The sequence below is a fragment of the Haliotis rubra genome, unplaced genomic scaffold (assembly GCF_003918875.1).
Source record: "Haliotis rubra isolate DU_JTF1 unplaced genomic scaffold, ASM391887v1 Scf1277, whole genome shotgun sequence".
Classification (NCBI taxonomy): Eukaryota; Metazoa; Mollusca; class Gastropoda; order Lepetellida; family Haliotidae; genus Haliotis; species Haliotis rubra.
In genome coordinates this window covers 108,161-231,972 of record NW_025765200.1, presented here as the reverse complement: position 1 = coordinate 231,972, position 123,812 = coordinate 108,161, and the positions used below count along the sequence as shown (strand labels likewise).

The following is a 123,812-nucleotide window of genomic DNA, read 5'->3' as shown; positions in this document are numbered from 1 at the left end:
ATCATCATTACATTACACATTTCACATTATCATTAATATCATTATCATTATCATTATCATTAATATCACATCCCATCAATCAACTATGTCCGATCATCGCATTCACCACCCGACGAATGATCATTGATCCATCGCAGATCATGAATCATTACGATCACGAACCGAAGACCGTATGACAGGAATCAATAATGAAGACCATCAACGATCCGATGAATCATGACCCACGACATTAACCAAAAGAAAAATCGATCCAGAGTCATGATCCGACGGATCGATGATAATCATTCAATCATCCGATCCATCCGACAGGAATCGGAAGCGTCATCGCTAGCAGCGTTCGGGCAGACGTGATAAAATCGGTTATGGGGAGCTGTTGTTACCGAAGCGCGTGGAATACGGGGACATACAGGGAAGCCGTTTGTTTAATCGGTATATATTCGGGTGCAGTTCAGCTGCGGACTGGCCGGGGCATACCGCGGTATCGATCGACGTTACCGATCGGTTACAGACATGTAAGGAAGTAAAGTCGTAGCGTGAAATCATTGACGGCGTATCATAGGCGTAGGACTGCAGATTTGTGGAAGGCGTACAGATCATAGTATTCAGCCGGTTCAATCAAAGGTGAAGGCGCGGGGATCATGGAATATGGCAGATCTGGCGTAGGGGTCATCGTCTACGACATATACCGTTGTAAGCCGACAGGTGTACCGCATGGGGACATTCGCAACAGGCGGTGGTATCGAAAGTCGGGCCGTACTTCCATGAACAGTCCCCGCGTCATAACGTTTCACGCCCGCGGGATCATACTCATGTTAAAAGGGTTGTTGTTACCGTTAAATATTGCGTACCTGCTCGGCGTATGAGATACGGAAAAGCTGGTTTATCATCCGTGATCAAAGTTTTTCCGAATTTGATTCATCAAAAGGAAAACGGAAAGATATATATAGTTAGTTGCCTTCATTACCAGTACGTCTGTCACATTGTTCGTTGTAGCGTACAAGTTCATACAGCAGTGTTAGTGATGATGGTCGTAATGCTGTTTAATGTTGTATCATGTTCATGCCGTAGATATGCGAAAAATTTTGTGATTGGTTTCATTACCATACGTCAAAGATACAAAATATTGTAAATGGTTTCATGTTCAGGTCAGCATACAAAATATTGTGCTCGTTCATGTCAGTATATGTGCCGCAACAGCTGTGTTCTCACGTTCACAACAGTATTATTAAAATGGCTCACGTCCGCTGAAACACCGCACGGTTCAATAGCGTAAAGTTGGCGACAACGCATCCAAAATATAGTGCTTCGTTTTAAATGAATGTGTTCGAAACAGTAAGAGTCAATAATAATTACACAAAGGTGTTGATAATGACGACAAAAGCAATGATATTATTAATGGACGACGACAGTTTCAAATTTCGTATCGTAATAGCGTCGTCCTGCTATCCGATACAGTCAGCGTCGTCATTTTCATTCGAAGTATCGATCAATATTTGCAATAAGGCGTTTTCAACATTATTATGTTCCTTCACCGTAGCTTAAAACTAGTGTCAGCAAAAGTCTTTCGAACAATGTCGTTACCAGAATGACGTTTTTGCCAACAGAATCGGGCGATTCCACAAACACCCGGGAAGTCCAAAAGACGATCCCTTCGATTAATATCTACAAGTATAGCCGTTCAAATTGCCGCCCGCCACAGCAGTCCATTACGTGCGCACCATATCAAACACGACGAATCTTCATTTCGTTACCGACAAAACAGCAAAGTTCTTCGTACCGGTTCTGTCTTCGAAAATCACCTATCGTCTTTTGGCATGCTCCGCGCTCGGTGATACTATAAGCTTCAGTAATTGGTTGTATTGAATATCATCCTCGATGCAGACGAATTAGTGGACGATTGTGGTACGTCGGTATATTCCCGCCATCTTTAGATTAAGAAGTCCATTGTACCTAGACAAGTTAAAGTCGTGCATGTCGTTATTCTTCTCCGAGTCTTCCGGCAGAAATAATATTGACAAACTGTCAAGAACCCGTTCAGATGCCTTTGATACAACGAAAGTTGTCTTCTCATCACCGATGACATCCTCCGTGCCAAGTTTCCACCGATGGCCGTCATGTTCATTCAGACAGCCTCGATCATCGCTATGATTCGCATCAGTATCTTCCGCAGCGATCGTCGCCAGAAAACTTCTCCATTCGGTCGAGTAACAAATCCCCGTTTATAACGTCGCAGCCAGCGCCGAGACATCATTCATCAAAGTAGTTCTCGACTATCCCGCCATCATCCGTGCGTCGTACCGGAACGAGATTCATTGAATGTTTCACAAAATTTTGGCGTACTGGCGTTGCCGAACACGTAGACAGGTCAACGTTTTCATATCACCACGCCGGTTCATTGTCGGGCCCGCCTGTCAGCAGTCTATTTGTCGTCGCCGTCTTCCCGTTAGCAGACCAGACGTCTGTGCTTCGAATTTCCGCACTGTCACTTCCTCGAGCCATCCACCTAACCTCTATCTTCAATATTGGTCGCCGCCTTGATCATAGCCATTGCAGTGCCGTCCTCACCGTCGCAGTCCGGTTCCAGAAAGCGTCCAGTTTATGGTTGGTCCTCAGTTGTCGCAGTCTTCGTGTCAACAGTTAATACGATCTGGGGCTCATGCTCCTCGTCGTAATCATACCGTTCGCAAACGTTATGCGGGGAATAGTCGCCCCGGCTTAATAACCGCCTGGACCAACATGAAAGCCGTCGGCGAGACCGACCATCTCGCCCAAAACCCAGTCTCAACACTTCGAGTATTGTCGCTTCGGAAAACGACAAACGTGCCAATATCTTAGTTCGACTGTTCACCATCACCGAACATACAACACACAGTGTTCTGGACAACGGCGACGACGCTCACGATACAAGCGCCTGCTGTCATCCGCTTCAGCTTTGTGCTGGCAGTCCCCCGGTTCTCTTCATTTTCAAAGTAGTCTGGTGAGTGTTCAAAGTGTCTTTCATTTATATTTTCGATAATCTTCTACGTTCAACTCTGTCTTCACGTTTCATTAATTCGAAGCTCGTCACAGAGCCTTCATAAACGACGAAACCGATATAATAGTTCATTCCATAAGTAATCTCCGAGAATGTTAGAGATTTTGAACCAAGATAGTCATCGGTCACCAGTTATTGTTAATGATTCGTCATTATTCAGCGCATTCAATTTTTACCGTAAAGATCTTCGAATATCGATTCCGATGGTATAATCGAAGCGAAGTAGCAATTCGCGCAATCCTTTTCTTCCGAAAGGAATGAAACAGATTAACTGGTGACGATGGCGACCTGGTGATCATATTAAAGTTTTCGATGCCGCTAGTGTCGACGAAGTTTCCAAGCCCGTCATCATATTTTTCAACATTTATCGCCACTTGTGTTTCATTTCATTTTTCGAAGAATATTCGTGCTTCTGGGGGTTACTGATACCTTATAATAACCATAACCAGGTTGTTACCCTCAATAAGATTAGCGAATCATCGTTAATAGTCGTTTCATAAAATTTCATTATCATCGATGCAGTTTGTGCATCCATATAATAATAATGGTGTTCGTCGTAAGAAGAAAGTTCATTTCGTCAATCCCTTGTCACAATGAATTTATTTTCCCTGTTATCAGAAAGACGAATGTATGAGCATTCACCTTCCCCATATACTTCATATCGTTTTCCCATGACTTGCTCACAATCTCTACTGAAGCGAAATGAGTTCGATGTCGGTTTTCGATATCAACTCTCGTTCTTGGTCATTATAATCGGTCGATTTTACGATAAAACATTTCAGCAATTATGCCCGAGTTTTTATACTGCGTAAAGGCGTAACAAAACATAAACAATAACCTGGCGGTGGCGGGCGATTCGATACCGGGTACACGCTTCATTCAACATTGAATTTTGCCGTGCTCATTAAACACTTCGTAACAACCTTATTATTAGCATAGTATAACACGTACCATTCGCGTTTCCACACAATTTGCGCGACTTACCTTTATGTCCACGGAACATCACGCAAAACCTTACGGTCTTCGTTTACGAAGGGCCCTTTACGTACTGGCGACGACATAATACAACCGGTGTCAAGGAAACAAAGGAAAGATAATTTCACCACAATCATTAGCCTGGCGACGTATATACCACGCAGCATGAGTTGCCGTTACATAAAACAAGAAGAAAAGACAGCCAGCGTCAAAGAATCTCGACGAAAACGAATATGGTGAAGCGTCAGTATCACGATCGAGGACAACCGGTTCGGTAAGACAGCACGTTGTTTATTGAAAGCACTACGGTCACTTATTTGTCGGCGCCGATATAACGCAAAGTTAAATAACGAAACAAAAAGGCATTTTCAGCATCTGTTATTCTTTCATTTAGTACGGAAAAGTTTTAATACCCCGTATCATCTGAATATCAGGTTATGCGTAATACGTTCGGTCCGAATAACCGACCGAGTTTGACGCACGCCGCCTTTGACTCAGCAATATTCATTTGCGGAAACGGGGTCAATACTACGTAGATTCGAACTCAACGCTGATGACGATACGCTTCAATCAGTTAAACAAAGACGAAGACCGGCTGATAACACCGCTATGCTGGACCAATAATAAAATTGAGTAGCGAAATGCTTTCTGTCTGACGGAATTAGTTTGAAGACGCAATATTATAAATTCCGTAGGGTGAATCGAGCCCGGCTTCAACATAATAACCGACAGCCAGTTTTGTCCATGCGAAACAAAGAACCCATTTCATTGATGCGTCATATATCGCGCTCAAAGTCTTAGATAAGGGATCAAGCGTACACAGTTGTGGGCATTACTTTCATAATTTACGTTATAGCAGAAGTCGGTATATTCGGTCAACGCCTACGAGGTACAGAGCCGAAAGCGTTCAATATTTATCCGCAATGTATAAACAAAGCCTTCCGTAGCTTGTTACCAAAACACACTGACGTCAGTGCTGAAGTCTCTTAACATGAGTTGGTTCGGTTAACTTCCTGAAACAATAGCCCATCCCCGGAAATTCCATAATACAATTTGCCAGCGTTCTTCAAGAATGCTCCGGTAACGCCAGGAAGTTGTCAGCAGCGCGCAGGAATATTTTCAAAGCTGCGTTCTAGCTTCGACCGCAGCCGAAGTTCATATGCCCTTCAGTAACTGGCAGTTTCAGTCTGGTGTTGATGTCCGTCTTTCATTACTTCAAGATCAAAAGAAGTAGCCTGGTCAAAGGTAACCAGAAGATGCGATCTGCCAGCATCTTCCGACAGACGGTTACCGACAGCGTCTGATCGCAAAGCTCATAGCAACGACACAGAACAGTGCAAATTTACCGGCGAACAATACAACATGTCAAACGGTTGCCGATGAATCTGTTTGCCTTTGCGTACAACACCGTTGGTCAACAAAATCAATATTGGTTGCGCAACAATGCAAGGTCGGTCGAAATGCCCAGTTGAAGCGTTCAAGATGCCCATGAACAATCAACGCACGACATCGTCATCATACCGTCGTTAAACTACCGATGCGTTAACGATTCAATAGCGAAGTCGTTCCGAACAATTGAACTAACGTTAAGTCACTGCGCAGCGTTACGGTGCCGGTAAACCGCACTTCACGAGAACATAAAATGCCTGAAGCCAACGACGATTGGCGTATTGAACCGAGCTGGAAGTCACCGGCGATACGAGCGCATCGATTCAAACAAACAGTTCAAAACAGAACATAAAGAACAGGAAACACGAAAATCGCGACAAAATACACGCTCATCGCAAACGAAGCGTATAATAAAACATTTCTGGCCCGTAAAGAAATAGTAACATCTGGCACAAAGTTAAAATAGGGAACTGGAGTGTCAATATGCTGTCTGTTCCTTCGCTCGGTGACCAAACATTTTCGTGGTTAGAACCAAATGGAGCGAATGAATGATATTGCGCCTTTGTTGAACAGCGGTAGCGTTGGTCTCGCCGTCGTATAGTTATTGGAATAGGCCGAATCACATTGGACGATACCTTCTTTGCTAACAGCGTCATATACTTTTCACCATATTGCTTCGTATACATGATTGGTCAAATATTCAGCACAATGTGTGATACCGACTTTTTCGATTGGTGCCGAGAGTCATCAAAACCGTACTAACGATGTTTAAAGATCGCCACGATTCGCGCATGAAGAATAACGAACTGCCGATCGTAATAGCCTGTAAACAAATGACAGCCGGATTTGGTTCGGCAGCATTCGGTGCTTCGAGTAAAAGCCATCGGTTTCGAAGAAGAATTTCAGTCTCATTGAAGAAATACGAAGTTGGAACCAGCCGCGCAGTCTGCGTATGGAGCTCGTTTATCTGATTCGCAATGATCAACACAATATCATTCAACAGCTTCAACCACCGTATCTCATTGAGCGAACGTAAGATGGGTCTTTCAAATTGAATGGCGATATTTTAGTCGTTAAGGCGAAGTTCACGGCTGGTGACGATTGCGGTTTCGCGCTTCGTATTTCAGCGCCAACAGTTCTGTTTTGCTTATCAAAAGCAGAATGAAGAAGTGTTACTTCGTTTCATTCGCGTCCTCATCGCCGACGGCACCGCCAACGCTTAACTTAAAACCCCACGCCAACGCCGCCCGGTTTCAAATACACTAAAGGTCCAAACGACAAAGCGACCGCAAAAATCGAAAACAGAGTGCTTTATCTTCTGGTTCTTCAAAAATGAATAAAACAGCGAAGGCCAAAGATACGGCCACACCATTGACCGTGGTAATGGCCGTCAGCGGGTGAGATCTCGATGCTGGCAACACGAATAACAGACGCGGTTCGGTCAAGAACATGTTGAGCTCAGAGGTACTTTTCGTTCGCTCACGTATTACCTCTTATCGTATTCATATTTCGATACCGACCCTCGAAGCGATCGTTTCCCGCCTGATTGACCGGAGACAGTTACGGTCAATAAAGGCGGGGAAAATCATTTCCGATCTCCCGCACGGGCAACACGGAAACCGACCACGAGACAGCTCGATATATCTTCAGCCCAGACATGGTTGTCATTGCCAAAGCGAAGTTATCAATAACACGCCGTCAAGTGTTCGGTTTCATTTTCCGCATTTGCCGGATCTTCACGCAGCTGCTCGTCTTCCATCTGCATTCTTCGAAATTTCAAAGCCTCAGGTCGAAAGCTTCCTTTGTTCTGCTCCGTCGTTCTTCTTCAAACGTTCTTCTTTCAAGACGCCAACTGCCTTCCGCCTTCGACAAACCATTCATACTTCGCATTGAAGACGCTGTCTGTAATCACCAGCGCAGTGGCTTTGTCCTCGAATTCTTCGCTCTTCCTCTTCAGTTTGACATCAGTCAATATATCCTTCGCAACATCCACAGGCACCGTCGTCATCAACATGATGCTCGCTCCGGGTAATTTCATCGTCCTTCAGCCAGCCGACATAAAACGAGTTATTCAGCCATAGCAGAACCGCTCGTTTCACCGGGCAACAATATACACCGCCCAGTCAGCTTTCCGTCACAACGACGAATCTTTAGCTTCTTCTTCCAGCATTGCAGCCAGCACGTTCACCTCCCGTCAATTAACGACAGCCTCCAGAGAATAATATCATACCACATACCCGTTCGTTCATGCGACTGCTTGCGTCACGTGTGTCGCCGTAAGTCACCAAAAGCGTAAGCCCAGTGAATGCTTCAGGCCGCCCGCCTGCGAATGCTTGAATATGTTAACTTCCAGTTCCAATATTGATCTTCGTTCTTTCCAAGCAAACATCGAATTTCGTTCAGTAGTGCGCCGTAAGGACTCCGGTGAAGAAGATGATCATGGTTCAATATCAATTGTAAACGAATTAACACAGTTGAAATACGATACCGATCTGGTCCCGGTCAACCGCATTGTGAACGTAGTAGTCGAATGCCAGTTTAAAGCGTTGATTGCGTCAATAATTATTGCGCTCATAACAGTATCTGGTTAACCCAAGATTTCCAATGGCATGATTTTAATGTTTCAGTCATCAGCCAAAATCAACATACGCTGTTTAACGACAATGCCTCGTAGTTAAACGTCTGTGAGTAAATGTCGTCCTCAATGCGAACTAAATGCACCCGAAAACCGACATTGTTAGCTGATCATCATCACGCATCATACCAATGCATTGCGCTGTGTCGCCTGTCAGCGTCATCGCTTAGGCCTTTGTTGTTCGAAATTCGTCCGAAGCTCAACATCAAATCGCCGGAATATCATCGGTTCGTGCCGAAAGTTAACAATATCAAAGCGTTTCGTTCTTCAAAACCACGCACAGACGAGGCATACGGAATATTGCGAACTCAACAGGGTCATGTTTTGCTTCACACAGACGTCGAGAAGAATACGTTTATCATTATCAATATGAATCGTTATTATTTTTACAACATTGCCTTGAAGCTGCCGGCGTATCAAAACGTCAACGATCTTCATAATAACGAGTCATTTATCGCCGGGTTAACAATACGGTATCTCCGTTTGAAACCGCAAATCCCCGAAAACAGCCGTAAAGAACAGGTTCAATATCGATCTTCAGGAAGTCGATGCCAGCCGAAGACCACCAGTTCGCCGATCAGATTCGCCGGCAAATCGCGTAACGTATCACGCCAATATGATCGCACCAATAAGCGCGCCGTTAAATGGGGACAGCATAAGCCGAATATCGATAAACAGCGCATTTCCGAAAGTGTCAGTATCACCATCGGTCAAACAGTTTTGATAATGCCAGATATTTCGTTGAATGCCGATTTTAAGTCATGAATTACGTTCATGACACGTAGACGGTCGTCAAAATATTACGAATGAATATCATTTATCGAAGTCAATATTGCCGACAGGCCTGCCCTCAAAATGGTCAGTAAATCACCGGTGCGTTATAATACGCGTAAAATTTGCCGGTGTACTCAATAAACAAATGTCAACACGAATAACGTCATTTATACCACGTATCCGTAGCCGCCGTCATCACCGTCGATCGTCGAAGAATATCGCAGAAGAACACGCGACGTTTCATCGCCGACAGGCGGAGAGAACAATAAAGCCAGTGCCGCAATTGTTCATCTCAGAAGTGTTCGAAAAGCAAGATGAAATATCTATTGAACAGCCAGTTTATGAAGAAGAATAGTTGTTATATGTTGCGTTCACCGACAGCAACAATGAAGGGATTCAATCTGTCAAAATGTACGTCAAAGTTTATTCATAAGAAATAAAACACGTATAACAGATAAACGAAGAAACGAGTGATATTGGTATCTATCGTATTTATGACTATCGATGGTATTTTGAATGAAAAGCGAAAAGAAGAACCTGAAAGTTATGTCAACGGACGAAACGACCGTTCATTTAGCCCACCGACGACAATGATGAATCAGTTCGGGTCAACGAGAACATTGATTCGACGCGAAAATGAGACGATATGCGTCAACCGCGAGCTCGACGATCAGTCGTTGCCTTCGCTATAAGCTGGCAGTCGAAATATCATCAGGGCAATACATAAACAATTGTCGGGGAAGTATTAACGCAACGTACGATAACAGCGAAGCCGGTCAATATGTTTCGTTAAGCGACTTTTAATCAACAATCACTGAACTTCAAAAGTCCTGAACTTCACCATAAGGTTCACGAATATTTTATATCTTCGAAATTGTCCTCGTTTGATATCGAAATTCAAACCGAACGCACAATAGCCGTTTCGTATCAGACCGACATGCGGCGATCGACGAACGTTAATAGAAGATGCCGAAGTTGATCAACGCAGCAGCACATCGGTAACGACTTTCATATCAACAACTTCACGTTAACGACTATTATTAAGATAGCGGCCCAATGTCGTCATTCAAACTTACTTTTAACAAAGAATACCACCAGATACCGCTGATGATCGTCGAAGCGCCTTTACTCCGCACGCAACACGCTTAGCAACAGGCGAAAGAACGTCAGAAAGGGTGTCAGTTCAGGCAGCATTTGTTCAGCAGCCCGGTGCTCGTATCGCTCGTCGGGCAAATAAGGTAACGATCAATAATCGAGATAATCGGTAAATGGCAACTCAATGTAAATTAAGCCGCAAAATCATAATACAAAAGGAAAAGCCGACGCGTCGCAGTCGATTTCGTCGCCGGCTCAGCACCGTTATTCAGTCGCATGGTGGTGTTCCCGTAAATATCGAGTTCGACCGGTATCGTCCAGTAATCGGAAGTTCACGCAATTTGACAGCCTGGCGATACGTATCGCACCAATCGCAGAGAGTGATCATCGACCTCCGTCACCACGCATAATGCGAAGCGAACTTGGGGAACCCCGCCGGAATACGGTCATGAGTTTGCCCGTATCAGATTATCTCGGTCAACGAAGGTTAGCCAACAATGTATCATTATGACCGCATAGTATAAAGTATCATGATCGGTTTTCGGTTACGAGATCATCGGGCAGATATACTCAACCGTACAGTCCAGTCATGGGTCGAATATTACCGAAAACAATTGCCTTCAAAATTGGCACAGTAATAGCACAGTAGCAAGTAAACGACCGGTACGACGAAAGCTGATGCTGAAAGTATCAACGACGTACGAAAATGTCAGCGATAGGCGGTTCGCAGCGCAGAACGGTATCACGTCAGCGATATCATTAACCGTTCGGTGATCGATTTGTTTGTTATCTTCGCTCGCCTGCGACGACAATGACGACGGTTCAGCGGTGGTCAACGTTCTCGACTTGAATGCAACCGGCAACGCGTGTTTTCGATAATCATTATCGGTACGATCATCAATATGAAAGAGCGATGATACTTTATCACGCGATACATTTGCATTAAACGTAGCGAAAAGGAAGCTGCGTCTAAAGTTCGCCCGTTCGAAATAACGAACAGGTATTAATCAGTATTAACGTTCATTAATATCATCAGAATGGCGAGCGCCACCTGACTCTCCGCGTTCGATCCACTATCGTTATTAACGTTAACATTCACCCGAGTGCTTGGAAGTTCGCTCCCAGATGGAGAAACGGACAACGACTTCACCATTTCAGCCAAGCCTACGCATTTATGTTCACTGAAAACCACGAAAAGAACCGGTGCTTTCTCGACAAATGAAAGCATCGTACCTTTATAAATCAGACAAACTTGGTTCAAATGCGGGAGACTGCTTCATCTGATATGCATCGGCGCAGAGGTTCAACGAATCAATTCTCACAATAAACAAGCGCGTCGTCAGCGCATTTTTCACCGCAACATAAACGCCTATTATACGATCTAATAGATTATGCCCATTGTGGCTTCATTGCCGGGCCGATTTATCACTTCGCCTTCAAAGTCTCAGCGATTGCTAACAGTTTGTTAAAAATAACGTCATGCAAAACAAATCGGAAGCCGAAATATAACGTAAGTAGTTATGCCGGTATTGATGTTTGGCGGCCCAACAAAATGGGCTAATCTATTGTAATAATTACGTACCTTCAAAACAATTATTATTTATGCCGAAGTGGTTTAATACCAAATCACCGTTATCAGAACAGGTATCGCCCAGAGAACCGAAAACGACAATATTAACCAGACCGGTGGCCGTGAGACAAATTATTGCCGCAAAGCAAGGAAAGCCATTCATCAAAGAATATGACATGCCAGCATGCCAGCTTCACTGCTTCGAAGCGACGCTACCAGCCGCCAGGATAACCTGGCATTTTATCACGCCAGTTAGAATCGGTCAAAGCCTTTCAAGCCACACTGGCAGACATGCAACAGCACACAAGTTTCAACAAAGTTGCGTCATTAGAACGCGTAACATGCTTATCACGGTCATGAATGGCAAGAAAGCATGACCATATGAAATCTCCATACGTTACCATTACAACAGAACCAGGAAGAAATGAACAATATGCGTTCTACCATGTGCGGAAGATCGTCGGCAACATTAACGACGCAGGCGCCAGGTATCAGTCAAAATAAGACGTTCGCCCGAAAAGTTGACAGCATCAGTATTGAGCGCATTGGAAACGCCTGCCCCAAATCATTCAGCCCAAAGGAATGTGAGTGTGGTACTGCATACCTGATATTTTAAAGGTCGCCTACCGTTCAGCAAGATTACCGTCGAAAGAAATGAGCCTGAACAAAGGCTACCCTTGTAAATTAGCGGGACTCACGATGATGATGATGAATTCGAAAGCCTCTTACTGGCGGAAAACCGGAAGCAGCGACTGGCGATGCGGGCGTCGGCGTACAAATTTCGTGAGCAACGGAAAAATATCATTCCCCGGCAATAATATTTAGCATTTCGTTACCGATGCGCCAGTAATACGCATAATATGCTGAAGATTAAAACCTCAACTACGGAGGAAATAAAGAATAGCACTATTCATTCATCTGGTCTAGGCCCAGCATGCATCTCCTGGCGATTGAGGGAAATCCAGAAGATAATATCGGGAGTCACGCTGAAGCAGCCGTTCTTTCCGCGGTCGAAGCAATAAAGCCTTTCGGACCTTCGAAATGCCCAACCAACCTTCACCATCGGGTCGTCCAGGTATGCAATGAATGGGACCAGACTATAAGTTCGAAATCAAAGACTATCTCAAGTTGGGGAAGTTTCAACATCAATAACAGTATTATCGAAAGGTGGAAATACGCGTCATATTGACAGCTTCCATAAGTCAAGGCGTATTAACATCATCCGACCCAAGTTGCGCTGACATTTTGGTCGGTAACAGAAGAAATCGTTTCAAGAGCCGCACAGATTATGAAATCGCTTTCCGGTTCGACATCACGTTGCAGACCAGCAGCGATGCCGACATCAAGATGATAAATGTCGAAAGTCTTTGTTCATGCGTTAATTGTCGTAGTATACCGGAAAGTCGACCAACTATTGTCATCGGCGTTCGATCGCGCAATTTCATATTCAAAAGCCGATTATCATATTGAATTCGTTGCTGGTTTATCTCGATTCAAGAAATCACTATAAATTGGCCCAGTGACGACCGCCATTCGTTCATTATCCGTTCGTCCTTTGTCAATTCCTGTTATTATATTCATGTCAGTCATCAGCCCAACGACGGCAATAACGCAGCAGTTGATCGACGATTTGAAAGTTAGTAACCCGATCCTTTACACTTCGAAGAAGCTCATCAATATTCGATTACGACAAATACGAGTCGAAGCGAACACATCTGAAAAGAAGAATTTTATTTGTGGCGATTAAACTCGATAACCGGAATAATCTTTATCGTTGATTAGAGAACCGAAACACCGAGAGTATGGCGATGATTTTGATTATTCGAAAGCCGATGGAATATTCGGTTTAAATTCTGATGATCAATGACGATTTAGATAAACCTGAGGTATTTTAGGTACGTCACGATAAATTTGAAGATTCGAAGCAATCACGGACAACCGCATCTTCGAATAGATACGCCGAAAATCGAATTTCGTCAGCGTTCGGGTCGAAATAGTATGTCGTAGTCGCGCAATAGCCCGGCAGCGTCTCAAGATTGGGGAATGGTTTAATCTTCAGTTAGTGTTATCGGTAATAGTACGCAGTTAATCCTTTGTACTTTCAGATACCAAACGAAATGTGTCGTCAAAAGCCTATCGACAAAATAGGGCGAAAAGTGCAAAGCCATGTCGTCAGTCTTCATCAGGGTATCATTCGATTGGGTAAATAACATAACATCGTCGACGGTACATTTCATCCATTCCAGCGGAGATCATCGCAACGTATTACCCCGAGATTAACGATTGTTAACGATGACGCTCGGTTGATGCCACCGAAAGCCGACGGCGAAGAAGTCAATGTCACAAAGAGATCATGTCGTTCATTATCTGATAACACTCGACCTTCATGATCAATAAATTCGCATCGCATTGTTCAATAAACACGTCCTCCATTAGCCAGTTCCCGCACCGTCAGACGATAATATATCAGCCCGGAACTCGATCAGATCGACGATCGAGAAACAGATATAGCTCGAAGTCAGTTTGTCAATACATATCAGATCAAACCATTCCATTCGATAATAAAGAGAACCGGTTATTATGCACTATCCCTTTCGCCGGAAGTCAATTTGGTCGGTGACAAATACGACTCCATCCTTCGAAATCGTAACAGTATGTTCGTCGAAAGATGCTCATCTAGCGAATTGTCGACGGTCATTATCGTTTCGGTTCCGTGCAGCAAGCCCATTCGGAAAGCTTTCGAAACATTGGTCAGTAATCAATTGTGTCCATCATTTCCATAATACAACATATTTGTCAACAATATCGCCGATAGTTTCGATACCTTTCTGAAATGCCGGTCAAAAATAGCCATTCGGCAAAGATAACACTATCATGTATTGTTCAATCAATTGAACAGAAGAACAATACTTTGAAACCTTCCATAGTCAGCGAGCTCATTTGCTGGTTCTTTCCGTGGAAGATATGGTCGGCCAGCACAAGGCGTAGCAAAATAAATATCATGTTGAAAGTCATCGAAACGAACAAATTCGTTACCAGAAGATAGATCGATATCGCAAGTTCACGACAGTCAGCTTTCGTCGTACTTTCAATATATCATTGTTCACAATCATCATCGACTTTGCTATTGTCGAGATCAGCATCATCTTCACCGGAAGGACTCCGCTGAGCGCAAAGAAACAATCAAGCGAATTAAATGATGGGCGTTGATTCAGTCTGGAATTTTCGCGCAACTCGTCGATGACTTATCCGGATAGCCGTTCGAAGTCAAGGTTTGATTACACCGTGCTGATTTCACCTAGGGATGCCGTTCTATTTAACGTATTACATTGCACCGATCGTACGAAGAAAAGGTCAGATGCCGGCGGAACAGCCATCCGGCACCAAAAAACCGAAGATTCAAGATAATGTCACCAGCAATATCCGTTCATTTCACCACGCACAACCAGTTCGGCAAATTATTTAGTAACAAGGTCGTATGGTTGAAGACCAACGCCTTTGCACCAGCCATAGCGTAATTGAATGGAAAATCATCTACCAAGGGAACAGAAGTTTCATCGATTTTCGTGACAAGCAGTACATCGTTAACGTCGCTGCCGCACCGCACGCGCTCGCCTTCCGTGAAATCATCATCAGTTCGTCACGCCATTTTATCCTTCGTATCAGCGGAGGTTGCAGCCCGAAACTGCCGCGGCCTTTACCGCGCAAGAACGCATCAGCGATAAGTATCGCCATATCTGTTCAAACAAGTAATACGTTCGAGAAGACAGCAATTGCCCCATGCTCAATGGTCGATATCGATGACGAAAGAAAACATGTAATGTACCACTCCACAGCTGGAACCAGGGTCGATATCATGAATATCACGTTTCAAAGCGCAGTATTAGAAGATAATGTTCTGAATGAAGATCAACGCATCGATCGTCGGCCAGCGCAATAAAAAGTCTGAATCACGCATTAAAACTTTCCTCACTTCGTGCCGGATTTACTTCTTCAGAAAGCGCATGTACCGTTCTTCATTCAAGGGCCGCTGATCGGGTCGGTCTTTACGTCGCGAATACTGGTAATGTAGATCCGATCATTCAGCGTAAACAACGTTGTTGAAAGAAGTTATTCTATAAAACCAAAACAGCAGCGAAAAACAAGAAAACCAAACCGCAAAATACCGTACAGTGAAGTTCGGTCGATGGCCCGGTCCTCCATAAACCAATACCAATTTGTCGGGCCCAAACAAGCGCAAAGCCTTCGAGGAAAGTTACGCAAAGCCGTTGCGTTACCTTCGCGTCAGGAAATTCCGCATGCCGCCCGGAATACGGCGCATGCGTTATATAATCGTCGCATTGTGCCAGTATGACGATTTCGTTACGCAGCCGACGCAGATGGCTGCATTGTTAATAACCGGTTACCTGTGTTTGGCTCGATACGCCGACAACTGATATCAACTGAAAACGAATAGATCACTTCAATCAGTAATACAGCGACGCCGTTCTTTAACCGGTCAACTGGTCGAATACAAACAGACCAGCGACAGCAGTCTCGCGTTCATTGGGGTAGAGATATTCGGGCAGTATGGCGTTCACCAGTAAATACGACATCTCTTTGAGTACCGAGTATTCGGCCCGGTGTCAGAAATTGACACGACGACAGCCGTAACACCGAAAAGGTTAATTCTTCGCCTTAGCATTCGATATCATTGGCTGACAATGCCGCGTACGAACGATGGTTCGATGCGCTCAATAATATCGTTAAGGTAAAGGTTACCATGATCGGGTTAGCTTCGACATCGTTGGAAACGCCCAAGACGCAAGCGCCGCCAGATCGGCCAACGAATAGATATTTCCGCACGTATCCTTTCACGCAGAAATGTTCAGGGATCAAACGCATCAATATTGGCGTAACCAACAGCAGTGCCAGCCCGGACAGCCAGCGTCAACGCCGATGGGATCAATTCAAACGTAGACGGTCGCACGTGAAGCCGACTGATGGAGGGCATTTCAACAGAATTTCAGCAGCTTTCCTCACGATTACCGTTCACCAGTAACGTCATGCCGGTTCATGCCCACCAGTCCTCTGTCGCCAATACATACAGTGGCGGAAGATCAAAGGCGAAAATAGACATACTGGGGACAAGTTACGAAACTTCGCAAAGCGCCAGGGGAACATCACAAAACATGCCTTTGGGTGTTCATTGATTTTCCGAAAGTTCAGCACGGTCAACAGAAATGATTCATCTCCAACAAATACGCGACGTTCCACCGGAATAAAAGCAGTACCAGACAGCTCGCGAACGAACATGCGTCTACATTACGGTGGTGCACAACAAATAAAAGCGGGTTACTTACCGACAAGAAACAATGAAGTAGTAAAGTAAAAGATATAATTCATCAACTGGCTCAATGAAAATGTTTTCGGATCAGTCACGCGATATCATTAAATAAACATCTCTCCAAGACTTCAGAAAGTCTTCATCGCGATTTGCAACGAAGTCCGCGTGATTCGCCATACAGCCGCATCTTCGCTTCAGAAACGCGCACATGAGGCATCTCCCGATTTCGGTACTGCCAATGTAACAGTAGTGGCCTTCGATACCTGGTCGAGATGCTGATGGTTTTCGATATTCGGGAATTGCCGACCTCGCCGCATCAAACGGGAAGAGCGAACAGCGTGGCAGCCTGCGATACCGCCGAAAGTTAGCGAGTGAGCGAGCAAAATGCCGCGCCGCCGCGCATCAAAGAATTTCGCTGGCACCTTAATAGCACGATCATAGTAAAAGCGATGAAAGAAGACCGGAACCCCGTCAACTGGTCATAAAGTTGGTAGACGGTATTCAACAGAAGCAGTTCGTGTTATCAGTCCGGTTCGACTTCAAATAGCGAAAATTGGTAACGCCGCAGTTAAAATGCGTTAAAGCGGCGTAGAAATCGTACCACCATTCCGTTAAAAGCGAAAACGACAATTTAAAATCTGTTGATCTTAACATTTTGTAATTTCCTTCAAAATCAAGAAACAGTATTGAAATTCGTTAAGTCAGCAACACGGTAAAGTTTGAACGCAGCGAATCAACGACATTCAAAGTTGACAGTCGTGATGAATATACGATCTTCCCCGAATGTTAATACCGGTCATAATGAGCGTCCGATAACATCTCCGTCTGGCGATTTATCAGCGTGCCGAAAAGAGGTATGGCGTCCGCTCCATTATCGCCGTAAAATTTTCAACCGTTCATAATAAAAATATTTCTTTATTTCTCTAGTTCTACGACGAGTCCGAATATATCGACAGTTCATTGAAAACAATGTTCGTCACTAAAACGGTTAACATGAAACGAAATCGAAAAACAACCATCTTTCAGCAGCAGTACGGAAGCCATCTTCACTTCGTTCACGATTTTGATTGCTATCCAACATTAGTACGGGCACGTAAATATTCAATAACAGTCGTGCGTATCACCGGTAGACACTAATACAGTGAGAGCGGGAAGTTCTCATGACGATAGCGTCTCAGATCAGCAGCCGTAAAGTAGTGCGTCGGCCAGTAATCCGCCAACTTTATAACACCACCAGTGACAGCGTTCCTTCGCCATCTTAACATAGCATATCGTGAAAACGTTCGATCGATGTAAAGTCATACCGTTAGATCTTCATTATCTTTAACACGACCGATATACTTCCGAAAAAACGACAAATAAATGACGTAACATTCAAGTCGATTTGATCGGGTTCACTGAAATCAATACGAAGCCCATATAGCGAGATTATGAAATCGATGCCAGCAGTACCGATCAATAAATCCTCGAATGAAGGACCGGGGATTTAAAATCTGTTGACGATAGAATCCTGACGTTTCTATTAACGCATCGGCAAAGTTCAAGATCATCCGAATGTTTCGGATTATACCGAGGCAGATTTCAACCGAATATAGAATGCTCCATATTTCGTCGTCAACCGACTCACGTCAGATATCGTCGACGAGAACATCATAAGCGGTCATAACGTGGACTTCCATGCCGTCATTTATCAATGAAGAAGCATGAATATTCGCGAAAATTTCATGACAGAATTGCGCAGAATTCAAACCATCGAATTATTCTCCTACATTACTGAATACAATATCTTTGACGCATGAAGCCTTCGCATGCCAGATTTTATCAATATTCGAAATATATAGTTCAGTGTGTCCACGTATCGAATTATCGATAACAATCATCATTTCCAGTTGAACAGCCGTAAAACTGCCGGTTCGGTAAGTGTTTACCATACAACAGCTTCGATCAACACTTCGGTTATTGAAGCTCATTTAGAATCGTTCAATCATCTCGCCAACGGTCGTTTCAGATCATCGGAACAACAACGAGATCACGAACACGACTGTAGACTTCGAAAATAACCGCTTTAAAATGATTACGTGAGTTGCGCGAATGACTTCGTATCACGACGCCTGCTCATACTTCCGATGCCCACTCATCTTTGTCATCAAAATGACTGAACGCCGCGACGTTATATCTTCGAAAGTTTCGCTGCGTATTTGAAGTAACTGAAAGCCGTAAAGATATATGTAAATGATAAGCGAAGACCATGTTTCATCAAACACAAACCGCCATAATCACCATTTCAGTCTTTATATTACGCGTACCGCATGTCAATGGTCGCCCTGATGAGAAACACGTTAGTTCAGTATCTTCGCCGCAAGATGTTATTAAGCTTCCACTTCCGATTTAACATTTAATTCATACATTTTTCGGTGACCATTTGTTACAGTTCAGCCGCCGAAAGTCTAAACTTTAGTCCTCTCGTGGATACGATCATCAAAGCGTTATCAGCCACCAGCCGTTTTGCTTCCAGCACATACCAGTTGCCACGTACGATGCTTAGTTTCAGAACGAAGAAGCTCACGATCCGCATACGACGGGAGTTTGTAGTCTGAGTAGGAAGTACCAGCACCGGTTTCGAAACATTTCATTATCGTTAGTTAGCGGTTAGAGAACCCAATATTAAATATGGAGTTCAAGCGGAATAAGTGGTCGGTGAACCACGGACATGATGTTGGTATTAACAGTCTCCTAGTTTCAGCGACCAATACCGATTCACAGCGATCAAGTTCGGTAATACACAGCCGCCAACAAACAAAACGTAAGTGCTCATACAGCGACGAAGCGTATCCAGCGCCGTCACCAACAATAAACTCAAGCCACCAAGTCGTATTGAACCAACAAAACGAATGGCAAAATATCGGTCAGCTTTATCAATAAAGATGTTCGTGCATGTCTTCATTGTACTGAAGAAGCCGCTGGCAAACTTCGAGGTGACATTTCGGCTACAACGGTAAAACTGAAACTTCGGTCACCATTCATTTCAATACTGGTCACTTGTGCTGAAAGTCAGATCTTTCATTGGCCCGTCTGTTGCTCGCCTGAAACTCGAATCACGTACCAGAATAAGAAATGGAAGACCGTTAGTGATGGAAGCGAATAGCGTACCGGTCACGTTCCGAAATCGAAAGGTGGTGAAGTTATATCGTCGTATACTGGAAAATAAATATCTTCATTGCCAACATGGCCAGGCTTCATATGGATCGAAAATGAAAGCGATAACAAATTCTGGCTATTCTGAGCCTACCGCGCTTAATACGTGAAGCCAACGTGAAGTTACGTTAGCGCCAGCGTCTCCGCACCGTTCATTTCTTCCGACGTTTTCTGTCTTCTTCAGCCCGTCACGAAACAATTGGTAAGAATCATTGCTGGCATAACAATGTTGCTTCATTGGTACCGCCGACACAGCCGATTTTCGTGCCAAGCGCAACAAATGTCGCGGTCAAAGTCCTTTAGCTGTGGGCAGGTTTTCAGATAGGCCCGTGCCTTCATCTTCTCCTCGTTCATTTCGCATAGCTAGAAGACACTCGTATTGGTAAAGCATCTTTCCTTTGCTTAACCGAATTTCGCCGACAAGCCTTCTTCAGCTCGAAAGATCAGTCATTGCCACCATTCGCCAACAAATCATACTTCATAACACGTTCCGTCGTATCTTTCGGTAACTTTCCTTTTCATCCGCACCGTTATCAGCAAAATTTTGTTATCAGTATCGAACCGCCGTCCACCAAGAGTAGTCATCAATGGTAAATAAGCCCAGCCTTTCAAACAGCCTTTGTTCAGTACCGTCGTACGGGGTCTTTTTAGCTTCTTCTTCCGTCGACAGACTTTTCAGCGTATTTTGTCTTCGCGACTCAATGACAAAGAAATAGCGTATCTGCATATTTAATACCTATCACATCTTTCGATGTCTTCGCTGTGTCATTGGTCAGAATTGGCCCAGTTGTAAAGTCGCACCAAAGCGCCTACTTCCTTCGTAACATATTACGTTGCCGAATACAGCTTCGAAGCCAAGTTCAATACAGTTGTTCTTCGTTCAATATTGTCCGATTCAGCGTCATCTTCGATTTCCTCAACATGATTTCGCTAGAATAATCATGGTCATCGTCTTCAAACACCGTTAAACAATAGCGATAGCTGACACCGACTTTGCCCATTTCACCAGCGTTATCAAATACCAGTTTATAAATGCCGTTTCGCCAGCCAATATCGTGCTCAGGAACAGTGACCGACAACCCGGAAAGATTTTACCCATTTATTGGTCGCCCAGCCCACACATGCCGGGGCCACGACGCGAACATCCGAGTCCTGTCCGAGCGACACCGGAACAGTCAATTAGTCGGGTCTGTCACGTTCAAGTGCTTCAGTGAAGAAATTGCAAGGTTCACGCGTACCTTCGTGTTGTACAAGAAATCAAAGATGCCATACACGCTTTCATGCGGTTCAAAGCTCACTCTTTTCATCACTTTATTTCCAGTTTATGGGTTCATAATTTCATGCATTGCGCCGCAAATATAGCTGTTAGTCGGACATGGCAGCACCGTATTGGTAGAGCCGTTCTCAATTTGTGGGTTCAGCTCAATGCCGCTTTCCTTGTACGCTTGATAGGTATTCAGGAGCCATGGTAAAGTCGTCAGTTCGAAAATGAAGAAAATCGGCATAAGCGTAGCTCACAATAGCCAAGCGGTACGCAATAAAGCCAGCTTTTCCTCGTTGGGCATTGCAGCAGGCTTACCCGTGGTGCCGCATATCCGTGACCTCGTATCCTTGCTTCGCTTTCAGCTTCATCGCATAACAGTCAGGGTACAAGGGTCAATCGATTGAACAACTCAGAGGAAACGATAATCAAATACGTCCCGATCTACGTTAGTCGCCTTGACGACGAGATCATCAAAGATCATCGATAACCCGATGACATGTTTATTCGCTTCGAAAAATTTAACCCCTGTCATTAATTTCCACAGCATCTTCCTTCATCATAGTTGTTCGATTTGAGTTGATGATTATCAATTTGAACACAAAATTCCGAATAAACGCAACAGTCATTGATGACACCGACATCATTCCCCAGTTTTAACAATTTATCAAAAGTCGTTTGGTCAAACGATCATCAGTTTGTCAAAACACCGATTTTCGCAGGAAGTCCGACCACGAACATTGCGCGAGGTGGTCGCGAAATCGAATTATCGCACACGCTTCGTTGATTCGGCGTTTCCACCAATCTTTCACGAAATATGTCGTTGATGATAGCGGCCGAATTCGCCCCGACCGTCGCGTCCAGATCCAACAAGATTAAAGGAACCGTAATAGTCTACGCACAGGTATGACCAAAAGCAGCATCATTAATCAAACATTCATCCTCAGTTTTTCCTTTATATCAGTTCATTCACGATCAGTATGTTGGCCCAGATCACCGACATTCAGCGACCAGGATTCCGCTGGTAGATATAGCGGATAACTGTTGGTGGTGTAACACCAAATCGATCGACTTTAAACCAACAATATATAACTCATTATCGTCGGTATCGATCAGGCCGATTCTTTGAAAGCGCCACACGCAAAAATATATGATCGACGAAAACAGGAAGTTCACAATCGCGGGCGTGAATATGCGCAGCGTTTAGATCACCTGTCAGCACGTATTGCGTGACGGCAGTTCCAGTTGAAGTAGCAGTTCAGATACCGATGACGATCACAATCTTTTGATTCGTGAGTTTGACGCTGCTCGAGTGAAGTCGTCACATATCAAAACGACGAACAAACAAATACCTGGTCGATTGAATTCCACCAGATGTCATCATCGCCGAGCGTCCGTCAGGAATCGCTGTGATCAACCGGTGAACCGCAGACCGCATTAAGACGAACAGCGTATCCATCTTTATTCCGTCTGGTAAATCAGCGCCGACGATGGAGACGCGCCGAAGGGAATCGCAAGATAAACAAAGTTCATTATGATTGACTTGGAGTACATCGTTATTTTGAGCATCGTAATCAACGACGTCCAGAAAACCAGTCATAAAACATAGATCACGCATCATCTGATTATTGTTATCGCGTCAATCGGGCCAAACATTAAATTGCCGATTACCACTACAGTTATAAGTTCAGCAGATCAAAGCCAGTTTCGTATCGTTGCCAGCGGTCATCGGTCAAACCCGATGCGCAAAAGTTATTGGTATTCAGGAAGGCCGGTGTCATTGACGAAAGTTCATTGAATGGACAGTCATTGTACCGTTGGTCATACAAACATAAATAATTCGGACGACGAAAACACAATGCGTTGAATATTAAAATCATTGGTTGTTAATTGTGTAATTCAATCAATCGAAATCTCCGTTCACATTGATGTCATGTTAATACGAAGCGAAGTTCGACGTCGTCGTTTCGTATTGAATGTATTACGATATTCTGCGTAGTCTTTAAGTCTTCAGATAGTCATTCGCCGTAGCCGTGCCGATTGTCGTCACCAATAAAAATCAGCACATTAAAGATTGTCATCATTGTTCGTTGAAGAATGCATCTGGTATCGCGAGCAGCGAGCATCATATTGTCTTCGTCGGTGTTGATTGTTGGCTTAAAGGAAATTTTCGAATTCGTTAGTCATCATCTCATTACGTCATTGAGCCTAAGTTAAAGATAGATAGACAATAAGCGGTCATCCGTATTATACCAGCCTGAAATCGATTTAGTCCGTGCGAGTACGGTAGTTCCGGTTCATTCGAAATATTCATCGTTAGTCATTTCAAAAATATCTTTTTCAGTTCGTATCCACAGAACAGTAGCCTTGATGTTGCATTTGTCGAATACTGTACACCCGACGTATATCATTACCGATCAAAAGCGATGGTCAACACTGGCTTCGTATTGCGTACCGATCGAATGAGCCACGATGAAGCCTTAGTACACTACAGTAGATCGTCAATATCGTTCACGTGGGCCAGACAACCTGCCCGGCGAGCCGTCACGCTTTGCCCGATATTGGCTCATCGCTCCCCGTATTGTATGTCAGCAACAACGTCGTTATTGATAGCCCAATTCGACAGCATATCAAAATTTACAATAAACGCTCGCAAATACTACGCGATCTTCGTTACGTTCAGCCAAAGTTCACTTCAGACTCGAAGTGACAGACTTCGCATGTAAGCCAGCGTATTCCTCATTGAAATTCAACGACGTCCGGTTCGGTTTATCGGGTCAGACACCATTGGCAGCGGACTTCGAGCGAATTGTTTCATCGTTACGCATCACGTTACGACCGCATCTCATCCAAACGCATTTCATCCACAACGAGCACCGTCCGCAACCCGACCTGCGCTTATGACGGTCACGCCGTAAACCGGGGAAGCCCATACAAAGGGCCGTCACAGCAAGATGTTGTCCGCGACATAGCATAAAGTCGTTAGTGTAATCAACCACATGGGCATTGTTTCGCCCCGGGAGTCAGGAACATAAATACCAGGCGGAAGCCGGTTGAACAAGCAGTGCTCAACATATTGAAGTTTTCACCAGTCGTAATAAAATAAGATGTTCGCGCGATTGAGCATTGAAATAATCAGGTTGTTATTGTCGAGCTGCGGGATCATACTGGAGCTTCAACCAGCCGCCGCCTGAAGTTTACGTGATCATATGTCGGATTTCACACCGTGCTCGGCCGGACCGAAGATCTCGTGCAAATTATACCTCCGGTTAAACAAAACTTCTGTTATCTTTGAGCAACGTTCGCCGAACTGGAACAACAGGGAAAGTCATGTCTGTTACCGCAACTCGCCGGTCTAACAGGATGTTAACGCGACGGTTAACATCATAACGCCGCCAACATAACAGCGCAGCCAACCGAAAATCGAAAAGTTCATGGCTGCCGTTACGATGCCGTTCAGCAAAGCCAGGATAGCGAAATGGAAACAGTTCCCGACGAAGAGTTATGTCGACGCCGTTTCCGTATATAAGCCATTCGGTAATGTTGCAAAGTGATTTTAAAGTTCCGACAAACAACACGCAGGATCGCGGGAACAACAGCAAGTTGCCGATCCTCGTTTCATGGGCGGAAGTTTCGCTGCGCCAGTGGGGACACCCGGCAGCAGATCAGCAGTTTGCGATCGCGCGCGATGAACGACGTTCGGCGCAAAGACGTAACATTTCGGCATTACGTTCATCGACATCGTCAAATCATTATTTGCTTCGATACTCAGCAGGATGCGTGATGTATCAATACGTTACCTCGAAGATGGTACCAGCATAAATGAAAATACAAGATAAACGCAGTCAAAAGATCGTCGAAAGCAACCAACGGTTGAGTGGTTTCGGTACAAAAACGAACAACATATGCAGGAAATCCCGCCTTCGTGTCTATCGTGAACTTTATCATTCGTCGAAATGGGTCAGATCTTTATCATTTATCATGGGGAAGAGCGCTGTTGCATCTGACCGATTTCGACCGTTATTCATTGTCGATGTTACAAAACGCAAATATCAGGAATTTTAGTTATCGTACAGAAGCGCCCATAAATTCAACATTTATTTCAACCATTGGCCGTAAAGTTTGTGTTTTAGATTGCACTGCTGAAGTTAGGCCCATAATAATGAAACAAATTAAAAGCGGCATTTCCCGAAAGACAGAGCATCGATTATTACGAACTGCGCGGTTTCCAAATATTTATCCTTGTTCAAAAAATCAACATTAGTCACTATTGTGGAAGGCGATCAAATTAATTAAAGTCAGCGACTCATGAAGCTTTAACAGCTGAATTTCAAAACGCCCGCGTGATACGTTCCACCATTCATTATTGGCTCATGCGCTGCGAATACATCAACCGCATATCGTTCGTTCAACCAATACCAACGGGTTTCATTCGCAACAACATTCATTGCTGACGTTGATTCCTCGCAATGATAAACCACCTGCACCGTTCGTCAGATTAGAGGTTAACGTAATCTTCCATTACCCTCGGCAAGCGTCTCTTTGGCTTATCACGCCAACCATGGCCGTGCCAAAAGAGCAGTTCAAACGTTGCTTCTTGGCCCACGATAACGTAGTCCACCTGCGTTTGGCGCAAACAGGTGACAGTTCATTAAAAGCTTCGTGACAGCAACCACGTCATCTCTGCACCGTATTTGAAAACGCCAAACATACCGGTAAGCAAATACGAGAAGCACGCCTGGACACCAGAATGCAGACGGCAGAAAGTTATACCAGAATACGGGCCCACTATAAAACTTCCCTGGTTAGTATCGACGCAGGCTGTGAAGTGATGAATACTTCCAGAGTATGAATGTATAAGTCTGGCGCCATCGCTGTATCCTGCGCGAGAACCGAAAGAAGTAGCGGCAAAATCAAAACATTTTCAGTCTGGAAACATCATCTTCCACTTCCGAAATTTTGTCATCATCTTCCTCCAAAATCGGTACCTTTGAAATCATCATCTTTTCATGCCATCCTTCCGTCCTTCGAATTTTCTGCCTTCCTTTCCGATACTTTCCTCAGCTTCCCGAGTCAGTCAACTTCATGCCATTCATTAACGTAAACTTCATACATGGCCCAGCGTTCATCAGATCTCGGCAACTTCCTTCATCCGTCCTCCGAACATCAGCAAAGGTACCATCAACAGAAATACCAGCGTCCGTTGATCATCTCCGAAGATATCAACGAACACTTTCAAATCACCTTATCCAGTAACAATAATATTCATCGTATCAGCAGAACTTTTCCGCTATCAGAACTCAATTTAAAAGGTTCGACGACATCGACAATATCACGATCTTTTCGATGTCAGCGACAAGTCAGCCAGTCGAATTCAATCAAAACAGTGGTCGTACCAAAGCCTTTCAGTAACAGACATATCCCGCTTCGTTCCGAATTTCCAGTCTTCGTTCGATAATTCGTTCATTGTTTGGTTCAGTTCAGTATCAACATACTTCCGCGAATAATCACTTCAACATAAACAACAGCCATAGCCGACAATCGACTTCGATTCATCATTAAAGATCAAACACCGTTTATAAACGTTGACCGTCATCATCATCGCGCTAAGAAGCATCATCAACCCAAGATTAACGACAATAATGTTCGTCATCGTTATCAGAATCATCCGAGTCCCATCCATACCGATCAATCGGTATCATCGACGAATCATCAACAACCAGGTTTGCGAAGAAGGTAATATAACTCATCATCATTTCATTAAATTGCGTCGAAATCAAAGATGCCGTTATTGTTAACGTATTTTATCGCACCCGACAGAGCCTACAGTCTTCACCTTTGTTCACTATCGTTTGGCGACGGCCTGGTATACGCAAATAGCGATTACGGCGAAAACCGTGGAAATATAGAATATTGTCGTTCAATCTGTTAAATCGGCTTCAGCCAACCAACGTTTCCGGGATTAGAAAATACCAGAAACATGCAATAGGTATCGCCTGAACAACCGAATGAAATAGTATCAAGCGTGCACTGACGAATCGGTCAATCGGCGTCGAGCCGCAACAGTTTTCCTCGTTACCGCGTTTTTCATTCGTATTTACGAAACGCATGAACCGGTGTCCGTATTGCTTCAGTCATCGTGACATTGTATATGTAACAATCGAAAGTTTGAATCAAATCGTCTGAAGATGGAACAATCAATGTCCGACGATAGCCGTCGAGACGGACCGAAATATAACCCGGAGTAAAGACGAGCGAATACGCTTAAGAATGTTCGGTACGTTCAGGAATCCATCATTACCTCCATTGAAGTATCTTCCTTCACCAGTTTCAGCCTGACCATTTGAGCCGACGACGTCATTTGAACTATCGCAACCTGATAGTCAACAAACAACCGTGCGACAAATCGAACAGACAATCAACACCGCCGACTTCAATCCCCTTATTTTGGGATCGACCGAAGGTGCCGTTTAATAAACGATCATTGACTTTGTCGTCACTTTCTTCGATTGATTTTCAGGGATGCTCCGACTTCTGCCGGTAGCAACATGCGCGAGAAAATGCGTTCGATCGTTATCATCGCCAGTTGATCAATCACCGTCTGGTACGCGAAATTGGTACAGCGATGATAAGTACGTTTCGTCTCAATACCGCAACCAGCATTAACCACAATACGCATTGCAACATACGAAGCCGTTCGCACAGCCCATGAAAAAAGGTTAGCAACCCCTGCGCGCAGAATAATCGTTCCTCATCCAAGTTCGTCTATATCAGTTCAATCTGCATTATCATATAACGACACCGACATTTAAGCGAAATTTTCTGGTTCCGGTGGGGATTCGTGGGGATTCAGCAAAGCGGGATAATCTGCCTGCGTATAAGAAAATAATCAACACCGACACTTTTAAAACCGGTCGATAAATATATAATCACGACAGCCGGCGGGCCGAAGGTAAGCCGATTTTCGCCATGTCGCTATCGGCGCAGAAGTTTGAGCATGGTCTGGAAATGACGGTACCAGAACAATAAATCGCGTAAAGAGTGAAAGAAATGAATGGTCGCGCGCGCAGCAAAAGCCAGATCTTTGTGCATCGCACGCGTAGCTGCGCCGGTAAGTTCGGGGAAGTCTTCAGATCGAAAGTCGCCAGAGTCGTTACCTTTGAAATTCTATTTCGATATCAAAAGTCATATCTGAAATAGACCATTCGTTTGTTATCAGCGTATCGTAAATATTAAAATTATGAAAGTCGATTTCTGGAGGGTTTAATCAATTCCAGCAGTTTGAAAGAATGGACCAACGAACAATGTTCCAGCAAATCTTTGCCCGTCCAGCCAGAAGTCATATCACGCATTGGTCTACTATTAAGCGATTATTAATATCGTATCGTTCGTTCCGGTCACTTCGCCGATGATAGTTTCGACCTCGAAATAAAGCCAGCGTATTCGTAAAAGAAGTTAAAGCGTTTCGCAATACGCGATCATTGAAAACTTTGATTAAAAGCGTTGGAAGTTGTACTGAAGGCCGGTTCACTGTTATCATCGCTGAATGGAACAGTCGTTTCACCGTTTATCATAAGCGGATTGGCAAAACCAATTCTTCCGATGACGGTATGTCATACGCAGTGTCCACGATCGTTACGGAAATAAATCATTAATACACTTCCGTATAATCTCGGTCAATTATACCGTCTGATAGCATTTGATGTCAGTTCGTCGTATATGGAAGTGCCACATCGTCGTCATCTCAGCCGAATGCAAAGACGATAGCCCTGTAAACAGCCTGTCTTTCTACAACGCCAATGCGCCGAAGCCGTCATCATTAAAGGTAAGATCAGCTGTTCAAAGTTGAAGAACGTATCTTAAAATGTAAAGGTATGAGCATCGTTAATACCAGCCGGTGCGATTGCCGTTTTAAAAGCGAAGTCTCTTTGCAGTTACCGAAAGTCAAATGCCGAAATATCTCAATTACATCATTATACTAAGCAAACATTATACGATAGACAATCAGTTGCGGTCATCCGTGAAACTGGATGACGCAGTCAAAAGAGTACCTGCGGATTTCAGTCGCATTAGTCGACGTCAATTCGGTTTATCGTCAATAATTATCAAGCAGCGGCAAACGCAGAACAGTTTAGCCGCACGCAGTTAAGATCGGAATTATTCGCTAACGGGCTTTGTTCGGTCGTGAGCGTATCATTGTTCGGGAACTGATCGGGTCAGGCAGGGGATCATACGTGGGGTTCACGGGCGTCGTCACAGGTAAAGATGTTGAAACTACAAGCATGCGTCGTTAGTGTACTGGAACTGCTATTAAAAGTTTAGATACCTGGCGCTGTCCCGGCCTCGATTAAATCGATAATGTTTCAGTAAGCCCGGGTAGCCTGCGGTGACATATTGAAGCCTTCACCGTAGCCAAGCGCCATGATTGGTGAGCCAAAAGTGGACCATATTGAAAGCTTTACATCAGGTTAAAGTTAAGCTGGCGTGGGATACCGAGAAAGCTGCGCGGAATTGCGAGCCGTTTCAACCAGCCGGGTACAGCCTGGAGTTTATTATGGAACTGGAGCCACACCAAAGAAGCCTGACGATATCTGCGGTTCATACCGGATAACAGTGAAGTCAAAACCGGTTGAAGCCCACCAGCCGTTGCGCAAAATATTTAAATCGCCTCGTTAACTGAAATAAAACTTCCGGGTAACAGATGTTAACGACGTTGCCAATTGCTCTGCGATCGCCGTGCCAACAGCGGGAAGCCAACTGCGTCGCATGTTCGCCGCCAGTTCAGCAGCAGGATAGGGTGGTCAGATCGGTTTCGTGGAAATTTCCGACGAAAGAAGCGAAGCGAATACGCCACGATTTGGGAGCAGTAGCCTGCTGGCTTTGAATATTGCAAGCAGATTGGTGTTCTCATTTACCGTGGAACAACGCGTTAAAAGCTGACCCTTCGGTGCCAGTAAAGCGGGAAGTTGCATCGATACCAAAGACGTAACATCGGATGCGGAGGTGGTTGAATTTTTAAGCGCCAGCACTCGAGAAATCCCGCATACACGCATAAACGTAAGCCGCGATCACAGCAAACACCTTTCACCCGAACAGCCAGCGGTGCCTGGCGCTCAAAAATGAACATTGCGCATCAACCGTCTCTGCCTTCAGTTTATGCCGTGTACCCTCATCTTTGAAACTGGCCGCAGAGCCTATCATTTAACATGGGGAGAGTAAACGTTCAATCGATTTTGGACCAAAAGAAAGCCCATTGCCGAGCTGGCACGCATTGACAGCATATCAGATGAAGCGTCATAAAATGTATACCCAACATGACGTTTTCGTTCACACGTAGCCGAAGTTTTTAGATTATTCATAGTCGGTAATAATGAACAAATTGTAAGTGTATATTTCCCGAGATAGAAACAGATTGATTGTTGAATTTTTCATGGGGTCCGGTTCATAACTATTAGTTTCTGAATACCCAGAGCAGTGAATTAGAGGTTTCCAGAAATTCATTTAATTTTAGATAAGTTAAATAATTTCTGGTAGAGAAACCACTACACAAGTTCATATCACAGATGATTCCAGAGACAAATAGTTTATGAGATTCTAGTTTATGAAAAGCATTAAATTCCAAACAAGTCAATCTGTTCTCTAATGCTCGGGAATTATTACCACTTACAATTTGTTTCATTATTGCCATTTATATATATGAATGCAAATCTAAAAACTTTCAGCTACATTGTGAATAACAGAAAAAAAAACAGTCGAAAGTATTTAGATACATTTTATAGGCGCTTCATATACATGTGCTAAAAATTGTAATATTGCGTTTTGCCAACATCTATTAATGAACTCTTTGAGTCAAATCAGTTAGATTGTTTAACAAACCACTCTCCCATATTAAATGATAAAATCTACTGGCCAGTTTCGACAAAATGATAAAAAAGTTCTACAATAAATTTTAAAGTAGGATTGGCTTTGATTTCACATATAATGTTCGATTTTGAAACACCAAGGGAAGCCACTCTAATTGTTCAAGCTGAAAGGAGGTGTTTACCTTCGTGATCGCACACAGCCTGCACGTTTATGCTGTGATATCCTTTCCGGTTTCATATGCAGGTTCATCTCGGAAGGTGCTTGTATAAGAATATGTGTCCCATCTACACATCCAATTACTTGGGGAAACCTCCAAGCACGAAGAAGCCATCTTCAATTTGGCGAATGTGTCGATTGTCAGTGGGCCATGAAATGTAAAATGTTACGTCTTGCCACCAGGGCATCGGTCACATCACGCACGATCCTAGAGACAGTACCTTTGTCTATACCCAGGTGTCCCCACAACTTGTAAAACTCCCACTTTGCATATAGAAGGAAGGGTCAATAACACTTGTTGTTCCACAGTCAGTGCGTGGCCCCCTGTTTGTCGGACGCTGCAAATCACCTTTGCAAAATATTACAAAGGTAAGCTATAGATACTCTCCCAAATCGGTAGCGTGTTCGTAACTCTTCGTCAGAATAATTTCCAATTTGGAAAGCCAGTCCACGATACACCCTATCCTTTCTTTGCTGAACTGGCATCATGAAAGCAGCGTTAGCCATGAACGCCATTTTTCGAGTTAACCACACTGTTAAATAGTTAGCGAAGTGAATCTTTAGGTGTGTTAACTTAACGTCACGTTAACATCCTGTTAAAAGTTAACAGAGTTTTGAACAACAAGATAACCTGATGTTATTAGTTAACAGGCGGTTAAATGTACTTAACGGCTGGTTAAAAGATAAATTCTGAGTTTTGAAACAACCGGGCCCTGGTGTAAAAATCCAGTATAGACCCACACAAAGATCTCAATCCAGACAGCCCTAAAACCTAGTGTAAAACTCCAATATAGTCCCACATAAACCTCCAAATCCACATAGCCCTACAGCCTAGTTGAAAACTCCAATATAGTCCCACACAAAGCTCTCAATCCACATAGCCCTAACAACCTGGTGTAAAACTCCAATATAGTCCCACACAAACCTCTTAATCCACATAGCTCCTTTACATAACCTGGTGGAAAAACTCCAATATAGTCCAACTGCAAACCACTTGATTCAACCAGCCCTCCACACAGAACAATATGTTCCCTATAATCCCAGGAAAACCTCTTGACCCACCCAGGACCAACACCAAGGTCTAAATACCCCATGTAGTTCCAAATTTTACCTCTTGACGTATGCTACATATCTCACTTGGACCAACATGTACCTCTTGACGGCCCTTTGTAAGACCCCCTGAACACAGCCATGACCATCCCCTCACCCTGGCCAGTCAAGTTACAGACAATGATGCACTCACATTATGGATAAAAATACATTCTTGACGAGAATGAATACAGTCATAATAATTGATCGCATGCGAGTAAAAAACCAATTCCTCGAATGAAGTTTATACGCCCATGCCAATAGTGTAGTATTGTCGTAAAGGTGGTTGTCGGGTAAAATGTGGCCTATTGACCTAAATGTCTACCAACATGTACTCTTTGAGCCTGAAAGAAATTTATTTCGTTTTCATAAAAATCCAAATTTCGAAACAAGTATAATACGAGATGACCACAACTGGTTATCTATATCAATATATCTTTGCTTTAAAATAATGATATGAAAGTAGAGATATTTCCAACATTTTTGACTGGCCCAGAACATTGCCAAAACCATAACTGTACAAAAGAGATTTCACTTTAAAAGCCCAACAATCTATACCTTTTCAGCAAGACAATACTGATACTCATATACCTTTATTTAAGATTACATTCTCAACTTGAGACAGGAGGCGAACCCAATATTTAACAATCTTAATGTACTGATTTACCTTTAATGAATGACAACCAATCTCAGCACGAGCTGCAATATTTGGCGTGTATCTAGAAAGACCCAAAACCTGTTTACAGAACCTATCATGTACATTCAATACAGATGGCGACGGGTGGAAACCCCAGACTTCACTTCCGTATAGTAACAACGGCCAAACCTTGACATCAAATATATGGAGCAGAACATTAATTGGTAGATTATACAAATTCTTAACCAATGATTTGAAAATATTCAACACCTTCCGTGCTTTGGTCAGCAAAAGTTTTCTGTGTAACATACCATCATCCAGAGGAAGAGAGTGAACACCCAAGTATTTATATGATGCAACAATTTTAAGCAACTGTCCATTCAAATGGAACTTTTCGTTATTTTCAATGTCCACTTGTAACGATACGAAACTAGCTTGTCTAGCCTCTTTTACAGACCTATAACTGTAAAGTCAAAAGCGCAATATCATCAGCAAACAATAGGATGAACAGCATTGACGCGTGTATGTGAATCACTTAATAGTAAATTAATGCATGACATTCTATGACCCCTCTATTTAACTGGACAGGTTAAGTTAGATTTTCCTGGACGATGATCATTTGAGATTGTCTCAAAATGCTGGTCAAGCAAATGACCTCCAAATCAATCGGCCTCACGAACATAACACCCTTGCGATACACTGGCGTGTCTCTCCGGATCCATCGTAAACGCTGAGCACACTAAGACGAGTCAAGATAGGTCCTATATTTCGTCACAAAGCACGGATACCTGCAGTTCGCAGTGGATGCCCCTTGGTCTGAGTGGACGCTCAACGTATGAGCATCAACTACTAGTAGAATTTGCAGCCACAAATCAGTTGTAACCCGATTTGTACGTCATTTTGATGTGACGACACACGCAGCGCCTCGGACCTAGGGCGATCTGCAGCGGTGCCCGTCAGAAGCTCACAGGTCCAAAGATTGTAATCTGTCTAACGACTTCAATCCTGGGCTGCTGCATTTCTGCTAGCTTTAAGACTACCCATCACATAATACACGTGCAATCACAAAGGTGATCTAAGAGCTTGCTGCACGCGATTGTTGTCTTTCACGCTCTTTGCACGATTTGTGACTACAATTTTTCACGTCAGTCGCCAAGACCATGCTCAAACTTCCTGCATGTCATTGTCGCGCGTATGGCACAAGAAACTCAAAAGAATCAACCCTTACAATTATTACCAACAATGTGGGTGCCATATTTATGTTGAGTTTTAAAAAAGTGTCAGTGTTTACTGAGTGGTACACCTTATACCTTCTACTGCAAGCAGGTTATCCCGCTGCTTATCCTACCACAGGAATCCCACAGGAATCCCTGGGATTAAGAAGAATTTCGTCACTTTAGAATGTCAATTGTCATTGTATATAATCGTAGGTGGACTGATATAAAGACTTAAAACTGAGATGAATGACAGTTAAAATATTCTGCGCACAGTTACCTGTACTTTTTCATAGACTGTACAGAGCAACTTCATGGTACCACTTTAATCTGTATTGTAGTTAATATAGTTGCGGTGGTTTGGTGGGGCAGAACCGGTACTTATCATAGCTGTACCAATTTCACACGTACAAGAGGTGAGGTGAGGTGAGCACCCAGGTAATCAACAAGCGTGTGCAGTGAAATTTCAATTTCACACGTACACCTCGCACATGGCTGTTCTACCAGCAAGTGGGCCTCCCTCGTAAGAAATATCGAAAAGTGACAACAAAATAATGATCGTTTATTAAACAACTTTTTATTCGGGTGTCCAAAATAAGGAGACAAATTATCAGTGTTGGTCTGTCATGTGACTGTGCACAGTTTGATTTTGTTGCATTTATTAGATTTTGTGTTCGTGAGCAAATCATCAACTCAAATGAAGTCAAACAAACTATAGTGAGAAGATATAATGGAAATTAATGATAAGGATTCCCTAAGTATTTTTTCAAAACAATTCTTAAACATGTCACTCGTAAACATCCGGGTTATAATTGGTCTTTGACAAACCGTCTCAGTCATTAAGGGCGACTAACATGATCGGACGTATTTGGTTGATATCATCGTTTCCATCTGGGTTGTTTGGTTCAAACTCGATTATTTACATATACCCTGAAAAATGCTGATTGTCACATTAAACAACAAGCAAAGGATACAGATCACGGATATGCGTTTCGTAAATACAGATAGAAAATACCTGCAGAAAGTATACTAACGGGGAAAAAGTAACTGTGCATACCATAACAGCTATTTATACATTGACCATTCAGATGAGAATACGCACACTTGTCTTGATACTACATTTTCTTCATTTCAGACTGTTCAAACGGCCTACCTATTGCCATGGCTCACAAAGGTATTTTCCTATCCAAACATTGGTTGTACAAGAAAGCAGCATTGAACAGTGAGCCGGTTACACATAAATTGAAACAACAATGTATTCCTATAGCCTACGGATTATTTACCACCCATGTCCATTCTTTGTATATTTACACGTACCACAAATGCATAAATTATGAACCCATTATAAACAAATAAAGTGATAAAAAGAAGTAAGAAACTGTAAATTCAAAATGTCAGGAACCACGTAAAATACATTATATGCCCAACACTCTTGGTTTCTGTACAACACACAAAGAATTTATGAAAATAGTGATGGGTGCTGCCCATAGAGCGAACCATGGCTACCTTCTTCGCAAACACCTGGGGACATGTTGAATTGTATTCATTGATATTTTCAATTGAGATGATTGATCAGATAGTTAGGACTCGGATGGTTCCTTGTCATTAGCTTGGCATGTAGTCAGAGCTGAGTAAAACGAGAGCATTACAATCATGTCATTAAATCTTTAGGTTGTGGTCATATTTATGAGCACAATAATTAGTAGCTTGAAAATCAACATTTATAAACTAGTATTTGATCTTATCGCTTTCTAATGGTAGATGGTTAAAAGTCAATTGTCAATATAATGTGATATAATTGTTTAGAAGAGTGTGTGAGACCATGATTATTCTCCTTCGCAGGAAATCCTACACGTTCTATGGTGAGGGAAATTCAATGGTACTTGTTGGAAAGACTGGAGTAGTTAAATGTGAAACAGGGAATACAATATGTGGAGCAGGAAAGCAGGAAAACATATTCGGAGCAAGCGCAAGGGCAATGTCTGTTACAAAGGAAAGTAAAGAGCATAGCATTAAACGCTTTGGGTACGACTTGCAACTTGTTGAATTCCCCGACTATTGTGACACAAGCAGATCACCCGAAGACATCAAGAAAAAGGTCATGAAATGTGTCGGTATGTCATCTCCTGGAGTACACGCCTTTCTTTTCATCATAAGAATTGGAAGGTTCACTGAAGAAGACAAAAATACACTGGAAAAGTTCCTGCAATGCATTGGAGAAGAAGCTAAAAGATTTGTGATTGTTGTATTTACTGGATAAGACGATTTGGAAAAGGCAGATGACACCATTGACAACTATCTTGGAGATATTCCAACGAGACTGAAGCAGTTTCTGTTTGATACAAGTCTTCGTTTTTACTGCTGTCAACAACAGAGGGACGGATGAAGAAAAGGAAAAATTTACCAAAGATCTGATAGACATGTTATAGAATATGGTTGTTGAAAACGGGGGGCGAGTGCTACCCAAATGAGATGTATGAGAGTTGTGAAGCTGATCTTCAGGAAGCTGAGAAGGAAAATATCGACGAAAGGAGGCAGAAGGAATTCGAGGACAAACTTAAAGAAGAAGTCGCTGCCTTCACTAGAAAAAAATGGTGATTTCCAAAATTTCCAATTTGGAAAGATGATATTTCCAAAAATTTCCAAAATTGAAAGATGATATTTCCAAGGCTTGGAAATCTTTGGAAATTTAGGAAGGATTTTACCACTACTTCTTTCAGTTTCTCCTTTCCCAAGGATCCCCGTGAGTGTATAGACTGTGTATTCGTCCTCCTAGGAGTGTATTCGTCCTCCCATGCGATCAACTATAACCAGGAGACTATAAGATGTTGTAGATTATTCCTGGTATAACTTCTCTCGTCTGCATCCTTGTTGTTCTAGGTGTCAAAAATTGGCATTAACTGTCATATTTGCCCTGATATGGCTAGCATTTTCCAAAAATACAGTTTAAGTGTATGGTTTTACTTATTATCCACAAAAAGCGCAAATAGTTTTGACCTGTCACGGTTTGCATAAACACAAATTACATAGACCTACGTTACATCATTGATTAAATAACAGTTTACCGGACCCACTGACTGACTGGCCATAGTTTATTACATGTCATAAAAGTGAACCCTTGCCAGGGAATAATAGGCTTATTGTAGTAGAATACATTCTTTAATGGTACCCCTCTAATTAACATCTGACACAAGGGACGGACCGTTTAGGTGGTTTATCATTGCGAAATCAACAGTCAACAGACCATGAAATGTTGTTTTAAGACTGTGAGCGAATAGAGAGCAACCCGTTTGGGTTTGTGGTTAGAGACGGTGTTATGCAGTTGGTGTATTCACGAAATATCATGAACTTAATAATAGATAATTGGTTATATTGTCCACACACAGGCGGACTGGGGCAAAAAGAACCCAAATGAATCCCTTCTTAAAAACTTCATAGTGTAACTAATTAATTTGGTCATATACAATAAAAGGTGACTAAATGTTTAATTTTAGATAAGTTAAATAATTTCTAGAGAAACCACTACACAAGTTCATATCACAGATGATTCCAGAGACAAATAGTTTATGAGATTCTAGTTTATGAAAAGCATTAAATTCCAAACAAGTCAATCTGTTCTCTAATGCTCGGGAATTATTACCACTTACAATTTGTTTCATTATTGCCATTTATATATATATGAATGCAAATCTAAAACTTTCAGCTACATTGTGAACAGAAAAAAACAGTCGAAAGTATTTAGATACATTTTATAGGCGCTTCATATACATGTGCTAAAATTGTAATATTGCGTTTTGCCAACATCTATTAATGAACTCTTTGAGTCAAATCAGTTAGATTGTTTAACAAACCACTCTCCCATATTAAATGATAAAATCTACTGGCCAGTTTCGACAAAATGATAAAAGTTCGACAATAAAGTTTAAAGTAGGATTGGTTTGATTTCACATATAATGTTCGATTTTTGAAACACCAAGGGAAGCCACTCTAATTGTTCAAGTTGAAGGAGGTGTTTACCTTCGTGATCGCACACAGCCTGCACGTTTATGCTGTGATATCCTTTCCGGTTTACATATGCAGGTTCATCTCGGGAAGGTGCTTGTATACGAATATGTGTCCCATCTACACATCCAATTACTTTGGGAAAACCTCCAAGCACGAAGAAGCCATCTTCAATTTGGCGAATGTGTCGATTGTCAGTGGGCCATGAAATGTAAATGTTACGTCTTGCCACCAGGGCATCGGTCACATCACGCACGATCCTAGAGACAGTACTCTTGTCTATACCCAGGGTGTCCCCAACAACTTGTAAAAAACTCCCACTTGCATAGAAGCGAAGGGCCACTAACACTTGTTGTTCCACAGTCAGTGCGTGGCCCCTGTTTGTCGGACGCTGCAAATCACCTTGCAAAATATTACAAAGGTAAGCTATAGATACTCTCCCAAATCGGTAGCATGTTCGTAACTCTTCGTCAGAATAATTTCCAATTTGGAAAGCCAGTCCACGATACACCCTATCCTTTCTTTGCTGAACTGGCATCATGAAAGCAGCGTTAGCCATGAACGCCATTTTTCGAGTTAACCACACTGTTAAATAGTTAGCGGCGGTCCTTAGGTGTGTTAACTTAACGTCACGTTAACATCCTGTTAAAAGTTAACAGAGTTTTGAACAACAAGATAACCCGATGTTATTAGTTAACAGGCGGTTAAATGTACTTAACGGCTGGTTAAAAGATAACCGAGTTTTGAACAACCGGGCCCTGGTGTAAAAATCCAGTATAGACCCACACAAAGATCTCAATCCAGACAGCCCTAAAAACCTAGTGTAAAACTCCAATATAGTCCCACATAAACCTCCAAATCCACATAGCCCTTACAGCCTAGTTGAAAACTCCAATATAGTCCCACACAAAGCTCTCAATCCACATAGCCCTAACAACCTGGTGTAAAACTCCAATATAGTCCCACACAAACCTCTTAATCCACATAGCCCTTACAACCTGGTGGAAAACTCCAATATAGTCCACCGCAAACCACTTGATTCAACCAGCCCCTCCACACAGAACAATATGTTCCCTATAATCCCAGGAAAACCTCTTGACCCACCCAGGACCAACACCAAGGTCTAAATACCCCATGTAGTTCCAAATTTACCTCTTGACGTATGCTACATATCTCACTTGGACCAACATGTACCTCTTGACGGCCCTTGTAAGACCCCTGAACACAGCCATGACCATCCCTCACCCTGGCCAGTCAAGTTACAGACAATGATGCACTCACATTATGGATAAAAATACATTCTTGGAGAATGAATACAGTCATAACATTGATCGCATGCGAGTAAAACCAATTCCTCGGAATGCAGTTTATACGCTGCCAATAGTGTAGTATTGTCGTAAAGGTGGTTGTCGGGTAACCTATTGACAAAGACTGTGAAAACACATCGAGAGGGAATACCGTAACTATACATGCAGGTTCGTATCACACTCAGGTCTAAAGTGAACTTTAACAAGACATGTAAAGGTCACATGTTATTTTATGAGCGATTTTAGTTAATGCCAATTTTGGTATACTGCGTGTCAGATTAGATACTTAACCAAATCAATAACTTGACATTGTTACACTGACTTATACAATACAGGGCAGTGGGGTAGCCTAATGGTTAAAGCGTTGGCTCGTCACGCCGAAGACCCGGGTTCGAATCCCAACATGGGTACAATGTGTGAAGCCCATTTCTGGTGTCCCCTGGATTTTGCTGGAATATTGCTAAGAGCGGCGTAAAACCAAACTCAGTCAGTCAGTCAGTACACAATACAAGTAGTGTGTGCATCACTTAATGGTGAGAGAGCTTTTATTCAGTAATGTGGCCACAGGCCCATTATACATCAGGTGTACAGAATATTCAATTATTAGAACACCGTACAACATCATGAGAGCTGCACAGTTATACATTTGTGGTTACGAAGACTGAAAGAAATTTATTTCGTTTTTCATGGCTAAAAAGATATTTTGCAAGACAGTTTATAATATAAGTATTCTTTGATGTAAACAACTGGGCTAATTTCACTTCAGATGGATATAAGACCTAAATGTCTACCGTACTCTTTGAGCCTGCGATAAAAATCCAATTTCGAAACAAGTATAATACGAGATGACCACAACTGGTTATCTATATCAATATATCTTTGCTTAAATAATGATATGAAAGTAGAGATATTTCCAACATTTTGACTGGCCCAGAACATTGCCAAAACCATAACTGTACAAAGAGATTTCACTTTAAAAAGCCCAACAATCTATACCTTTTCAGCAAGACAATAGTGATACTCATATACCTTATTTAAGATTACATTCTCAACTTGAGACAGGAGGCGAACCCAATATTTAACAATCTTAATGTACTGATTTACCTTTAATGAATGACAACCAATCTCAGCACGAGCTGCAATATTTGGCGTGTATCTAGAAAGACCCAAAACCTGTTTACAGAACCTATCATGTACATTCAATACAGATGGCGACGGGTGGAAACCCCAGACTTCACTTCCGTATAAGTAACAACGGCCAAACCTTGACATCAAATATATGGAGCAGAACATTAATTGGTAGATTATACAAAATTCTTAACCAATGATTTGAAAATATTCAACACCTTCCATGCTTGGTCAGCAAAAGTTTTCTGTGTAACATACCATCATCCAGAGGAAGAGAAGTGAACACCCAAGTATTTATATGATGCAACAATTTCAAAGCAACTGTCCATTCAAATGGAACTTTTCGTAATGTCTTAGTCGACCAGCCTTCCTGAATACAATAACTTTTACTTTTATCAAGATTTATTTTCAATGTCCACTTGTAACGATACGAAACTAGCTTGTCTAGCCTCTTTACAGACCTATAACTGTAAAGTCAAAAGCGCAATATCATCAGCAAACAATAGGATGAACAGCATTGTCGCGTGTATGTGCATCACTTAATAGTAAATTAATGCATGACATTCTATGACCCCCTATTTAACTGGACAGGTTAAGTTAGATTTTCCTGGACGATGATCATTTGAGATTGTCTCAAAATGCTGGTGAACAAATGCCCTCCAAATCAATCGGCCTCATGAACACAACACTCTTGCGATACACTGGCGCGTCTCCGATCCATCGTAACGCTGAGCACACTAAGACGAGTCAAGATAGGTCCTATATTTCGTCACAAAGCACGGATACCTGCAGTTCGCAGTTGATGCCCCTTGGTCTGAGTGGACGCTCAACGTATGAGCATCAACTACTAGTAGAATTTGCAGCCACAAATCAGTTGTAACCCGATTTGTACGTCATTTTGATGTGACGACACACGCAGCGCCTCGGACCTAGGGCGATCTGCAGCTGAAGCTCACAGGTCCACAGATTGTAATCTGTCTAACGACTACAATCCAGGGCTGCTGTATTTCCCAGCCTTAAGACTACCCATCACATAATACACGTGCAATCACAAAGGTGATCTAAGAGCTTGCTGCACGCGATTGTTGTCTTTCACGCTCTTTGCACGATTTGTGACTACAATTTTTCACGTCAGTCGCCAAGACCATGCTCAAACTTCCTGCATGTCATTGTCGCGCGTATGGCACAAGAAACTCAAAAGAATCAACCCTTACAATTATTACCAACAATGTGGGTGCCATATTTATGTTGAGTTTTAAAAGTGTCAGTGTTTACTGAGTGGTACAATCCTTATACCTTCTACTGCAAGCAGGTTATCCCGCTGCTTATCCTACCACAGGAATCCCACAGGAATCTCCTGGGATTAAGAAGAATTTCGTCACTTTAGAATGTCAATTGTCATTGTATATAATCGTAGGTGGACTGATATAAAGACTTAAAACTGAGATGAATGACAGTTAAAATATTCTGCGCACAGTTACCTGTACTTTTCATAGACTGTACAGAGCAACTTCATGGTACCACTTTAATCTGTATTGTAGTTAATATAGTTGCGGTGGTTTGGTGGGGCAGAACCGGTACTTATCATAGCTGTACCAATTTCACACGTACAAGAGGTGAGATGAGGTGAGCACCCAGGTAATCAACAAGCGTGTGCAGTGAAATTTCAATTTCACACGTACACCTCGCACACCTGGCTGTTCTACCAGCAAGTGGGCCTCCCTCGTAAGAAATAGCGAAAAGTGACAACAAAATAATGATCGTTTATTAAACAACTTTTTATTCAGGTGTCCAAAATAAGGAGACAAATTATCAGTGTTGGTCTGTCATGTGACTGTGCACAGTTTGATTTTGTTGCATTTATTAGATTTTGTGTTCGTGAGCAAATCATCGGTCTCAAATGAAGTCAAACAAACTATAGTGAGAACATATAATGGAAATTAATGATAAGGATTCCTAAGTATTTTTTTTCAAAACAATTCTTAAACATGTCACTCGTAAACATCCGGGTTATAATTGGTCTTTGACAAACCGTCTCTCAGTCATTAGGGCGACTAACATGATCGGACGTATTTGGTTGATATCATCGTTTCCATCTGGGTTGTTTGGTTCAAAACTCGATTATTTACATATACCCTGAAAAATGCTGATTGTCACATCAAACAACAAGCAAAGGATACAGATCACGGATATGCGTTTCGTAAATACAGATAGAAAATACCTGCAGAAAGTAGTATACTAACGGGGAAAAGTAACTGTGCATACCATAACAGCTATTTATACATTGACCATTCGATGAGAATACGCACACTTGTCTTGATACTACATTTTCTTCATTTCAGACTGTTCAAACGGCCTACCCTATTGCCATGGCTGACAAAGGTATTTTCCTATCCAAACATTGGTTGTACAAAGAAAGCAGCATTGAACAGTGAGCCGGTTACACATAAATTGAAACAACAATGTATTCCTATAGCCTACGGATTATTTACCACCCATGTCCATTCTTTGTATATTTACATGTACCACAAATGCATAAATTATGTACCCATTATAAACAAATAAAGTGATAAAAAAGAAGTAAGAAACTGTAAGCCAAATGTCAGGAACCACGTAAAATATACATTATATGCCCAACACTTTTGGTTTCTGTACAACACACAAAGAATTTATGAAAATAGTGATGGGTGCTGCCCATAGAGCGAACCATGGCTACCTTCTTCGCAAACACCTGGGGACATGTTGAATTGTATTCATTGATATTTTCAATTGAGATGATTGATCAGATAGTTAGGACTCGGATGGTTCCATTGTCATTAGCTTGGCATGTAGTCAGAGCTGAGTAAAACGAGAGCATTACAATCATGTCATTAAAATCTTTAGGTTGTGGTCATATTTATGAGCACAATAATTAGTAACGAAAATCAACATTTATAAACTAGTATTTGATCTTATCGCTTTCTAATGGTAGATGGTTAAAAGTCAATTGTCAATATAATGTGATATAATTGTTTAGAAGAGTGTGTGAGACCATGATTATTCTCCTTCGCAGGAAATCCTACACGTTCTATGGTGAGGGAAATTCGAATGGTACTTGTTGGAAAGACTGGAGTAGTTAAATGTGAAACAGGGAATACAATATGTGGAGCAGGAAAGCAGGAAAACATATTCGAGCAAGCGCAAGGGCAATGTCTGTTACAAAGGAAAGTAAAGAGCATAGCATTAAACGCTTTGAGTACGACTTGCAACTTGTTGAATTCCCCGACTATTGTGACACAAGCAGATCACCCGAAGACATCAAGAAAAAGGTCATGAAATGTGTCGGTATGTCATCTCCTGGAGTACACGCCTTTCTTTTCATCATAAGAATTGGCAGGTTCACTGAAGAAGACAAAAATACACTGGAAAAGTTCCTGCAAATGCATTGGAGAAGAAGCTAAAAGATTTGTGATTGTTGTATTTACTGGATAAGACGATTTGGAAAAGGCAGATGACACCATTGACAACTATCTTGGAGATATTCCAACGAGACTGAAGCAGTTTCTGTTTGATACAAGTCTTCGTTTTACTGCTGTCAACAACAGAGGGACGGATGAAGAAAAGGAAAAATTCTACCAAAGATCTGATAGACATGTTATAGAATATGGTTGTTGAAAACGGGGGCGAGTGCTACCCAAATGAGATGTATGAGAGTTGTGAAGCTGATCTTCAGGAAGCTGAGAAGGAAAAAAATCGACGAAAGGGAGGCAGAAGGAATTCGAGGACAAACTTAAAGAAGAAGTCGCTGCCTTTGAAAAACAGCTACAGAGTCATCTTCTAAAAATGCAAGAAATGGAGAAACAACTTGAAAGGGGAGAGATGAAGAAGAAGATCGGCTGAATGAACATCTGAAAGCCTTACAACTGATACTAAAGGACTGACTTACTGACTGAGTTTAGTTTTACGCCGCTTTTAGAAAAAAAATCAGCAATATCACGGCGGGGACACCAGAAATGGGCTTAACACATTGTGCCCATGTGGGGATTCGAACCTGGGTCTTTCGGCGTGACGAGCCAACGCTTTGGGAACCACTAGGCTACCCCACCACCCCGATACTAAAGGAAGAAGATAGAAAGAAAACGTCAGAGAGAAGAAAAGAAATGACAGGCAGAACAGGTTATTGCTTGGCACTAGCCAAAGAATTACGTAACTTCACGTTGGGAATCGCAGCAGCAACCTAAAAGCTGTATTAGATAGAATGTAGAATTTAGTATCACTCATTTTCAGTGACTTATCCACCTATGAATGGCCATATTTTTTAGCCCAATGGAATGTATTTGTACAGATACTCCTGACTGACTATGCTCTACCTTTTACCTTTTCAATTTCAACGGAACATTTGTTTGTATGACTTATTTATATTCCGCTCCATCCTTCTTTAGTCTTCCGTTTCATATTATTCTGGGTACGAGTGATTCTTTGGTAGGTTTCAAACTGGGCCCAACAAAAGTTGTTCAATGAAGAATCTGACTTTCAAAGCCTCACAAATTGTTAAATGGTAGAAATGAATAGTGAGTAAGTTTCAGTTTTACACCACGTTTAGCCTTAGCCAGAAATATCACCTCGGGGACACCAGAAACGGACTTCGCCCCAGTAGAAATAAGGAAGACCTTTGAAGGATCTGTGATAAAACCGGTGTGTGCTGCCATTCCTTGTTTTGATTTGGACCTGAAATTCCTGACTTAACGGGTGAAATATTGTCTTGCACTGGCTTGGGTTTGTGACAAGTGTCAGCGCTGGGACATGATTTGCTCATCGCTATAATGAACACCTTTTTACTTGTTTGTTTGTTTAACTCGGCAATATTGCCAGATGATATTGTAGCCTGTGAATAATCGAGTGTGGACCATACAATTCGGAGACTGACACCAAAGTACCAATATACATAAACATACATGAACCATGTCAGCGGCCACCCGATCCACTTAGTCATCCCTATAACAATAATGGGTTGACATTGACATCACTGGTTTCTCTCTCTTTCTCACTTTCTTTCTTTCTTTGATGTAAAAGGCTATGTTTCAGAAAACTATTCGAATCATACCAACCAATATCTTTCGTGGCTACTCCTATAGACTACCATCCGTCATGTACTTGGATCATGAAATATTTGTTCTGAAACTAAACATCATGCATTGTAGCTTGGTATGTATAAAATAAACAGCTAAAAATCTAAATGAACTTTTTACGTGTTCTGGCACTGTTCCAAGGTTCCATTGAATCATATATCTACAGAGGACTAAAAAGTACAAGATTGTTTTGAATAGATTCTTTTTTGGAAAAGAACTTTTTCAGCTACAGCTATAGAACCTGAATTTATGTAAATGAATCTGAGAAATATATAAGGTCAGTGTTAAATCAAATTCCAAACTAATAACATCTTGCGGCAAGGCATCTTAGGGCGTCCGTATTTAATTCTGTGTTTCTCATCGCCTGACTGTTCCAAGAATGGGGCGGCCATTGATATGTGTTATAATAAGACTAAATGGTAATTATAGCTTTAGTTTGTGGTATTAAAGGCTATAATTTTCCTTATCAACACATACTATCATCTTGCAACTTTATAATTTACTTAAATACATATAGCAAAAGCATAGATATCCTTTTATCATAATGTTCAATGAAAGTCATTTTGATGATAAATATGAGTAAAACATCAAGAGTATGAGCAAAACATCATGAGTACAAAGTCACATTCACAATGCTTAACTCACATAATCGGTACAAAACAGTTATTTTCAGAAGAATACTATTTAGTCAATGTTCATGATGATCTCGATGATGATTGTGATCTACACATTGTTGTAGATAATTGACAATTCTAAATAGGCTTCAAAATGTAAAGTGTTGTCTCAAGTAACACAATATGTGAATAAACACTACAGATTGTAGTGTTACATCCCTGTTCAAGCAAGTGGCGATTCATGGCTATTTTAATCCCATCAGTGGATTCATTACATTGGTTTTTACTGAACTATATATTTCCGGAATATTGAAGTAAATCTAAGCATGCAGAAAACTATGCCAAAAAGGAAGGAATGACAGGTCCGTATTACAGCAATATTATGCCAGGAGATTTTCAACCAAAGTGAACAGATTCTGCACAATTTTGTTATAAGTACTTCACGCAATATTCATACGCTTCATTGTGGAATTACAAGCATGGGACAAATACCACCACATTATACTTGACCACTTATGATGTTCTAGTCAACATTGTCCTGACATGGTACAGTTGAGCGACGAAATATGAAAATTTTATATTCAGTTTAAATCACCTCGAATTATAGCTTCAAACATTCAGATGATCTTTAGACACCACAGATACATTAATAGAAACGTCAAATTCCTATTCATTAACAAGATTTTAGAAATTGTGTCCCGTCTATTCCATTTTGGGATTGTGAATTATCTGTGACCAAGAATGAATTTTTATGTTACATCAATTTCATAATCACAAATTTCTGTCACTATAGAGCTACGAGTATTCTATGTGTCTTCTTTTCGCTGATTAAACAGCACATGCTTCAGTGGGCCAATCAGATAAACCCAATCAGAATGGTGACTTTGAATGCTACAATAATTTATTTAATCATTTTTTTTCAAATATATCAATTCATTATAAAAAAAATATGAAAATCCTAACAATTTATGACTTTACATGATTATCAAGCGTTTTCAGAGTAATATAGTTACATTCGTTCCTGAAGGAACATAGCATTGAGGTAAACGTGGAATTAATTCCCTTATAAAGTTGTTTTGGACGCCTACAGGACATTTATTGTACCTTACCCTCGCCTTGCAGATGCTATAATCACAAAGACTCTGTCAGAAATCATAAAGACTCCACTCTCACTGTAACCAAGTATCCTACCAGTGATACACGATATTGTGAACTCCTAACATTGCCGGATCGTAAATATTAGTGGATGCCAATCAAAATCGTGACATGGGAGTAAAGATGAAAGATTTGCTTCCATTTTAATACCTGCTGAAGATTCGTTTTTCGTTTTCGTTTTTCGATGAAATTTAATACATTTTAAACTGTTTTTTTTTCTTGTGGCGAAACATTTGTTTTCAATGGGCGGTGTTCAAATTGAGACTCGTCGGCGCAAAGTTTAGAAATAAAAATATTTTTTTATTGTATGGGCGGTTGGGAATTTTACGGGCGGCGGGAGATGAGAAACACAGAATTAAAGACGGACGCCCTTATGTACGTCAGTCACATCTCTTTCAACACACTGATCTAAATCGCCAAGATTAAGTGGTGATTCGGAAGTGTTATATGGGACACTCTAATTTATGGCCATTCATTCTTATTCAAGGGAGAGGATCCTCCTCAATATGTCACAGTCCTTTGACTGTCAAGCACCTTTGTTGGAATGTGTTGAATTACCTCTCATCCGGCTACCGTGTTATACCCTTCAAACTATCGGAACTTTTCAATACCGTTTCTAATAATGTAATTTTAGAAGGAAATTAAACTATATGATAAGATGTAGATTTTAAATTCTGAATGTCGGTTTTTACCTTTAACAGAATGAGTGAGTACGGTTCTACGCCAATTTTAGCAACATTTTAGCAATATCACGGCGGGGGACACCAGACACTGATTTTACCCATGTGGGAATCAAACCCGGTTCTTCAGCGTGAATAGCGAACGCTTTAACCATTAGGCTACCCCACCGTCCCTTGCCTTTAACTATGATAGTTGACTGACGTTTTAGTGATCTTCTTCATCACTTTTATTCTGTAATCGTTTCTTTATTAAAATAGTTGTTTTCTAGCCGCGAAAAGCTGCAAATTTGCTGATGCAGCTAAACGCAACATTTACTCACTCCCTCACTCTTTCTCAACAGTATCACCAGGTAACCACAATGACATCTTGACTGATACTGACATCTGGAGTCCAGCAAATTCCAGATATCAGAAAAAGAAACCATCAACATCTCATTAGATTACCTCGAGATATTACTGTTTGATTATACAATTGTAGTTTTAGTTTAAATCGGGAGATGCCTCATGTGCACGCATTTCTGAAGCAAGTGCAAGCTAAAATATTGTCAGCAGAGTCACACGGACTTTCATTTGCAAATCATCTCAACTTCTATGCACATCGCTCTGTAACATCAATTGGAACTGTTAAAGGAGACTTCAGAGTCACAGAGATGGATGTTTGACAAAATGATATCACGTGACTGATCAAAACAGTATTTGTTTCATTAATTGGATGATGAATTTTATCTTTTACTACTACTTGTTATATTTTTTGATGAAAGTATTAGAAATAGCCCTTTGAACGACAACACCCCAAAATATGTTTTATCATGATGTTCCTTAGCACTATGCAAGGTTTTCTGCTTTAATCCAGCGGTGAAAGTCACATGGTGTTGGAATTGGAAATCTTACATTTTGGGAGGCCATCTTGGATTTTTTCGGAAAATGGGCCCAAAAAATCGGGCGCACCCAAATATATGTTTTATCATGATATTCCCTAGCACTTTGTAAAGTTTCATGCTTTAGTCCGCCAAAGTATCTATTTTCACCTTTGGCCACTGCACTATAATATGTAACTGCTGAAAGACAGAAGGACTGGGGTCAAAACATGAACCAACATGGCAGTTAGTTTTCGTGAACGACAATCATTTGAAATGCTGGAAAATTCTGGCTAAACAAATGCCCTCCAAATCAGTCAACCTCACGAGTGCAGCCATCCTGCGACAGATCCTGGCGTATCTCCTGATCCAACATCAACGTTGAGCGCACTAAACTTAGTCAAGATAACTACTATATTGGGTCTTCAAGCTCAGATACCTGTAGTTACCATAATGTGGTCTGACAGTCTACCTCTGAACAACAACTGTCTGCTTGTGAAGGATGCAGTCACGAATCTATTCGTTTGTTTGGTGTGACTCACAAGCGGCACTCCACGTCTTGGGTGATCTCCAACGATGTCAGAAGCTAACCGGTCCATAGATTGTGTGCTGCCTACACTATATGCACGATATTGTGGGCACACTTTTCACGCCAGACGCCAAGACTATGTTCAAATATCCTACATGCCACTGCTGTGCGCATTGTGTATGGTATCAAGATACTAAAAGCTAAAGAGAATTAACCTTTTCAATTGTCACCAACAATGTCGGTGTCAAGTTTCTAATTTTGTTGAATATAATTATAAAAGTGTCAATGCTTACTGGTGGGTACCTTATACCTTCTACTATTTTCCCGAAGCTTCTCCTACCCCAATAGTCCACTGGGGTTTGCGTCACTTTAGAATGTAAACTGTGAATTCATAATGATAGTTGGCATGATATGAACACTTATTTACGAGTTTTATTAACTTTTTAGAGTCTTAAAGAACAACGTCACTGGTATCATTATTTACTGATTAGAGTGATCACTTTGTTTTAGTTAATATAGTTATGTCAGGCATACCAAATTAAAACACAAATTAACCAGTTAATTGCTGGCTCACAACCATCTGCACCAACATGTAAAGTCATCATACTGCTTTCATACGGATGGTTATATACTTCTTTCTTACTGTGCTATACACCACAATGATCCAGGCGAAGCATGCAAATTCCTAGTACAGGAAGATAACTAGCAAGCTGCATGGCTTTTCCCTCAAAACTTACACTTTGTTTAATTTGATAAATTAGTGTGGACATGGAGGTTGTTTATGTTGAACTTCATATATGCAGGTAATTAAGTTTGGTTTGGTTTTCTTTGTTTTTCCATATGTTTTGGTTTTATAGAATCTTTCTTGCTTTTTCTTCTTGTTGTTTACTAAAGCTGCACTCGGGATGATCTGAGATCTGCAGATACCCGAGTATTGCACGGGCAATAAAGTTATTGACGTCTTGAGTACTGATTTACCCAAATTGGAAAACGAGAACATGCCTTTTCTAGCCTTATGGAAATTAAATCAACAACAAGTAAGGAAAGTTTTAATAACGTGATTCGTTTTACTTATTGTGTGCACTGACCGACGATCAATCGCCGTTGATGAAACATTTTGTTCATTTCAGAACCACATTGTATCTTCTAAAAATACCACGCTTTTTGTGTAAAACGTGATGAGCTCATGATGTCAGAAGCCATAGTTTTACTCGTTGATTTGCATAACAATGGAATGGTACATTATGTCTGTGTATCGGTGTCTATTATTGAAAACATAGAACGGAATATAATGGATTTCTCAAGTATGTATTACTTGTTTTGAAGATAGATATAACTTTGTCTTACTATCACTGAATGCGATCTTAAAATATCACATTATTAAAAAACTTGCAACATATAGTGCCGATACCTGGTTTCGAACCCGCAACCCTTCGCTTACTACTCCACTAGGCTACAAGAAGGATCGCACAGTGAAGAATGATAGATTGTTTGTCGGTATGAACCGTGTGTTTTCCTCACAAGACTGGAAGAGCGGGAAGCGCACGTGCAGGACACAGCTAGCACGTGATTATTCTTTGATATACTGCTATCTGAAAATGTTAAACTTCATATTTGCCAAAAGTAAAATATTTTCGGTGAGGTAATTCCAATTCTATATGAAACAGACAAAACGTTGAATATGGCTTCCTTGTTCTTGATACTAAATAATTTATACTTTTAGACAAGTTTATTGCATGGGTAAACAAAAGACCAAGATATTTATAGTGACTATTAATCTTAAGATGTAGTTTTTTGGGTACCCACTTTTAATTTATGGATAACGACCCGCCCTCGCCCCTATACTGTTAACATGTTTAGTATTAACCTTTTTCTTCATACAGTCGGACAAAAGCGTATGTACAAATTCATCGATAGCACCATCTAAGTCAAAATCAAGCATTGTAAGTAAACCTTGACTACAAGACAACATTTTATCAGATAAATTATCGGCAAAGTATTTACACAGAGAATCATTCCAAACAAGTTTTCTTTATCATAACACCCATCGGCTAGTTCATTTTGATTGTCTGCATATAGAAATTTACAAGTCAACTCCAATGGGAAATGGTCTGAGTCAATGCATTCTCCAATGCTAAAAATCTCAATAGAATGAACAAAACCCTGTGAACAAATTATATTGTCGTTCACGCTCGAGACCTGATTACTACAAAAGTATATTCTCTTAGCCTGTCTCCAAAAGCTCTGTCGTTGAAAATAGATATTTGAAGTGCATAGTACATATCTAGTAAAGTACGACCAATACTATTTACAACTTTGTCATGAGATTTGAGGTCATCGAGTGGGGTATCCCCTTCTTCACTATATTTTAGATGTTTACTTCCGATATCACCATCATAACTAACGTAATGGTTATTTTGCTCACCTGTGCGAGCATTCATATCTCCACAGAAAATAGTAAATGAATCACTGATTTCTGGAAGGGTTTCTATAAGAAACTGTTCGATTTGTTCAGTGTTACATTCATGATCTCTGTTAGAATAGTGGGTGGGATATAAGTACATATTAAGTTGATATCTTTTGCAAATGAAAATAGTTTTATTGGCAGTTTCAAGAAAATCAAACTGTCAACTGATGGTGACAGTAAAATGCACATATTGCTTATAGAATTGTGGATACAGACAATTACACCACCAGAAAGTCTAACAAAACCAGATAGATTTACTGCAGGGCTGTAGAAAACGTCATAACCGTCCAGCCAATTCATATTTGACAAATGTCTCAACAAGACATACTATTTTGAATTTCCGAAGATATAATAAAATTCACAGTCGTTTATTTTGTCCCTCAACCCGTTAACGTTCCAGCAGAAAAGGGATAGAGTGGTGTTGTCAGTCACGAGATCACTCTCAGAGTCAGTACTTGCGATGTCATTGACAATAGATTCTTGTGACATAATAACCAGGCCTCGGACGCTACCCTATGGGCGTGCTGAACGAGAAGGCGTCTTGCGCCTGTTACGTGAAGAGTCGGTCGCCGGTTGCCGCTTACGTTGACGTGTTTGAATCTGACTATGTGTGGCGTATTAGAATAACCTGGGCTTGTATCTGTTTCTCAGTCGTGTCGTCAAACTCCCAAGTCCAAGTTCTCCTGAGAACTGGTCTCAATTTCAGTGCTCGAATCTTATCATCTGACAGTGCGAGTTTCACAATAATGGGACGTGGTTTAGTTGTATGTTGACGTTTAGGGCCAATGCGGTGTGCGCGAATCACGTCAGACGATTGCCATGTCATAAAGGCTCAAGTATTTATCAAATGTAGACAACAGAATCTCTTTACATGACATTGACTTCTCACCGTCAGCTTCCGGAATAACATGTAGGGGATGTTGTCACGTCGACCAACATCCTCGTTAATCTCCAGGGTATACGTTACGATAAATCTCCACTAAACCATGGATGCATCTTCGGCTCGGCCCGATGATTATATTACCTCCCGTGGCTGGAGTTTTACCCAATCAGGTGTCTACAATGGGGAAGCTGAGCGTACCAATCACAACACACTTTCGCTTCTTTTACCTAATCGATTAAACTTGGCAACACGATTGTTGTTTAGGTACTCTGAAAGAGGTACAAGGAGTTCTTGCATATATTTTATTAGGTTTCACACCTGTAAGTTTGTCTGTACGATTTTCCCCAAATCTGAGACGCACTGCGAACAAACCTTCGCGACTGCGACTGCTTTCTTTGTTGACACTGGCAAGTTCGGTTGCAACGGCGGCTTATCTGATCGGTTACTGTGAGAATGCGGGGACGGCAAAGGGATGTAATAAAATTATCGGGCCATGCCATAGAGGCATCCATGGTATAGTGTAAATTTATCGTAACGTATACCCTAAATACCTCTAAGTTTATCTAAATCGTCGTCAATTTTGGTCATAAGTTCGTAAATGTTATCAACCTTTTTCCGAAATGGCATCAAAATCCGTATACATACTCTCGGTGTTTTTTCCGGTTCTCTCTATCCAATTTGATAAGGTTAACAGTTTTATCAAGTTTATCACACCTAGAAGGAATCGACTTCACGTCTTCTTTCAAAGATGTGATTTGTTCACTCGGCTCGGACTTGTCTTCTAATTTGGCCATAATGGAATATTATTAAACTTCTTCAAGTGTAAAGAGTCCCGGGTTTAACTCCACATCGTCAGAGCACAATAAGATCTTCTCACGTTGTACCTGTGTTGGGTAACATTGGCTTTCCCAATGACACATGAATGCTATAATAATAGGAAGAATGATAAGGACACTGATATGACGAGGAACTAATGAACAAATGGCAGTCATTATCAATGATTATTACTAGGCCAGATTTATAAGTAGTCAAGGCAAGGGCACACCTGAGGTCAAGGGGAACAGAGCTCCATAGCACAGTAGCAGGTGTAAGTAGTAATCAGCTTTAAAGTGCAGAAATTTACTTTGATCGGAGCACTGCATTATTAATGGATGGATCAGCTTTCCCTGATTTATATACAACAGAATTAGCACATGAAGAACTAAAAGACTCGACATTTTATCATCTTAATGTCAGCATCAGCTGTAACAGATCTACACAGCACAATGACAGAATGTGTTAGGAAAAGCGATTTTCACTAATCTAATCTGGTATCTTTAAAGCGACATAACACATGTAATTCTGTATCTGTTGCAGCCAAATGTCTATGTATAATAGGTCAGATGAGTGTTAATACATATAGCTTATAAAATATCCAATATGTGAACGCGCCCGTTTCCAGATTTGCGTTTTCTTCAATGTCTGTTGTGGCCACCATGTGCCCCAAAAACTGCTCTGCACCGTCTTGGAATGGACTGAATAAGTCTTTGATTTCGAACTTATGGAATTCTGGTCCATTCCTGTTGCAATGCCTGGGACAGTTGATGGAGTAGAGATTGCTTGATGGAGTTGAGATTGGGCGATTTCGAAGGTCAAGGAAACACTGTACTGTTATTCTGAAGATGCTGAAGAGTGGCATGTGCTGTGTGTGTGGCATTATCTTGCTGGATCAACTCCCTCAATCATAGGGATCATGCTAGATAGATAGATAGATAGATAGATATTCTTTATTTCCTCCATAGTTTGAAGGTTACAAATGTATATGTATATTATACAGTCATATTACTGGCACATGATACAACAGAAATGCTCATGAAATAATTTATACAGGGTGGTAAGGTGAAATACAACAGTTATAAATATTTTTCCATTTACATACAGAATTTGAGACACATATTATAACATTTGCCCACACATCATAGTTTAGCTGGTCCTTTACATCTTCCGGTTTTCCGCCAAGTAGAAATTTCAGGAATTCATCATCATCATCGTAGGTCCATAATTTTACAAAGATATTAACATCAAGTAAGTCACAAATTTGTTCAAATAAGTCATTTCTTTCAGCAATATTAATCTTACAAGACATTAAAACGTGCTTTTAAAATATCGTGCGCCACAGTACCACACCTCACATTCCTTTGACTGAATGGGTGGGAACAGAACCCAGTTTTATAAGAAAACCAATACGTTTATAGTACCTTGGTCTGTCAAGCGCCAGTTGCCATAGTCGATTTACACCGTCCGATCTTATTGACTGATACCGTATCAATGATAGCCTTGACTGCATGGCATACTCTGCTGCTTTTCTATCACATTGTAAGACCTTTTCCGTACCCATTCTTGATCATTTCCTTTTACATAAAAATTTAGAACACACTACATATTGTTTCATTTCTTCCTGGATACCATATTTAGCTAATAATTCCAACATATGAAATATAGGAGATTTCATATCTCGTTTATGCTTTCTGCCATTCATAATTTCATTGTCATATTGCGAGATTCTATGTAAACACAACTGTTTAAAAGAAAACTTAATAGTGCTGTTGCATAATCTGCCAAGTAGCAACAGAGAGCGTTGATCTATATAAAGCTTGTAATGATAAAATACCAAGGTTATCCACAACAACTTCATTAGGCATATACCTATCAAAACCTTGTATTCTTTTAGTGAAATAACGCTGTGTGGTTTCCAACATATCATATTCTTTATTAGATAGCTTTCCCCATACACTGCATCCATATAGGCAGCATGGCAATATAACTCTGTCCCATATACGAATTGCAGCAATAGGATTTTAATCCTCCATAATGCAACCCTGAGTCATGGTTAATATTAATCATTTTTCTCAGTTTCTCACAAACATTACCTGTTCTATTAACAGATGATTTGGAGGTAGTAAATTACACTTCAGCATAAATAATGAATTGTTTTAGAGGTACATGGATATTACAAAAAAAAGGTCATTAAGCGATACATTTTGTTGTTACCAAACATCAATACAGCACTCTTACTTACATTATATTTCAGCTTCCATTTGTTTGCATAACATTCAGTTACGCCTAACAAACATTGTAATCCCTTGGGGTTGGAGCTGGTAAGGGTTGTGTCATCAGCTAACAATAAGCCGGGACATTTTCCCAATGGGAGGCATAATCCACAACTTGTTCTATTAAGATCATATAATAAATCATTTATGTACAGTGAAAAAGTCACGCTGATATAACACGGCCTTGCCCGACACCTTGTTTAACATGAAATTGGTCTGATTTGAACCCTGCAAACCAACATACGAGTGCATAGACATATCAGATAAACGAAGGAGTCTCCACATTTTACCAGATATGCCAAGTTTGTCTAATTTATAAAATAGACCATCAAGCTACACACGATCAAATGCTTTCTCATTGTCGAGAAAGCACAGTATACTGGTGAGTTCTTTTCATTGTAATATGCAATGGTTTCAGTAAAGTGTAAGCGCTGCCATCTCAGCTGCGTGTTTCTGAAGCCAAACTGGAAATGGTGGGGAAGGAAGTGTTATTATCTGTCCATTTCAATTCTATCTAGGAGCAGACGTTCCAAGAGCTTACTCAGGGTAGATGTTAACGTTATGCCACGATAATTAGATGGATCAATTTTGCTTTTGCCTTTACCTTTGTGTATTGGGAGAATTTCACCAAGATTATACATAAGTGGCACGTACTCATATCTGATGATGGCATTAAACAAGGCGACAATATGAGTGATTAATGATCTCCCTGCGTATTTTATATGTTCATTGCTCAGACAATCTGGGCCCGGGGCTTTGTTGTTTTTTAACCCTTTCACTGCATTTAGTACCTCTCTAAATGTAATATCACATGATAAGGGGAGGTAGTATCATCTGCTGTGTGTGTGGCATTATCTTGCTGGATCAACTCCCTCAATGATAGGGATCATGGGAATCCTTAAGATTTCGTCTCCGTACCGAATAGCAGTTAAATTGTCCTGAGGGCGTACAAAGTTAGATTTGTGCATGATTCGTCATAAAGCATACACGTTGCCAGTTTTGTACATTCCAGAATCGAACGTTATTGCACCACTGGACCCGTCGACGTCGATTGTGTCGTCGCAGTACAAGGCCGAAACAGGGTCTCCTCGTAATCGATCACGAACGGATTGAGATGACTGCAGTGGTAATCCGGCCTTAAATAGGCAATGTCCTCGCTCACGGTTCCTCAGAACTGCGCGTGCATATTGCGAACCACTTTTTCCATGACATTTTCATGCATGTTGATACTTTCAAACGTAAGCGTGCATTAAAATTACCGAAGATCCGTTTTGCTCTGTGTGCGTTGGTTCATGTACACAAACCAGCATTGTAATGGCGAACAATCAAACACCAATTTTGAAAAATAATTGACATTTCAATTATCAATATTGTATTTGCGTTTCTTTTTGGTTAGAGTATATCTGTACCCGTGATCTCGTAAGCAAAGTGATCATGGTACTGCTACCTATGCGAGTCATAAGCTACACAATTCTGATATTTAAGCTAACTTTCTTGTTGAACCAGGTCATCTGGCCCTGGGTGTAAAGCTCACTAACCAGCAATATCACGGCGGGGACACCACAAATTTGTTTCACACATTGTACCTATGCATGAGTGACAAGGATCGCGTGGTCACTCGCCGATTTGGTTGATACATATCACCGTATCCAAATTGCGTAGACCAATATTCGTGTTGTTGATTACTGGATTGTCTGGTCCAGACTCGATTATTTACAGGAAGCCGCCATACAGCTGAATATAGCTGAGTGCGGCTTTAAACAACAAACCAACGACAAGGAGCATTTGTAACGACGCGAAGGTTTGTATCAACGCCTTTGTAGTATGTTTGCAGCTTAGTTACGTTAGGTTCTTACATTTGCCAGTTATCTCAGTGTGATGTGTCAGGCTGCACCTGTAGTAATGTACCCGACAAACAACTACAAGCAGAGCCTTGGAACTAAATATACCTTCAAACTGACACGCAAAGAACAACTACTCTATTGACGATCAGTGTCTTCTTTCACCCTGTTTATAAAGCGTGTACAATCGATCACATGCGGGTAAAACCCATTCTTCGGTGATCAAGTGATAAGCTGAAATCTGAGAATATGTATGCTATACACCGTGTTATTGCGTGTCTGATAATAGTTAGTGTGGTATTCTACGAGACGCTAAAGCCGCTTCGTTTGAATCATGAACGGTATTCTGAGGCCGCTATCATAATAATAAATCATTAACATCAAAGTTGATTGTGCGAGGATCTGTGTTGACACCATTGGTATATACTGCGTGTTAGATAATAACTGCATGTCAGCGTCTTCCTATTAATAGCGTTCTACATCAGTCACGCTATGTCGAGGTCTTATTCTACCCAAGCAACTGTATGCGTTCGAACTGAATTGAGTTTGCTATATGTAAACAGGAATAATTTCAAAATATAAAATAATTCATGAACACTTATAGATGAGTTAAAGGACTTTTAAGTTCCTGTGTTGACAGTTAAAGTCACTTGGCAAAAGAGCACTATTAACAGTAACTTCACTGGTATCAGTACGATCATATTTTACGTGCTGCTATTACTTTCCCAACAATTGTTTATATGGCATATTACCCCTGATAATCCGGTTTAGAATTGGTCTTCAGCTGCCAAGCTTGTCGCGAGAGGCGAACAACTGGTCGTCAGGCTCATGGATTTGGTTGGCACATGTCATCGTATCTCAGCTGCGTAGATCAATGTTCATGTTGTTGACTATTTAAACAGTTCATACATCGGTATGATTGTCTGGTGACTAATGGTGAATACATTTTCTACGTGTTATTTCTCTTCAGTTCTCTTTCCACTTTATTCCCGTATATTGCTATGTCGTCTATAAATGCTGTCGATATAATATCTCTGATGTGTTTATCTGAACTTGTCATTCATATGACTATACGGTGTTTGAGTTTCTTATAGGTCGCTTGGCAGCACATTTTATGTTTGGCAGATTGAATATATTTGCTGTGTGTGACACAACACTAAAATAATCTTCTTCTTCTTCTCCTCCTTCTTCTTCTTCGTCTTCATCTGCTTTTCGAGACACCTCATTTTGCTAAGTGAGACCATGAATGAACACGGCTGCCATTTCTTTCTTTGTGATTTTCTCTCCACCTGTCGGCAGTAAACGTCACGTGTTCTCCCACGTGTTTGTTTGACTGCACAGACATTCGACGACGATCTCACCTGACCCAGGTGGTGTGTTTTATTGAGCTGGCCACGTGACTAACTGTACCTGAGATGCATGAGTATAAAACCAGCGACAGCCGTGATATTTTACATTACAGCCACGACCTGACTGGTGGAGGGTGAGCACACAGCTGGTAGGGCGAGCACACAGCGGGTGAGTACTGCTGATACTTTTAGTGTTGATTTACTGATACATGTTTGGGCAAGATGTCAGCTACATGTTAACCGATGCATGTGTATTCATTCATGTCTTTGACATTACGTCTACATGTATCATGAGACATAATTCAACTTATTATGACTTAAATCAGCGAATTTCTAGCAAATATCTAGCATTATCAAAACTGTTTGGCCCGTGGGCGATACTATTTTCAAATGCATAGTATCGTGGCATACTATTCAACATACTTTATCCCCATTTAACTTATTTTAGCACGCTTGAACAGACAGTCACATAATTGGCATGATACGCATCGATCTACGCGGTTGCGATACTATGGCAGGCATCTCCTTGTCAGCGAACCTGAGTTCCTGATCCTGTTAGTCGCCTCCAACGACAAGCATGGCTTCCTGAAGATCAATATTAGACCTGTTCTTACATGTTTTCAAGTTGCGAGTTTCGTAGAGGTAACAGATACCATGTGTGCCCAGCTTGATAAACAATCGTGTGCTGCTAAGAGATCATTGACGTTTTGACACATAACTGTAAAATAATGTTATAAAATATGCTGATTCATGTGTCATGATACCTCGTTTACTAAACATGTCTCTGTTTTGACGTCTATTATTGAAAACAAAATGTATAATTTACTGTTGGGGTTCATAATCAATTCAATATGCCTCGTCCTGTAAAACACAAACTCATTGAACAGAAAGATGTAACAAGAAGAAAACGCTTGATGTGTGCTTTCAACAGACCGACATTGTCTATTTCAACATTGACAGGAATGTACACGGTGGTGTTGAAACGAGTTTTTTCATTTCAGACTGTATAAAGTGCAAAACCCTTCGCAATGGCTGGCAAAGGTATTTTTACTTCATCGTAAACTGAGTTCAAGTTGCACGAGAAAAAATTGCATTGAAATTGCGTTGAAATTGCGCGGAAGTGTGTCAAACTGTAATACATATCGGACTTCAGGTTGAACCGAGTCTATGCACACATTTGGTTCACATTTGAGACGACTGTTACCTACAGGCGTTTAACCTGAGCTGATTGACCAGATAGTTAGGTGATTCATTGTCATTAGCTTAGCATGTTGTTACAACTGAGTGAAACAGAAGCATTAAAATCATGCCATTAAATCTTAAGGTTGTGGATCATATTTATGAGCACAATAATTAGTAGCCTGGAAATCAACACTTACAAATCTAGCATTCGACCCTTACCACATCTCTAATGGCAGTTGGTTAAAGGTTAAGTCAGTATCATGTGCTGTGATAATTGTTTATGGTGTGTGAGACCATGATTATCTTCTTCACAGGAAATCCTTACAGCTTTCTGGACAAGGAAATTCGAATGGTACTTTGCTGGAAAGAGTGGAGCTGGTAAAGCGGAAACAGGGGAATACAATAATTGAACTGGAAAGTTGGCAAAGATATTCAAAGCATTCTGCAAGGGCAATGTCTGTTACAAAGACATGCAAACAGCATTCCTTTAAACGCTTTGGGTACGACTTGCAACTTGTTGACGTCCCAGGATTTTGTGACACAAGCAGATCACATGAAGACATCAGGGCAAGAGGTCATGAAATGTGTGGCGATGTCTTCTCCTGGAATACACGCCATTCTTTCATCGTTAGAATTGGTAGGGATGGGTGAAGACGACAGAAATACACTGAAAAGGTTCCTGCAATGCTTTGGAGAAGAAGCTAAAAAAGATTCGTCATTGTTGTATTTACTGGAAAAGATGACTTGGAAGAGGACGGTGAAACCATATTGACCACTACTTATGTGGATTGCCCAGTGAAACTGAAGCAGTTTCTATATGAAACAAGTCTTCGTTTTATGGCTGTCAACAACAGAGGGACGAATGAAGAAAAGGAGAAATTTACCTAAGATTTAATAGACAAGGGCAGACGCATGGTTGATGAAAATGGCGGCCAGTGCTACACAAATGAGATGTACGAGAGATGTGAAGCTGATCTCCAAGAAGCTGAGAAAAAGGAAATACTTGAAGGGAAGAGGCAGAAGGAATTCGAGGATAAACTTAAACAAGAAGCCACTGCCTTGGAAGAGCAGTTACAGAGACAGCGTCTTCAAATGCAAGAAATGGAGAAAAAAATTGAAATGTCAAGAAAGAACATCAAGGGAAGAAAAAAAGATGATGAGTAGTTGAAAGAACGTCTTAAAGCCGTAGAACTGAGGCAAAAGGAAGACGAGGAAAAGAAACGTTTGGAAGAAGAAAAGAAACGACAGGCAGAACAAAGGAAGCTCAGGAAAACCTGAGAAGAGAGCTTGAGAGAATGAAAGATTTCCAGAGAATACAGATGGAAGACTTTGAGCGAAGGGAAAGAAGAACTGCGTCATGAAGAGATCCGTAAACAGATGCGAGAGAATGTGAAGAAGGCAAGATGGGTTTCATAATACGAACTACTTGGCAATCAGTAAAGAATGTTGTGTCTTCACTTTGGTAATGACAGCCATGTCTGAAAGAACAGGAAGATATATCAGGTATCTCATTGGTCAATTTCCACGTGCGTGCGATTATTGCGGGAGATATGAAAAATGAGTTTTCCTGCCTTGGTGGAAATTGACCCACATGAGCTTCGTCTCCGAGTCAATCAGAGAATTACGGAAACTGTCGATGTTTACCGAGGAGTCACCAGACGTTTGGTCAAAGCAAAGGGTAGTGCTAATTCGAGGGTCAGTTGTCAAACATGAAATGCAATCAGACAAATTGAATACGATGAGCAGAAAGGCAAAAGAATTACCTCTAGGCTCAACACACGTGTTCTTGTGAAACGTAAGGTTTGATTGAACCGCACGTTAAGATAGTCGGGCTGTTGATCATTGTTTTAGCATCGAGAGCTCGACCCCTTTGTGTATGCAATTAATGAGTGTAGCGGTAGAATTTCCTAAAAATCTTTATTTTCTTCACTGATTTTGTTCAGTTTGGAATTAGAAGATAGTTATTTTGTTTCACCTTTAGAGAGTCTTTATTCGTGCTGATTTAAGACCGCTAAATGTAATTTAAAACCGAACGCGTTAGCGTGAGGTTTTAAATTAAACATTTAGCGGTCTTAAATCAACGATAAAGGACCGCAAAATTGAAAACAGAGTAGCTTTATCTTCATTCTAGCACGACTGATAAGCGTTTTAAAACCGAACTGTTTGGCGCAAGAACACAAGGCGCGAAGGGGCCTTTTCCCTGAAATCGCTTTGAATCGCTTCCAAATGCAAGCCGTGAACTCGCTAAGTTTAGTCGCCTTAACTTTATTCACGGAAATAATTGTTGATAACCACCCTACTATTCCCAATTTGGAAAAGACCTGACATGCTACGTTTTATGTGGGATACATGGACAGTGGAAGTGGAAGACTGGGCATTACGGCCGGGACGGAAGCGGTCAGGTTAGGATGTGTGGAGCCGACGTGTGTGTCGACGTCTACCACACGTAGATCTGGAGTCGCTTTGAATATACTGCCGTTTTTTGCGCTGCTGACGGATTTTCCAGCTTCGTAGTTTCTTCAATGGGATAAGGGTTTAAAAAATTCTTCTTCAAACCATTCGCTTTTACTCAAAAAACACCAAAGATGCTGCCGAGATAGAAATTGCCGATGTCCGACATGTTTGTTTACAAACAATACGGTCAACGAGTTCGTTGTATTCATACGCGGTGAATCGGTCACTTTAATTAGCGGTCCTTAAACTGTCATTTAAGTACGGTTTTGATGAGCTCTCAGCCAATCAGAATCGAGTATCACACATTGTCGTGCTAGAATGTATATTAATCATAACATATACAAGCAATATATGAGTGGAAAAGTATATATTTGTATTATAAAGAAATTATCGTCCAAACAGTGATCTCGAACCCCTGTGCTGTCTTTTCTCTGACGGTAGTTAACCTTTCCTATTGTTCAACAAAACAATATCGGTTCATTCGCTCCATTTTACCATTTTAGGGTCTGAAGCTGCAGGAAATGTTTAGTCGCAGAAATGAGGAAACAGAGTTGAAACATAAGTGACTGCTCCAGTTCCCCTATTTTAACTTGTACCAGATATTACTGTCTTTACAGGTTAAAGTGTTTTAGCCTTTGCTTGTGTTTGCGGGACTGGAGCATTGTGATACAGAATTTTGCTCACGGTTTTCGTGAACACATGTTCTTGTGTATTTGTATGTTTTGTTTGTTTGTGTATTGTCGCACTCGGTAATATCACCAGGTGATTATAGGATGTACATAATTGTGTTAAACCAGACATTTTATGTCTACATCATGAAGCAGTGAAGATCCGGGTTAGAGTTGGTTTAGCAACCCATGCTTGCTGCACGAGCTGACTAACTGACAAGCTCAATGACTGGGATGACGCATATTGAGTAGATCGTTGCGCATGTTAGTTGCTGTGTGTGTGTGTGTGTGTGTGTGTGTGTGTGTGTGTGTGTGTTTGTGCGTGTGTGTTTGTGAATTATCTGGGTATAGCTGGGCGTTTCATTGTCCTGAAAGACCTTGCATTTGTTTAGTACTTGGCCAATGTGAATTTTGTGTAGCTTGGTGTACACAAAACCGTCAGGAGGAGACAGGTGTCGTTATCAATAACCGTTTGACATGTTCTGCAACTGTTCCTTGGTAAAATTTACTTTTTTCGTCTGTGTCGTCTGCCTTTTAGCCCTTTTGCCAAGGCTTTGCATTAGACGTAGCTCAGTTGTAGCTAGATCTGTAGAAGATCTGTAGATATACTATCTTCTGGATTTTTGTGTCTCAAGATAGCCTCTTGTCTTAGAAACAATATGAGAAAGAGACGGACATAACACTACAGGCTAGAAACTCACCGGATTACCCGTGGAAGATTTACGGGGCATATGAGACTTCAGCCGGTCAGACTCGGTGTGCAACTGAAAGAAAATAATCTCCTGCGCACTCAAAACTGTGCTTTTTTTCTCTTTTTCCCTGTGATTACAGAGCATTCTTGGAGACATGACAAACTAAAATTAACAATATAAATTTCCAGGATCGATGTGAAACCAGGAAGTGTGACCAACTCATGACAAGGATAACACTGGTAATAGTGTGACACGAATAGCAAAAACACAAAGAAGAACTTGTGTTTGTATTGCGGACCTAAATGTGAACACTCAATACGGATTTACCTCATGGAAGCGTTGGTAAATATACCAACTTTCTACTCTCTTTGTAAATTATGAAAATAATGCCTAACTGTGTACGCCCAGACCAGTCAGTATATCTCTAAGACTTTTAGGCTGCAATGTACATCACTATTTTATCTAATAGAAATGGGTTCTTTGTTATACTATGGATAAAACAGTATCAGTTTATTGTATGATACAAGCCAGATGTTTCGTCAATTCATAACCCTACAAATTTATATGTACGTCTTAAAACTAATTCCGTGGACAAGAAGCTTTATTCCTCTCGATTTTATTATTAAGTTAGCACCATATGATGATATCAATAGTGTATAAAGTAGTCTCATGCTGTTTAATACAGACCGGGGCGGTGGGGTAGCCTAATGGTTAAAGCGTTGGCTCGTCACGCCGAAGACCCGGGTTCGAATCCCCATTATGGGCACAATGTGTGAAGCCCATTTCTGGTGTCCCCGCCGTGATATTGCTGGAATATTGCTAAAGGCGGCGTAAAACCAAACTCAGTCAGTTTAATACAGACCAAAGGCAATGTGCTACACCAGCCTGATGTTCAGATGATGCAGGGTAACTAAAACTTTCCATACCTCGTAAAGAATCCTTTCGTCGCTGGGAAATATTACCTTTTGTTTCATTATTTAGCTTGCATTATATCAGCGCACCATTAGAGTATAAAGTGGCTTCATAGTGCTCAATAAATACTTGATGCACTGTCTTACACAGGCCAGACGATACATCGATCCATGATACAACCTTCTATGTCGTTTCGTAAAGGAATTCCCTGTTGCTAAGAAACATCTTTCTCTTGGCTATATAGCGCGGCTTCATAATGCGTAGTATATACATCACCAAACTAATGGTGTAGTTAAGAAGTATTATCTCCCTTGTTTCATGACACAGTTTGTATTATATCATGCTACCAACAGTGCATAAAGTTGCTTCATGCCGTGTAAATCAGACCATAGGTTTTTGCATGGTAATAAGCCAGATATTCCGTTGACGTATAAAAATTAGAATCCTGTATAAATTGTGTAAGCCTAATTCAGTGGATAGGCAGTATTGCTATACCACAGTACTAATTCTATGTAAGGTTGTTACAAAGTGTTTAATAGAGGCTGTAAAACTATCTTTGAAAAATGTTGAATGCAAGAGCGTGAGTAACACTCCAGTATGGAGGAAATCGCCCACCACCTTTTTTCAGTTGTATTGTTTATGTTTTTGTTACACCTTTACACAGCTATACAAAAACCTCAGACACAAGGGTACTTGAAAATTATTTTTATCGTAAAATGTTAAATTATAATAGTAAGTCTCAAAGTTGCAAAATGAGATCCAGAATTGACATAGTATTTGCTAATTGCAGAGGTCTAGCTGACAAAATGAAAAGTAAGGAAGTCATGAGTACAGAAAAGAATGATGTAAATTCTATGGGGAATGAATGGGGAACAAAAATATTATCGCTCCTTACACATCAAATGTTCGTGCAGTAGCTATTCTTTTTAATAACAAAGTAGAAATAGAAATTCATTGTGATAAAGTTGACAAAAATGGAAACTTATCGTAACCGACTGTACGATTGACACCATAAGGACAACAATTGCTAATATATATGGTCCTAACCATGATGATATAAAATTTTATGAAAACTTGTTTACTGATATAGATAACTTTGAAAATGATTCCTTGATCTTATGTGGAGAATGGAACCTTGATCCTAACCTGGACCTGGAAAACTATAAGAATATCAATAACCCCAAAGCACGGAAGTATGTCTTAGAAAAAATATAAAAATATAACCTAAGTGATGCTTCGCGGCAAATACATGGTAAGAAAAATATGTACATGGTAGCGGAAGAACCTTAGACAACAGGCTTGTCTCGATTTTTTCTTAGCATCAGAAAATAACTTTAATATAAGTCTGGAGTCTATTATCATCCCTGGATACAAATCTGACCATTCCGCCAGAGGAAAAGGATACTGGAAATTTAATACTTCGCTGTTATACCATAAGGAATTTATGTCCAATGTTCAGAAGATCTTTCGAGAAACAAAAATTGAATACGCAGATAATGACCAAATCGACAACAATGCTGAAGGTATTGATGACTTGGATCTTAAGTTAAAAATCTCTAACGGTTTATTCTCAGAGACATTACTTATGGAAATATGAGGCTACTGTATATCAGTTTCATCATTTATGAAACAAAATAAATGTAACAAACTCCAGAACCTAGAAAACAAAGCAGCTGAAATTTAAGTTGACATTAGAAAAGATTATCAAAATATAAATGAAAAGACACTTTGAGACCTCTCAAGACTTAAAAAAGAATTTGAAAATATGAAAGAAGAAGAAACCAGGGGACACCTTGCTTACCAAAAGCTAATAGAGATAGACAATACTTAAAACACCCTTTAATATCGCCAAGCGATGTATCACCGATAAGATTAGAAACCTGTATGACATAATATATGAGCTGGTAAATGAGGATAGACCAGGCTTGTTAATTCCGTGTAAAAACATTTGATAGTGTTTCAAAACATTTCATACTCAAAGTGTTAAAGAAATTCGGTTTTGGACCAAAAATGACAAAATGGATTAGAATCCTCACCAACAACGTTAACTCATGTGTAATTCAAAACGGACGAGTTTGTCGCCAGGGCGACCCAGTGTCCCCATATCTCTTTCTTTTTGTTGCAGAGGTACTCGGAATTATGATTACAAATAGTGTCCACATACAAGGAATAGAAATAAATAACAAAGAACATAAACTAGATCAATATGCTGACGACACAGAACCTTTTCTCGATGGAACTTAGAAATGCTTAAAGAGTGCTCTACATAAACTGGACACTTTTCACAAAATTTCTGGACTTCACGTGAATATTGAGAAGACCAACGCAATATGGCTATGATCCAAAGCAGACTCGAAGGTAACATTATGTGAAGATAGAAATTTAAATTGGATAAACTTCGAAGTATTGGGAATTACTTTAAATTCAAAGCTGGGCAATCTCTGGGTCATAAATACTAGGAAAAGACTAGCAACAATAAATAAACTACTGGCAAACTGGAGGAGAAGAAAGCTGACCTTAATAGGTAACATTATTGTTATAAAAGCATTGATACTATCTACATTAGATCATATATTCTCAGCCTTGCCAAATCCACCAAAGGGGAGTAAACAATATCAATAAGATCCTGTTCAATTTTATTTTGGATGGTTAGCAGGATAAAATCAAGAGAACTACTTTGATAAGAGACTATGAGGATGGAGGATTAAGGATGGTAGACATTACTAACTATATCTCAGCACTAACAATATCATTTTTGCGACGATATATAAAAACAGAGAATAGACCTATTCTCAGTAGGTGCTAATATCGAGAAAGTTTTTCTAACTGACAATCCTTTCTGGAAAGATACTTGTTCAGCTTGGAAACACTATTATTTGCAAAATCATAGTACCCCGTACGATATCCAGAATATCCTGAATGAACCTCTATGGCTTAACCATCAGAACAAAACCCAAAAAGATTTTGGGATGTATGTGGTAATGAAGGCTTTCTTTCATTTAATATCATTAAAAAAGCGCACAACATTAAAGGTAGGTTTCTTGACTTTGAAAGTTTAATCAATAATATTTCTGCAGAATGGAGAGGGAAAATAAAAAATAGCAACATACTATTCTACAACCTAAGCTTATCTAAACCTTTAATGGACTTGCTCTCTGAATCTAAAAGATGTAGAATATATTACGACAACCTGCACAAAAATGTCGATCCACCTCATTCTCGTCTAAAATGAGTTTGATAATGTATGAATTGCAAACTTATAAATACACAAACACGGAGCTGTACCAAAAACAGTAAATTGTGTGATTTTCAAGATAAATTGTTACAAAGATCAATGTACTCAAGAAAAGAACTGCTGTTTTTGTGAAGTAGCAAATGAAGATATTCATCATGTTTATTATGAAAGTACACACATGTTAATAGTTTCTGTAAGCAGGTAGCAGAATTTATGAACAGAAGATGCACTAGCAGATGTGAACTATCAAAGGAGATTGTCTTTTTTGGACTTCCCAGATGTTTTGTATTACAAAATCACTTGATTCTGATTGTAAAAACATCATTCACAATAACAGTATTAATTCAAAAAACTTTGCTTTGACTCGTTTGTAAATACAGTGAAGGACATAATGAATATTGAAAAACATATTGCAAATATTAATCCGAAAGCCGATACTTTCAATAAGAAATGGCAACCTTTGATAAATATGGATATATAGGACAGCACTGAACTTACGATACATATTTAAAGTATTTTACTCACTAATATCATTATTAATAATATCATTACAAGTATACTTTGTCCATCAGTATAGCTACCTTGTATGAATTGTATGAACTTATATGCTACTGTATGAACACATTCTTTATTTAAAGCAAACACTATATTTTGTTCATTAATATAACTACACTGTATGAACCGTACGAACTTGTATGGTACTGTATGGACATGAAACCATTTAAAATATTTTGCTTTATATACTGTTGCATGAACATGAAACAATTTACAATATTTTGCTTTATATACTGTTGTATGAACATGAAACTTTTCACAATATTTTGCTTTATATACTGTTGTATGAACATGAAACCATTTACAATATTTTGCTTTATATACTGTTGTATGAACATGAAACCAATCACAAAATTTTGCTTTATATACTGTTGTATGAACATGTTCTTTATTAAAGCAAACATTACACTCTGGCCATCAATGTAACTACTCTGTATGAACTTGTACGCTACTGTACGAACATGTAACCCTGGTGTATTGAAATAAAAATGGAAAAAATAATATATATATATATATATATATATCTTTCCGTTTTTCCTTTGATGAATAAATTCGGAAAAAAACTGATCACGGTTTATTCTTGTCTGGCTTCCAACTTCCACGTAGTATCTCAAATATACCTTAGTCTACCAAACCCGTACATCAAGGTACAATATTCGCACAAGCAACCCTTGACCCACACAGCTCCAACACTTGGGGCTTCGTGTCCCATGTAGTCCCACACGGGGCGGAGGGGGTAGCCCAATGGTTAAAGCGATCTCTCTTCACGCCAAACACTAGGGTTCGATTCCCCACATGGGTACAATATGTGAAGCCCATTTCAGGTGTCGCCACGCCATGATATTGCGGGAATGTCCCATGCAGTTCCACACCTTCCCTTTGATCTATCCAGCCCTACAAGCGGGTATATATGTCCCATGTAGTCACACACTTTCCCCTTGATCTACCCAGCCCTACACCAAGGTCTATATGTCCCATGTAGTCCCACACCTTCACCTTGATTGAACCAGCCCTACACCCAGGTCTATATGTCCTATGTAGTCCCACACCTTTCCCCTTCATCTACCTAGTCCTACACCTATGTCTATAATGTCCCAATGTAGTCTCACACCTTCCCCCTTGACCTACCTAGTCCCACACCCATGTCTATATGTCCAATGTAGTCTTACACCTTCCCTTTGATCGATCCAGCCCTACACCCCGGGTCTATATGCCCCATGTAGTCCACACCTTCCCATTGATCTACCCAGCCCTACACCCAGGTCTATATCTCCCATGTAGTCACTCACCTTCCAGTTGATCGACCCAGCCCTACACCCAAGTCTATATGTCCCATGTATTCCCACACCTTCCCCTTGATGTACCCAGCCCCCTACACCCAGGTCTATATATCCCATGTAGTCCCACACCTTCCGTTTTATCTACCCAGTCCTACACCCAGGTATATATGCCCCATTTAGTCCCACACCTTCCCTCGATCTACCCAGCCTACTACACCCAGGTCTATAAGCTTACCTCCCATGTAGTCCTGACTCACCTTATACCTTCCAATTGATCACTCCAGCCCTAAACCCAAGTATATATGTCCCATGTAGTCCCACACCTTCCCCTTGATCTACCCAGCTCTACCCAGCCCTATACCCAGGTCTGTATGTCCCATGTAGTCCACACCTTCCCCTTTATCCTACCCAGCCCTACACCCAGGTCTATATGTCCCATGTAGTCCCACACCTTCCCCTTGATCTACCCAGCCTTATACCCAAGTCTGTATGTCCCATGTAGTCCACTACCTTCCCCTTGACCTACCAAGCCCTACACCCAGGTCTATATATCCCATGTAGTCCCACACCTTCCCCTTGATCTACCCAGCCCCAGAGCCAGGTTTCTTTGTCACATGTAGTCCCACACCTTCCCCTGATCTACCAAGCCCCACATCCAGGTAGTAGAAGTACAAGGATGGTTTTGCCGCACATGCAGCTTATAGATTTATTGATGTCTGAATGCTGTCCTATGGTAGGGGTGAAAATGGGTGGATGGGTTGTGTGAGCATCAGGGGATGCGTCCTCGTTTTCATGTAGTCGTAATATTCAGCAACGATTTTATGGATGTGGTCTGCCATAAACTCGTTGAAGTAGGCTACGGAGTAGGTCGAGTTCAGGGCGGGGCGATCTCATGTTTCGAGTCAATAATCGACTAAAGTATCCATAAGAAGTTGTAACCGTTCGTGCCCTAAACTATCGCACAGGGTGGTGAATTTCCTTCGACTTATTTCTCAACGTATGGCTGAGTAAAATATCGAGTCCACTGACGTCAACCCCGATTCGCCTGAACAACCGTTTCTCGATCAATGTCCACATGATGATACCTATAAATAGATGATACTTAATAAGGGGTTAATACCGAGGGCAATTTGCAATTCCTCTCGCATGAATCCCTACCTGGTCCGTCTTTCAAGTGGTTACGAATGGGGTTCATCTTCTTTGATATCCACCCGATCGATAAGATACGTTTTAACGGACCATACAGGGTCTGTGGCAAAACGTTTATCCCCTCCTTTGAGTTCACCAGGGCTGGTACAGATACCTCACGACGACCCGGTCCGGTAGTTTTTCTTTTTCCGTTACGCGATGGTGCAGCTGATTCGGTCGTTACAGATTTCATTTTAATGGCTTCAACAGGTCGTTTATGTATGAGTCTAGTGACTTCGTTGTTGATTGCCGACACCACTCGCGATATGCACACGACCCATTCCGTATTTCTGCTTCTGGGGTTTACCATGTCTTGGGCATACTGATGTCCAGACAAACGCTCAGCTAAAGTCTTGTTAAACCTTTCGACGATGGCTTGGCTTCGGTGAGCTTCGGCCACGCCTTGTCTCACCTGAAATTCATGCTTTCGATAACAGCTGTGATACAGCTCCCATGAACTCGTGTCCTGGATCGGCTTGTAATTCGGTCGTCCAGATCAAGCGACTGAGTTTATAGATACTTATACTCTTTGTTTATACTCTTTGTTTCTAACCCTATAACAGGATGTCGGCTTGACGGATATGATATGGTATTGCAATGTCAAACTTTCTTCTCGGGATGTATCAGGGAGCCGGCAGGTAAACTTGCCAGAAAGCTTGTTTTTAAGCCAAGCTTTGGTGGTATCCTCGGAGACTCGAGCGGCTTTGGCTAACTTCGGGATGGCGCCCGTGCCTTTCCAGTTACCCTGTAGGGCTTATGTAGATGCTATTGTCCGTTTAATTGTTGTTGTTTTTCACTAGGGACATAATACACTGTCTAGGCCTCAACGTGCCTAGTGAAGTTTCTTTTATAGGTGGTATTAGAAACTCCCACCTAGTCGAGGTCTAGACAGACTGTTGATATCCATAGCCATAAGTGTGGATACCATCGTTTGAAATCCATCGTTTGGTATCCATGTGCGACAGAGACATCTTGCTGATATCTTGTCCGTATATCCTGTGCCCGTCGCTTCTCAACATGTTCAACGTTTGATTCTTGAGGAGAGCCTGTTTGAAGAGGGTGTGTTTGATGTGCTGAGTCACGAGGTAGTTTTTCACCCCCTAAGCCTTTCGGATTTCATCGTGGTCGGCTTTCTTGATGGAATACATCTTAGGTCTTAACCCAACGTATTCTGCGATGGGTGTCCCAGCACATTCGTCTTTCATCTTGCTGAGCACTTTTTGTTGACTTGGCTGTGTAAAGGATGCTCTTTCGGATCATCGCTCGTATCGTACAGGTTGATGTCTTTCGGCCATGTCCTCGAAAACGTCTTCGGTACGAATTTCCATTAACAGGGAATCCGTGTGGGTGTAGAGCACATCGCACATGTCACCGTATTGTGTCTTAAGTTTATTTTATAATAAAAGTCATACATCAAGTGTTTGGATAAGTCGAGAATGCTCATCCCCACGTAGACGGGTCGATTGAGTTTGATATGGCTATTTGTCATATGTAGCGTCGGCCAGCAGCAGTACGTCCGTTTTCAAGTAGAGATTGTGATAATCGCCTAAATGTTGACAGTTCAGTTAGTCTCCACACGTTCTGGGCGTGATCGTAATCTTTCTGGGAGATGGTCGAGTCGGTTAAGCCACTGTAAAAGCAGTCCATGGGCGGTAATCATGTCTCCTCGAACTTAGATTAATCGTGAATGTACTCGTATGGGTACAAACCCTTTTTAACAGCAGAGGCCGAATCGCCACGTTGGTGCATGGCGAAGGTATCGTTGGCCCTTACCAAACTGTTGAGGGAGAAACTGAGCGCTATCAATGAATCTCAGACCGTTGAGCGAGAAGGCAATGTATTTTTCCATGTTGTTGGGGGTGCATGTTAACTTCCTCCTCAATCTTCGAGATGGCCTGCATGATCAGGTGGGCATCATAACCTCTCCAAATTGTGAAACACCATGTGGATTGTGATGGTTTTGGGATCCATTCTAAGTTACACATTTGTGAGCGGCGCCTCGGTATCGTTACAATGATTTTTCACAGTCCCCGTTCAGGAGTTGGTTACACGTAGCAGCGGCGCCTCGGTATCCATAGGGGCACTGATTTTTCTCTCTTCGTTGTTTCATGCACCTCGATTCATGGGAGCATTCGTTTGTCTGTCGCATTGGACGACCATATACCTGAAACTTTGTTCCTGGATGTTTTTTTTCTGTTGTTTTAGGCGTGGTGTGTTCAATCTGTTTGATGAGAGCTTCGAAGTCAGCATAGATGACGTAGGGCACGGACATTTGATGTTTGTGGTTGATGAATTTTAAGATGTTCTCATTTTCCTCAGGGATGTCGATTCTGATCGCGGTCTCCCCAAACCTCTACAGTCTTCCTTATGCGCTTCCAGCAAGTCTTCTCGACTGTAGCCATGCTGACATAGAACAAAATGTTTCTTTCTGGCGTGATTGGTTTGGTCGTACAACAGTTGGCTCAAACTTTTCATCCATGTGTATTGATACTGGTCGCCTTTTTTGATTAGGAATAAATTCACTCTGCACACATCATCGGACTGGTAGCTGATACGGTGCACAATGGGTTTATTTCCTTCGTGGCCAAACACGTTGATGGCTAAATGGTTTTGTTTTCATTATTCTATAATATGCACAATTTGAGAGATGGGTGTGGTGCGTCTATACACTCAAAGTTAAGCTAATCGTCTGTGGGATAGCTCGAAGGTCTGTTCACAATTTTAGAATCAACAGGAAATAAGGTCTCAGATCTCATCTTAAGCAGTTATCGTCGTTGTTTTAACGTTAACGATGGCTTTTTATTCTTTTAATACAAAGGCAAGTCTACGTATGATCCACGTTTGAATGGCCTGTAGTTCACTATAGATGGTATCGATACTCCCCAACACACCTATATGAGTCAATTGTTCCATCGTTTCCTGTATCTGTTGGAATGATGCATCGATTGATGTTTCAATAGAGTCGACTTGAAATATGACTTCTTGTTTGCCTCTGAAATAAGGCTTGATGTACTCGGTAGTGTGATTCGACTGGGGTTTTGGACCGTTATCTTAATCGTGAGCTTGTATTTGATACTTTTTCAAATCATTCAACTCCTCATCGACTTTGTCCGTGAGATCAGGGTTTGATGCTGTTGACGTCAATGTCAGACTGTACAGTCATTTTCCATCCTCTCAGATACTTACACACAGCTTTCTCTGTCGGCACAAATCCCAGTTTGACCAGCTCGGTGTCTTCCAGCAATACCACCAGTTGGGCTTCCCTCAGGTCTGAATAACCCTTCAACCCACGTTCTTTAGCTCGAACTTTGAGTTCTCGTAAAGTAGGGGGCTTGACATATTTCATGTCGAGCAAGGTTAGCAGTTCGTCGCCTGAAAACCAGAGTGTTTCAAGTTCACTTTTGACAAATTTAGAGTTAGTGTGCTCAGGGTAGGTTTTCGAGCATAATTTATTACTCTAGCAACTTTTTACAGTGCTATCTAGCTTTGAAACTGGTTTTTCAAACACAAACTTTGTTCTATCTCCATGAAAAATCACATGCTGTTAAATTTCGAGTGTTCTAAGTTGTCAATCGACCAATTAGCAAGCACAATTTGATCACGTTACATTGAGATTTACCAATTTTGAAACGATTGTCATCATGGAAATGGAACATTTTAACTCTGTTTCTATTTCTGCTGTATTTAATTAAATGTAGTCCTCATGAAAGTAAAACAGCTTTAAACGACAAAATACAACCTGGTAATACAGAAATAACAATCAAATATCGATATAATAATAATTAAGCTGAGTTTCAGCTGTGTTTTTTGACACCTAGAACACTTTGAGAAAAATCACGATTTTCTTCGCTCAAGTGTTCTATCTCAAATCATTGTGCGTGTGTTTCTTATTTACTTCAAGAGTTTCAGTATGTAATTTCATATTTTGTGATACTGTTTAACATGTGACATGCATGTGCAAAATTTGAAAGAATTTGATTGAAAAGTTTAGAAGATATTGTTGTTCTAAACTTCAAGATCGAATTACTCGAAAATAGGTTTTTGTGACTAAGTACATTCTGGTTTTCAGGCGACGAGTTGGGCTTTCCTCATGCGAGAATAACCACCCAATCCACATTCTTTCGCAATAGCTTTGAGTTCGCTGATGGTTGTCATGATTGCTATATCCACTTGCAAAGTCAAATGTCTAATTGATATGCTATATCCACATGCAAAGACAAATGTCTCATAGGCTCAAAATTTTCTTTTTTCCTTTTTTTTATTCTGAGTAGTCGGTTACATTCGTTGAGATAATCTTTTTTTCTTCTCATAAATCAGTTGGTTTCGGACCACGTCTGCTCCGTGGACTTTGCCAAAACCATAATGAGATTTCACTCCAATACCACATACCGAGCATGTGTAATTCAGAAAACCTTTTCTGATAGACATTGTGTATGCCGCTGTACTCGTCTGTCCTACATTTCTTGCCGCAAGTCTCAGCCTTTCCCAGAAGCACGCACTGACAACGACACCGAGCGGGTCTCATCTCCGCTATATGCACTTAGATATACGTTAGTCTAATTGATGAACAATCAACACAGTCACAGCTAAACCGAGTGCAACGAAGACCAGCTCCCTGTCTTTCTGCCTGTCTTTCTGTTCCGGAGAAAGTGTGTAATACTCAGAAAGGGTGGGTTGCTCGTTGAGAGGTTCGAGCGGTTTGCTGATGACGAGATAATACACGTGCATGGCTTCGTCCACATCCTTAAACGTACAAGCAGCGTGACTTTCTCGCTGGAGTTGGTCATGGATAAAACAAATTCTCTGCATGCATTTTTTTACGTAGTAGGCTTGTGAGGCTTGTAATTTTCCGATGGCTAAATCGTGACATTTCCTTCCGCTTCGATTTCGGCCGCGTTCGATATTTGTAGGTAAGAAAAAAGGTAATTGCTCCCCGAAAAAGCCAGGGCGTTGACTAATGCCCCACCAACCATCAAGGCAATCGAAGCCATTTTATATATTTTTTATACTTTCTTACTTCCTTTCTTTTCCGAAACGTATCTAGTTTTCGTCTGTATGCCATCGTCTATATTGAAAGTATGTTTTTATATCTTTAACATAACAGAACCTTGGCTGAAGGTGGTAAAGAAAGTCCCATGGACGATTAGTGGGGTAAGAGAACACAATTGCTCAATGATGATGACGCGAGTGAAAGCATAGGCGGTACCATATTACATACAGCCACAGACGATTATTATGATGCCCTAGGGGAATAGGAAAATATTGCTCCTCTTTATTGCAATCATTCAAACTTCGAAATTGATGATCAAGGGATACTACAGTTGAAAGAGGCTCCAGACATCGATCTCATGCATGCCTGTACAAGAAAACCTCTCACTTTTTCTATGCTGGCCGGTCGCCGCGGTGCCCACTTTGTCCTCGAACAATTAAATATAATGAGCTATTGACAAAATATGAGCGGGAAGTTTGCCAAGACTTTACGAGAAGCGAACACTAAGCATGATGCCTTGGCAAGTGCGATCTGTCAGGATGATTTGAGAGATGTTCCACAATGCATGCAAGAAACATCAAATAACATCGGAAAAATATTGGCCACATACATGAACGAACCCTTGCCTGGCTTAGAATTTCCCCTTCAGGAACTGTGAAGGCTCGACAAGGGCTTGCGAACCATTCGTCGATCGCCCATGGTCAACATGGCCAAAGTGAAAGTACTCAACGATCGTATCGCTTACGAGCAAACAAAACTCGAACAAGCAGAGGATGACATCATCCAACACGGGGTCAAGGCAAGGGTTCGTCACTTGCAAGACGGTACATAGCCCGATTAGAAGCGGTGGCGTACAACCGAGAAACCCAGATCAGTTGCATTCGCGAAACCATCGACCAAGTGCTCTATGAAGACACCACGTTAGACGCTATTCAGAGAACAAAGGTTCACTGTCGCCAACATTCTGACGATTTGGGGCTTTATTATATCGACCCTGGTCGTCTCGCTGACGGTTAGTTAAGGTGGAGGCAGTCGAGGCACACCACCACCTAGCCCAACCCCAATAGGCGGCAGCAGCAACGTCAGAGTCTGGATTAAAAAACATTTGAAGTCACTCAGGGAAGCCTTGGCTAAACTGGCCGGCAGAGCTTCAGAGGCTTTGCCATCCAGTTTAGCCAAGGCTTCCCCGAGTGATTTCAAATGTCTTTTAATCCAGTCTCTGACGTCGCTGCTGCCGCCTATTGGGGTTGGACTTGGTGGTGGTGTGCTTCGACTTGGTGGTGGTGTGCTTTCTTTACCACCTCAAATGGGCATCTTGGGTAGCATCGTTTCCTGGTTTTTAGGCCTCTTGTCAAAAATGGTCACGATGTTCGGTCAAAACGATTGGGCGTTCGTCGTCGCTGTGGTCGGTCTGGTAAAGAATTTTTAATCCGATAAGACACAGTCCGTCCGCGATTCCACCGACCATGAGCGCTGTTTTACTATTGATGTGTTGCTGATTTTCATCAATTTCTCGTACCGATGGGTGTAGTTCGGTTTGAACGCTGGGCACCTTAGATGGTGGTGACGTCACGATCCCCATTTCACCGCTACTCGTTGGCGGTATGACGTGACTCATGTTAACATCGGGGTTGACGCCCAGCTTTTCGTTATTGTAGCCAACCACTTTGTGGATCTTCAGTTGCATGTCGCTCGGAGCCATAACTTTCGACAGGTTGGAAGGCGTATAAGCTATTTATAGCTTTAATGAACTCATACCAGCAGGGCCAGTCTGCCGGTGAAAAGGGGACACGCTAGACGTTGATTACTGAGTTTGGGCGTTCAATTCTATCCCATTCCTGAAGAAAACACTTTTTTTTCAAAAAATACTTTAAAACAAGGACGCATCCCCCGATGCTCAAACAACCCATCCACCCATTTTTACCCTACCGTAGGACAGCAATCAGAATTCAATAAACATATAACCTGCATGTGAGGCAGAACCATTATTGTACTACGACTCAGGTATACATGTCACATGTAGTCCCACACTTTCCCCTTGAAGTACCCAGCCCTACATCCAGGTCTATATGTCCCATGTAGTCACACACCATCCACTTGATCTAACCAGCCCTACAACCAGGCGTATATGTCCCATGTAGTCCCACACCTTGATCTACCCAGCCCTACATCCTGGTATATATGTCCCATGTAATCCCATAGCTTTACCTTGATCTACCCAGCCCTATATCCAGGTCTATATGTCCCATGTAGTCCCACACCCTCCCTTGATCGACCCAGCCCTACACCCAGATCTATATGTCCCATGTAGTCCCACACCTTCCACTTGATCAACCCGGCCATATGCCCAGGTTTATGTGTCCCACTTACGTAAGAAGTACTGCACAAGAAAGGAAGGATGAGACATAATGTTGTAAGTTGAAATGTCCGTTCATTACAATGTAGTTTCATGAATGGCATAAGGACGGGAGTCAAGACATAATCCCGTTATTGTATGGCGGTCCGATTCCGGCATCTATTCTGTTGGGGTTAAACACTTTAGAATGTGAATTGTTATTTCACAATGATAGGTGACATGTGATGAAAACTTATAGACGAGTATATAAGTGAAGAATGATGACATTTTTATTGATATACAACTTCCTTTATTGATAATTATAATACATTTGTAAAGCGTCTAATATCCACTGATGCTCAGTGGCTCTAATACAGTGATAAAACTTGAACATATATGCAAAGGTAAAGCCTTTATGTACCCAGCCCTACATCCAGGTCTATATGTCCCATGTAATCCCACACCTTTACCTTGATCTACCCATCCCCACATCCAGGTCTATATGTCCCATTTAATCCCACACCTTAACCTTTATCTACTCAGCCCTACATCCAGGTCTATATGTCCCATTTAATCCCACACCTTAACCTTGATCTACCCAGCCCTACATCCAGGTCTATATGTCCCATGTAATCCCACACCTTTACCTTGATCTACTCAGCCCTACATCCAGGTCTATATGTCCCATGTAATCCCACACCTTAACCTTGATCTACCCAGCCCTACATCCAGGTCTATATGTCCCATGTAATCCCACACCTTTACCTCGATCTACTCAGCCCTACATCCATGTCTATATGTCCCATTTAATCCCACACCTTAACCTTTATCCACTCAGCCCTACATCCAGGTCTATATGTCCCATGTAATCCCACACCTTAACCTTGATCTACCCAGCCCTACATCCAGGTCTATATGTCCCATGTAATCCCACACCTTTACCTTGATCTACTCAGCCCTACATCCAGGTCTATATGTCCCATGTAATCCCACACCTTAACCTTGATCTACCCAGCCCTACATCCAGGTCTATATGTCCCATGTAATCCCACACCTTTACCTCGATCTACTCAGCCCTACATCCATGTCTATATGTCCCATGTAGTCCCACACCTGTACCTTGATCTACCCAGCCTTACATCCAGGTCTATATGTCCCATGTAATCCCACACCTTTACCTTGATCTACCCAGCCCTACATCCAGGTCTATATGTCCCATGTAGTCCCACACCTTTACCTTGATCTACCCAGACCTACATCCAGGTCTATATGTCCCATGTAGTCCCACACCTTGATCTACCCAGCACTACATCCAGGTCTATATGTCCTATGTAGTCCCACACCTTGATCTACCCAGCCCTACAGCCAAGTCTATATGTCCCATGTAGTTCCACACCTTGATCTACTCAGCACTACACCCAGGTCTGTATGTCTCACTTAGTCCCACAACTTTACCTTGATCTACCAAGCCCTTCACCCAGGTTTATATGTCCAATGTAGTCCCACAACTTCCCCTTGATCTACCCAGCCCTACATCCGGCTTGTATGTCCTATGTAGTCCCACGCCTTCAACTTGATCAACCCAGCCCTACACCCAGGTATACATGTCACATGTAGTGACACATCGTTACCTTGATCTACCCAGCCCTAGAGCAAGGTCAATAGGCTTCATTTTGTCCTCCACTTGATGTCCCCAGCCATACAGACACGTCTACATATCTGACGTTGTTCCCCACCTTCTCACTAATCGATCCAGCGTTATTGACTGTTCGATCACAGTCGTGCATTGTTCTTTGCGAGGTCATGTTAACCTTTTGACTGGACATAACAAACACTTTCGAAACACTCTTTAAACACTAGGCTATCCCACAACACATTCTTAACGTCTGAACAACAGCTGTCAGCTAGTGGAAAATGCAGCCAGAAATCTTTTGTAACCTATTTGTACGTCATGTTGGTGTGACGATACGCCTAGTGCCTCGGGCCTAGGGTGATCTGCAACAATGCCCGTTGGGAACTTACAGGTCTCCAGAATAAGTTCTAAAACCAGGGCTGCCGCAAAGGATTTTTCAGCCTTCAGCCTATCCATCACCCACTTACCTTGATAATGTGTGGATGACGGCAAACTCGCTTTTTTATTCAACTTGCAGTTTCAAAGCAAATGCAATTCCAATACAGGTGCAATCACAATGGTGATCTAGTAAGACGCTGCACGTGATTGTTGTGTTTCACGCTTTTAGCACGATTTGTGATCACAGTTTTCACGTGAGTCGCCAAGACTATGTTCCAACATCCTACATGTCATTGTCCTGTGTATGGCACAAGAAACTAAAAAGAATAATAGAAGCTACAAAAACCTTTTCCACTTTCATAAAAATATCTGCCAAAGGCAGAGTCGATTGTACGATATCGATATTTGTTTCAGCAGCATTACAGCTGTATGATGTTGTTTGTAAACCAATCAGGTCTGAACCAGACATTCCAGTGATTGTCATTATGCGATGCGATGACAGAGCATGTGTTTATGAATCACTTTGATATACGGATGATACCAGGTGTTCGCGAAAAGGTCAGTGTATCCTGCCCCACCGGTGGCACCAGTCATAAACATATGTTGAGTCTAGTTAACTGTTCACCTGAAATAATTCGGGAACGTATGGTATAAGTCAAAATACGGAAATACTTCGGCCATCATTTTTGTCACTGATGCATCAAATTTAGAAACTTCCTCCACATGTCCAGCATTAATCTTGTTGACAGCTCTACTGAGGCCACGAATGTTGTAACCTTGATCAAACAACTCCTGAGCAAGACTGACATGACGACCTTTGAAATCCTGATAAAAAGAGCACGCTCGATTGTATATCCAAAATTGTGAAATTTAAACAACAAAGGCTGGGGCTGTTCTAATACTGCTCGACATGAAAGGAAAGCTGACTATTAGAAAGCTGAACGATCCCGTTTGTCATATATCCTTGTGGAGAGTGGGGTTTTTATTGTCACTCTGAATCTCTAAGCATAGAGTGAGTGAGCTTAGTTTTACGCCGCACTCAGCAATGTTCTAGCTATATGGTGGCTGTTTGTAAATAATCGAGTCTGGTACAGACAATCCAGTGATCAACAACATGAGCATCGATTTGCGCAATTGGGAACCGATGACATGTGGCAACCAAGTCAGCGTGCCTGTCCACCCGATCCCGTTAGTCGCGTCTTACGACAAGCATGGGATACTGAAGGCACATTCTCACCCGGACCTTCACGGGAACTTTATGCATAGATCTAAATATGAAACAGTTGAGACAGACTCACTTGTCACCTTAATTTGAAGTTCAGGTGGGTAAATCAGTGGAAGGCAATTGGCGATTTGATGGTTATTGAACGATATTAAATCACTGAAATAACTGAATCTTAAGTTAAACTTCTTGGTTAAATAGCTTTGTTTTGATTTTACCAACCCAAGCAGAAATTCTGATGCATAAAGAAACAGATCCGAAAGGAGGGGAGCACAATTGGTGCCCATGGGGATGCCTAATTCTTGTCGAAATGTTTTACTCCTAAATTTTAATGAGAAAGTGCAGCATTTCACATACTGTTTTCTTTGTAAATTTCAAATGACATTTGTTTTTTTTGCAAACTCAGATATGTAGGTGCATCTTTGTTTGACGTGTGTTACAACAACATAAAGTGAGTGACATGTACCTTTCTTAACGAACCTGAACCAAGGTCTGCTTGAGGTTAGATGTATCAGTCATATATATACAAACACGTATATGTACAAAAGTGTTTTTTCTTCAAGTCCTATTTTGTTTTTCTTTGCATCACGTTTCTTTTTATCTAGTTTGGCGTAGTCGGACCCACAGCACATGACACCCAGGTCTATATGTCCTATGTACTCCCATCGGTTCCACAGGATGAAGTTTAAACGGGAAACCGTTCAGCTTCAGTACAAAGACATTTCTCAAGAAATGAGTTGGTTGCAACACAACGACGTACTCATTTTATCGAGGGAATATAACATTCGTCGAGAATGAATACAGTCATAAAATCGATCAAGCGTGTGTATTACCAGTTCCACGGGAATCCAGTTGATTGCATCATTATTAGTGCGGTATTCTGCCTACCGTGTTTGTCAGGTTGCCTATAAGCGCGACGTAAACAATGACTTTCAAAACACATCGAGAGGCGATACATTAACTATGCATGCTCTTTCAAATCACACTGAGGTCAAAGTGACCTGTAACAAAAAGATCTAAAAGGCTCGAATGTCCTTGCGCGACTGATTTTGGTTAACGCCATTTTGTGTATTCCATGTTAGATTATAGGGTACCGGGTCCGAACCCACCTGTGACCGGGTGTAAAAACCTATGAGTATTCCTTGTGTGCAGAATCTTTCAGTGCTGTCACAACCCCTATAGTGTACAGTACACAACCCTGTGCACTTAAAAGAACCCACGAATCCGTTGGTAAATGACCATATGGTGGCCACATGAATACGTGCAAATACCTAGTTGGGGATCAGCAACGTGCAGTAAACTTGAACAATATACTGTGACCGTGTGTCCCAGTCCACCCAGCTGTGAATGGGTACATCGAAAGGATGGGAAAGTCACATTAACTCGGTGAGCCAGGGAGTTGAGATCGATAATATGACGTGCCGCTGAGACTGACACCCAATGATCGAGGAAAAAACAAGGAGCGCTTTGAGCATGCATATGGGATGGATATAGCCTATATAAATACCCATTATATATGAATTCTGTCCTATAATGAATGTATTATAGTGCATTATTATGAAAGTAGATGTGTATCATATCGTTATTGTGAAATTAACAATACAGACGAGGAGAAGTGGACTAAGGTATCGTTTTATCAGAAACATAATGCGCGACCTTTCAAATTAACACCAGTAAGAGTGAGTGAGTGAGCTGGGTTTTACGCCGCTTTTGGCAATATTCCAGCAATATCACTGCGGGAGACACCAGAAATGGGTTTCACACATTATACCCATGTGGGGAATCGAACCCATGTCTTCGGCGTGACAAGCGAACGCTTTAACCACTGGGCTACCCCAACACAAGTAAGACAGCTGAAACAGAACAAATCAGTTTTAGTTTCGATTATGACGTCTGTGTCGGCACAACACCGTCTCCTCATGAAATGGACGTCGTCGCCGTTGGCCAAAGAGTATTTGGTCAACTTCGTGCAAGTTGTTGACGCGACGTGAGCAAAAACTTTCAAGGGCAAGGATAGGGATTAAAGTAACTATGCATACAGGGTCAAATCAGTCTAAAATCGATCACACGTGAGTAATACCCATTCCTCGGGAATTCAGGTTACAGTAATACCGACTGTTTGATGGCAGTAGTGCAGATAACCTTGCAAGGATTTTGTTATGTTAATCTGTCGGATGTGACCAAAGACTTTCAAAACACATGGAGAGGGAATATAGTTACAATAAATGAAGGTTCAAATCACACTCGGGTCAAAGTGTCCCACGTAGTCCCAAACCTTCCCCTTGATTGGCCCAGCCCAACACCCAGGTCTATATGTCCAATGTAGTCCCAAACCATCCCCTTGAATAACGCAGCCCTACACCCAGATCTATATGTCCCATGTAGTCACATACCTCCCCCCTTCATGGACCACGCGCTACACCCAGGTCTGTATCTCAAATGTAGTCCCGAAACTTCCCCTTGGTCGACCCAGCCCTACACGAAGGTCTTTTTGTCCTACGTAGTCCCAAACCTTCCCCTTGATTGACCAGCCCTACACCCAGATCTGTATGTCCCATGTAGTCCCAAACCTTCCCCTTGATCGACCCAGACCCTCTCCCAGGTCTATATGTCCCAAGTAGTCCTACACCTCCCCCTTGATCGACCCAGCCCCAATCCCAGGTCTGTATATCCTATTTAGTCCTACACCTTCCCCTTGGTCGACCAAGACCCACACACAGCTCTGTATGTCCTATGTAGCCTCACACCTTCCCCTTGATCGACCCAGCCTCACACCCAGCTCTGTATATCCCATGTAGTCGCAAAACTTCCCCTTGTTCGACCCAACCCCACACAGATCTATATGCCCCACGTAGTCTCAAACCTTCCCATTGATTGGCCCAGCCCTTGACCCTGGTCTGTATATCCCACGTAGTCTCAAACCTCCCCCTTGATTGACGCAGCCTTACACCCCGGTCTGTATGTCCCATGTAGTTCCAAAACTTCCCCTTGGTTGACCCAGCCCCACACGCAGGTCAGTGTGTCCCGCATAGTCCCAAAACTTCCCCACAGCCCCACAGCGAGGTCTATATGTCCCATCTACCCCCAACATTCCGTTTGAATGACACAGCCCTATATGCAGGTCTGTATGTCTCGTGCAGTCATACACCTTCCCATTGATCGACCCAGCCCTACACCCAGGTCTATTTGTCTCGTGTAGTCATACCCCTTCCCCTTGATCGTCCCAGCCCCAAACCCAGGTCTATATGTCCAATGTAGTCCCAAACCTTCTCCATGATTGACCCAGCCCTACACCCAGGTCGATATGCCCCACGTAGTCCCAAACCTTCCCCTTGATTGGCTCAGCCTTACACCCTGGTCTGTATGTCCCATGTAGTCTCAAACCTTCCCCTTGATTGACCCAGCCTTACACCCCGGTCTGTATGTCCCATGTAGTCACACCTTCCCCTTGATCAGCCCAGCCCCACACAGATCTATATGTCCCACATAGGCCCAAATCTTCCCCTTGATTGACCCAGCCCAACACCCAGGTCTATATGTCCCTTGTAGTCACACACCTTCCCCTTGGTCGAACAAGCCCTACACCCAGGTCTTGTCCCACGTAGTCCCAAACCTCCCCCTTGATTGACCCAGCCGTACACCCAGGTCTCTATCTTCCAAGTAGTTCCAAACCTTCCCCTTCATCAGCCCAGCCCCACACAGATCTGTATGACCCAAATAGTCCCAAACCTTTCCTTTGATTGACCCAGCCCTTACACCCAGGTCTGTATGTCCCATGTAGTCACATACCTTATCCTTGATTGACCCAGCAGAACACGCAGGTCTGTATGTGCCATGTAGTCATACACTTTCGCCTTGAACGACCCAGCCCTACACCCAGGTCTATATGTCCCATGTAGTCACAAAACCTTACCCTTGATTGACCCAGCACAACACGCAGGTCTGTATGTCCCATGTAGCCACACACCTCCCCCTTGATCGACCCAGTCCTACACTTAGGTCTATATGTCCCATGTAGTCCCACACCTTCCCTTGATTTACCTAGTCCTACACCCAGCTCTGTATGTCCTATGTAGTCTCTCATCGACCCAGCCCTACACCCTTCTGTATCGACAACCCGGCCATATGCTTTATGTGTCCCACTTACGTAAGAAGTACTGCACAAGAAAGGAAGGATGAGACTGTTGTCCGTTCATTACAATGTAGTTTCATGAATGGCCTAAGGACGGGAGTCAAGACATAATCCCGTTATTGTATGGCGGTCCGATTCCGGCATCTATTCTGTTGGGGTTAAACACTTTAGAATGTGAATTGTTATTTCACAATGATAGGTGACATGTGATGAAAACTTATAGACGAGTATATAAGTGAAGAATGATGACATTTTTATTGATATACAACTTCCTTTATTGATAATTATAATACATTTGTAAAGCGTCTAATATCCACTGATGCTCAGTGGCTCTAATACAGTGATAAAACTTGAACATATATGCATGAAACAGGGAATGATTATCTACTGGTACACAGATAGAAATTGGCGAGTCTTAAGTTCTGATTTAAAGGTGTCTTAAGTAGCAACTGTTGTATTTCTGAGGTGTCGGGGAAGTGAATTCCTGAGTTGTAGGCTGACGAAAGAGAAGGAGAGTTAAAAAATGCCATTCAGTGATTTTGGTTGAGTCAAGAGAGAGTCACTGGAAGATGTGATATTCCTCTGAGGTGAGTAAGGGGAGATAAGTTCTTTGATAGGATGGAAAGATATCTTTTTATTCTGTGAAAAGCGTCATTTCCCATTTTCAAGATAGATTTTACTGTCGTTGTCAAGCAAGTGATACTTTATCAAGTGAAGGTAGGCATTAGGAATGTAATATCCTTTATCTCTGTTGAGGTCGGGGTCTATCTTCTTCATATGCACTGCTTACAAAAGTTTTGTAGTCCGACTGGTTCCTTTCTATGGTCTTGGTGTTGTCCCAGTTGATATTGTGGTTAGGGTGGACTTTGATGTGGTCGGTAATGGCTGATTTAGAATCGTTCTTCCCAACTGAAGCTTGGCGTTTCTTGATCCTGAGGGTGAGTGGTCTTGATGTTTCTCCAACATAGGAGTCACCGCAGTCACATTCTATGTGGTAGACCACACCTGAGGGGTCTTGCTTCTGGGACGACCTAGGTCTTCCTGTGGCTTGGACTTACTTGACAACGACATTGGAATCTATGACGAAACGTCACCTTTCACAGAATAACAGAAGTTGTTTGTCCATAAAAATTGTCATCATTCTTCAACAACTCAGCTTCTAAAATGCCCATCAAAGAAGTATATATACGACTAACCTTAACTTAGTAATAGACTGTAAATAGTAACTTCATTGGTAGCATCATATTGTTCTGATTAAAGTACTGCATCAGAAGGGCAGTGTTGGAGATGGCATTGTCATGTTGAAATGTTAGTATAGAACAATGTAGCTTCTGGAGTCAAAATATGATCCCGATATCGTATGGCGGTCCGATTCCATCATCTATTCGCTTGTGGTTAAACACTTTAGAATGTGAATTGTTACTTCATAATGATAGGTATAAGTGTTTCCTTGACTTATCAATAAACTGTAAAGAGTAACGCCATTGGTATCGTTACAGTCATTATTGCATTCCCACTTACACCCGTGTCTTACGTAATACCGTTGCGTAAGTCTCAATATCTCCACAAACTATATATCATGTTGTACAGCAAGATATAACATATTAATAAATCATTCATGAAAATGCCATGCTTTTGATCTAGGTGCTCCTTAAGTTTTTCTTCTCAGGCTGCTTTGATGAATAAATTCGGAAAAAATGCATAATGTTTCTCTTTGTTTGGTGTCCCTCAAATGCACAATGACCCACAAAACCCCTAAACCAAAGTAGATATTATTTTCCTGCAAATACCCCTTGATCCACACAATCCCCACGCCCAGATCTACACGTCCCACATACTCCCACACATGCCTGATAATCCAAACAACTCCCCACACCCAGGTCTACATGCCCCATGTTGTCCCACATAAACCTTTTGACCCACCAAAGACTAACACCCAGGTCAAAATATCACATGTAGTCCCACATAAGCTTCTTAATCTACATAGCCCTTACAACGTGGTGTAAAAAGCCCAATGTTGTTCCACACAAACCTAGCGATCCAACCACCCCCTCCACACAGGACTACATGTTCCCTATAACTCCAGAAATACCTCTTGATCAAAACAGGACCAACACCAAGGTCTAAATATCCATTGTAAGAACACAATCACTCTCACACACGCACACGCACACACGCACGCACCGTGCACATCCGGCCAGTCATATCATAGTCAATGATGCTCTCACGTTATTAATCGAATGCTTTTTTTTCGAGAACTTAGCGTTGTCATGTTGAAATGGCAGTCCAGAAAACTGGAACTGCATGAATGTCAGACAGACTGGGGTCAAAACATGGTCCCGATAGTTAGATTTTCCAGGACGACAATAATTTGAGATTGCCTCAAAATGATGGTCAAACAAATGCCCTCCAAATCAGTCAACCTCACGAACACAACACTCTTGCGACACACCCTAGCGGGACTCCGGATACATCGTAAACGCTGAGCACACTACAATGAGTCAAGATCCTTTAGCTGGTCGGATACATGCAGTTAGCAATCGATCCTTCATGGTATGAGCTAACGATCAACGAGTGAGTGAGTGAGTGAGTGAGTAAGTGAGTGAGTTAGTGAGTATGGTTTGGCGCTGCTCTAAAGTTCTAAAACCAGGGCTGCCGCAAAGGATTTTTCAGCCTTCAGCCTATCCATCACCCTCTTACGTTGCTAATGTGTGGATGAAGGCAAACTCGCTTTTTTATTCAACTTGCAGTTTCAATGCAAGTGCAATTCCAATATTGGTGCAATCACAAAGGTGATCTAGTAAGGCGCTGCCCATGGTTGTTGTGGTTCACGCTTGTAGCACGATTTGTGACCACATTTTTCTCGACAGTCGCCAAGACTATGTTCCAACATCATACATGTCATTGTCGTGTATATGGCACAAGAAACTAAAAAGAACAACAGAAGCAACAAAAACCATTTCCACATTCATATTAAGAAATCTCGCGATTGTACAATTGTTACGATATTTGTTTCAGCATGATTACAGCTGTATGATGTTGTTTGTAAACAAATCAGGTCTGAACCAGACAATCCAGTGATTGTCACCATGCGATATGATGACAAAGCATGTGTTTATGAATCACTATGAAATACCGATGATACCAGGTGTTCGCGAAAAGGTGAGCGCATCCTGCCCCACCGGTGGCACCCGTCATGAACATTCGGTAACCTATGGTATAAGTCAAAATAGAGAATTTCATCGGACACGCACACATTTTTGTAATTGATGCATCGATTTTAGAAATTTCCGCCATAAAACGTCTTGAAAGCTTTACTGAGGCCTTGAATGTTGTAACCTTGATCAAACAAGACTGACATGACGCCCTGATAGAAAGGCACGCTCGATTACAGATCCAAAGTTGTGAAATGTAAACACCAAAGGATGGAAATATTGGATTCCGTTTGTCATCTATCCTTGTGGAGGACGGGGTTTTTTTTGTCACAATGACTTTTTATGCATAGAGTGAGTGAATTTTGTTTTATGCCGCACTCAGCAATGTTCCAGCTATATGGCGGTGGTCTGTAAATAATGGAGTCTGGACCAGACAATCCATTGATCAACAGCATGAGCATCGATCTGCGCAATTGGGAACTGATGACATGTGTCAACCAAGTCAGCGAGACTGACCACCCGAACCCATTAGTCGCCTCTTACGACAAGCATTGGTTACTAAAGACCAATTCTAATCCGGACCTTCTCGGCATCTTTATGCATAGATCTAAATATGATTGAAACAGTTGAGGCAGACTCACTTGTCTGCTTAATTTGAAGTTCAGGTGGGCAAATCAGTGGAAGGCAATTGTCGATTTGATGGTGATTGAACAATATTATATCATTGAAATAACTGGAGCTTAAGTTAAACTTCTTGGTCAAATCGCTTTGTTTTGATTTTGCCAACCCAAGCAGAAATTCTGATGCATAAAGAAAAAGATCCGCAAAGAGGGGAGCACAACTTGTGCCCATGTGGATGCCTAATTCTTGTCGAAATGTTTTACCCCTAAATTTTACAAAGACGTTATCACATACTGTTTTCTTTGTAAATTCTCCGAGAATGAAAACAGTAATAAAATCGATCGAATGTGTGGAATACCAATTCCTCGGGAAACCAGTCTATTTCGTCATTATTTGTTCGACGACAGTAATGCGGTATTCTTCCTACCGTGTTTGTCAGATAGCCTATCAGCGCAACGTAAATAATGATTTTCAAAACACATCAAGAGGCGATACAGTAACTATACATGCTGGTTAAAATCCCACTGAACTCAAAGACAAGTTTAACAACAAGATCTAGGTTCGCATGTCTTTGTTCGAATGATTTTGGTTAACGCCATATTGTATAATGCATGTTAGATTATAGGGTTTACCATATCAAAAGGTTGACAATTGTTAAATTGTGTCCTACAATGACTGTAGCGAGTGCATTATTATGAAAGTAGAGCATACCGCTATTATGAGGGTAACCTTACAAACGAGGAAAAGTGGGCTGAAACTTCATTTTGTCAGAAACATAAAGCACTAGTAAAATGGTTGAGTGAGTGACTGCGTGAGTGAGTTGAGTTTTACGCCGCCTTTAGCAATATTCCAGCAATTCCACGGTGGGGGACACCTGAAATTGGCTTCACACATTATCCCCATATGGAGAATCGTACCCTGTCTTCGGCGTGACAAGCGAACGCTTTACCCACTGGGCTACCCCACCGCCTAGCACAAGTAAGACAGCTGAAACAGCTGATGCAGCTTAAAGCAACATTTATTCACTCACTCACTTTTGTTCAACAGTATGCCTTGGTACACTGACATCTTGATTGATACTGACATCTGAGTCCACCAAACTCCAGATTGTAGAAACAGACAACAAGAGTATATCAACATTTCATTAGATTACTTGTGAGATATTACTGTTTGATTAAACAATTGTAATTTTGTTGTTTAAATCGGGAGATCGTCCATGTGCACGCATTTCTGAAGCAAGTGCAACTAAAAGTGTGGCAGCAAACTCAGGTCACAAGGACATACAGACAATGAATACATTCGTAAACTCGATCCAATTCTGTTTATGTGCAGTTGTCCCCGCAAGGTGTTTGTTATGTTAAGTTGTTGACGCAACGTGAACATAGAGACCATCGAAGCACAACGATGGGTAGCTATGCCTACAGAGTCAAATCAATCGTAAAATCGATCATAGGTGAGTAATTCCCATTCCTCGGGAATTCACTTTACAGCAATACTGACTGTTCGATGGCAGTAGTGCAGTCATCCCTGCAGGCGTTTGTTATGTTAATGTGTTGGACGTGAACAAAGACTTTCAAAACACATGGAGAGGGAATACAGTAACTAAGCATGCAGGTTCAAGTCACACTCAGGTCAAACTGAACTTTATCAACAAGACTATACAAGACAAATCTTACGGATAACAACTTCTTGATGTATTTTTCACAACGTTTCTTGGCTAGTTCTTGCCCCTTCTTCAGGTGGATGATGGTGATATGTAAATTGAGTATATACAAGAGAAGAAGGAGGTATAATTAAGTATGTACAAACAATGGAGTGAGATCAAAGAGCAGAATACAATGATAGGGTATGTTTTTACAATAAGGGCAAGAGTGTGTTTACATAGCAGAGTGGTTAAAGCAGATTGAGTTGAGAGTCTATGATTTCTGGGTAGTATTGCTGATATATATACCGTACTGTTCACTATCACCATTATCCACCTGGGGAAGGGACAAGAACTAGAAACCAGAAACGTTGTGAAAAATAAATCAAGAAGTTGTTATCCGTAAGATTTGCCTTGTATTGCCATAATGTTAATATATCCTGGTTATAAACATTCAGGAAACCAAGGAGGACTGTGCAGATAATGAAAACAAACTTGAAGTGTCTTGGCAAACATTATGCAAGCCGAAATGAAAAGTATTTCAACTAATTATTTGGACCCAATTCCTTGTCTACATACGCGCATTATGATTGGCTCGGGTAATATTTCTCCTGGACATGGCTACGAGAGGGATAGGAGTCTTCTTTAAGGTTACGGAAAGGGACGAGTAGTTACGAATGAGCTCACTGTACGACAAAGCACGCTGCACCTCGTGTTTGCAAGGATTAGAAGGAGCGTAGTGATGCGAGTGATATACGAGTGATTAGATGCATCAAATAATACTGATTAATATTCATATATCCAGTTGAATGAGTTGGTCTCTAAATTCTGGACTGGATATTGCACAATGTTGCGCAATAGGACGGAACCCAGTCAGCAGAAAACGAGACTGTTGTGTTATCAATGCTTAGACTTGTTTGTTACAACTTCCATTTCAACAGTGAAGTGTATTGAATTGTATGTGCTTGTGTGTGTGTGTGTGAGAGAGAGAGAGAGAGAGAGAGAGAGAGAGAGAGAGCTGTGTGTGTGAGACAGAGATGTGTGTGTTTGTATCTGAGTGTGCATGCGTGTGTCTGTGTGTGGATTTGTGTGTGTGTGTTGTGTTTGTGTACGCGCATGTGTGTTTGTGTTTGTGATTGTGTGTGAGTGTATCTGACTGCTCATGCGTGTGTGTATGTGAGGGTGGTTTTGTGTGTTGTGTCTGTGTACGGGCGCACGCCTGTGTGAGAGTGTTTGTGTTTGTATGTGTGCCTGTGCGTATGTGTGTGTGTGACTGCTTGTACTCGTCCGGGTTGATGTTGGTATTGTGGTGCTAGCCTCGGACAAACAGACACAGCATACTACCTTTGTGCTAATCAATGCACGTTTTATAATCTAACTAGCGCCTGGAAGGGAAACAGCTTCTGGTTCGATGCAGCCTTGGGATCGAACCTCCGACCTTCTTCTCTACTGGCAGGCACTCTATCCACCGGACTAAGGAATAACATGTGACACATATGTCGTCTCTCTTCCTTTCTATCTAAGAGACATATTTGTTGATAGCTTGTTTTCTGAAAGTAACACGGTATAAATCAAGAATAACAGCGTACAGTCAATCCTTAATTCACGAAAGATGTCACTTTAGGTTATTACGAGGCAAGAGTGAAATATTATATATTTATGTGCTCAGAAATACTTATAGATTTCTATTTTATAAGCATGGTCATTGAGTATCTCTTTGAAAGTTACACAGACACGACAGTCGTCGATGCACCGTGGAAAACTACTCAAAGCCAAGTTAAACTCAACTCACTCACTCTCTCATTCAGTACTCGTGAAAGCTTTACATTAGTTACACCTAAAACGTTAGGTTCATCAAAGTTCTGGCATTGGCAGTAATTCCGTCATTCTGACTGCTCAAAACGCCCTCTGTTTCCACGCAGTGGGTTCAAATTTACCCACCCGATTCGGGTGCTGCTGATTATTTTGAATATTTTAGGTGCGCACACATGAGCTGCTTCAGAGGTTGGCCAATCAGAATGAAGTATGTCAAATGTCGTCGTTCCACGCAGTGTTTTCAAATTTACCCACCCGATTAGGCATCTGCGAAATATTGTGAGATTTTACGTGCGCACACTGAGCTGCTTCGGAGGTTGGCCAGTCAAAAGTTGACATTGTGACTTCAGACTCCCAGTTAGAATAAAGTTTGTCAAATATCGTTGTAGAATAAGTCACAGTGCCAACCTGTCACACCACTTCTATACTGGGCAGACAAAAACAGTGGTAAAGTGATGTACAAATATTGTATGTCAAATATCGTTGTAGAATAAGTCACAGTGCTAACCTGTCACACCACTCCTATACTGGGCAGACAATAACAGTGGTAAAGTGATGTACAAATAAAGTATGTCAAATATCGTTGTAGAATAAGTCACAGTGCTAACCTGTCACACCACTCCTATACTGGTCAGACAATAACAGTGGTAAAGTGATGTACAAATATAGTATGTCAAATATCGTTGTAGAATAAGTCACAGTGCTAGCCTGTCACACCACTCCTATACTGGGCAGACAATAACAGTGGTAAAGTGATGTACAAATAAAGTATGTCAAATATCGTTGTAGAATAAGTCACAGTGCTAACCTGTCACACCACTCCTATACTGGGCAGACAATAACAGTGGTAAAGTGATGTACAAATAAAGTATGTCAAATATCGTTGTAGAATAAGTCACAGTGCTAACCTGTCACACCACTCCTATACTGGGCAGACAATAACAGTGGTAAAGTGATGTACAAATAAAATGTATGTCAAATATCGTTGTAGAATAAGTCACAGTGCTAACCTGTCACACCACTCCTATACTTGGCAGACAATAACAGTGGTAAAGTGATGTACAAATAAAGTATGTCAAATATCGTTGTAGAATAAGTCACAGTGCTAACCTGTCACACCACTCCTATACTGGGCAGACAATAACAGTGGTAAAGTGATGTACAAATAAAGTATGTCAAATATCGTTGTAGAATAAGTCACAGTGCCAACCTGTCACACCACTCCCTATACTGGGTCAGACAATAACACAATAACAGTGGTAAAGTGATGTACAAATAAAGTATGTCAAATATCGTTGTAGAATAAGTCACAGTGCTAACCTGTCACACCACTCCTATACTGGGCAGACAATAACAGTGGTAAAGTGATGTACAAATAAAGTATGTCAAATATCGTTGTAGAATAAGTCACAGTGCTAACCTGTCACACCACTCCTATACTGGGCAGACAATAACAGTGGTAAGTGATGTACAAATAAAGTATGTCAAATATCGTTGTAGAATAAGTCACAGTGCCAACCTGTGTCACACCACTCCTATACTGGGCAGACAATAACAGTGGTAAAGTGATGTACAAATAAAGTATGTCAAATATCGTTGTAGAATAAGTCACAGTGCCAACCTGTCACACCACTCCTATACTGGGCAGACAATAACAGTGGTAAAGTGATGTACAAATAAAGTATGTCAAATATCGTTGTAGAATAAGTCACAGTGCTAACCTGTCACACCACTCCTATACTGGGCAGACAATAACAGTGGTAAAGTGATGTACAAATAAAGTATGTCAAATATCGTTGTAGAATAAGTCACAGTGCCAACCTGTCACACCACTCCTATACTGGGCAGACAATAACAGTGGTAAAGTGATGTACAAATAAAGTATGTCAAATATCGTTGTAGAATAAGTCACAGTGCTAACCTGTCACACCACTCCTATACTGGTCAGACAATAACAGTGGTAAAGTGATGTACAAATAAAGTATGTCAAATATCGTTGTAGAATAAGTCACAGTGCTAACCTGTCACACCACTCCTATACTGGGCAGACAATAACAGTGGTAAAGTGATGTACAAATATAGTATGTCAAATATCGTTGTAGAATAAGTCACAGTGCTAGCCTGTCACACCACTCCTATACTGGGCAGACAATAACAGTGGTAAAGTGATGTACAAATAAAGTATGTCAAATATCGTTGTAGAATAAGTCACAGTGCTAACCTGTCACACCACTCCTATACTGGGCAGACAATAACAGTGGTAAAGTGATGTACAAATATAGTATGTCAAATATCGTTGTAGAATAAGTCACAGTGCTAGCCTGTCACACCACTCCTATACTGGGCAGACAATAACAGTGGTAAAGTGATGTACAAATAAAGTATGTCAAATATCGTTGTAGAATAACTCACAGTGCTAACCTGTCACACCACTCCTATACTGGGCAGACAATAACAGTGGTAAAGTGATGCACAAATATAGTATGTCAAATATCGTTGTTGAATAAGGCACAGTGCTAGCCTGTCACACCACTCCTATACTGGGCAGACAATAACAGTGGTAAAGTGATGTACAAATAAAGTATGTCAAATATCGTTGTAGAATAAGTCACAGTGCTAGCCTGTCACACCACTCCTATACTGGGCAGACAATAAAAGTGGTAAAATGATGTACAAATAAAGTATGTCAAATATCGTTGTAGAATAACTCACAGTGCTAGCCTGTCACACCACTCCTATACTGGGCTGACAATAACAGTGGTAAAGTGATGTACAAATAAAGTATGTCAAATATCGTTGTAGAATAAGGCACAGTGCCAATCTGTCACACCACTCCTATACTGGGCAGACAATAACAGTGGTAAAGTGATGTACAAATAAAGTATGTCAAATATCGTTGTAGAATAAGGCACAGTGCTAACCTGTCACACCACAGTGGTAAAGTGATGTACGAAAAATATACATTAAAATGAAACATTTCAGGTATACTGTACTCTAAATCTTTTTTTTTCTACTTTAATAATGTATCTCTGAAATAATACACTGCTACAATGATGTATCTCTACAATACTCCAGTGCTACAATAATGTATCTCTGCAATAATACACTGCTACAATAATGTATCTGTGCAATACTCCAGTGCTACAATAATATATCTCTGCAATAATACACTGCTACAATAATGTATCTCTGCAATACTACACTGCTACAATATGTATCTCTGCAATACCCCAGTGCCACAATAATACATCTCTGCAATACTACACTGCTACAATAATGCATCTCTGCAGTACTACATTGCTGCAATAATACATTTCTGCAATACCACACTGCTACAATAATACATCTCTGCAGTACTACACTGCTACAATAATACATCTCTGCAATAATATATTGCTATAATAATGTATCGGACCGCTGCATTATTAATAGATGGATCAGCGAGCCCCGATTTATATACAATAGAAGCAGCAGATGAGGCCATAAAAGACTCGACATTTTACCATCTTAATGTCAGCATCAACTGTTACATAACTACACAGTACAACTACAAAAGAAGACATTGTGTAATTTTCATTTGTAACGATTGAGTCAGTGAGTGAGTGAGTTTGGTTTTACGCCGCTTTTGACGACATTCCAGCAATATCGCGGCGGGGAACACCAGACATGGGCTGCACACATTGTGTTCATGTGAGGAATCGACGCCGGGTCTTCGGCGTGACGAGCGAACGCTTTAACCACTAGGCTGCCCCATCACCCCTTTTCAGTTGTAATACATTTAAACGAGGGGACATTAATCAAGAGTAATTTATGTTGATCGCAAGAGGCGACTTGACCGGAAACAGCACTCCAACTGTCAAACCCTGATCACTGACGCATGATGCAATCTGCTGGCTGACGCAAAACCCAGGGCCCCGTTTCACAAAACTATCATAGCGCTACGACTGTCGTACCTCCTACACTGTAACATAGACTTACGACAGTCGAAGCACTACGTCAGCTCTTTGACACGGGACCCATGGATATTGTCTGGAAATACAATTTGAGGTAATATCAAAACACATAAACTCTCCCAAAGAGAAACACAAAGGTGTATTTTCACGAATTTAATCTGCTAACTTTAAAGTCGGAAAACACATGTAATTCTGTATAAGCTGCGACCAAATGTCAACTTATAAAACACAAATGTCTGTTAACACGTCTAGTTTACAAAGTTCAATAAGTGAAGGCGTCCGTTCCCAGTTATGCATTTTCTTAATATCTGTTGTGGCTACCATGTGCCCCAAAAACTGATCTGCACCGTCTTGGAATAGACTGAATAAGTCTTTGAATTCGAATTCTGACCCATTCCTCTTGCAGTGCCTGCGACAGCTGATCTAACGTGTGCTCGAAGGGTGCAGGTTGGGCGATTTGAAAGTCCAAGGAAGCACTGTAAGGTTGTCATTCTGAAGATGCTGAACAGTGGCATGTGTTGTGTGTATGGCATTATCCTGCTGAAACACCTCCCCTCAGTGATCGGAACCATGTGATTCCTTAAGATTGCGTCTCTGTACGTCTCTGACTGTTGTACTGTCCCGAAGGCGCACAAGTAGATTGTAGAATATGGTTCCCCATATCGTGACACTACCACCACCATATCGGTCAACCTCGTGGACACACTTCCGGGTAAACCGTATGACATGTACTCTTCCGGCATAGAAAGCATACACGTTGTGTAGATTCCAGAAGCGAAAGTTATTGTACCACTGGACCCGTCGACGACAACATAGTCGCCGCAGCACAGGGTCGAAATAGGGTCTTCTGTCTCGAAGTCCAGCTTCTTACAAACGATTACGATAGGTTTGCGATAACTGCAGTGGTAATGCGGTCTTTTTACCCGCAATGTCCCGCTCACGGTTCCTCAGAACTGCACGTGCACATTGCGAACCACATTTTCCCATGACATATCCGTGCAAGTTGACACTTTCAACCATAAACGAACATTAAAGTTACCAAAGATGCTATATTTCGCGTTGTGCATTCGTTCCAGGTACACAAACCAGCGTTATAATGGCGAACAATCAAACACTAATTTTGAAAAATAATTGACATTTCATTGATCAATATCGTATTTGCGTTTCTTTTTGATTAGAGTATATCTGTACCCGTGATCCCGTAAGTAAACTGATCATGGTATTGTTGCCTATGCGAGTCATATGGTACACAATTCTGATATTTAAGCTAACTTTCATGTTTACCAGGTCATCTGACCCTGGGTGTAAAGCTCACTCACCAGCAACATCACGGCGGGGACACCACAAATTTGCTTCACACATTGTACCCATCTAGCGACAGCAGTGTAGGTACTGTTGTCGAAGCAACATGTTAAAAGTCTGAAAGGTAAGAGATATATATTTTACCCATGTTGCTTTATCCACTGTCAGTGTTTATAAAGTACTGGTAATAGATCGGCCTTTCACATACAACATGTGGCATGTACGGACCATGAGTGACAAGGATCGGGTTGTCAGACTCGCCGATTTGGTTGATTACATATCACCGTATGCCAGTTGCGTAGATCGATGCTCATGTTGTTCATCACTGGATTGTCTGCTCCATACTCGATAATTTAAATACCACCGTCATATAGCTGGAATATTGCTGAGTGCGGCGTTAAACAACAACCAACGACTGGGAGTATATGTCAGAACACGACTGTTTGTATCAACGTCTTTTGTAGTATTTTTGCAGATCAGATACATAAGGTTCTTTCATTTGCCAGTTACCTCAGGGTGGTCAGGCTGCACCTGTGGTAATGTACCAGACAAACAACTACAAGCAGAGCCTTGGTACTAAAAATACCTTCAAACCGTCACGCTAAAGACAACTACTCTATTGACGATTAGTCTACTTTCAACCTGTTTATAAAGTGTGCACAGTCGATCACATGCGGGTAAAACCCATTCCTCGGGAACCCAGGGATCAGTTGAAATATGATAAACGAAGACCTGTGCAATGCACTGTGTTAACCAATCGCAAGCATTATGGCATGTTCCAGCATATGTAGCGTGGCGTTCTTACGAGAGTCTAAAGCTGCAACGTTTGCTATGTCAAAATACAACATTAACATAAAAGTTGATTATGCGAGGGATCCTAGTAACCGCCAGTTTGGGATATACTGCGTGTTAGATAATAACAGCATGACAGTGTCTACTACTATAAGCGTTCTTCATCAGTTACGCTATTCCGAGGCCTTTTTTCTACACTACCAACTGTATGCGCTGAAACTGAATTGCGTTACTATATGTAAACAGTGACAATTTCTAAATATATAGCAATTCATGAACACTTATAGATGAGTTAAAAGACACTTAAGTTCATTTGTAGACAGTTCAATTAACTTGGCAAAAAGACTATTCTATTAACAGTAACATCACTAGTATCATTACTAGTATCATGGCTGATATTACTTCCCTGCAAATGTTCATAATGACATATTGTGTCACATAATGGGATATTCCCCTGTGATAATCAGGGTTAGAATTGATCTTCAGTAACCCATTCGCTTAAACAGTTCATAAATGTGTATGATAGTCTGGTGACTTTGATGGTCAGTTCATTTTCTGCGAGTCGTGTTCTTTCAGTTCTCTTTCCACTTGGGTATTTGCATTGATACATGAAATTGGTCAGCCAGAATTATATGAATTAATATTGTTAATATTTGGATGTTCTTCCTTAATTAACCTGTGTTCCCATATATTACTATGTCGTCTATATATATTGTAGATATAATATCTCTTATATGTTTATCTGAACTTTTCATTGATATGTATATGGTGTTTGAATGTCTCATTGGCCGCTTTGCAGAACACTGTATGTTTTACAGATTGAATATCTCTACTGTCACCTTTATATGTGACACAATACTAAAATAATGATCACCTCCTCCCCCTCTTTGCCTAGTGGGACTATAAATCAATATGGCTGCCGTTTTCTTCTTTAAACAAAGCCGTTAACGTTCTCTCTACCTGCCACCAGTAGAACGTCACGTGTTGTCCCAGGTGTGTCTCTTTGACTGCACAGACATTTGACAAGACTCTCACCTGACCCCGGTGGTGTGTTGGTTGAACTGGTTGGGTCATGTGACTAACTGCACCTGAAATGTATGAGTATAAAACCAGGCACGGTCGTGAGGGGCTGCATTACAGCTGGAACCTGACTGGGGTGCAGTGAGCACACAGTGGGTGAGTATTTCTGATACTTTAAGCGCTGATTCTGGACAAGATTCAGCAACATGTTAAACGATGCATGCGCATTCATTCATGTCTTTAAAATTGTGTCTGCAGGTATCATGGCACATAATTCAACCTTTTCTATCTTCATTCAACAATTATAGTGTAAACAGCTTGAACAGACAATCAAACGATTGGCATAATGTGCATCGATTTGCGCAGTTGGGATACTATGGCATGCATCAACATGTCAGCGAAACTGAGCACATGATCCCCTGATCTCCTACGACAAGCAGGACCAATTCTAGACCGGCTCTTTTCGGGTTTTCGAGTTCCGAGTTTCGTAGGTATAATGGATACCATGCTTACCCAGATTAGTAAACAATCGGGTGCAAAAGACGTGCTAAACGAGCACTGACGTTTTAAAATAGTCCCGTTGTCCTGTAAAGGAATGTTTTAAAATATGCTGAATCATGTGTCTCGATACCTGAAGACACAAGAAAAGTAATCTCGTCAATTTCAACATTGGACAGGAATCTGCACAGTGGTGATGATACTATTTTCTTTTCATTACAGACTGGAAAAGACTGCAAAGGGCAAAGCACTTCGCAATGGCTGGCAAAGGTATTTATTCAATATTCAGAAATGTATTCAAGGTGTACGAGAAAACCGCTTTGAACTGTGGCAAACTGTAATATACGCCCGCCATTCTTTTAATGTTGTACAACACACAAAGAAATGCTTACATTTTATGAAAATAGTGATGAGTGCCACTCGCAGAGCAGCCATGGTTACCTTCGTCGCAAACACCTGGTATCATGTTAGATTTTCAGTGATGTTATTCCTGTTCGGACTTAAGGCCGTACGGAATCTGTCTTGGTGCACATTTGAGACGAATTATTCTCTGGTATTCGTTGATGTTTTAAATGGAGCTGATTGTTGACATAGTTAGGACTCTGGTGAATCCTTGTCAGTAACTAAGCATGTAGTCAGACCTGTGTAAACAGGAGCATTAGAATCATGTCAATAAAGCTTTAGATTGTGATCAAATTAATGCGCAGAAAGATTGGTAAGGTGAATCAACATGGCAGTTGGTTAAAAGTAAAGAGTCAATATAATGTGATGTAATTGTTTTAAATAGTGTGTAAGACGATGATTATTCTCATTCACAGGAACTCGTACATGTTTTCTGGACAGGGAAATTCGAATGGTACTTGTTGGAAAGACTGGAGTAGGTAAAAGTGACACAGGGAATACAATATGTGGAGCCGGAAAGAAGGAAAAGGTGTTCGAATCAAAGGCTAGGGCAAAGTCTGTTACAACAAAATGTAAAGAGCATGGCTTTAACCGCTTTGGGTACGACTTGCAACTTGTTGATGTCCCAGGCTTTTGTGACACAAGCAGATCAGACGACGACATCAAGCAAGAGGTCATGAAATGTGTAATGATGTCATCTCCTGGAATACACGCTATTCTTTTCATCGTACGGATAGGAAGATTCACTGACGAAGACAAAAATACTCTGGAAAGGTTTCTGCAATGCTTTGGAAAAGAAGCTAAAAGATTCGTGATTGTTGTTTTTTACTGGAAAAGATGACTTGGAAGATGAGGATGACACTATTGACAACTACATAGGCGAATGCCCAGTAAAACTGAAGACGTTTTTAATTGATTCAAGTCATCGCTTTATTTCTGTCAACAACAAAGGGTCGCCTGAAGAGAAGGAGAAATTTGCCAAAGACCTGATAGACATGGTAAATGACATGGTTGTTGAAAATGGAGGCGAGTGCTACACAAATGAGATGTATGAGCGATGTGAAGCTGATCTTCGAGAAGCTGTGAAGAATGAAAAACTTGACGGGAAGAGGCAGAAGCAACTCGAAGAGAAACTTAAACAAGAAACTGCTGCCTTTGAAGAACAGATACAAAACCAGCGTATTAAAATGCAAGAAATGGAGAAACAACTTGAAAAAGAACGACAATCAAGGGAAAAAGCCGAAGAACTGAGACAAAAGGATGATGATGAAAAGAAACGACAGGCAGAGCAAAAAGAGATAGAGGAAAACTTGAGAAAGGTCGAGAGAATGACAGAAGAATTTGAGCGTAGGAAAGTAGAAATGCGACTTGAAGAGGCTCGTAAACAGATACGAGAGAAGGTTGAACAAGAGGACCCTGGTTTCCTGGGAAGAGCATGGAATTGGTGGACTTCGTGGTTTAAAGGATAATTTATCAAACAAACCTTCAAAGACAGAAAATGTCTCATTTCTTCATCTGAAGCAACTTTTGGTAGACTCGGGAAACGTTTCCATTCAATGACTGAAATAGTTGCCTGCTGCTATTATCCTATTTTGACGTGTACCAGATATTCCTCAATCTTCAATGGTTACAACTGTCTTGCCTTGCTCACACAAGTGTTTGTGACTGGAGCCATTATATGACAGAGTTTGCTCTCCGTTCTCGTGAACACCCGTTCTTGTTTATTTGTATGTGTTTTGTTTGTTTGTGTAATATAGCTAATATTATCAGGTGATTGTGGTATGTAAATAATCCAGTTTAGACCAGACATTTCACGTCTACATCAACAGACATGAAACCATTGATGATCCGGGTTAGAATTGGTCTTCAGTAACCAATGCTTGCTGAAAAGGCGACTCATGGGATCGGGTGAGCAGCCTCGCTGACTCGGTTGATACATGTCATCGTATATCAATTGTGTAGATGGAATTGCGAAGATGATGTCAGTCACAATCCGCCGTCATATAACTGGACTGCACTATTCCGAAGTAATGTTGTTTTTGTGGAGTTACCCACAGTTTAACATGTATACCGTATACTGTAAAAGTTCCAACAGGTCTTCTTTCATAATTTGTAAATGCCGAGCGTCATGCAGGAGAACAACGTTTTGTATGATGCAGCAATGGGGTCGAGCCACAGACCTTCCGTTCATCTGGCACTCCAGCCCTTCACCACAGAAGTACATTTTTCAACCCACACGTCAGTACATTTTTTAGAAATGTCGGTTGATAGATTGGTTTCTAGAGGTTGCACCAACTATGCTGGAGAAGTAGTGTAATGTCAATCCTCAGGGTATAGCTGGGCGATTCAGTGTCTCAAAATACCTTACAACTGTTTTGTATTTGGCTAATGTGAATTGCGTTTTGAAATAACCAGTCAAGCTTTGTGGCTTGGTGTGTATACGAAAAACGTCTGGTGGAGCCAGATGTTGTTATCAATAACAGTTTGACTTGATCAGCAACTGTTCCAAGGCAAATGTTACCCTTTCGTCTGTGCGGTCTGCCCTATAGTCCTTTTGCCTTGGTTTGCATTAGACGTAGCTCAGTTGTAGCAAGATCTGCTGCGGGATAGATGCGTGATGTAATCTTTTCTATGTGTCCCATGCTAGACTTTTGTCATAGAAACATTATATATAGTGACCGTTGTTTACCTTTTCAGTTAACTGGTATATTTGAGATGGTTAGCATGAATAGCTTGAATCACATATCGCAATTAGCTCCAGAAACAAAGAAATGTGAAACATCTTTCCATTTTTGCTTCAGTGAATAAATCAGGAAAATTTGTTTATACTTTCTTCTTGTCTAGCTTACAATTTCCATGAAGTACCTGAAATACACCAAGATCCACAAAACCCCTCCACCAAGGTGCGTTCTATATCCACACAGTCACTACACTCGGGCCTTCATATCCCATGTAGTCCCACATATACCATCTATCCACACAGCCCTTATACGTAATATGTCCCATGTAGACGCAGACCTTTCCCTTGATGAACCCAGCAATAGGCACATGTCGATATGCCCTATGTAGTCACACACCTTTCCCTTCGTCAACTCCACAGAACACTTCACTCGGGCCTATATGTCCCACGAAGTTCCACATGTACCTCTTCATGCACACTGACCCTGTACCTAAGTCTATATGTCCCATGGTGCACCGCACCTCCCCCTTGATCGACCCCGCCCAACACCCAGGTCTATATGTCCTATATAGTCCCAAACCTTCCCCTTGATCTCCCCAGCCCTACGCCCACGTCTACATGTCCCATGTAGTCTCACACCTTCCCCCTGATTGACCCAGCCCTACACCCAGGTCTATACGTCCCATGTTGTCCGACACCTTCAATCACATTCCGGAATCCACTTTACAGCGTTATTGATTTTTCGATCACACTCGTGCAGTATTCTGTACAAGGTTATCTTAACCTTTTATAATATGGAAACATAAAAAAGACCTTCAAAACACATACAATCACTATGCATGCAATTTCAAATCACACTCAGGTGAATATAGTCCCGCATAAACTTTTAAATCCACATAGCCCTTTCAGCCTGGTGTAAAAGTCCAATATAGTACCACACAAACCTCTTGATTCAGCCAGCCCCTCCACACAAAACAACCCTATAATTCAAGAAATACCTCTTGACCTTCCCAGGACCAACAATAAGGTCTAAGTATCCCATGTAGTTCCAAATGTAGCTCTTGACAAACCCAGCTGCTACCTAACCCGGGATCTGGGGTCTACATATCATGTCTTTTGCCACTGATACCCCTCAAGCCACATAGGCCTAACAACCTGGTGTAAAAGTCCTATATAATCCCACATATAGCTCTTGATACAACCAGCCACATGTTCGCAATGGAGGATAACAACGTTTTGTGTGACGCGGCATGGGACCGAACCACTAACTTCCTCTCCTTGGGCGAGCGCTCTGTCCACTTGACCACAGAAGACTATGTGACCCATGCCTGAAGCAAGTGCTTGCTTCAAATATACTGAACAGCAAAAGAAACGCAACTAGCTTTTTGTCATGTTTTTGCAAAGAGGACATAAACACGAAAGCGTACTTTATGAGATTTCATTTTTTCGAAACTTCTTTTGCTGTTCAGTATATATTTCTTCTCAGAAAATCAATCTTCAGATAATGATGCACTCATGTTATTGGTGGTGAAGTATTTTTCGATAGTAGGATGTTATGCTTACCTAGAGATGCGTAAACAATGTCTTTCAAAACATATTAACTATGCATTCTGGTTAAAATGACACGCAAATACCTTGTTAATGTAGATAGCGACTGCAGCTATAGCTTAAGATATTTCCACGAATAATAGTGAATGAGATCGTTGTGTCCAAGTGGTTTGGACAGAAGCTGTAAGACTTTCCCTCACAACTTACAATATAAGTTGTTCACTAGTCACAAGGGGGTCATGGGTTGATGTACCCTCGATGCTTGTTTACGGTCTCTAAGCCCGAACACCAAGGCATGGGCCCCGAGGGACCAGTGAACAACGTATTTCTCTTACCAAACACCTCAATGTTAATTATGAATTGTTTGAAGCACGGGTACAAATCTTTTTGTGACGACGAGAAAAACAAATTTATCTCCCTTCCATCGATTCGCATTCGCAAAACATCCGTACTTTCCGTACATCATACGTGATTCAATGTTATTCGAGATAAAAAAAATACTACCATGAAGTGCCAAATGAGTTCCAAGCGGGGTACATAGCAATGTGACTCGTTTGTAAGTGGGATACATTGAAACTAATAGAAGAGCTAATCAGAAAACGACATTTATGTGTGAGGTAAGATTATGAAATATGTACTGCACATAGGCGTGGTTTATATTAATAAAATTAGGTAATAAAGTTTGGTTTCTGGTTTGATTTGAATTTTTTTTCTAAAGCCGCACACAGCAGTATTAATGTTCTATGACAGTGATCGAGTATTGCCCAGGCAATACAGTTATTTACGTCATTGCATCGATCTGTGCAGTTGCAGTACCATACCCAGAGGGTATTCATACGCCCCAGTTGATTGGAATCAAAATGTGATCAATAGCCAAGATATTACATATTCGCATAAATTATTACATGGACACGCCCGGTCTTGCCATGTGACTAATTGTATATTAGTTGCATCAGTATAAAACCGGGCATTGGCGTCATAGAGTGGTGCATTACAGCTGGAAACTTGACAAGGACAAGGGGAGCAGACTGCTGGTGAGTATTGCTGACGCCTTTCCTGCTAATGTACTATTACACAAGATGGTTAATCACGCTATGCGATGTTTCCTATCACCTGACTATGTTTTTCATACATATCCATTGCGATGGAACTGATAAAATAGGAGGGAAAAATTATACAAGACTCAAAACAAGTTTAAGGTACCATAGAGACATTTCTATTCATGTAACATGTAACGGTATTGGTCTTTTCATTTTCTTTTAATTTTACAAAAAACTGATACCCGCTACGTCTCTCGTATTCCTGCTCGACTTTAATACCGCAAAAGTGCCCCGACTGGTCGTTTCATTATTGTCCGTTGTTCAAAAAATGCATTGATGTACTTTCTCACTGGTTCGGAACACAATTTTCACCATATATGTTTAAGATTGCCTTTTCAAGCCATATGGAAATGAAATCAACGATAAGTTATAAATACGATATGTTGGATGTGATGCAATATACAGCAGGAAAGATCAGATGTGGCCCTATATACAATATAATATGTCGGATATGGTGTTATATACAACATGACAGGTCGTATGATATGCTATGTACAATACGATATAATCGGATACTTATTATGGATGTTGCGCAATATACAACATTTGTTGGATGTGACCCCATATACAATATGCTATGTCTGATCTGACCCTAAAATACAAAAACTGTATGCTGCATGTTGCGCTATATAAAACATGATATGTTGGATGTGACACCACATACAACACCGTGTACACCCTGATACTTCATTGATCTAACTATGTTACACCCTGGTATGTTGGATATCTGATTATGTTCATGTGTTTGTATATGTCATTATGCAATGACCGTTTATGATGGAAGACTTCGGTTTTATGACAAAAAGAAAAATTCGAGTTCGATTCCCGATTATATATGGGTACATTGAGCAATACAATTTAAGAGTTCAAAAGAGAAAATAAATAAAGTTATAAAAACGTGACTCGTTTTACTTATTGTGTGCAGTGACCGTCGAGCAATCGCCGTTGACTTCGAAAATGACGACTTTCTTCCTTTAGCACCACATTGGATAGGCTAAAAATAAAAATGCTTTTGTGAAATACGTGATGAGCTCATTATGTCAGAGACCATAGTTTCACTCGTTGATTTGCATGATATATTGACTAGCACATCATGTCCCTGTATATTATTGAGAAAGAATAATGGAATATAATGATAAGGATTTCCAAAGTATATGTACAAAACAATTCTTAAACATGTCACTCGTGAACATTAGGGTTATAACTGGTCTTCAAAAAACGATGTTAGTCATTAAAGGCGACTAATAGGATAGGACGGATTTGGTTGATGTCAGTGTTTCTGGGTTGTCTGGTCCAAACTCGATTATTTCCAGATCTCCCCAATGTACACTGAAATTGTATGTGTGTCACAGTGGTATGGGGCCAGCATATTTCCGAGGTGACGCAATATGACACGACCTCGAAAATGTGCTGACCCTCCTGATGACGTCACAAACAAAATGGCTGTCATATGGGATTTTGGGGATGGGGGATGGGGGATGGTCGCGATTTTGGCGCTCGTGTGCACGTGTGCGTGTGTTGCGAATGTGTAATGACGCGTGATATCTCGGTGACGTGGGACATGTAGTCGTCATTCTAATGGTTATCATACAATTTTGCCAATGGGTAACATCGCGAAATGACCGACAGAACGGGTGCGTGGTGGGCGAGCTGTCTAAGGCGCCAGGATAATGATCCAGTGAGCTCGAAGTGACGGGATCGAGCCCACCTGTGACCCGGTGTAAAATCCTTGGAGTCAACTTTGTGTTTAGACTCTTTCCGTGTCACAACCTCTAGTGTACAGTTCACAGCCCTGTGCACTTTAAAGAACCCACGAATCCGTTTGTAAATGACCAGATGGTGGCCACATGAATACATGCAAACACCTAGTTGAGGCTACAGCAACGTGCAGTGAACTTGGATAAAGTACTGTACTATGTGTTCCAGTCCACCCAGCTGTGAATGGGTACCTCGTAAGGATGGGAAAGGCACATGAACTCGGTGCGCCTAGTGGCTGCAAGAGTTGTATGATCCCCAGGAGTTGAGATTGATAGTACGATATGCCTTTGAGATTCACATCCAGTGATCGAGAGAAAAACAAAGCGCCTTTGAGCAGCTGAGCTGGATACCGGCGCTACACAAATGTTAGTATGATGATGATTACAGAACCTGACATGGATTTGTGGGTTGTATGGTTGTGTCTGACATATCACTTCGTTGTTGTTCCGATATCGTAAATGGGATTTACAATCTCTCATTTGTTTCATAAGGTCGACGCAAATCAGACAGCTTCCTGTAGTGGTATAGGAAAACGAACGGAAATATTTCAACATGCAGGACAAGCTTCTAAAGTATTGTCGGCAAGACGTGGCCATCTTAAGACGGGGTTGTGCGAAATTCATAGACAGGTTCCTGTCTCTGAACAACGTCAACCCCTTTTAGGAGTGCCTGACTTTGCCCCATGCCTGTATGTTGACGTTTAGACGAAAGTACCTGAAACCCCACAGCATAAAAACATAAAATATGTGCCAAATGGTCGGCATCCCGTGAGCAAAACTGGGGTGTACGGCTGGATCCCTCCAGAATACATTTTATGTAGAATGTCACCAACTGTCTAGTATTGTAGAGAGCTTTACATAGGCGGGAGAGTGTGTGATTACGAGTGTCTCGAACGATCGCCTTGCGGTCTAGTATTGTAGAGAGCTTTACGTAGACAGCATGGCATCTACTAGCCTCCTTCCGTTTCAGCACTTGCCGATTCTGCATTTGTGAGGTACAAACGCATCTGAGAGCATTTGAGTATACTACCCTAGATGAACAGATACAACCAGACCACCCAAACACGCATACACCTTTGTCTTGATACTACATTCTCTTCGTTTAAGATTGTTCTTACTCTTCTAACGGCTTACCTACTGCCGAGTTTCATGGCGATTACGGACACCATGCATGGATGGTAAACAATCAAGTGCTTACGACATTCTAAACAGCATTGACGTTCTGAAATAAACCTGTAAACGATGGCATGAACGCCCCCTTGTGTCCACACATGTGCAGTGAGTGAACTGAATTAATGCTGACAATGACAACAATACATATGTTCAGCCATGTACCGCCGTGCCTCTTAGCATGTCTCTGTTTTGGCGTCTATTATTGAAAACAAAATGTACAATGCAATATAGGGTTCACAATCCATTCAGTATGCTTCGTCCTGTAAACACAAACTCCTAGAAGCAGAAAGACCTAAAAAGACGAAATGCTTGATGTGTGTTGAATAAATATACGTTTACAAAGTTGAAGAACACCCGTTCTGCTTTCAACAGATCAACAATGTCTACAATGTCTACAATGTCTACATTGGACAGAAATGTGCACAATGGTGTTGATACTATTATGTTTTCATTACAGACTGGGGAAAACTGCAAAGGGCAAAACACTTCGCAATGGCTGGCAAAGGTATTTGTTTACCATCAGAAAATGCATTCAAGTAAAACGAGAAAAACTGCTTTGAAGCTGCATCAGTACATGTGTGGAACAGGGTCAACCTGTGATATATGCCCACCATTCTTTTAATGTTGTACAACACACAACGAAACACATAAAATAGTGATGGGTGGTAATCGTAGAGCAGACCTTTGTTACCTTCTTCATAAACACCTGGTGTCCTGTTAGATTGTTAGTGATGTTATTCCTGTTCGGACTTTAAGGCCGTACGGAATCTGTTTTGTTGCACATTTGAGACAAATTGTTCTCTGGTATTCGTTGATATTTTAAAATGAGCTCATTGATCAGAGAGATTCGGGTGGTTCCTTTAGCCTAGCATGTAGTCAGAACTCAATAAAGTAGGAGCATCACAGAGATCATGTCAGAGATCTTATAGTTCTAGGTTGTCTTTAGGTTGTGATCATCTTTATGCGCTCAATAATTAGTAAGCTGAAAATAAACACTTAAATACTAGTATTTGATCTTACCACTTTGTAATGGCAGTTAGTGAAAAGGAAAATGCCAGTATAATGTGATATAATTGTTTAAAAGAGTGTGAGACGATGATTATTCTCCCACACAGGAAATTGTGCACGTTTTCTGGTGAGGGAAATTCGAATGGTACTTGGAAAGACTAGAGTAGGTAAAAGTGCCACAGGGAATACAATAATTGGAGCCAGAAAGGAGGAAAAGGTATTCAAATCATATTCAACGGCACAGTCTGTTACGACCAACTGTAAACAGCATTGCTTTAACCGCTTTGGGTACGATTTGCAACTTATTGATGCCCCAGGTTTTTGTGACACAAGCAGATCACATAAAGAAATCCAGAAAGAGGTCATCAAATGTGTGGGGATGTCATCCCCTGGAATACACGCCATTCTTTTCATCGTGCAGGTTGGCGGGTTCACTGATGAAGACAAAACTACACTGGAAAAGTTCCTGCAATGCTTTGGAAAAGAAGCTAAAAGATTCGTGATTGTTGTATTTACTGGAAAAGATAACTTGAAGAGGAAAGGTAAAACTCTTGACAACTACATAAACAGTTGCCCAGTGAAGCTGAAGACGTTTTTATTAGATACAAGTCGTCGATTTATTTCTGTCAACAACAGAGGAACGGATGAAGACAAGGAGAAATTTACCAAAGATCTGCTAGACATGGTAAAACACATGGTTGATGAAAATGGTGGTCATTGCTACACAAATGAGATGTATGAGCAATGTGAAGCTGATCTGCGAGAAGCTGAGAAGAAGGAAAAACTCGAAGTGAAGAGATAGAAGCAACTCGAGGAGAAACTTAAACAAGAAACTGCTGCCTTTGAAGAACAGTAACAGAGCCAGTGTCTTAAGATGCAAGAAATGGAGAAACAAAATGAAAAAGAACGAAAAGAAAGGGAAAAAGATCGAGAAGATCAACGGAAGGAACAGGAAAAAAAACATGTGGAAGAAGAAAAGAAACGACAGGCAGTTCAAAAGGAGGCAGCGGAAAACATGAAAAGAGAGTATGAGAAAATGAAAGAATTTCAGAAAATGCAGATGGAAGAATTTGAGCGTAGGAAAGAAGAACTGAAAGAATTGGAGATTCGTAAACAGATACGAGAGAAGATTGAAGAAGGCAAAGTTGGCATCATACGAACTGTATTTCGAACTATGAAGGGGTTTTTTGTTTCACTTTGGTAATGTCAGTCTCGTTTGAAAGAACTGCAAACGATAGAATATAGAATATCTAGCATCACTTATTTTCTGTGATTCAATCATACATGAGTCACTTTTTATGGCCAATGGAATCTGATTGGGAAGATACTACAGACTGACTTCTCTCTGGTGTTAACCTTTCACATTTTTCAACAAACCTGTTTCGTCGGTTCATTCGTTCCATTTCACAATTTTTGGGATAAAATTATCTCTTCGTCTGAAGCAACTTTAGAGGCCACAGGAAATGCTTAATTTTAGACATCCTTGTTGTAAGAGGCAACTAACGAGATCAGGTGGTCAGGCTCGCTGACATGGTTGACACATGTCTTCGTATCCCAATTGGGAAGCTTGTGGTGTTAATCACTGGGTTGTCTGGTCCAGGCTCAATTATTTACAGTTCGACGTCATAAAATTCGAAAATGTATCAGTGCGGTGTTAACAACCAACAAAAGAGCAAATAGATCCCGTTTGTCATCTCCAACAACAGTAATGTCAGTCATCACTATTTTATAGTGATTTATATACACCTGCTTATGAGTGAGTGAGTAATGTGAGTGAGTTTAGTTTACGCCGCTTTTTAGCAATATTCCAGCTATACCAGTGCGGGGGACTCCAGAAATGGGCTTCAGACATTGTATCCATGTGGGGAATCGAACCTGCGTCTTCGGCGTGACAAGCGAACCCTAAAGCTACACCACCCACCCACCAACCTATGAGTGAATTGTACATTGGGTTTAACGTCATAGCCAAGTGACCCAAGATCGCTGCAAGTAGCAAAGTGCATGTACGTTTGTGTTTCAGTGTAGGTTTTACTAAGTGTTTCTGTGGTGCTCGTCACAGTTTAACATGGATACCCTACTAGACCCAGTATACTGACAGACCCAGCAGAAGTTCCAACCAGTCCTTTTTCATAATCCGTAAATGCCGAGCGTCAGGCAGGGTGACAACGTTTGGTGTAATGGAGTCTTGGGATCGAACAACTTCCTTTCACCGTCCGCTCCACTTACCTGCTGAAGAACATGTAACCCATGTTTTAACCCACGTCCTTTTTTTGTATATTTTTTTTAAATGTCTGTTGATAGATTGGTTTTCAGAGGCAGTACCCTACATGCTGAAGAAGTAGTGTAATGTCAATCCTCTGGGTATAGCTGGGGGTTTCATTTTGTTCTAAAAGACCTTGCAATTGTTGAGTATTTGTGCACACAAAAACTTCCGCAGGAGCTAGATGTTGTTATCAATAACCGTTTGACATGTTCTGCAACTGTCACTTGGCACAATCTGCCCTTTCGTCTGTGTCGTCTGCCCTATAGCCCTTTTGCCTTGGTTTGCATTAGACGTGGCTGAGTTGTAGCAAGATCCGCTGCGGGATAGATGTGTGATGTCATCTTTTCTTTGTGTCTAATGATAGACTTTTGTCTGAGAAACATTGTATATAGTGACTGTTATTTACCTTTTCAGTTAACTGGTATATTTGAGATGTTTAGCATGAATAGCTTGAATCACATATCGCAATTAGCTCCCAGAAACAAAGACATGTGAAACATCTTTCCATTTTGGCTTCAATGAATAAATCAGGAAAATTTCTTTATAGTTTCTTCTTGTCTGGTTTACAATTTCCATGAAGTACCTGAAATACACCAAGATCCACAAAACCCATATATATACCAAGGTCCGTTCTATATCCACACAAGTACCCTTTGACCTACACAGCCCCTACACTCTGATCCTCATTTCCATGTAGTCCCACATATACCATTCACACAGCCCTTATACCTAGTATGGCCCATGTAGACCCAGACCTGTCCCTTGATCAACTCCGCAATAGGATCATGTCTCTATGCCCTATGTGGTCACACACCTTTCCCTTCGTCAACTCCAAACAACACTTCACTGTGTGTCTATATGACCCATGAAATTACATACACCTCTTCGTCCACACTGGCCCTGTAACGAACACCTAGGTATATATGTCTCTTGTCGTCCCAAAACTTTTCCTTGATCTACTCAGCCCTACACCCAGATCTGTATGCCCCATGTAGTCCAACACCTTCCCCTTGAATGACCCAGCCCTACACCCAGGACAATATGTCCCATGTAGTCCCACACAGTCCCCTTGATTGACCCAGCCCTACACACAGGTGTATATGTCCCATGTAGTCCCCCACCGTTCCTTTCATCGACCCAGCCCTACACCCAGGTCTATGTCCCATGTAGTCCCACACTGTCTCTTCCATCGACCCAGACCTACACCCAGGTCTGTTTCTCCCATATAGTTCCACACCTTCCCCATGATCGACCCAGCCGTACACCCAGGTCTATTGGTCACGTGAAATCCCACACCTTCCCCTTGATCGACCCAGCCTTACACCCAGGTCTATATGTCCCTTGTATTCACACACCTTCCCCTTTATTGACCAAGCCCTACACCCAGGTCTATATGTCCCATGTAGTCAAACACCTTCCCATTGATCGACGAAGCCATACACCCAGGCCTATAAGTCCCATGTACTCCCACACCTTCCCCTTGATCTACCCAGCCCTACACCCAGGTCTATATGTCCCATGTAGTCACAAACCTTCCCCTTGATTGACCCAGCCCTACACCCAGGTCTATATGTCCCATGTAGTCAAACACCTTCCCATTGATCGACGCAGCCGTACACCCAGGTGTTTATGTCCCTTGTAGTCAAACACCTTCCCATTGATCGACCCAGCCGTGCAACCAGTTCTATATGTCCCATGTAGTCCCCCACCGTTCCTTTCATTGACCCAGCCTAACACGCAGGTCTATATGTCCCACAATGTCCCCTTCATCCACCCAACCCTACACCCAGGTCTATATGTCCTATGTAGTCTCTCACTTTCCCCTTGATCGACCCAGCCCTACATCCAGGTCTATATGTTCTATGTAGTCTCACACCTTCCCCTTTATTGATCAAGCCCTACACCGAGGTCTAAATGTACCATATAGTTAAACACCTTCCCTTTGATCGACGCAGCCGTACACCCAGGTGTTTATGTCCCTTGTAGTCAAACACCTTCCCATTGATCGACGCAGCCGTACACCCAGACCTATAAGTCCCATGTAGTCCCACACCTTCCCCTTGATCTACCCAGCCCTACACCCAGGTCTATATGTCCCATGTAGTCACACACCGTCCCCTTGATCGACCCAGCCCTACACCCAGGTCTAGATGTCCCATGTAGTCACACACCGTCCCCTAGATCGACTCAGCCCTGCACCCAGGTCTATATGTCCCATGTAGCCACACACCGTTCCTTTCATCTACCCAGCCCTACACTCAGGTCTATATGTCCCACGTAGTCCAAAACCTTCCCCGTGATCGACCCAGCCCTACAGCCAGATCTGTATATCCGATGATCTCCTACACCTTCCCTTGATCGACCCAACCCTAGACCATGGTCTATATGTCCCACAATGTCCCCTTCATCCACCCAACCCTACACCCAGGTCTATATATCCCAAGTAGTCCTACACCATCCCCTTGATTGACCCAGCCCTACACCCAGGTCTATATGTCCCATGTAGTCCCACACCGTCCCCTTGATCGACCCAGCCGTGCAACCAGTTCTATATGTCCCATGTAGTCCCCCACCGTTCCTTTCATCGACCCAGCCTTACACGCAGGTCTATATGTCCCACAATGTCCCCTTCATCCACCCAACCCTACACCCAGGTCTATATGTCCTATGTAGTCTCACACCTTCCCCTTGATCGACCCAGCCCTACACCCAGGCCTATATGTCCCATGTAGTCAAACACCTTCCCATTGATCGACGCAGCCGTACACCCAGGTGTTTATGTCCCTTGTAGTCAAACACCTTCCCATTGATCGACGCAGCCCTACACCTAGACCTATAAGTCCCATGTAGTCCCACACCTTCCCCTTGATCTACCCAGCCCTACACCCAGGTCTATATGTCCCATGTAGTCACACACCGTCCCCTTGATCGACTCAGCCCTGCACCCAGGTCTATATGTCCCATGTAGCCACACACCGTCCCCTTGATTGACTCAACCCTACACCCAGGTGTTTATGTCCCATGTAGTCCCCCACCGTTCCTTTCATCTACCCAGCCCTACACCCAGGTTTATATGTCCCACGTAGTCCAAAACCTTCCCCGTGATCGACCCAGCCCTACAGCCAGATCTGTATATCCGATGATCTCCTACACCTTCCCTTGATCGACAAAACCCTAGACCATGGTCTATATGTCCCACAATGTCCCCTTCATCCACCCAACCCTACACCCAGGTCTGTATATCCCAAGTAGTCCTACACTATCCCCTTGATCGACCCAGCCCTACACCCAGGTCTATATGTCCCATGTAGTCCTCACACCTTCCCCTTGAATGACCAAGCCCTACACCCAGGTCTATATGTCCCGTGAAGTCCCACTCCTTCCCCTTGATCGACCCAGCCTTACACCCAGGTCTATATGTCCCATGTAGTCAAACACCTTCCCCTTTATTCACCCAGCCCTACACCGAGGTCTATATGTCCCATGTAGTCAAACACCTTACCCTAGGAAGACCCAGCATTACAACCACGTCTATATGTCCCTTGAAGTCACACACCATCCCCTTGACAGAAGAAGCCCTATAATAAGGTGTGTATGTCCAATGTAGTCACACACCTTCCCCTTGATTCACCCAGCCCTACACCCAGGTCTATATGTCCTACGAAGTCTTACACCTTCCCCTTGATCGACCCAGCCCTAGACCATTGTCTATATGTCCCATGTAGTCAAACACCGCCCCCTTGACAGACGAAGCCCTATAACCAGGTTTTGTATGTCCAATGTAGTCTCAAACCTTCCCCTTGATTGACCCAGCCCTACACCCAGGTCTATATGTCCTATGTAGTCTCACACCTTCCATTTGATCGACCCAGCCCTACACTCAGGTCCATAGGTCCCATGAAGTCACACACCCTCCCCTTGATTGCCCAGCCCTACACCCAGGTGTATATGTACCATGTAGTCCCCCACCGTTCTTTTCATCGACCCAGCCCTACACCCAGGTCTATGTCCCATGTAGTCCCACACTGTCTCTTCCATCGACCCAGACCTACACCCAGGTCTGTTTCTCCCATATAGTTCCACACCTTCCCCATGATCGACCCAGCCGTACACCCAGGTCTATTGGTCACGTGAAATCCCACACCTTCCCCTAGATCGACCCAGCCTTACACCCAGGTCTATGTGTCCCTTGTATTCACACACCTTCCCCTTTATTGACCAAGCCCTACACCCAGGTCTATATGTCCCATGTTGTCAAACACCTTCCCATTGATCGACGAAGCCGTACACCCAGGACTATAAGTCCCATATACTCCCACACCTTCCCTCTTGATCTACCCAGCCCTACACCCAGGTCTATATGTCCCATGTAGTCACAAACCTTCCCCTTGATTGACCCAGCCCTACACCCAGGTCTATAGGTCCCATGTAGTCAAACACCTTCCCATTGATCGACGCAGCCGTACACCCAGGTGTTTATGTCCCTTGTAGTCAAACACCTTCCCATTGATCGACCCAGCCGTGCAACCAGTTCTATATGTCCCATGTAGTCCCCCACCGTTCCTTTCATCGACCCAGCCCTAACACGCAGGTCTATGTCCCACAATGTCCCCTTCATCCGCAACCCTACACCCAGGTCTATATGTCCTATGTAGTCTCTCACTTTCCCCTTGATCGACCCAGCCCTACTTCCAGGTCTATATGTTCTATGTAGTCTCACACCTTCCCCTTTATTGATCAAGCCCTACACCGAGGTCTATATGTCCCATATAGTTAAACACCTTCCCTTTGATCGACCCAGCTCTACACCCAGGTCTATATGTCCCATGTAGTCACAAACCTTCCCCTTGATTGACTCAGCTGTACACCCAGGTGTTTATGTCCCTTGTAGTCAAACACCTTCCCATTGATCGACCCAGCCGTGCAACCAGTTCTATATGTCCCATGTAGTCCCCCACCGTTCCTTTCATCGACCCAGCCTAACGCGCAGGTCTATATGTCGAACAATGTCCCCTTCATCCACCCAACCCTACACCCAGGTCTATATGTCCTATGTAGTCTCTCACTTTCCCCTTGATCGACCCAGCCCTACATCCAGGTCTATATGTTCTATGTAGTTTCACACCTTCCTTTATTGATCAGAGCCCTACACCGGGTCTATATGTCCCATATAGTTAAACACCTTCCCCTTTGATCGACGTAGCTGTACACCCAGGTGTTTATGTCCCTTAATGTAGTCAAACATCTTCCCATTGATCGACGCAGCCCTACACCCAGACCTATAAGTCCCATGTAGTCCCACACCTTCCCCTTGATCTACCCAGCCCTACACCCAGGTCTATATGTCCCATGTAGTCACACACCGTCCCCTTGATTGACCCAGCCCTACACCCAGGTCTAGATGTCCCATGTAGTCACACACCGTCCCTAGATCGACTCAGCCCTGCTGGGTCTATATGTCCCATGTAGCCACACACCATCCCCTTGATTGACCCAACCCTACACCCAGGTGTTTATGTCCCATGTAGTCCCCCACCGTTCCTTTCATCTACCCAACCCTACACCCAGGTCTATATGTCCCACGTAGTCCAAAACCTTCCCCGTGATCCACCCAGCCCTACAGCCAGATCTGTATATCCGATGATCTCCTACACTTTCCTTGTCGACCCAACCTAGACCATGGTCTGCTGTATTCCGACAATGTCCCCTTCATCCACCCAACCCTACACCCAGGTCTGCATATCCCAAGTAGTCCTACACCATCCCCTTGATCGACCCAGCCCTACACCCAGGTCTATATGTCCCATGGAGTCCCACACCGTCCCCTTGATTGACCCAGCCGTGCAACCAGTTCTATATGTCCCATGGAGTCCCCCACCGTTCCTTTCATCCACCCAGCCTTACACGCAGGTCTATATGTCCCACAATGTCCCCTTCATCCACCCAACCCTACACCCAGGGTCTCATATGTCCTGGAGTCTCACACCTTCCCCTTGATCGACCCAGCCCTACATCCAGGTCTATATGTCCCATGTAGTCAAACACCTTCCCATTGATCGACGCAGCCGTACACCCAGGTCTATATGACCTATGTAGTCACTCACCGTCCCCTTGATCGACCCAGCCCTACACCCAGGTCTATATGTCCCATGTAGTCACACACCGTCCTCTTGATCGACCCAGCCCTACAACCAGGTCTAGATGTCCCATGTAGTCACACACCGTCCCCTTGATCGACTCAGCCCTGCACCCAGGTCTATATGTCCCATGTAGCCACACACCGTCCCCTTGATTGACTCAACCCTACACCCAGGTGTTTATGTCCCATGATGTCCCCCACCGTTCCTTTCATCTACCCAGCCCTACACCCAGGTCTATATGTCCCACGTCGTCCAAAACCTTCCCCGTGATCGACCCAGCCCTACAGCCAGATCTGTATATCCGATGATCTCCTACACCTTCCCTTGATCGACCCAACCCTAGACCATGGTCTATATGTCCCATAATGTCCCCTTCATGCACCCAACCCTACACCCAGGTCTATATGTCCTATGTAGTATCACACCTTCCCCTTGATCGACCCAGCCCTACATCCAGGTCTTTATGTTCTATGTAGTCTCACACCTTCCCCTTTATTGATAAAGCCCTACACCGAGCTCTATATGTCCCATGTAGTCAAACACCTTCCCATTGATCGACGCAGCCGTACACCCAGGTGTTTATGTCCCTTGTAGTCAAATACCTTCCCATTGATCGACGCAGCCCTACACCCAGACCTATAAGTCCCATGTAGTCCAACACCTTCCCCTTGATCTACCCAGCCCTACACCCAGGTCTAGATGTCCCATGTAGTCACACACCGTCCCCTTGATCGACTCAGCCCTGCACCCAGGTCTATATGTCCCATGTAGCCACACCGTCCCCTTGATTGACTCAACCCTACACCCAGGTGTTTATGTCCCATGTAGTCCCCCACCGTTCCTTTCATCTACCCAGCCCTACACCCAGGTCTATATGTCCCACGTAGTCCAAAACCTTCCCCGTGATCGACCCAGCCCTACAGCCAGATCTGTATATCCGATGATCTCCTACACCTTCCCTTGATCGACCCAACACTACACCATGGTCTATATGTCCCACAATGTCCCCTTCATCCACCCAACCCTACACCCAGGTCTGTATATCCCAAGTAGTCCTACACCATCCCCTTGATCCACCCAACCCTACACCCAGGTCTGTATATCCCAAGTAGTCCTACACCATCCCCTTGATCGACCCAGCCCTACACCCAGTTCTATATGTCCCATGTAGTCCTCACACCTTCCCCTTGAATGACCCAGCCCTACACCCAGGTCTATAGGTCAAATGTAGTCACAAACCTTCCCCTTGATTGACCCAGCCCTACTCCCAGGTCTATATGTCCCATGTAGTCCCACACCGTCCCCTTGATCGACCCAGCCGTGCAACCAGTTCTATATGTCCCATGTAGCCACACACCGCCCCCTTGATTGATTCAACCCTACACCCAGGTGTTTATGTCCCATGTAGTCCCCCACCGTTCCTTTCATCTACGCAGCACTACACCCAGGTCTATATGTCCCACGTAGTCCAAAACCTTCCCCGTGATCGACCCAGCCCTACAGCCAGATCTGTATATCCGATGATCTCCTACACCTTCCCTTGATCGACCCAACCCTACACCATGGTCTATATGTCCCTCAATGTCCCCTTCATCCACCCAACCCTACACCCAGGTCTGTATATCCCAAGTAGTCCTACACCATCCCCTTGATCGACCCAGCCCTACACCCAGGTCTATATGTCCCATGAAGTCCCACTCCTTCCCCTTGATCGACCCAGCCTTACACCCAGGTCTATATGTCCCATGTAGTCACAAACCTTCCCCTTGATTGACCAAGCCCTACACCCAGGTATATATGACCCATGTAGTCAAACACCTTCCCATTGATCGAGGCAGCCGTACACCCAGGCCTATAAGTCCCATGTAGTCGCATACCTTCCCCTTGATCTACCCAGCCCTACACCCAGGCCTATATGTCCTATGTAGTCCCACACCTTCCCCTTGATCTACCCAGGTCTATATGTCCCATGTAGTCCTACGCCTTCCCCTTGATCTATCTTTCCCTACACTCAGGTCTCTATGTCCAATGTAGTCACACACCTTCCACTTGATTGACCCAGCCCTGCACAAAGGTCTCGATGTCCCATGTAGTCACACACCGTCACCTTGATCTACCCAACCCTACACTCAGGTCTCTGTGCCCCATGTAGTGACACACCTTCCCCTTGATTGACACAGCCCTACACCTAGGTCTATATGTCCCATGTAGTCACACACATTCCCCTTGATCTCCCAGCCCTACACCCAGGTCTATGTCCCATGTAGTCACACACTGTCTCTTCCATCGACCCAGACCTACACCCAGGTCTGTTTCTCCCATGTAGTTCCACACCTTCCCCATGATCGACCCAGCCGTACACCCAGCTCTATATGTCCCTTGTATTCACGCACCTTCCCCTTTATTGACCAAGCCCTACACCCAGGTCTATATGTCCCATGTAGTCAAACACCTTCCCATTAATCGACGCAGCCGTACACCCAGGCCTATAAGTCCCATGTACCCCCACACCTTTCCCATGATCTACCCAGCACTACACCCAGGTCTATATGTCCCATGTAGTCCTTCACCTTCCCCTTGATGGACCCTTCCCTACACCCAGGTCTCTATGTCCCATGTAGTAACACAGCTTCCCCTTGATCGACCCAGCCCTACACGTAGGTCTCGATGTTCCATGTAGTCATACACCGTCCCTTCATCTACTTAGCCCTACACCCAGGTCTATATGTCCTACGAAGTCTTACACCTTCCCCTTGATCGACCCTTCCCTACAACCAGGTCTCTATGTCCAATGTAGTCACACACCTTCCACTTGATTGACCCAGCCCTGCACAAAGGTCTCGATGTCCCATGTAGTCACACACCGTCACCTTGATCTACCCAACCCTACACTCAGGTCTCTGTGCCCCATGTAGTGACACACCTTCCCCTTGATTGACACAGCCCTACACCTAGGTCTATATGTCCCATGTAGTCACACACATTCCCCTTGATCTCCCAGCCCTACACCCAGGTCTATGTCCCATGTAGTCACACACTGTCTCTTCCATCGACCCAGACCTACACCCAGGTCTGTTTCTCCCAGATAGTTCCACACCTTCCCCATGATCGACCCAGCCGTACACCCAGGTCTATTGGTCACGTGAAATCCCACACCTTCCCCTTGATCGACCCAGCCTTACACCCAGGTCTATATGTCCCTTGTATTCACGCACCTTCCCCTTTATTGACCAAGCCCTACACCCAGGTCTATATGTCCCATGTAGTCAAACACCGCCCCCTTGACAGACGAAACCCTATAACCAGGTTTTGTATGTCCAATGTAGTCTCAAACCTTCGCCTTGATTGACCCAGCCCTACACCCAGGTCTATATGTCCTATGTAGTCTCACACCTTCCATTTGATCCACCCAGCCCTACACTCAGGTCTATAGGTCCCATGTAGCCACACACCTTCCCCTTGATTGACCCAGCCCTACACCCAGGTCTATATGTCCCATGTAGTCCCACACCGTCCCCTTGATCGACCCAGCCGTGCAACCAGTTCTATATGTCCCATGGAGTCCCCCACCGTTCCTTTCATCGACCCAGCCTTACACGCAGGTCTATATGTCCCACAATGTCCCCTTCATCCACCCAACCCTACACCCAGGTCTATATGTCCTATGTAGTATCACACCTTCCCTGATCGACCCAGCCCTACATCCTGGTCTTTATGTTCTATGTAGTCTCACCTTCCCCTTTGTTGATTCCAAGCCCTACACCGAGCTCTATATGTCCCATGTTTGGGTCAAACACCTTCCATTGATCGACGCAGTTGTACACCCAGGTGTTTATGTCCCTGTAGTCAAACACCTTCCATTGATCGGGACGCAGCCCTACACCCAGACCTATAAGTCCCATGTAGTCCCACACCTTCCCTATTGATCTACCCAGCCTACACACCCTGGCCTCAGGAGTCCCATGTAGTCACACCGTCCCCTTGATCGACTCAGCTCCTGCACCCAGGGACTATATGTCCCATGTAGCCACACACCGCCCCCTTGATTGACTCAACCCTACACCCAGGTGTTTATGTCCCATGTAGTCCCCCACCGTTCCTTTCATCTACCCGCAGCCCTACACCCAGACCTATAAGTCCCATGTAGTCCCACACCTTCCCCTTGATCTACCCAGCCCTACACCCAGGTCTAGATGTCCCATGTAGTCACACACCGTCCCCTTGATCGACTCAGCCCTGCACCCAGGTCTATATGTCCCATGTAGCCACACACCGCCCCCTTGATTGACTCAACCCTACACCCAGGTCTCCATGTCCCACGTAGTCCAAAACCTTCCCCGTGATCGACCCAGCCCTACAGCCAGATCTGTATATCCGATGATCTCCTACACCTTCCCTTGATCGACCCAACCCTACACCATGGTCTATATGTCCCACAATGTCCCCTTCATCCACCCAACCCTACACCGAGGTCTGTATGTCCCAAGTAGTCCTACACCATCCCCTTGATCGACCCAGCCCTACACCCAGGTCTATATGTCCCATGAAGTCCCACTCCTTCCCCTTGATCGACCCAGCCTTACACCCAGGTCTATATGTCCCATGTAGTCACAAACCTTCCCCTTGATTGACCAAGCCCTACACCCAGGTATATATGACCCATGTAGTCAAACACCTTCCCATTGATCGAGGCAGCCGTACACCCTGGCCTATAAGTCCCATGTAGTCACACAGCTTCCCCTTGATCTACCCAGCCCTACACCCAGGCCTATATGTCCCATGTAGTCCACACCTTCCCCTTGAT

General features: G+C 42.2%; 2 protein-coding genes and 5 long non-coding RNA genes across 7 annotated transcripts; 5 read left to right on the top strand and 2 right to left on the bottom strand.

Moving 5' to 3' along the window:
* The first annotated feature begins 35,408 nt into the window (after window positions 1–35,408).
* On the top strand, window positions 35,409–36,218 carry LOC124266732. The gene is made up of 2 exons (XR_006895834.1): window positions 35,409–35,496; window positions 36,117–36,218. It is a non-coding gene; the product is annotated as an uncharacterized LOC124266732 (long non-coding RNA).
* A 5,543-nt stretch (window positions 36,219–41,761) lies between these two features.
* Window positions 41,762–52,186, bottom strand: LOC124266729. Its single transcript, XR_006895831.1, has 3 exons — window positions 51,935–52,186; window positions 51,210–51,213; window positions 41,762–41,772 (listed from the first exon to the last, which is right to left on the bottom strand). It is a non-coding gene; the product is annotated as an uncharacterized LOC124266729 (long non-coding RNA).
* On the top strand, window positions 42,988–43,866 carry LOC124266730. Its single transcript, XR_006895832.1, has 2 exons — window positions 42,988–43,093; window positions 43,764–43,866. It is a non-coding gene; the product is annotated as an uncharacterized LOC124266730 (long non-coding RNA).
* A 7,080-nt stretch (window positions 52,187–59,266) lies between the features above and the next one.
* LOC124266728 lies at window positions 59,267–61,054 on the top strand. Its single transcript, XR_006895830.1, has 3 exons — window positions 59,267–59,452; window positions 60,285–60,324; window positions 60,780–61,054. It is a non-coding gene; the product is annotated as an uncharacterized LOC124266728 (long non-coding RNA).
* An 8,891-nt stretch (window positions 61,055–69,945) lies between these two features.
* LOC124266731 lies at window positions 69,946–78,686 on the bottom strand. The gene is made up of 4 exons (XR_006895833.1): window positions 78,648–78,686; window positions 70,585–70,590; window positions 70,212–70,270; window positions 69,946–70,030 (listed from the first exon to the last, which is right to left on the bottom strand). It is a non-coding gene; the product is annotated as an uncharacterized LOC124266731 (long non-coding RNA).
* A 21,758-nt stretch (window positions 78,687–100,444) lies between these two features.
* On the top strand, window positions 100,445–111,644 carry LOC124266726 (GTPase IMAP family member 4-like). Its single transcript, XM_046701520.1, has 3 exons — window positions 100,445–100,595; window positions 110,055–110,102; window positions 110,713–111,644. Exons 2-3 carry the CDS (start codon window positions 110,090–110,092, stop codon window positions 111,405–111,407), a joined length of 708 nt encoding a protein of 235 aa, XP_046557476.1. The 5' UTR covers window positions 100,445–100,595; window positions 110,055–110,089; the 3' UTR covers window positions 111,408–111,644.
* LOC124266727 (histone-lysine N-methyltransferase, H3 lysine-79 specific-like) lies at window positions 102,180–112,289 on the top strand. Its single transcript, XM_046701521.1, has 2 exons — window positions 102,180–102,570; window positions 111,524–112,289. Exons 1-2 carry the CDS (start codon window positions 102,335–102,337, stop codon window positions 111,807–111,809), a joined length of 522 nt encoding a protein of 173 aa, XP_046557477.1. The 5' UTR covers window positions 102,180–102,334; the 3' UTR covers window positions 111,810–112,289.
* Window positions 112,290–123,812: the final 11,523 nt, after the last annotated feature.

Bases quoted from the DNA above. Each gene is read 5' to 3' on its own strand.
- LOC124266727 (XM_046701521.1), top strand. From the start codon at position 102,335: ATGGTAAATGACATGGTTGTTGAAAATGGAGGCGAGTGCTACACAAAT. The intron at 102,571-111,523 runs GGAAAAAGCCGA...ACGAAAAGAAAG, and splicing joins GAAAAAGAACGACAATCAAG to GGAAAAAGATCGAGAAGATC.